The sequence below is a fragment of the Herpailurus yagouaroundi genome, unplaced genomic scaffold (assembly GCF_014898765.1).
Source record: "Herpailurus yagouaroundi ecotype Mexico unplaced genomic scaffold, PumYag 28, whole genome shotgun sequence".
Classification (NCBI taxonomy): Eukaryota; Metazoa; Chordata; class Mammalia; order Carnivora; family Felidae; genus Herpailurus; species Herpailurus yagouaroundi.
This window is the reverse complement of record NW_024412376.1, coordinates 108,601,785-108,731,409: the sequence shown is the minus strand read 5'-3', so window position 1 is coordinate 108,731,409 and position 129,625 is coordinate 108,601,785. Positions and strand designations below refer to the sequence as shown.

The 129,625-nt window shown below is 39.7% G+C and overlaps 2 protein-coding genes, 2 long non-coding RNA genes and 1 other non-coding gene across 18 annotated transcripts in view; 4 read left to right on the top strand and 1 right to left on the bottom strand.

Moving 5' to 3' along the window:
* The window catches only part of LOC121034498 (alpha-fetoprotein-like), a 53,267-nt gene extending 36,971 nt beyond the window's left edge, over window positions 1-16,296 (top strand). For 6 of the 9 annotated variants that reach the window (XR_005792477.1, XR_005792472.1, XM_040481380.1 and 3 more), the window contains 3 exons: window positions 3,519-3,651; window positions 10,723-10,799; window positions 13,765-16,296. Coding sequence is in view for 6 of the 9 variants with exons in the window: in XM_040481380.1 (XP_040337314.1) it covers window positions 3,519-3,651; window positions 10,723-10,770 (181 nt within the window). In the remaining 3 variants the exon portion in view is untranslated. Of the gene's footprint in view, window positions 1-3,518; window positions 3,652-10,722; window positions 10,800-11,004; window positions 11,230-13,764 lie in introns of those variants that run through there. The other 3 variants (XR_005792475.1, XM_040481355.1, XM_040481383.1) reach the window with 2 other exon arrangements.
* Window positions 16,297-17,931: 1,635 nt separating this feature from the next.
* RASSF6 (Ras association domain family member 6) lies at window positions 17,932-67,362 on the bottom strand. Of its 4 annotated transcripts, none has more exons than XM_040481330.1 (11): window positions 55,923-56,026; window positions 43,652-43,805; window positions 40,391-40,469; window positions 35,854-35,993; window positions 30,108-30,205; window positions 28,483-28,667; window positions 24,522-24,623; window positions 24,124-24,175; window positions 18,986-19,104; window positions 18,782-18,879; window positions 17,933-18,680 (listed from the first exon to the last, which is right to left on the bottom strand). In XM_040481330.1, the coding sequence occupies exons 2-11, from the start codon at window positions 43,699-43,701 to the stop codon at window positions 18,605-18,607; spliced, it is 999 nt and encodes a 332-aa protein (XP_040337264.1). In that variant the 5' UTR covers window positions 43,702-43,805; window positions 55,923-56,026; the 3' UTR covers window positions 17,933-18,604. The 4 variants fall into 4 exon arrangements, with proteins under 4 accessions (XP_040337242.1, XP_040337264.1, XP_040337232.1 ...); XM_040481298.1 differs by lacking the exon at window positions 43,652-43,805 and adding an exon at window positions 67,147-67,362 and having other exon boundaries at window positions 17,934-18,680; window positions 55,923-56,021; XM_040481308.1 differs by lacking the exons at window positions 43,652-43,805; window positions 55,923-56,026 and adding an exon at window positions 67,147-67,362 and having other exon boundaries at window positions 17,932-18,680.
* LOC121034494 (uncharacterized) lies at window positions 28,896-41,194 on the top strand. 2 transcript variants are annotated; one of them, XR_005792463.1, is made up of 4 exons: window positions 28,896-29,190; window positions 34,399-34,478; window positions 35,344-35,416; window positions 40,606-41,194. It is a non-coding gene; the product is annotated as an uncharacterized LOC121034494 (long non-coding RNA). The 2 variants fall into 2 exon arrangements; XR_005792462.1 differs by lacking the exon at window positions 40,606-41,194 and having other exon boundaries at window positions 35,344-35,675.
* A 98-nt stretch (window positions 67,363-67,460) lies between the features above and the next one.
* On the top strand, window positions 67,461-80,367 carry LOC121034482 (uncharacterized). 2 transcript variants are annotated; one of them, XR_005792452.1, is made up of 3 exons: window positions 67,461-67,567; window positions 67,693-67,803; window positions 80,242-80,367. It is a non-coding gene; the product is annotated as an uncharacterized LOC121034482 (long non-coding RNA). The 2 variants fall into 2 exon arrangements; XR_005792450.1 differs by lacking the exon at window positions 80,242-80,367 and adding an exon at window positions 72,123-72,232.
* On the top strand, window positions 75,494-75,596 carry LOC121040123 (U6 spliceosomal RNA). The gene has a single exon (XR_005795123.1). It is a non-coding gene; the product is annotated as a U6 spliceosomal RNA (small nuclear RNA).
* Window positions 80,368-129,625: the final 49,258 nt, after the last annotated feature.

The following is a 129,625-nucleotide window of genomic DNA, read 5'->3' as shown; positions in this document are numbered from 1 at the left end:
TTTTGGTCCTTGCAAATACCTTGCAATGTAGGTGTTCAAATTTACTTTTTATAAAGGTCAGAGAGGTTAAGAATCTCACTTACCATCACACTAACTAGTTGAACCAAAGTAAGTTTGACTTCAAAGTCTGTGACCTCTTTATGATATTAGAAGGAAAGAGAAGTCCAGATTTTGCATGAACCAGTGGCAAACCTCGTCCCCTTCCTATACCAGCTTCTGGACTTTTGGTGCTGAATGCCCTAAGCCAGACTACAGAAGCCCCAAATGAGTGTTTGGAAATAGGGTCATTCCCACAGTATAAGTATCCCTGACAGCTAGTGTTTATTGCCTGGGACTTAAGTAATCCTATGCTTTCATGGATAGGTCAGTGAATTTCATCATCATGGGTAATATTGTTTCTATAGGAAAGTATATTTTAAGACAAAACCCACCAAATTCCAATGGGAAATAGCCTGTATTTCTCCACCTTTACTAATTAATTTCTTAAAAACCGATACTGATTATTCGAAGGTAGGGTAAACTTCTTTGATTATTTATCTAACCATACAGACTTAAATTATACAGAAGCACTTAGAAACGAATACAGCATTTTCTTTCAAGTGGGATCAGGTTTAGGTCTAATTAGAAGAGTAAATATGTACAGAACAGCTGGGTAGAAAAAATGCTGATACTATTCTATTTCTTTTTAAAATATTGGTTTATGTTATTATTGAAGTAATGCACAATCATTGCAGAAAACTTAGAAAGTACCCAAGAGAGAAGGAAAAATCATAATGATTTTATTCCAACACTGCAGAGTTACCCATTATAAATATATGTGTAGTATAAGAATATATGTCACATATGTATGCAAGTGCACACTCCCGCAATTGCCCTTTGTGGTTCTAATATTTAATAATACAAGTTTTGCACAGCTTTGCGACTACCTGCTTCCACAAATTTCAGTCCCAGCAATTATCCCTAGAGTCCTCAGGGGAGAGCTTATGAAACTCCCTCCCCCTCCCCCTTGGAGCATTCTCCAAGCATGCTCTCCCTGGCACCACTCCTGGGCCACTGGGAACAGTCGTGCCCTCCAGGGGCTGCTGTCGCCTGCTCAGCTGCAGACTGGATCCCTTGAAATGACAAAGCGACTTTATGTTTTGTTGTAAGAAGAAAGACAGCCCTTTCCCCTGACTCCCAGGATTATGCCCTTTCAGCAGGTACCAGGGCGGGGCTGCTCCCGTGTGTCTTCATGGTTTGCAGAACTTTAACGAAAGTTCTCTTACGGTGCTTTTTCAAAGAGTTCCCCTGATCCCATGTGACTCAGAAATGAGTCCAATGAAGTCTTGGTTCGGGAACCACAGAATCATTGCTTCTTCCACTGACCAAGCCTTTCTTCCAGGACGGGAAGGGTATAAGCCTGACTTCTTGTGTTGGGATGAGTTCTCCCACGTGGTTCCCAATCCTCATGCCTTCTGGGAGGGAGGCTCACTTCCCTGGTTTGCTGTATGTGCCCAGAACTATAACACTCCCAGGGAATGTTTCTAATGCAAAATGGAGAGGACATAGAACCTTATTAAAAAGCTAACAGACAGTATTGCATGGGATAACATCGGTAAGTTATCGCACCTTGCCTGGATCATAGTAAACATCAGCATACTCAGAGCATGTTGGCCGTTGCCATTATTTTTAATATTTCTGGGGGGAGGTGGCGGGGGTGTGAGAGTTGGAGGAGTGGGAGAGGATGAGGCTGAAACGGCTAGTTCAAAGAGGCATGTCCCCTGGGCTGCCATGTTAAGCTGGATACCTTATTTTATTGTTTAATGGGATCAGCATGCTATGGGCAACAGGGCACGGCTGTTTTTGTAGGTCCTGAGGGCACTGCTTGATTGGGCTAGGCTTGAGAGCTGCGAATGGCCAAGTTTGCTTTACCCACGTCCCCCTCTTTGCTCCCGGTGCCTGCCTTCCCTGCGAGTGACCATGCTCACTGCCGCACGGTGCCTGAGCTGTGCCACTTACATGTGGGGGACTTCGCTGTTAGTCACTGCTGGGCAGCAAAAGGTGGTGGCATCTCAGTCCATGAGTCGAATGACTCAGCAAGTTGCTTGGGCCAGCGGCCCACATTGAGGTAGCTGGGAGAAGAGGAGGGCGTGTCTGGGGCCCAGAGTGAACCTAACCACAGTGCGTACCTCCTCTCTCATTGCCTGGTCTCTCTTCTCCCTCTTCTCCAGCTGACGCAACTGGACACAAACTGTGGCTGCCACATGGGGCAGCCCACCCCAGGCAAACAGGCGTTTGGAGTATCACATTGCACTTCTATATTAGCCTCCATTTACCTGTCTGTGGGCAAAGCCTAAAATCTTTACTATCTGGAATTATTTACTGGACGTCTGGTTTAAATTGTCATAGAAATAGCTACTTAGAGCTTTGAGATGTTTTCTTTCATACCCATCCAAGGCACAAATAAGGCCACTAGGTAGTATGCATGTGAACTTGAAAATGAAGAATAAGGAAAGGTTTTTGGTGAAACAGTAGAAGACGGATTAATGTATATTTTCCCTACCCTTCATGCCTTATTTTCCTTGTGGTTAAATCTGTCTTGGTCTAAAACAGTAAAAAAAAAAAAAAAAAAAAAAAAAAAAAAAAAAAAAAAAAAAAAAAGAGAGAGAGAGAGAGAGAGAAAGATAACATTGGAAGATTTGGAATACTATTTCATCAAGTAGAGAGACAGAAACCAGGTTACACTTTTGAAGATTCATAGTGGCAAGAAACTACAGTTGTGGGGGAAACTCTTTTGTGAAGGAAATTGGAGATGACTGTCAATCCATTATAGTTTCATATTAGTTTATTGGTTTATCATTAATAACATATGAAAGACCCTCAACTTCGAGGTGTGCTATACTTGTAATATTTATTTGGAAGTTAGTTGTTCAGAATAAATGTTCATTACAAAATGCGATAGGAAAAAGCATTTAATTTTAAGATATAATCTATTTATCATCCAATGCAATGAAAAGAGAAAACAAACATGTTTACCCTAGTAATAGTCATGTAAAATGATTAAATTTAATGTATCAATTATGTTAAAGAGATGTACTGGAAGAAAAATATGTTGGATAAAACACAGAGATGGAGATGGGCAGTGTGAAAAGTATGAATACACCATGGCATTTTCAGGGCTTTTAAATATTTTTAAAGTGTATTTATTGTTGGCAGAGAGCATGTGGGTGCATGTGTGTGGGGAAGGGGCAGAGAGAGAAGGAGAAAGAGAGTCCTAAGCAGGCTCGGAGCTGTCAGTGTAGAGCCCGACGTGGGGCTCAATCTTGATGTCACCGGAGATCACGACCTGAGCAGAAATCAAGAATCGGATGCTTAACCAACTGAGCCACCCAGACGCCCCAGGCCTTTCATAAACTTCAGAGTGGGAGCGACAAAGAGGCGTGGGTGGTGTTCAGCTCTAAGTTAGCAGGGCAGGTGTGCAGGCTGGCCATCTAGAACTCAGGCAACACTTGCATTTTTGCCACTGATTTCTGATTCAGGCTCCTGAGCAATCTTGTGAAGCAGAAACCACGGGCAACGGAGATGCAGGTCCAGTCAATTATTGCAGATTTCGCTCACCTGGTGGAGACGTGCTGCCAAGCAGAGGAAAGTGAAACGTGCTTCAGAGGAGAGGTATCCCTGTTTCCTTGTCTATTCTCTTAGGATTTATTGAAGTTCTAAACAAAGTACTCTGTCCATTCCAAACGTGAACGGATTGGGAGAAAAGCACAGTGTAGACGGATTGGTGTAATTGACTACATTTGGGTTCAGGGTATGTTACTATTTATGCTTATTTGAGGAAACCAGCAGAATTGAATACCAGAGTCGTGGCACCAGATGGAGGTGGATTGGGGGTGGGAGAGAGAAACATGAACTGAAGACTTTGGTAATTGTAGAGAAATGGTGTCCTTAAAAATAGAGTGAAATTTTGGGGGGCGCCTGGGTGGCGCAGTCGGTTAAGCGTCCGACTTCAGCCAGGTCACGATCTCGCGGTCTGTGAGTTCGAGCCCCGCGTCAGGCTCTGGGCTGATGGCTCTGGGCTGATGGCTCAGAGCCTGGAGCCTGTTTCCGATTCTGTGTCTCCCTCTCTCTCTGCCCCTCCCCCGTTCATGCTCTGTCTCTCTCTGTCCCAAAAATAAATAAAAACGTTGAAAAAAAATTAAAAAAAAAAAATAGAGTGAAATTTTAAAGAAATGACAGTTTGAAGACCTTATGGGCAAACTGTAGTTTTGTTCCAGAAATTTCTGGGGGGCACAATAGGGAATAGTTGCCAAATGTAATTGGGGCTTAACTAAGGAATCAGGGACAAGGGTTTCATTTTCTTCGTGGCCAGAAGATCATTGGAATAGGGGTGAAGACTACAGAGAGGAAAGAGAAATGACCAGAAAAGAGTGCTCGTGCTTACTCACCAAACTGACTACTACATTAGTTTCTGTAACTAATCTAATTGCGTATGGTTACCAAGTAAGTGATTTTTCCTAAGATGGTAAAGTTATAGGACTTAAACTGCTAAGAATATCATGGTAGGCTGTGGCCCAGAAAATTCATGTCAATTCATGGAAGGGACCTAGGACAAACTGCTCTCCCAGGGACGTGACTCAAGGAGCAGAAACTCAGATATTGTAGTATCTGAGTAAAGGAATGCAAGTGTGTAGTTAAAAAATAATAATAATAAAGCAGTCTTTATAGTGAAAACAGGCTGTGGATGGTTCAGATGGGGGATACGTCTAGCAATGGCCGAGGGAAATGTTTTCACAGGTAACAATTTTCCTGAATGCCTTGACTACCTTCAGTGGCTCTTTTCTACCTATTCAGCTAAACTGTACATGTGTTTATGTTAAAAGTCACATATCTATAGTCTAGCCAAGGGCAGGCAAACTACAGCTCTCAGGCTAATGGACTCCACTTCCTGTTTATATAAATAAGGTTGTATTGACACACAGCCTTGCCCGTTTATTTACATATTGTCTATGGCTGCTTTCTGTCTATAACAGCTGAATTAAGTAATTGCAGGATTGAGTGGCTGTGACAGAGACTGCGTGAACTGCAAAGCCCTCAAATATTGACTATCAGGCTGTTCACAGAAAAACTTCACTGACTCCCAGATTAGCTGATACAAAAACTCAAAGTAATCACCTATGCTAGAATCTATTTATTTTAGTTTTTTTTAACGTTTTACTGTTGAAAGACAGAAAGAGAGCTCGAGCAGGGGAGAGGCAGACACAGAATCTGAGACAGGCTCCAGGCTCTGAGCTGTCAGCGCAGAGACTGATGCGGGGCTTGAACCCATGAACCGTGAGATCATGACCTGAGCCACAGTCAGACGCTTAATTGACTAAGCCACCCAGGCGCCCTTCTATTTATTTATTTTAAAGCCTTTTTACTTTTTGTAAAGCATTCAGAAAACATGTTTCCATCTAAGCGACAACTCCATAGCCACACAGATCAACACTTTGAAGAAGGGCCTATTCTGGGAACTCCCAAGGGAATTTTCTTGAGGCATTCTTGCTCCTGAGTGAGAATACTACTTGCTCAAACTGTTTAACCAATGGCCTGCTAGGAAGATTTCTGTGCGCTTTCCCCCACATTTTTTACCTAACAGTAATCTTCAACTTAGTGGTTGAAAAGCCCAATATCTTCCCCTTTCCCCCTTCCTTCTCTACTTTCCTTTAGGATTTCTCTCCCCCAAATTAAAGGAGAAAACAGAAGCTATCTGAAGAATATATCATGTTAATTATAATTTTCCAGAATTACTTCTTCAGATAAAAATGCTTATTATCTGTAATTATGCATTATCGCTAAAGTCTGGTCAAGTTGATCCTTGTATGATTATTCTAAGGCAGGGAGTCTGAAACTTTAGTGTGCATTAGAATCACTTACAGAGCTTACTCAAACAAAATCAGTGTTTTCCACCCCAGGGTGTCTGATTTCAGTAGTTCTGGGATGGGGTCTGATAATTTGCAGTTCTGGGTGCTGCTGGTGCTGCTGGTTTGGGGACCACTTTAAGGATCACTTTAGTAAGGTGCAAGTAGATAATCATAAACTGTTCCCCCATTCCCTCCCCATGTTTCTGAATTGTCTAATTCTCAGTGAGAAGTTGGAACCAAGGACAGTAACAGAAATAATGAAACAATTGGAAAATAACATATTTATAAAAGGAAGTGAAAGGATTTGTGGATATTAGATATGAAGATAAGACTGGAATATTTACAAAATAACCTTATAGTATATAAACAGGCTTAGCAAAAAATGTGGGAATGGATGATAAAACTACTTTAGAATCTTATCCTCAAGAATTTGTGCAAATCTCCATGCTTCTGTGTTTGTGAAAGGAGTCTAGGTTTGACAATAGGGCAGAGGAATAATGCCTAGAGACTCCAGGAGCCTCCATGGAACCACGACCCCAGAAGCTCAGAGGCTCAGCCAGTTGGCAGTCTGTGGCTGTTCCAAGTTAGCTATAAAAGACTAACCACTCCAGGGACCTAGGGGCATTTTCTTTGTTTTCTTTTCTGACATTATAGTAGTCAATTACGTAAACCTGTCCTGCCTGCTAAAAGAGAGGGTGAGCAGGTTTGAAGACTGCCTTTCTAGCTCTGGCTGTTGGGAGGACAAAGCATTTTTAGATAAGATGGAAGACATAGTTTGAGAAGGAAGCCAAATTCTAAGGAGAAAAAGGGTGAATCAACAATGTTGGAATGTTGACAAGAGAAAAACGAATATATAAGAGGAAAAAAAAAGAAACTCGGCTATACAGGGTGAATTTGGATTGTCCAAAGAACGGGCATCTCTCACATTTCATGAAATAATAACACAAATTGTAGACCTCAGCAGGTTCAAGGAGAAAACCCTACTCACAGATACTCTCTGCCAGGTCAACGGGGAATGATAATTATAGCCTGAGATATTTCTCTGTCAACCAGCAGAGTATAATATAGAAGAAAGCAAACATGAATTAGCAGAAATGCGGGCAGGTTGGAACAATGCTTTGAAAATAATACATACAATTTCACAATGAAAAAAAGCGAAGGTCTGCTTTTAGATGCGACTTAACACAAGTTCATGGGAAAAGATCTGCTGGGTAAGTAGTCTGTACCCAACAACTTGATGGGTCTACTGTCAGAGCCACTGTAGTCTTGGATGCATTTCCAAAGAAAAAACAAGGACCAGGTTAAGCAAGGTGATAATCCCAACGTAGGTGGATCAAGGTGGGTGAACTACCAATGCAGGTGGTCACAAGTTACTATGTTCAGTTTGTTGTAATACATTACACAAGCTTTGAAAATTATATAAGCAATACATGAACACAACAAGAGCTCAAACAGAACACCAGGGTACATTTCCCCTTCCCAATTTTGAGTTCTTTCTTCTAGTTTTCCTAGTGATTCCCATCATCACCTTGATAGTTTCCTAAAATATTCAAATTATTCACATCACATAATGAATATGGTGTGCTTCTGCTGACTTCAAGAACCCTATCCGGAGACTCTTTCTTAATTTATTTAAAAGTATTTTTAGTTCTTTTATTGCTTCTATTTCTTGGCCCTTCAGTTCCAGTCAGCATCTAGTGATTCTCCCAAACATAAGTAACATGTCTAAACTTCCTTTGACTTCCTGCCAAGTTTACTTTTTAAAGCTATACCATTGTTCTACATTGTCTGGGTTTATGTATCTGCTTATTAAATACAAAGTTTAGGGGCGCCTGGGTGGCGCAGTCGGTTAAGCGTCCGACTTCAGCCAGGTCACGATCTCGCGGTCCGGGAGTTCGAGCCCCGCGTCGGGCTCTGGGCTGGTGGCTCAGAGCCTGGAGCCTGTTTCCGATTCTGTGTCTCCCTCTCTCTCTCTGCCCCTCCACTGTTCATGCTCTGTCTCTCTCTGTCCCAAAAATAAATAAACGTTGAAAAAAAAAATTAAAAAAAAATACAAAGTTTATATGCTTTGTCCAGAAGTTAATGCTAAAAACTGGAAATGACTCAATAGTATATTTAATTGTGTGTTTACTTTGAATATTACTTATATCAGTACCATGAATGGATTGACCAACCGAATGATTTACCCTGTTAAAAGGTGTAGAGATTAAATGAACACTCTTACCACTACCAGCTGCAGAAAATCATGCCACTTTTATTTAGTTTCACATATTTGGACTGTGATTTCCTTGTAGACCCTTCTGTATTTGAGAGTTTCTAATTGCCTTTCTTTTTCTCTGTTGGCAAATAAAGCACGCACTTTCATCAGATTACTAGAATGTTTTAAGTTCTTAATAAGACAGTTTTTTAATAGAATATTCTGTCATCTTAAAAGAATATTTCAAAAAGCCCTCTGAGCTAATATTTCAATCAGATGTAGTTATTTCTGGACTTATCCATGGTTATTCACATAGGGTTTCATTTCAGTGTAATCCTGGGTAAATTGGACTATTTCTAAATACAATTTTTTTGTTTTTTTCTTGGACTAGTTTACGTTTTGTTGGGCTACATTCTTAACATATGTACATATGTATGTATGTATTATTTCAGAATAATATATAAACTTTCTGGGTCCTTGTATTTTATTATTTTTTAAAGTTTATTTATTTATTTTGAGAGAGACAGACAGACAGACAGACAGAGAGAGAGAGAAAGCCTGGGGAAGGGCAGAGAGAGAGAATCCCAAGCAGGCTCTGTGTTGTCAGTGCAGAGCCCAACACAGGGCTTGATCCCACAAAACATGAGATCATGACCTGAGCTGAAATCAAGAGTCGGAAGCTTAACCGATTGAGTCACCCAGGGGCCACTGGGTTCTTGTATTTTAAAATATTATTTTGTCCATATATTTGCACAGTATTTTTGCTGTCAATGGGGGCTCTTTAGGTGTAAACAATAGGATCAAATTCTGGCTAAGTAATATTAGTTTATTGAGAGAATAGTGGTGGCTACAGTTTGAAAAACAAGCTGAGCAGTATACCAAAACCAAAAGCAACTCAGAAATTAGTGACTTTCTGGTATTTTACTGCTATGACATATCATCATTTCATTATTCTTAGCCCCTATTTTTGCACTTTGATATTTTGGTCAATGTCATACTGATAGCCTTTTCTTCCCCCTTAGCCGTTCATCAATATCTCTTACATTGATTTTTTTTTTCTTTTTAGCATCGACAAGGCTTTCTTCTTTTTTAAAAGCATTTTTACCATTATTTCACTGGGGTCTTGGGAGAGATGAGAGAAAACACATTTTAAGGGGATATTAGCTGATTGTTATGTCCAGAGAGTATCTAGAATGAAAAAAAAAAAGATTGAAATGCATGTCACAAGGATATGGAGAAATTGACTGGTAATGGTTATCCCAAAGTCTTAGGATGGGTGACCTGTTAGCAGTCTACCAACATGTCCAGGATTATAGGACATCAGAGTGACTAATTTGATGTCAGTGTAAGGAAAATGTTTCCTCTTTCTTTTCTCTGTTCTCTGCATTCCATCACCTCATGGAACATGAGTCCATGCTTTCTATTTCTAAATCTTGCTTGTGCTTTGCCTCAAGATGTCGAGTTATCATCCCTTATTTCATGTAGGACATTTCTCATTATTACAGTAGTTTTTCAGATTCCTTTCTTCTACCTTACCTTACCTTTACCAGAAACGTTTTCCCCCCACCTCTGCATCTGTCAGCATTACAAGTGAGAAATTTACCAAGGAACTATGGAATAAATAGGAATAAATAAAGTCAGGAAGGACGGATATGGAGAAATAGGACTTACCCACTAATATTAGGTTCAGAGCAAATGGATAAGATTAAATATGACGGTCTTGAGGTTGAGCTTATGGGAAAATGTCCCATGAAGATTGATTTAAAAAGTCATGGGTTCCCAGAGAAACAAAGATTCCTTAAACTGCAGAGCTATTTTGAAAACCAAACTTAAATAGATTCCAGTCTCTAGATAATTTAGATGTGGTACTGTTTGAGGGTAGGAAGAAAGGCTAAATTAATAGACTTTTAACCATGTCCCACAGGGTGCTAAGAGCTCTGGGGAGTTCAGGTCACCTATCCACTAGGGCGCGCGGGCTCGTGTGTGTGTATGTATGCGCGTGCACACGCACACACACTCGCTCATGCACTAATCTTAGCAATGGAATTCTAGGGGCCCTATTCCCACTTCACTAAAGATCACTTAACTTTTACCTATCTCTCTGGGCTTCCAAGAATGACTTTCATTAGAATAAAGAGCATACAGGTAAAAATTGGGGAAAACTGCTGGACTTAGAATAGAGGTCAATACCAGTGTATATGAAGATGGTAAGGACACGGATCAATGTTCGTGGTTTTGATCCTTTTGAATTCTTATACCTGATTATATAATGATTTAGCATGGGATTAGCCTAGAGCAGTTTTAAAATGCATTAAGAAACTGATGTTGATTGTTTTTACCCTGCGCCAAAAGAGTCCCATAATTTTGTGAGGAAAAAGCAAAGTTTTTTTTTTTTTAAATCCAAATCTGGGGTCCTCAGAGTGAGAGAGGCATTGCAGTTAAGTAAGAGCTTAAGCTAAGGGACTAGGCTGTGAGAAATTCTAAGATCTTGAGCAGTGAGCACTTAAGAGCCCCCTCAACAGGCATATAACAGGTAAGTCTTAAAGATTTTTCTGTTTGGGGATCATAAATGTTCGGGTGTCTTCTTTTGTTCTGTTTTTCTCTTTCTTTACCGATGTACTTATTTGCTTTCTTTTCTAGGGGTCCAAACTGATTGAAAAGTGCCAGTCTCTCTTGGGACACAAATGATCCCAGAAAATGTCAGTGTGGAATCTTTGGTGAGATCCGCTTTTTATTTTTCATCAGTAATCAAACCCATGTCTGAGATTCAAAATAAGATTCAACAAAATCATTTCTTAGCTACTCACAATGTTACTCAAGAACACTAGTGCGGCTACACTAAATCTCTCCTTTTCTACTCAGAGAAACCTACTTATCGTAACCCTGATACAACCAGCTTACACTCTTCCTTTCTCCCCTAAGCTTTCAGCTTCTCAGAAGCAGCACCAGAAATATGAAATCAAGGGGCCTTTCAAAGCCTCAGGTAGACGCGATGGGCTGCCACACTGAGCTGGAAACTGGCTGCTGGGATTCCAGAGTGAAAAAGACCTGCCTGCAGTTTGGAAGTTTCTGTCTATATCACTGCTGAAAATGATTATTGATGAACTGAATGGAATATGCTTTATAATAAGTTAACTTTAGAATTGCTTTGGCTTTTTTTTTTCTTTTTTCTTTTTTTTTTTTTTTTTTTTTTTGAGAAAGTGTGGAACCGGGAGGGTACTTGGAACTGCTTATAACATTCATTCATTGAATAGACTTTTAGTGGGTCTAGTGTATGAGGCGCTATCCTAGGAGCTTGTGATACATCGGTGACCATGAAAAACTAAACAAAATCCCTATCTTCCTCATGTTTACCTTCTGGGGGAGGTTGGTGAAAACATATCTTTCCTTCTTTTTGTCTCTCTCTCTCTTTCACCATCAGTTAGACTTGAACTAACTAGGACTTTGCCTTGTGCCTATGGCATTGAACACATGATGAAATCAAGAAAATATTTAACGTTCTGTTTGCCAAGAGCCTTTGAGTTACTTGCAAAGCTACAAAAGGTCATAACTGAGGTGGGGAATAGGTTCTGTTGGCCGTACATTGTCTCCTACGTGCCAGATAAGTCTGCTTTTGCAACAGCCGGTGTCCTAAAGACACATAATTACACGTAACTTCTTGCTTATTATTGTCACTGGCTACAGTAATAATAACTAGCATGGTGCCAGATACTAAATTTTTACCTGTAAAAACTCATTTAGTCCTCATCATAATCTAATGAGGAAGATTAATCTAATGAGAATGGTCTGTCCCATTCTACAGACCAAGACGATGAGCACAGAGAGGTTAAGTATCTTGCCCAAGTATTCACAGATGGTTTGGAACCAGGTTTCAAATCTAGACCATCCATCTCCAGACACTGGGCTCTTAATCAGTGCATTTGTGCTTTTTTGTCATGTCAAGGAACATCATTATCTAAAAACTCAATAGCAGAGTAATCTCCCTAAAGCACTGATTGCAAACAGTGGTAGTTTTCTCTGCACAATGTTGAGAAGAGAATGGCTAATTCCTTCTGTGAACAGCAAACCAAGTAACTCGCTCTGTCTCCTTTAACCATTGATTCTGCCACCAACGCCTCAGCCTTGGAAGAATCCCCCAGAGGTTCATTCAATTTCTCATTCTTTTTTCTCTCTTTCTTTCTCTCATCTCTTTAATATATATTTGTTAATTCCTTTTTCTATGTGTGCTCATTTCTTTCTTTAAACTTTGAAATTGAGTTCTGACCCCCTTGGCCCATTTTTCTCATCCTTCCGCCTTTTATCTTTACCCTAGATATGTGAGGCTGACATTGGAATGCCGGGGCCCTAATGTTTATTAACTTAAGCTTTCGGTGATGATTTGTATGGTAGTCTTTTCCCCAAGCAATCCTAGGATCAATGACATAATGAACTTATCATTTGGACTTATGTTTATTTTTCCAGATTTTTTTGTGTTTAATAAAAAATAAGCAGTAATAGTGTAGTGCTTACTAAATAAGTGAGTTATTCTGATTAGAGAAAAAAATTCTCATTATATTGCATCTCACCTTGATTTTAAATAGTTTTACCTCACTCCAGTGATTTCAACGTGTTCATATACATTAGCAAATTAGATGTGAAAAAACGTTTGCAAGTTCCTATTGTGTCTAATACACTGCTAGGTGCTATAGAGAAGAATATGAATTTACTAAGACCAGATAACTAATGCATTTATACAAGAGACAAACACATAAGGAATTATAACAAAGGGCAGATTTCAAATTTCCAGTGTCACAAGAGCAGAGCTAACTGATAATGTGACTCACAAGAGTCTGAGTTCACAAACTGTCACAGAGACCAGGAAAAGTCATGGAAGAAGTGACCCTGCCCAACGACTAGAAGTTAGGCAGGGCTTGAACAGATAGAGAAGTGGTGGGATGTGAGGTGTTTTGGGGAGTGGGGAGTGATTCAGTTTGGTCTGTTGTAAGACAAAAATTAAGTAGTTGTGGGCAGTGCGATCCAGTGGAAGATAGGGATACAAGGGTGGGTGGGGACATACTGTAGTTTAATTTTAACAACAGTTAAGGTTTATCACATTTTTAATGTGTAAGGTGCCAGCCTTGACATGTATTATTCCTATAACTCCCACAACCATCCAGTGAACTACTATCCCATTTTACAGATGAGGACAAACAAGAATGCCAGACAGAGAGAGTGTAGTTTAGGGTGAGGCCATAGGTTATGGGGGTTGAGAGTGTGGATTCCGGAGTGTGGTTCAAATCCCCCAGCTTTTCTAAAGACCTTAGCAAAGGTTAGACCTCCTAACCTCTCCATGGCCTTCCTCATCTATAAAATAGGGTAACGTCTTTGTGGGACTATAATAAACACTAAACCAGCTAATATAGGTAAAGCTTAAAACAGTACTTGACAAATGGTGAGTGCTATTAATTTGAATGATGTGAAATTGCCAGTTTGGTAGGTTAAATATTGACAATTTCAAAGGGCTCAATCAATCTAATAGGTGTTAACTATTATTATTTAGAAGACAAATGAAAAAGAAAAGAAAAAAGAGAAAGAAAAAAAAAGAAGAAAAAGAAAAAAGAAAAGAAGAAAAAAGGACAAATGGATGCCATTGAAGGGTTTTGTTCTCATGCATCCTATTCCTTTCTTTCCTTTCCCGTGTAGCTATAGCAACATGACAGTTACACCTGCCATCTTGTCCACCTCATAGACTGCCTTGAAAATGGACTTCTTCCCCGTTCAGTTCCTGAAACCAATGTGAACGGCCCTAAGCAAAATTCCATAGCAACACTGCCTAACTGAACATTTCATATAGCCAAGAGATAGTAAAATATACCACCAAATCAGAGAAAACCATACAGAAAAGATTCTATATTTCTTTAGCTACGGGGTCCGATTTGTGAAAAGGATGCATATATACAGGAGCTTGTAGAAAAACATTTCATATAACTCATTTGCACATTCTTTTATTCACTGATTCACTAATTCATTAAGTCTTTTGTTCAATTGATTTTTATTAAGCACATCCTATATACAAAACACAGCATTAAATTCAGCCAAGTATACAAAGATGAATGTAACAGGTCCTCTACCATTAATAAGTATAACATTACTGGGGTTGAATTTGAACTAATATGTAACTGGTAATAAAAAACCTGAGCCACCTGAAGCAAGGATAAAGAGTTTTATGACAAAAGTTTATACTCTTGTATTATGCAAAGATGCCTCCGAACAGATTTTTCTCTCTGAAATTGTATTGCTATGTAACAAATTATCCTAAAATTTGGCATACTACAACAACCATTTATTTCCTCACACATTTTCCAAAGATCAGGAATCCAGGAGTGGGTTAGCTGGGTTTTCTGGCTCAGGGTGTCTCAGGAGGCTGTAGTCAAACTGTTAGGGCTGTGTCATCTGAAGGCTTGACCGGGACCAGCCCATGGCCCACTCATCTGGCTGTGGACAGGAGGCCTCAATTGTTGCTGGCTCTGGCAAAGGTCTCCGTTCCCATGATGCAAATCTTTCTCTGGGGCTGCTCTCGCCATGGTAGTCGGCTTCCCCCAGAGCCAGTGACCCAGGAGAATGAGCGAGAAGGACGCCACAGCGTTATATGACCTAGTTGCCCAAATCGCACACTGTCACTTCTGCTGTCCTCTGCTCATCAGGATTGAGTCAGTAGGTCCAGTCCATTTGCAAGGTGGGAAGGATTAGGCCCCACCTCTTGAAAGGAGGAATATCAAAGACTTTATGAATATATTTTAAAACTACCACAGAAGCGAAGTTAATGTCTTATTAAATAATTTTATTTTTCTGCATCTGGTAGGACTCTGTGCTTGCATATACTTGCTACTTCTTGTTGGTAACTTTCTAATCATAACTTATCTATGCCTTAATTCAAAAAGTAACACGTGTTTATTATAGGCTATTTAATAAGCATAGAAAAATAAGAAATGATTCGCCCATAATTCTACAATTCAGATACAGCCACATCTAATGTGTTTTTGGTTAGTGTACACACACACAAACATATTTTATGGATAATAGATATTTTGAATATCTGTATGTATATTCTTATTTAGATATTGGATATGTAAGAAGAATTTCTTCCATAATTACAATTTATTTGGAAACATAATTCTAATAGCTGCATAATATTCTGTGGGTAAATGTTTTTTTCCTTCTGTTTTTTTCCATAATTTTGAAAATTTAGGCTATTTAATTATTTTTATCACAATAGCAATATAATAAGTATCTTTGCACAATGGCTTTGTATGACTGATTATTTCAATATAGGATCCTCTAAGCTGAATTATAGGATGAACTTACTGCTGAACTGCTTTCAAGAAAAGTTATATCCACTTGTCTTTCCACCAGTAATCTCAGTGGCCATCTGATTGTAATTTGCTGAGTATTTAATCTCATTTCTTAATCTTTTCCAATAGACCAAAAAGTGCATTTTGCTTTTCTTAACTTTGTGTTTTGATGACATCCGAGTTATTTTGTTGACTCTGTGCTCCAAATTCATCCTTAGCTGTTGGTTCTTTGAAAACTGATACGGACCCTTTAGAATTATTTTATTAACTCTCTCCTCCAAATTTGTTCTTAGCTCTTGGTTCTGTGAAAATGGATATGGACCCTTTAAGTGTGTTTCCTTTGCATTGTGCATGATGCCCTGCTTCGTCGGTAGAGGGCGCTGAAGAAGCATTGTAGCGGGAAATTTGGTCTTTCCAGATTCCCAGGGCTGACTGACAAGGCTTTGGGGAAGCCCCCTTTTTTCCTCCACTGCTTTGCCCAGAGTGCTTTCTCCAGGGCAGTTTGCCCGTAGGGTGCAGCTTTCTTTACCGTTTGTATCCCCAACTCCTCCATCTTTCGATTTGGTTTGTGGTGGCACAGCCTGGAGCTGAGCACACATCTATACCTGAACACAAATCGCTGCTCTCCGCACCACCCCCTGGATTCAGTGCCTGCTCACAGAGAGGGCCCCCGGGGGTGGCCATCTAGTAAGCTACCTGACCAGCCTCTGTCCCACACAGCTTCAAAGATACTGCAGCCCAACTGATGCACAGAGTTGTACTGGGTTCCTGCAAAAGAGGCCCCTATAGCTCCCAATCCTGGCACACACACTTCTGCTTTACAGTTATTCTCCTATCATCACAGCTTAATTAAAAAAAAAAAAAAAGGCCATTTATTTATTTTGAGAGAGAAAGAGACGTGGGGGCGGGGCAGAGAATTCCAGGCAGGCTCAGCACTGATGGCGGGGCTGGATCTCACATACCATGAGATCATGACCTGAGCCAAAATCAAGAGCCAGACGATTAACCCGCTGAGCGACCCAGACCCCCCACAGCTTAATTCTTTATATTAAATTTCTCCTGCTTAAATCACTGTGTTTCTGTCTCCTTACTGGATACAGTTGATCACCATTAAGATACAACTTTCCTCTCACAACACACCTAGTAGCTCTTTGTATTTCTTCTGTGATTTTACTTTTCATGTGTTTTTTCTTTTTTTCTATCCATGTCTTGGAATTTTTCTTACAGATCTTGTAGACTTTCAGTATATTGATGATTAATCTTTTGTCATTTAGGACAGGTACTTGACACTGATTTAAATTTTTATAAGTATACTGAATTTTAACAATTTCATTTGCCCTACTTTAGCAAGATGAGACCTTTTTCTGAATTTTAACAATTTCATTTGCCCTACTTTAGCAAGATGAGACTTTTCCTGAATTTTAACAATTTCTTTTGCCCTACTTTAGGAAGATGAGATATTTTTCTTTTTTTTTTTAAGTTTATTTATTTTGAGAGAGACAGGGTATGTGAGCAGGAGAGGGGCAGAGAGAGAGGGAGAGAGAGAGGATCCCAAGCAGGGTCTGAACTCATGAACTGTGAGATCATGACCTGAGCTGAAACCAAGAGTCAGATGCCCAATCGACTGAGCCACCCAGGCACCCTGAGAACATAATTTCTTATTAACTGATAGCTGGAAAGATAATGATGCAAGCCTCTATTTTCCTCAATAAAAGATTTCCTAGGACTCAAAGGTCACAGCACACTTTTACCTTCATTGAGTTTAGGTTTCGGTTTTGGTGACACTAGGAAGTAATAGCTTTGTCTAAAAATGTTTCGTATTTTAATTTTGATAGTCTTCGAACTTGGGCTTGTTACATACAACCTTTTCCCTTAGTACATGTAATGTAATCAAACCAGGTAACACAATGCCTGTGAGGAATGTGAATGAAAGTGGTTTAGGGAATGGACCAATGTTGCATAAAACTCCATTTTAACATAGAGTTCACAAATAATATCATAGATGATACTTGTGGCATTACCAGTTTTTTGTCCCCCCTTTCTTCAAGTCAGTTTTAGCAGACTTTTAAGTATCTTGGGAGTTGTGGGATGAGTTGTCTTGGAGAAAAAGAACAGAGCTCCAGAATCCCTGCCTATTTTTTGCTACAACAGTTGTGTTATCCTTTGTTTTCATCTGGCAACAAATGGTTATTGTGGATCAACTCTTGTCCTAGCCCATTAAACGTATTAAGTCTCTGTGGTATACTTGTTTGGAAAATTAATGAAAACCAGTTTAACTGACTTTTTTAAAATGCTTAAGAACTCAGGGCACCTGGGTGGCTCAGTCAGTTAAGTGTCCGACTCTTGATTTTGGCTCAGATCATGATCTCAGGGTCATGAGCTGGAGGCCCACACCAGGCTTTGTGCTGACTGTGGAGTCTGCTTGAGATTCTCTTTCTCCCTCTCCCTCTGCCCCTCCCCCCTACTTTCTCTCTCTCTCTCTAAAAAAAAAAAAAAATTGCTTAAAAATACTTTTTGAAAGTCATGAGAAGAACAGAAAAAAAAAAAAAAAAGAAGGGTTCGGGTTGAGGAAATTGCAATTTGGATTTCTTAACAGAAATCCAACCATCTTTTCTATCCCAAAGGACTGATAGCTCTGATGTTACAAATAGCCGAAAGCCACCAACCATATAGAGACAGCCCTGGGTTTCATGAAGAAGCTAGAGTTTGCACGGAGCTGAGAAACACGATCACTCACTATCAGACTCCTTTGTAGGGTAAGAGTGTGCTTCCTTTTTATTTCAAGAGCTGGCAGCTTTTACTCCTGAATCAGTTCTGAGAATCCGTTGATGATTTTTTAATTCTCTTGACAGTTCAAGCTGAAAGAAGTTTACCCTACATGATATCTGAAGACATCATTTAGATTCAAGTTCATGGAGTGTTTTACTATAAGAAAGTATTTTGGATACACAGTATCCAAGCTTGTTTCAGTTCCTGAAACAAATTCCAGCTCCTTTCAGTGCAACTGTGAAGCCTAGGTCAACTCATCACTTCAAAGAGAGACAAGCTTTTTCAACATTCAATTTTCCACAGACTCAAGTTCACAGACATTTGTATGAATGCAAGTATGGAATTTGTGCATTCATCAAATAGTAATATCCCTCTAATTTTGCTGAAGTGTTTCAGAGTTTCAGCAATTACAGCCTGGTCTGCTAAACGGTTGTCTCAGTTTTTACTACCCGTTTACTTTGGAGACATTTCATTATAATAGCCTTTTCTGTACTGAATCTGAAAAGGAGAAGGAGAAAAAGGGTATTAAAAATTGAACACAATTTGTGTGCTGAACCTCTTATAGGAATAGGCACCCAGCATACATACTCCCAACTTACTTTGTTATTGTTCTTTGAATCTCTCTTTTCTCTTCTTCATTTAATCTTTGAAGGATGGATTCCAGGAGAGGGAAATGAAAGTTAATGTACTGAGCCACCTGAAAAGGGAAACAGAACAAAACAAAACAAAAAAGAATGCAGATTCTGTGAGAGGTGCTGGGCCAGGAGGAAGCAAAGAGAGATTCAGGGTGACAGTATCCATACATCACTGCTAATTTCTTTTTCATCTTTGTCCATGAGGAAAATGCGAGCATTCTCTTTGGAAGGTCCCTGCACGAGCCTATGCAGTAGCGGGACATCTGTCTCCTTTAGCCGCCTCCGCTCTACAAATGAAAACAGGAATCAACTATAGTTAGCAGTTCATCGTAGAGAAAAAGAAGAAAGACAAGTTGTCCACTCATTTTGTTTCTTTAGCTCACGCGGGGAGAAGACCTAAGAAGAACATACACCAGGAGGCACTCATTCAAAGGAGTAAATTAAAAGTAAAACCTTTAAAAGAACCCAAGGAGAACTTCTTTGTCTTGCTAGACCTTAAGGTTTGATTTATATCTCAGATAATTCAATCTTGCCTTTAGCTTGGATGTTCAGACAAATCTCCAGTGCCATTTATGCTTTTACCAAGTGACACACCTAAAAATTCTTCATCATTTGTCATTCGTTCATTCAGCAAATATTTATTAATTCTTTCCTAGTTCAGTTAATGTATTTCCATCTTTCCAGTTGTTTAGGTCCAAAACTTTATAATTATCCTCAATTATTCCTTTGTTTCTCATCTCAATCAAATCCTTGGGTCTTCCTTAAAAACATGTTGAGAATGTCTTTCACATCACAGGTCAGTGTTTTTATTATTTCATTCATCTGTGGGCTTCATCCATGCCATGATAATGAGATGAGAAAGGAAATAACTTCCAATTTGTTATATGCCAAGAATTTCAAATTTCCAAAAGTTATAAATACTCCCACTCACAAAACCACTTCCAACTTTCTGTCAAAATAATTTCACATCTGTCATTTCATTTTTATCAGAACGAAGCACGAACAGAACACTGTGTCCTTACATTCATCTCCTTTCCTCCTTTCTCAAATATTTTTTGAGTTCCTACTATGTGTCAGGCATTGTTCTCTGTGCTGGGCACCTTCTAAAACAAAGCAGAGTAAAATCCACTTACGAAACTTACGTTCTAGTGGAGGACACAGACAACAAGGAGGATAAGCCAATGAAACATATCATGTATTAGTGATAAGTACTCAGAAGAAAAATAAAGCAAGGAGAGGGATAGAAAGTATGGGTCTGTGTAAATAGGTGTGTACAGGGGACAAGTATGCAATTATTGGCAGGGTGGCTGAGAAAGGCTTCACTGAAGATGTAACATTTGAAAACAACCAGAAGCAGATGTGGTATGGAACCATGGAGCTCTCGGGGAGGTGTGTTCCAAACACAGTAAGTAGATAAGTAGAGCATCCTACAGGTCAGTGCATGCCTAATGCTATCAAAGAGCAGCAAGGGACCAGGGAAGCTAACACAAAGATGAGGAAAGGAATATTAAATGTTGAAGTGAACACGTACTGGGACCAGCATAAAGACTCTGGCTTTATTGCGGGAAGGGAGACCCCTGGAGGATGAGAAGTGATATGACATTGTCTGACTTCTGTTGTTAAAGAACAATCTGTCTGCTATGTTGAAAGAGACTGAAAAGGGAAACGGGTAGACCGGTTAGTCCTTTCTACGCTGTCATCTAGGAAATCAATTATGTCAGGCACTTAAAAGTTTCAAGAATCAGAACTGTGCTCATCTCCTGGGTGGGACTTACCCCAGGAAAAAGTCAGTAATGTTATCCGTTCTTGTTTCCACAGAGTCAGAGTTCATGGTTTTAATTCCTCTGCATTTCTGAGGCAAGGCTACAGCCCCAGTAATTTAGCTCATCTTAACATACTAGAATCCTCTTCTGACCTCTACATGTGGTATAACTGCCTCCGCTGTTTGTTGTGTTCTTAATATTCCAGAGCAAGGTTTCTTGCTTCATGAATTTGCTTCTGGGATAATTATTAAGAAATACATATTCCCAGACTGTTCCTAGATCTGGATGGGTTTGGGAGTCTGTATTTTAAATGAACTTCTCAGGTAATCCTGAAGTGCACTAGAATTTGAAAAACACTGTTATAGATCCTGGGCTTAGTAGATGCGAGGTGTTAAAATGCACCTGCCTTTATTTTCCAGATTAATGCCTAAATAGGTGCTATAGGTTCCATTCTTCTCTCTGTTCCTGATCCCTAAAAGGTGCTACTTAGGGTTATCTTCTGTTCTGGATTTTGTGTGCAAGCATTTTTGACACGAAAAACAAAATAAAACATGATTTTCACAGATAAAGTTTTAACGAACTACAGTTCTGTGGTGAAAATAAACATTTTTTTTTCTAATTATAAAAATAATTCATGCTATCAGGGAGAGACACGAGGGGGATGTATGTACAAATTTTCAGTTATTATGTAAATAAGTTCTGAGGATTTAATCTCCAGCTTGGTGACCAGAGTTAATAGTATGGTATTGTACATTTGATAGTTGCTGAGAGTAGATCGTAAGCATTCTCACACATACCCAAAAAGCCTTAATTATGTGATGTGAGGATATGTTAATTATCTTGATCTTGGTAATCATCCCATAATGTATATGTGTATCAGGTCATCACATTGTACTTTCAATATAGCAATTATATTTGTCAATTATTCCCGATTATTCCTCAATAAAGTTAAAAAAAAATTTTTTTTTGATGTTTTATTTTTGAGAGAGAGAGACACACAGAGAGCAAGTGGGGAGGGGGTGGAGAGAGGGAGACACATAATCCGAAGCAGGCTCCAACGTGTCAGAGGGAGTGCGACGTGGGTCTCAAACTCAAAAACCGCTAGATCAAGACCTGAGCAGGAGTCGGAGGGACACGTAACTGACTGAGCCACCTGGTTGCCCCTTCCCCAGTAAAATCTTAAAAAACCACGTATGCTACTGTAATTGAAACTATGGGGAAAAGCAAAAGGCAGAAAGTAAAAATCACCTGGAATCCCAGAACCCTGAGACAATCAGCCTTACCCTCTGTGTGGCCTACCCTTCGTATATCTCTTTATGCACACACACAAACACACAATACGTACAGGTGGTCATGTCATACTTGCTGTTTTTATCACAGACATATTTTTAAAAAAAAAATGATTTACTTGTTGTTTTTGTTTTTCCTTCTGTGCCCCTCCTCCTTCCATCCTCTTTCTTGCATTGTCCTGACCCCCTAACGGGGTAAGTGGTGTCAGTGACTTCATATTTATCATTTCATACCTTTCTTCCTGATCATATGATCATATATACCCCTATATTTATTTTTTTTAATTTTTTTTCAACGTTTATTTATTTTTGGGACAGAGAGAGACAGAGCATGAACGGGGGAGGGGCAGAGAGAGAGGGAGACACAGAATCGGAAACAGGCTCCAGGCTCTGAGCCATCAGCCCAGAGCCTGACGCGGGGCTCGAACTCACGGACCGGACCGCGAGATCGTGACCTGGCTGAAGTCGGACGCTTAACCGACTGCGCCACCCAGGCGCCCCTATACCCCTATATTTAAGTAGGGGTTTGTAATTCCTCTAGAAAAATGGGATCATATGATATACATTTTTAGTCATGTTGCATCTTTCATGTAATATATATTATGGAATCCCCTCCATTTAACTGGTATAATCTGACACATTCCATTCAATGGCTGCATAACCACTTATTCAATCATTCTTCTGTGATAGGTGACTTTGTCTTTAATTTTTTGTCATTATAAATAGCCTTGCACATAAATCTATAGGTACTAGTCCTTTTAGTTTTGTGGAATAGATTCTCAGCAGTGGCATTGCCAGGTTAAAGGGTACTTATACTGTAAATTTTAATAATATTGTTAGAATGAGTTCCAAAAAAGTAAAGACAGCCATATTTTCACCAAAACTGCATGAAAATACCCTTTTACCCTTCACCACACCACACATAGGTAGAATCCTTCAAAAACATTTCGCCAATCCGATAAATGTGAGATAATATTGCGTTGTGGGTTCTATTTTCATTGAGTTGTCTTTTTGTTGTCACTTTGCAAGAACTATTTGATATTATACGTATTAAGTTTTTATCTGATATTTTTCGTAATTTGCTGTTTCTATCTTTTACATTTTTATAAGTCTGTCTCTGCTTTTTATTTATTTAAAAATTTTAAACATTTTATTTATTTTTGAGAGAGAGAGAGACAGAGTGTGAGTGGGGGAGGGTCAGAGGAGAGAGGGAGACACAGAATCTGAAGCAGACTCCAGGCTCTGAGCTGTCAGCACAGAGCCTGACGTGGGGCTCGAACCCATGAGCTGTGAGATCATGACCAGAGCTGAAGTCGGACGCTTAACCAACGGAGCCACCCAGGCACCCTTGTCTCTGCTTTTTATTTTATACCTTTTAGTTTTTTCCTAAACAATTAGAATATGAATATATACACACACCCTTAGAATTTTTACACTTTATATTATATTTCTTACATTTCAGCTTTAAATTAATAAGGACTTTAATTTTGTATATGTTTGAAGATCCGACTTCCATTTTCTTACAGTTGTCCTGGTATCAAAATGTATTATTTTATTCTGTTCAATTTCCAGCTCAAACATTCTGACACTTAAACTCTAACTGGAGATATTTCTACAATTTAATATATAATTTTTTTCAACTTAAGAGTTTTCAAAAAGATCATTTCACTATTGCCTTAGATTTTTCTCTAATCTCTCTTCCATCCTGTTCCCAGCACCCCACATATAGCCTCTTCCCAATGCTAACCTTTTACTCCCTACCACCAACTTCTGCATATTTTTCTCTACTGAGGAAGAGAGAACGCTCCTACAGCGTGTCAGACACTGTGTAAGAAAGAGGTAATAACAAGATCAGAGACAAATGGTATGCATTGATGACTGCAGTAAGAGCTAGAAGGAGAAGGGAAAGCCAAAAAGAAAGAGGTCCAGAAGTCAAGGACTTCAGTGTGTAACAATTCTTTGGAACTCTCCATAGACTCTCCCAGGCACTGACTGCCATTCAGGAAATTTTTGATGTCTGGCCAAAAAGCAAACTCTTTTGTATTATACACTCTTCTAGGATATCTTATTCGTAGGTTATCTTCCTCTGAAACTGTGCAATATGAATAACCTTCTAAAATACCCTCCCCACTTTTCTTCTTCTTCCCTTCCTTCCCTTTCTTCCACAGAAAGAGGGTTAGCTGCTCTTGGGCTTCCCCTGTGGGCAGAAAACTATAACATACTGGAATCGTGTAAAAAGAGGCATCACACTTACCTCCTGTTGCAAAAATAATGTAAAGTGCGAAATCCTGGGCACTATTTTCAATCTGTCAATGGAAAAAAAAATAAGCAGACATGAATTCTTTCATATTTGATTGATTGGTCATTGGCAGATGTTTTCTGAGCCAGCCAGACCCCAAATCTGTATCTTTTTCCTCAGTTTTGTTATACACTTTTAGACAAGAATCCTTTTCTGCTCCCTGTTGAGAGAATAATATAATCTCTCAAGGCCCAATTATGAAAAGGTGTTATTTGTAAGAAAGAATTCTTCGGAAACGAACCATTTAATTTAGATGTACATGTTCATAGGTCTTTTTCAGAAGAGTACATTTATGTACCTATAGTTAACTTATATACAAGACAGTTATAGCTCAGTTTAGTGATAAAGATTACCTTAAATTTTTGGAGAAGTTGCTCAATTACTTCTTCAGTTCTCATATTACTGTTTATTCTGACTTTAGTTTCTGATCCAAAGGCTGGAGTGAAAATTGATGTCTAGAAACAACAACAACAAAATATTGCCATGGAAATTCTTAAACTTACATCAAACTAACAAGAATCAATATGGTGAAACTGGCCTCCTTCTCCTTCTCCTACTTCTTTTTTGAGGAGCCCAATATTATATTATATTATATTATATTATATTATATTATATTATATTATATTATATTATATTTTAATACTTTATTGTCAAGTTAGCTAACACACAGTGTACACAGTGTAGTCTTGGCCACCCCTCACCCCGACCACCCTACAGAAGAGTCTCTTTGGTTTGCCTCCCTCTCTGTAACTTACTTTTCCTTCCCTTCCTTTTATGGCCATCTAAGTTTCTCAAATTGAGAGTGAAACATATGATATCTGTCTTTTTCTGACTGACTTATTTCACTTAGCATAATATCCTCCAGTTCATTCTTTTTGATTGATGAGTAGTATTCCATTGTGTGTTTGTGTGTGTATGTGTGTGTGTGTGTGTGTGTGTACAACATCTTTATCCATTCATCAGTTAATGGAAGTTTGGGCTCTTTCCATAATTTGTCTATTGTTGAAAGCATTGCTATGAACATTGGGGTACATGTGCCCCTGTGAATCAGCACTCCTGTATCCTTTGGATGAATTCCTAGTAGTGCTATTGTTGGGTTGTAAGGTAGTTCTATTTTTAATTTTTTGAGGAACCTTCGCACTGTTTTCCAGAGCAGCTGCACCAGGTTGCATTGCCACCAACAGTGCAAGACGGTTCCCGTTTCTCCACATCCTCGCCAGCATCTGTTGTTTCCTGAGTTGTTAATTTTAGTCACTCTGACCAGTGTGAGGGGGTATCTCAATGTGGTTTTGATTTGTATTTCCCCAATGACGAGTGATATTGAGCATCTGGTGAAACTGGCCTTCTTATGGGCAAAGAAAGAAAAATCACAAATCACCAATTTAAAAATTTTGTTTTCTTGTGTTTGCTTTCTTTGTTGTTGGATACTATGCATCCTTTTAAGCAACTTTACATTGTTTCTAGAATTAAGTTAGGTAAGACATCATTTGAGGATGTTCAAAACATTTTCACTAGATAATCATACCATTCTTCAATGTGGTTCAAATATTTAAAATAAATTAACTATAACTAAGAACAAATAAAACGTAATATTAATAGTGTTCCAAGACTCTAGAAGAGGGGGGTGGTGGGTTCAGCAGACATGGAGATGGGTGGGTTCTGGGTGGCTCAATGGACTGTTAGATAGATGAGCCTTATATTGGGAAACCAGTAAATAAATGTCAAAATAAACATTAAAGTGCATATATGCACAGCACTTGTGTGAGTAGAAATATGGATATGGAAATAATTTTTCAAAGTAGATATATGGAGGCTGTCTGGAATAAACTCTTGCTAAGTATGAGAAAATTCAATGTTCGTGGACATTGTGAGGCATTGATGAATCACTCTGTGACACATAAGACCAGTGCTTATGAGTTCTGTGGAGCCCTGGAGAGCCATACGTTCATCTGGCACTAAGGCAAGGATATGTTACATATGTGGCTTGATGTTGTTTATAAGAAGAATCTTTATGGAGTTTGGCAACGGCACTAGATTAGGATTTAGGAGAACTGGATCATAGTGTCTTCTAACTCCAACTTCGTCAACTCACTTCACATTGAGGCCTAAAGAGGCCTCAAGGATTTCATTTGTAAAATAAGAGAGTGGGACTAGATGACCCCAAGAGCCCATCTAAAGTACCAACATACAATGAATTTGGAATCATGTTTTTCAGAGTTTTAGATTAGTTTTGTTGGCCAAAACACATAATGAAATAAAATCATCTATCCTTAGTGCACGGATAGAAATATACCACAGGTCAAGTCAATAGTCATAACTTATATACAATATCATAATCTAACCCTCTGAAATGAGTGTTATTCGTGTCCTAACAATATTGGTGTTATCGTGGGGTATCATGATATAAAAACACATCTTATGACTCTATCAACTTAAACTCCTAGATGCCTCTCACTGCCCATCCATGGATAGAATGTTTTTTGGTTTTTTTTTTTCCTGCTAGTTATTACAATGCAGCGACTGGCATCTGTATGAAATATGTGTAGCTTGATCTCTTTGAACAAACGACAATAAAGCTAATGTAAATTGAGTTCTTCCTTTGTGCCAGACGCTGTGCTAAGTGCTTAGCTCCCCTTATTCCATTTAGTCCCATCAACAACCTTGTAAAGTAGGAATGATAAAGGCTAAGAGATGGAGGTAGCTTTAAACTTTGCTCAGCAAGAATTTGAAATCAGGTTGTCAAGCTCCGGCACCCAAGCATTTAGCCACTACACCATGCTGCCAACTTAGTGCCAATTTCATTCTTAGTACAGGGGTCCCATCTGGAAGCCGCTCATTTGGAACAATGTGGCTTTCACAGCCTTCTTTAACACAAATCACCCCACAAGATGATGACACGGCGTGATTCTGAGAAATAGAAACCAGGACAATTGGTCATTGCACATCTATGGGGGATTGTCAAAATTACTTTATGGCTAAGGGTAAATGCTTGAGCCAGGAAGATATCTAATTTGAACAAAGAATTCACGAAGGAAGTTTCTCCCCACCAGTCTCCAAAGGCATACCGTGGATATGCTCCCAAGGGTAGAGGAAGGAATAAGGTAGAAAGCCCTACAGGAAAAAAGCTTACGATGAATGAGTTAACATTTTGTATGAAAGGGCTCAGAATGGTACCTGGCACAGAGCAAGTGCTTTTTAAGTATTTATTAAATGAATGGATGAATAATTGCTGAAGTACCAGACAATGAAAAATTTGAGTTAAAAAAAAAAAAAAGACGACACATTGCCTACCTCTGGCAAAGTGAAATGTCTTACAAAAACTGTGGAAAAGAAACACATAAATTTAACACATTAAGTGAAAAATCAGAATAAAAATTATATCAGAATAAAAATTATAAACAACTAATCCTTGCATAAAAATGCTTGCATAAAAAAATATGTGTATATGTACAAGACCTGGAAGGAGATGTGACAAAATGAGAAGTTTGATTTATTGGAATAATAGGTCTATGGAGTTTTTTCCCCTCTATTTAAATGTTAATGTTCAAATGTACTTTGAACCAATCTCCATCGTAGCATTTACATTATTCTAATGCCATTTGTCGATTACTGATTTCTTTGCCCAACACCTGAGCTCCATGCTGGGAGAGGCATCATCGGAATCATCTTCAGATCCCCAGTGTTTGGTACAGAACCTGCCACTTAGATAGGGCTCATTCATCACGGTGGTTAATAACGGGTTCTGGAGTCAGACAAAGCTGGTTTCAAGTTCCGATCTGCTACTTAAAAGTAGTGTGACCTAAGACAAACTGCTTAACCGCTGTGAACCTCAGTTGACTCACGTAAGGTAGGGAAAATAATGGTACCTGTTTCATAGAATTGTTTTAGTGATTGATGAAATAATCCATCAAAATCCAATTTAAAACAGTTTAACACCTAACACATAGAGAGTACCCAATAAATATTAAATACACTACCACTATTTTATTAGTACTATTTTAATTGTAAGTTGAATTGAGCGGTGTTGTTAAAATAGACATCATTTTCGGGGGCGCCTGGGTGGCTCAGTCGGTTAAGCCGCCGACTTCGGCTCAGGTCATGATCTCGCGGTCCGAGAGTTCAAGCCCCACGTCGGGCTCTGTGCTGACAGTTCGGAGCCCGGAGCCTGTTTCAGATTCTGTGTCTCCCTCTCTCTCTGACCCTCCCCTGTTCATGCTCTGTCTCTCCCTGTCTCAAAAATAAATAAAATGTTAAAAAAAAATTAAAAAAAAATAGACATCATTTTCAAATGACATTAGCGGAATCAAAACTCACTTCGTGGTTATAGAAGTGCCCATTAATAGAGGCCCTATGCTTCTGTCTGTCTTTTCTGTCCATCATTGGAGGCTTCATCCTTTTTCTCACCAGGGTTGCTTCACTCATGGTGCGATAGAGCAATGGGGATTCTGGCTCTTCATCTGCATAAGCCTTCAGAGTGCTACTGGGATAAGATAAATAATCTAGGAAGAATAAAGATTATAAGGCCATATCATTTAGCTGCCTACCTCTTTGGGTGAATTTGTATATGTATTTAATAAGTAAATATGCAGCTAAGCAGTGAACTATAATGCTTCAAACAGTGAGAAATAGTATTCCATTTAACCTTGGGATTTTAAAGAAGTTTCTATTGTAATTAGAGTACCAACCCATAGGCATGGGAGATTTCATTTTCTTCTAGCATTGGTGCTTTTGCAACTAGGTTTTTGTGGTATCTCTGGTGCCAAGACACCATAGAATTCCCTTAGAATTTAGAATTAGAAATCAGAATTCCCTTGGGTTTAGATGAGTGTTTTCAAAGGGCTAACTGGAAGGACCCTAATATAAAAGATGCCAAGGGCCATCACACAAAAATAAGGGAATCCTGGAAGGAGTATCATGGTTGTTATTGAATATGAGTTGCTACAGAGACAGCAGAGAAGACTGACTTGAGAAACGTTTGGAAAAAATAACTCAACATTGGAAGTTGTTGGTACATTCATGAAGGTAATGTCGGCAGGGTACTATTTTCAGTCTGAAGTCAGCTTGGTAAGATGGCCACCCCAGAAACATGAACCCTGCTCCCAACCCCAGTCATCAGCTCCTCCTTGTATCTCTACATATTATATGAAAACCAAATCTATGTGAGATATATGACATCATACCAGACACTTATCAGAGTCTCAGTAAATGACAGCTAGTAATAATACAACTATCACATCATCATTATGACTACTGATGTCACATGCCATAGGAGCTGCCATTTACCATTGGTTTGTCATGTTTGATATGAATTCATTTGATGTTCAAGTTGATTTCTCTTTTTCAAATAAATGCTTGAAACAACTGGAGTCAATTACAATATACAATGTAATGTACAATATACAATTACAATGTTGTTGACAATTGTCAACAACAATATACTGGAGTCAATTAAATATATTGACTCCAGTATACTGGAGTCAATTAAATATATTGACTCCAGTATATTTGCCTCTTTCTGGGAAGTGTTGTCACGCAAATATCCATTAACTAAGACATTCAGCTTCTAAAAAGATGTAGAATTTAATGTGAGGGGCTTGGTCTGATATAAGAAGCTGCTGACTATAATAAATAATCCCAACTTTGGGAAAAATATTAAAGAATTTTATGTATACAAGTTTATTCAAACCATTAGCTTTCCCTAACCTAGTAAATCTAAGTGACTTGATGTAATTTTAAAAATCATCGTATTTTTATGTAGTAAAGTTCTTAAACATCACATGAGCACTGTAGTGACTTAAATTAGTATGATCCTAAGAGATATTTTTAACATAAGAGTTTTATTAAATAGTGGTGTGTAAACTGTTAAATTTCAGAGAAACGTTTAGGATTCATGATTTACATAAAAAATGTCTCTCCATTAATAAAAGTTTGATACTGACCTTCTTGGGAATCTGTTCCTTTAGATGCTGGAATCTGGGTTCTGTCCAGCTCACTAATACGGTAAAGATCATCAAATTCCCCCCAGCGTGTCATTCCCCTGAAAAGTAATAAATCTTGTAAATGGCATAAATTCTATTCATAATAAGCCTTATGATGATTTTCAGATTTAGAGTATTAATATGATACTGAGGGACTATGGTAGGCATATCCTAAATTATAACAATTTTATGATATTATTAAAATTATATTTATACTGGGATGGTCAGTGGGTATTTTAAATAATTCCTGTACTGATTTTGAGCAGATCTGATATAATAATTGAGGAAACCCTGAAACACAAGGTTATATAGATTCTCTAAAATGTGTGTATGCAAATGGAATTAGTGGAAACCAACATAATCCATCATTACACAGATACCTTACAATGCTCTTAGGAGAGTTTAGATATAAAACTGTTCATTCTGCCAACATGCTTTGAGTTCCTATTGCATTCAAAGCATTTTTGGGTAGAGTGGCTCTCAATAAGATGCGGTGCCTACCTTTAAGGCTCTTTACCACTAAGAATGCAATTTACAAAGGAGGAAAGTGTATGGGAAGCTTCTTTTCTAAAACATGATTTATATATAAAACACTAACAATTTTCAATGCATTCTAATAATTACAATACATAAAACTGGGCAGCTACTTATTTTTACCAGCTGGACCAACAGTCACTTTTCCTTCATTTATCTGGTCTTAGCCACGTCACTTCTCTGTGTCCTTATCTATAAGATGGGGATGATAACAGTGTGAGGTTGCTGAGAAGATTAAGTGGGTTAATTTGTGTAAAATTCTTGAAATAGTGCCCAATACAGAGTAAGCACTCAGTATGTGTTCAAAGTTATCATTTTCATTGTCTTCGTCATCAGAGTCACCTGTATCCATTTCATGATGGGTGAAGAATCATTAGGGATCCAAGATATTCTTGGGTTTCTCTAGGTTAATGGATACTGTTATTGCTGGGATTGGTCTTATTCTTACTAAAAATCTCTTCCATAATGTCTGTTTTCCTTATGACCAAAGACTGTAAGTGGTGGCATATGCTCTATCCAAATGTGACATTTGTAACATCGCTTCTATCCGAATGTCACTGGTGGCAACAATAACAAAAAATGCTTATTCAGACTAGTGGTGGTGAATATGACAAACACGAGTATTTTCTCCTTGATCTTTGAATTCTTTTCATGTCTTTTTACAACTTTTATGTCATTTGAGTCTCATAATAGTCTTATAATGCAAATAAGGTAATCTTAACATATTTGTTAGTTAATTTTTCAGTAAGCTCTACTATCCAGAACATAGCCAGTTAAAACACATGTAAGAAAAGTCCAAGAACTACAGGTAATAATAACTAACCCAAGGGAAACCTCTTCAGGTCCTGACTCAGATTCAAGTTATTCTTACGGTAGATAAAATTGCTCATCTTCCCCAATCGCTAGGAAATTAATTATCAAGAGGAAGCAGATGCTATTATCACAGAAAGAGTGGTAGTCATGGGAAAAGCCCAATATCAATAAAAAGCAGAAACTAAAACGGCAAGGCAGCCTGATGCTATTTCATACGGGGGAAGATGAGAAAGCCCAAGAGTGCCTGGCCAGTGGTATTCTATAGATCCTTGGTAATCTTGGTAGACTGGACACTTGTCCTCACTTTCTTACAGTTTAGTGGCATCACACAAATACAGGGGACAAACATGGCTCCATATATGAGTGTCTGGCCCTTTCCCCTCTCTACCCATCTTAGCAGAAAACACCAATTTTGAGCTCTGGATTGTGTAATTTGAAGAGTCACCCATGTGCAACTGTGCACATGGCTACGCTTGAGGGCAGTTAACCCGGAGTCGTTCAAAGAAAACTAGGTGGAACTTTATGCAACATCAAATAGTTTAACTTGCTCAAGCGCAAGACTGTTAGCATTGCCCTGACCATGCTTAAGGATGTATACGTTGGTAAATTTGAACTGTGGGCAAGTTTTCAAATGAGTTGCAAAATACAAAAGGAGGTAGTAATTTGATAGACAAATGGGATGTGGTTATTTTTCTACCTGCGTTGGGAGAAAAAAAAAAAAAACCTACACTATAAATGTTATTCAAATGTACACCTGTCCAGTTTCTGCTCTTTATGTCATTCTGTCATGATTTGTACAAAATGTGCGAAAGCTGATTTTAGAAAGATTAAAAACAGCAATGAAAACTAGTGCAAGTAAACATAACCTCAAGAAGGCTTGGTGGTTTTGTTTTGTTTTGTTTTAGGTTTTGAAAAAATTTCAAAACAAAATACTTGGACCAGATATGAGAGATCAAAGTACTTCCCACAGAATTGTTTCCATAAAGGATCATAAGGGGTCACAGTTCAAACAGACTGATTTATATTTAAGCTTCTACCACTCCCCTTAAGCTGACTCAGTGTGACTCATTTCTAAGATAATTAAAACAAACTAGCATGACAAACTGATGATTCTCTCAATGGGTGAACAGAAAGACAAGATCACAGCCCTTCCTGCAGCCGAGTACACAACTTCCACGCCCGTCCTTTATTCTACATACACCCACTGAAGATACCACATGAGTGACCATGTGAGACCAGAGGTAGAAGTTCTGCACACAGGGGCTCCTGGGTGGCTCAGACGATTGAGCATCTGACTCTTGGTTTTTGGCTCTGGTCTTGATCTCACCATTTATGAGTTCAAGCCCCAAGTCAGGCTCCGCACTCTGTGGAGCCTGCCTGGGACTCTCTCCCTCTCTCTCTCTCTCTCAAAATAAATAAGTAAAACTTAAAAAAAAAAAAATTAAAAAGTTCTGCACACAGAAACCCAGTATGAGAAAGGAGAGTTGAGGAGGGTTACAGAGTGAGGGAATAGTTCCTTTTATTTTATTTTTTTAATGTTTATTTATTTTGAGAGAGAGCAACCACATGTGCACACATGGGAGGGGCAGAGAGAGAAAGAGAGAGAGAGAATCCCAGGCAGGCTCCACACTGTCAGTGCAGAGCCTGATGCAGGGCTCAATCTCACCATACACCAAAATCAAGAGCTGGACACTTAAGCTACTAGGCCACCCAGGTGCCCCTAGTCCCTTTCTTTATATGATTTCATTCAAGGCTCAGAATTTAAATGAATGCTACCCTTAAGGATGGCAACCAGAGTGAAGGTGTCTAGGACCAGACTGAAACAAAGACAGGACCTTAGGTGGTTTTGCACCCCACTAGGGAACAGAGGCCAAGGAACAGCCACTCCAAATTATATGCACCTTCCCGCTGAGTGTTCAACTGCTTCCCACGGAGGATTCTTGGCTAATGAATCGTGACAATCTAATCTTGCTTTTGAGTGTGAGAGGAGTAGGATCTCTTTCTGATAATTCTCAACCTCCAGAAAGATCTGATACACCACAAGTGTGCCCTTCACTTCATATGTTCTCCTGGTAAGTTTCATTACTGTGGTAAAGGGCAAGCAAAGTTTTCTAGGGAATTCTTTCTCAACTTTAAACTAAGGGAAGTAATTCCTCTTTGGTTCACAGCAATGTGCTGATAAACAATGAAAACCACAGTTGGTGTCCATGGAAGGCACATCGTGAAAATATTAACTTTTAATCTGCCACAGTGTATGGACAGGCATCAATATCACTTTGTCTACCTGGTCTCTTGAAACTTTTCCCCACAGTGAGGATTTTTAGGAACAAGTGTTTTGAATTTTAATTTGAAAAAATTAAAAATATCTTGGGGGTAGCTATTTAAAAAAAAAAAAGACAATGTGGTAATACGAGTACCTTACTGTATCTCCTTGACATCTTCCCTTAATGTGCCATACTTATTAAGTTTTCATGACTCAAATAATTAAATTGCATCAAAAGCAGCCGGCTGCTCAGAGAACTTTGTAATGAGTTTTTCGGCAATATGACTAATGATAGCTAATTTTGCCAAATTCATTTCTTGTGCAGTTATCTAAAAGCAGAGCCCAGGGGTAATTTCTCCTTTTAAAGGATGCTCCTAGTCACTTAGAATCATCAGCCCCATCGGTCACCTAAGGACCTGAAGGGGAGGGTTGCAGGGCTTCATTAGGCTGCCCAAGTCTGTGGTCCCCCTTCCGCTCTTCCACAAATGCTGGACCCTTCGCCCATGGGCAGCCCTCAGCCTGGATGGGACACTAGTCAGAAGTGGTAGACAGAGGCAGTTTTCACAACAGAGCAGAGGTGATGTAGCTACCAGGATCATGGGGGCTTTATTCAATTTTGTATTTCGACTCTCTTCATTCCAGGCACACTGCTACGCACCCCAAATAACAGACGAATAAGGCATGCTCCATACCCTGAAAAAGCTCACAGGCCAGAGCACGAGGTGGGTGCATAAAAACACATTAACGGCGTGTTTTGAAAAACTGCCAGTGCACCTAGGAGAGACTGAAGGGTCAGAAAAAGGCTTTCTGGAGAATGTGTTACCTGACCAGAGTCTCCTAGGACTGAGAGAGGGGAATCAGGCAAACGATGTTGAAATGCAAGTAGACTTTCCAGGAGTCAGGAAAGTAAGAGACTGCATGGCATGTGTAGGGAATTAGGAAATGTTCAGAACTGCTGGATCATGTTTGAGAACATTGGCAAGGTGCAAATCATAGCGGGGCGTCCAGAGAAAAAGTGGGGCTTCCCTCAAGGCGATCCTTGGTTTTCCTTGCTTATAGCCTAAGATCAGATTGAGGAAAAGGTCCTGGCAGCTCTCTTTCCATCCTCTCTTCCTAGAATCCCAGCCCATCCAGTTATAGATGGCAGGATGGGAGAGAAGTCTTGGTCCTCCCACAGACGCACAACAGGGGGAGGAGTCAGAAAGTTAAGGATTAAAAAGGAGGGAAAGTGGGGACGAAGGAAGAAAAAAAGAAAAAAAAATTACATGCACAAGTCCTTCTCAGAGTATTTATTTTTCTAAAAATTGCAAAGGATAATGAAAAAAATCAGCCCAACTTAATGTATTCAAGGTACAGTTGCATAAACCCACACAGAGAACTGTCTCACATTGTTACTGAGCTCCAACTGCACTTTGTTGTGCCCTGTTGAACAAGATCAGGACAATCAGGTGGAGCATAATTAAATCTCCTTTCTAGAAAGCAGGAAGAGCCCTCTGTTCCAAGGAAAAGAGAAATTTAAATTTTATCTCCCCTTTTGGTGACAAGGCCAGGCTAACGGGCTAATGAAATTTGTCTTTTCTAACGAAGGAATGCAATCTTCCAGGAGAGAAACAACACAGCAGAGAGGTAGACCTGAGGTCCAGCCCAGTCCTGCTACATGGTAATTGGACATCTTGCACAAATTACCTAAACCCTTAGAGTTCTGGGTTCTGAACACCTACTTCACAGAATTGCTGGGGATTAAATGAGATAGTGTTAGAAGCTTTAGAGCTCCCATCTTTAAGAGTGCACACAATAAATGTAAGTCAATATGAGGATGATCTTCTAAGGAGTTAAAATGTGAAAGATAGGGGTGCCTGGGTGGCTACGTCGGTTAAGCGTCTGACTTCAGCTTAGGTCATGATCTCGCTGTTTGTGAGTTTGAGTTCCTCGTCGGGCTCTGTGCTGACAGCTCAGAGCCTGGAGCCTGCTTCGGATTGTGTGCCTCCCTTTCTCTCTGCGCAACCCCCCCCCCCCCAAAGTTTGTACTCTGTCTCTCTCTTTCTCTCTCTCTCAAAAATAAATAAACATTAAAAAAAAAAGTGAAAGATAGCTTACCTTTTGGGAAAGACATCTGGTGATTTCAACCTAGTAAAAGAAGGGATTTGTTTCTCATCTTGTATTTTTAGCTGTATAGGCTGTTTTACTCCCCAGAAAATGTCCAACATTCCTTCAACAATTAGTTTGCCATCTTCTGTCTGCAGAAGAAACCAATCATCTCAAACATTGTTTTTGTGTTATTTATAGAAGGTTAATCTTTTAACTGAAAATGGAGAGATCGAGTCTATAAGCCATTTTAATAGATAAAAAGAAATTCCCCGATAGGGTTGTTTGGCTTTTCAATTTATCCTCAAAATAATTCAATTTTGGAAACATTCTTTTATTTTTGAAAGCAGCTCTAACCAGTAAAGTCATAATGGTAATGATATGCCCACCAGAGGGCAGAGCATGTTAAAATGCTTTCTGAACTCGAGGATTCTTCAATGAGGTAGAAGGTTAATTCTATTCAACGTAAAATTAAAGCAGAATTGAAAACTATACTAAACTAGAAATCAGAAGAATAGCTCTTCAGAGATTTAGTGGCTATTTGCTCATTTCTGAACAGGAAATTTTTAACTCACGAAATTATTATGCAGAATGAGTTAGAAATGTATGAAAAACAGTGTAAAATGTATAACAGAAATTACATATTTGAAAAAATCAATAGCATTTGACTAATTTTTAAGTTGGAAATGTAACAAAAGAAGGAAATTCCATGCAAACACGGACTGTGAACACTTACTTTTTCTGTGGGTGTAAATATTAATGCCAAAGCATAGTCGAATAGAATATATTTTCTAATCTATTTTTCGCTTGTATATGTAAAAGTCTTTCTGCTATTAAAATAATGTTATCATTACAGAAATGATAACATAAAAAATGGTTTCAAAAAATACAGAAACCAAGAAAAATCACATTCCAACCATCCAATAATTACTATAACATCCAATAACTACTGTTCTTATGAAAAATCAATTATCAGAAAATGTAAAGGACTTGTTATTGGAGAGTGTAATGAACACTCCAGACTCTGGAACTGGATAGACCTGTGTTTGAACCTGGGCTCTGTCACTTCCTCACTGGGTGACCTTAGACAAGATGCTGAACACAGTTAAGCCTGCTGCTTCTGAAGAATGGACATCATTATAGTCCCTAACTCATAGGACCTGATATTTAATAAGCGCTTCATAAATGTTGTTGCTTTTTATTTCTTGGGCTGATAAACTAACTTCAGAGTCACTCCTGAAACAAAGTTATGCTCTTTCTCCCGCTTTTGAGTTCACATTTCAGATTACTGAGAGGTCAGGATACCCATCAGTTGTTTTGAACAACCAAACATAATTTAGTCTTTGAAATGGCAGCACATGATGCGGGTCCTACTTTTAGTTACCGATGTATAGCATCCCTTCTTTGTTTAATTATACTTCAACTGATCCCCTACATCAAAAACTCACAGAATAACTGCTCTTCTGAGATGATCGCATTCTTGCTTGCAAGAAGAAACACTCCAACTGTTATCAGATAACGTTAGGTTTTCTCATGTAAGGAGTATCAGAATATTTCTTTTTGAGACAGAGAGGAAGAGTTCACATGAGCCCACGAGCAGGGGAGGGGCAGAAGGAAAGAGAGAATCTTAAGCAGGCTCCATGCACAGCGCCCAGCCCGATGTGGGGCTTGATCTCACAACTGTGAGATCATGACCGGAACTAAAATCAAGAGTCAGATGCTCAACCAACTGAGCCACCCAGGTGTCCCAGGAATACAAGAATATTTTTTTTTAATTTCACAAAGCATCTCTTTATAGATGAACTAAATATGTCACCGAAGGCTTGTTTACACTAATTTAATCTCATTGTCTAAATCCTTAGGCTTCTTCTCTTCTAGATCTACCCGTATCCTTGGCAGTCTCTAAGATCCTTATATGCCATCTCTAAACTAATAGCTTCCAACTTTATATTTCTAGCCAAACCTTCCCCCTAAACTCCAATCGTCTGACTGCCTTCCTGACATCAAACTTAAGATGCTCCTAATTAACTCTTGATCTTTCTCCCATGAATATTTTCCTCTCCAAGTCATTCTGTTCCCATCTGGGTAAATAGCAGCCTTATCCTTCCAGTTGCGCAGGCCAGGAATTTTAGAGTCACCTTTAATCTTTCTTTTGTACTCAACATCCGATGCAGTAGCAAATCTTATGAGCTCCACCTTGAAAATACATCCCTAACGTGACTACTATACTCACTGTATCCACTACCGTGGTTCTGGTCCATGCCATTTCATTGTTTGCCTGGATTACTGCAGGAGTTTTCTTTCTCATTCTTCTCTTGGCCTTTCATATGAAAGGCCCAAGCTCCCCCATAGCTAGAGGGATTCTTGTAAAGTGAATCCTTTCAGATAATGTCACTGTTCTGCCCAAAACTCCCCAGTGGCTTTCCACCTCATTCCAAGTACACGCTCCGGTCTTCACAATGATCTAAAGACCCAGACGCTCTGGTGCTTTCCTCTGCAGTTATCTCTCTAGCTGCATCGTCTACTAATTCCCCATTCCCACAAGCTTCCTGCTCCACTGGCTTCCCTGCTGTACTTCAACGACACTAGCTCAGCTCCGGCCCCTTGGTGGGGCTGCTGTCTCTGCCCGAATGTGCGTCCCAGAGGCTTCTGCAAGGTTTGTTTCTTCACATCTTTCGCAGTCTCTGGTCAAACGCTCCTCTTCCCCTTCCCCACTTAGATCCCTGAGCTCTCGTCCCGGCTTTGCTGTTGTCCCTGGCCCTTATTACCATTTGATATACTACATATTTCGTTTCTTGTCGGTGTGCTCTAGTGTAAGAAGCATCGAGGCAGGATATTATGTCCCATTTCTTCATTGCTTTATCTGCAGCTTTTACAACAGTGTCTGGCACATGGTAGGCAATCAATATTTGCTTAATTAACCAGAGACTAAGAAAGCTACATGTCGTCCTCCATATTGCCCCCTTTAATGGTGTCTATTATTGAAATTCAGTCAGAATGCTTTGAGAATTCTGGACTCTCACTTTATTGACCAGTGAGTAAAGCTGGAAAGGTTAAGCAATCTGACAGTCTTACTGTGGACTTTACTTCACGTAATTAAAAAAAATTAAATGACTTTTGTATGGTAAATTGAACACTGATTTGCAGAATTGGGAAGAACATGCCTCACATTATATGTTCATAACATCAAAATTCGAACATTTTCCTCAAGGAAACAAACTTCTTCACATCGTGAACTTTGTAGAAACTTGAACTGAAATATAAATAGTCATTTTTTTAAAGTTTGGATTTTTTCTTAAATTATCTTCACAATGATATAGATCAGAGATCTAGGATATAGGATGATATTGAAATAATTAAAAATTAGGCCCATTTCTTTGTAAAGAGATTAGTTATTTCCTTTTTCTATTACGTATGGGAAGGTAACTGAAATATTCAATCAAACTAAATCATTTAACTTCACTAGTAAAGGCCAGAGTGGCTAGTAAGTTTCTCTGTGTTCAACTGCAATTTTAAGCCAAGTCACAGTGGCCTAAACTCAATGTTGTACCATCAAATGTGAAGATTTGAATAGGAGGTACAAAATTCCAATGTTCCTTACGGCCAGGAAGATACTGTAACGATGTGAAGCGAGCCCCATTAGAATGCAAGGCTAAGTGGAGAGATCTGTGGAGAACGAAGCATTCAAAGGAGGAGAAGAAAAGGAAGAAAGGAAAAGTCTAAGGCCAGTTTGCACTCCTAAAAATACTTTCTAGATTCAGGACTTTTCTGAAGTGTTTCTTTCACATTTTAAAATTTGTTATTATACCATAGTACACAGTCATTGGAATCTGATTCATCTTAACAACCAAATCAAACTATGTTACAGCCTGTGTCCTATTTATTCGAGCATTCCCCCATGGGTATGGACTGAAGATACTCTCTCCATTACAAATGATGTCACCACGGGATAATACCACCTTCTCTATCTGTTCTGGCACATTTGCAAGAAAGTATTATAATAGCTTTCTAGTGGAACTGTTGTTTAAAATCTATTCATACACTGTTTTAAAACTAGAAAGTAAACAGGTCATTAAAATGATTTAAAAAAAATTTTTTTTTCAACGTTTATTTATTTTTGGGACAGAGAGAGACAGAGCATGAACGGGGGAGGGGCAGAGAGAGAGGGAGACACAGAATCGGAAACAGGCTCCAGGCTCTGAGCCATCAGCCCAGAGCCCGACGCGGGGCTCGAACTCACGGACCGCGAGATCGTGACCTGGCTGAAGTCGGACGCTTAACCGACTGCGCCACCCAGGCGCCCCTAAAATGATTTTTAAATGCTTTTCCTGTCCCCAAAGCTGCTTAAAAGGTCACATGTCCCAGGACTGGGATTTGGTGATAGAGTCTAAATACGAAAGTCATGATCCAGTCAAAGATTCACCTGTTTTTCCAGACCACTTGTGCTGCTAGATTATAGACTCCAACCCATCCTGATTCCTTTATATAACCTCTATGGAATTTCTTTCTGTGAATTAAACCGTATTTTGCATTAGTTTCATGGGCTTACCTGTCCACATAAAATATGCAGGTTTTTCTGGTTCTCGTAAAAAATGTTATAGGTCTTCAATAAAGAGTTGAGTTGTTCCCTAAAAAAAAGTTACATTTGGTTATACTCATGCCCTTGGACAGTAAAAGGCAATAATATTCATTCAGCTCACATAGGTATGAGATAGGTATGGCTCAATGGAATCCTTACTGTTCTGTGGTTTTACCTTAATGCAGGTCATTGAAAATGGAAGTCTTCTTGGGACATCGACAAATGCTGGAGGGGCTAATTCACAAATAAATCACCAAAGAAGGGAAAATGAGGGGAAAGTGGTGAGAAGACTGTTGGTTGACAGGAGACAGCCATAAAATAGAGATTTGGCTTCACATTTCTTTTTGGTTTTGCAACATTTAAGCAGCCTACATTAAGCACCTAGTATGTGCCTGACATTGTGTTTCCCACCAGCGGTATAGTCACCATTCAGGAATGGTCGCTGCTCCCGAGTTACTTTTCCTGTGAGGCAGCTGGGCTCGTGGGAATAATGGTTCCTGACACTCTTCTCTCCTCTCCCCTGCCACCACAGCCTAAGATCCTTACCCTACCTAACCTACTGGTCCAAGCCATCCTCTCATCCCTGGATTACTGCAACAGTCTCCTAAAAGCCTCCCTGATTCTGTAGTCTGTTGTAACAGTAGGTATTATTTTGGTGCAAACATAATCATCTCCCCTTGGCTCAAAACTCTCCAGTATCTTTTAAAAAATGTTTTTAAGATTATTTATGTATTTTGAGAGACAGTGAGAGCTGGGGATGGGCAGAGAGAGAGAGAGAGAGAGAATCCCAAGCAGGCTCCTCACTGTCAGCACAGACCCTGATGTAGGACTTGAACTCACAAACTGTGAGATCACGACCTGAGTTGAAATCAAGAGCTGGACGTTCAACCGACTGAGTCACCCAGGTGACCCTCTCCAATTATCTTTTCATTATTCAGAATAAAAGCCAATAGCCTTCTGGTGACTTAAAAGGCCAGATGTGATTTGGTCTTCTGTTTCCCTTTGATCCATTTCCGACTATTCTTTCCTTCACTCACTACACTCTCTAGCCGCTGGACTCTAATATTCCTTGAATATGTCAGACACATTCTCACCTCAGGACCTTTGCACTTGCTCATCCCCATCTAGAATGAGCTCCCCTCCCCTACCCCTACTGTCACACTGTTAGCACATTTTCTTTAACGTTTTACTCAGAAGTCCTTTTTACAAGGAGTCCTTCCTGACCACTTGATCTAAAGGTTTGCCTTCTCCTAACATTCCTATCCTGCTTTCTTATCTCTGCTCCTTAGTCACCATCTAACCTTACACGTATTTTACTTATTTGTCTTATATTCAGTCTCTCTCACCGGACCGCAGCTCCACGAGAATAGGTGTGTTTGTATATTTTGCTTGCGCTACGTTCCATGTGCCTGGAAGAGTGTTTGGCACATAGTAAGAATTCTATGAACACTGGTTGAATGAAATGATCAGAGAAATTCTTATTCCTAAAAATGGAAACATGCTAAATAAAGGGGGAAAAAACATCTTTACATAAACAGTTTTATGGGGGATGGGGTGGGAAATCTCATATTAAATTTCCAAATATATCATTTGTTAAAATTCCTTCGATCTTCAATATCTGTTTCCCTCCCATAAGAATATTGGCTCCATGAGGGCAGCAATTTTGGTCTATTTTATTCATTACTGTCTTCCTAGTGCTAGAACAGAGACTTGATCAGAGTAGGCTCTTATTCAATAAAGATTTATTAAATGCTGAATGACAGAATTCATGTATATTGATTTTTATGCTTGATATCACGTAGACATACTCTTTCCATCCGACTTTCTAATTTTATTTTATTAAAAAAAATTTTTTTTAATGTTTATTTATTTTGAGAGAGACAGAGTGTGAGCAGGGGAGGGGCAGACAGAGAGGGAGACACAGAATCTGAAGCAGGCTCCAGGCTCTGACAGCCCCCAACGGGGGGCTCGAACTCACGAACAGGGAGATCATAACCTGAGCCAAAGTTGGACACTCAACCAACTGAGCCACCTAGGCACCCCTCACTTTGTAACTTTAATACACAGATTTTCAAGGTTCAATACACTTCAGTTGCCACATTAAAAAAAAAAAAAAGTTCTACAGAATTCCTCCATGCTATGGTTCCATTTCCAACTGAGTTACTTTAGAATTTCAATGTTAATGAATATTTCTGTTCTAAATATCATTGCACACACAAGGGATTCGTTCCCTTGGAGTCATTACTGTGGGATATCTCCTAAAAATTATTGTGCTGGTGAGGAGCATGAACACTTTTTATAGCTCTCATTATTGAGTGCTAGGGCAGCCTATAGAAATTTCTGGTTCACTTGAGATGCAATTCCTGATATGCTGAGCTGTGAGGGTTGTTATTAAGGCAAATGAATTTTTATATAATCTTATTCCCTCAGCTTCTGTTTCTGATAAAATTGCATAATAGGATATGGTACAAATATCCTTCAAAGTATTTACCTAAGAATCATGTATAATTAGAAAGATATTCTCAGGGAACAAGCCACTTGGAAAATGTTTCTGTACCTGAACAGAACCTGACTAAATCTTCCTCTACAGAAATAAGTCTCCAGATGACCCAGGGAGTCAGCAAACTGCGGTCCTAGCTTGTCTGTTTTTATAAATAAAGTTTTATTATAATGTAGTCACGCTGATTTGCTTGCTTCTTGTCTGTGGCTGCATTCCTGCTATAAATGCAGAGTTGAATAGTTGTGACAGAAACCATATGACCCACAAAGCCTAAAATATTTATTATCTGGCCCTTTACAGAGAGGGTCAGCCAACCTCCACCCCTCCCCAAGTATAACATAGGCTGTTGCTGAACACCACAGAAGTCATCCATATTTTTCTTACCATAGGCAGGATCATTCTGACCGAATATTAATGAGACTTTGAAGGATTCTGGGATAAAGTGAAGAATTAGACCAAGAACAAACAAACAAACAAACAAACACAAAACCTCACAAGTTATGTAAACAACTATAGCAAAAGTGAATACATTGCAAATATTAAAGCACCTTTACATTTGATTTGTATATCCCTTCCCAGAGGAACTTTTGAAGATGATTCTTTTGCTCATCTGATGGAACAGTGGGTCTAATAGAACGCTGGTAGTAATGAAACCCAGCCTGCAACATTGTGATCTTACGCGTTGGCACTGAAGGCACAAGGGCTTAAGAAGTTATTGTCAAGTGGATCACCTGTATCTGCGGACTGATTCAAACTGTGTCTTCCAACAGTGAACGGTCATTCTCTCATACAGTCATATAGTCACCGTGTGAGCTCCATCGAGGGGTTTCATTCGTATTCTGAGGATGGGTGAGAGCTTCAAGGATAGATGCTTCCTACAGTGAACTTCGGAAGGGAGGGATGAAACATGAAGCGTGTGAGGAGCTTACCAGGCAAAAATACCTTTCACAAGGACATGTAGCTATTTCCACAGTTTTTGTGGAGGAAGCTCAGAGTGCCGGGATTCTAAGGGTAGAACATGTAAATGGGGAGTGGTGAGCATTGAATAGCTGAAGAAGCAGGCAGGAACCTCGTGAGCCATTTTAGGAAGCTTAACATTCACCCTGCCAGCAGGGGGCAGCTACGGAAGGTTCTAGGCAAAAGAAAGACATGATGATAAGGGCCACTAGGGAACTTACAGAAGACAGATTTCAGGACAAGATGGAAACAGAAGGATGTTTGGGACTATTGGCAAACAGTACTGGGATAGAGGTGCAAGATCAAGGCTGTGTTCTATGGAAATGGGGTCAAGTGTCCCGCATGTACAGAAGGGTCTGAAGTCTAGATGGGACCTATACATGATTTAGGACATCTAATCACTAAAGCGCTATCTAGGCAGTCCCTAGTCAGGAAAGGGGACAAGGATTTAATACACTCTGTGCCTTGTCAATGGTAATTATAATAGATTTTTCTGGGTCCATTTACATGTCACATATGGACCTTCCTTCCCCCATCAAAAAAGGAAACAGGCATCTGTGTACCTTTTCCTCTCAGCCGCCAAAAAAGCTCCCCACCCAGCCTAGATCAGACCACTTAGCAACTATTCAGCTGCCCTAACAAAGCTATAAAATGGGTGGCAAGAAATAGATTCCACATGCAATCTTCTCAGTTTACAATTCTGTGATATTTAGAAGTCACAGAGATACCCAAGAAACAAACATCGAATAGCCTATACAGTTTATGTTTGATACCTAAAACAATGACTTTCCGAGAGCTTGGTTTTTTGGAACATGAAATACCGCATTATAATATATAACAAGGGGTGTGTGTGTTGTTTTTTTTAATTTTTTTAACGTTTATTTATTTTTTGAGACAGAGAGAGACAGAGCATGAATGGGGGAGGGTCAGAGAGAGAGAGGGAGACGCAGAATCTGAAACAGGCTCCAGGCTCTGAGCTGTCAGCACAGAGCCCGACGCGGGGCTCGAACTCATGGACTGCGAGATCATGACCTGAGCCGAAGTCAGCCACTTAACCGACTGAGCCACCCAGGCGCCCCAAGGTGTGTGTTTTTTTTAAACCACACAGTAAATAATATGGATTAGTGTTTTTACAAAACTGAGGAATGGCAAACTTCCGTATAAACTGGACTTCCAACCTACATGAAGACATAGGATCATAAGCTTCCCAAGACGGAAGCTGGAACCGTGTGCTGGCTGGGCAGAAATCACATCTTGATAGTTGCTGGTGGACACCCAGAATTATTCACTGCAGCTCGTGAAGAGTGCCAGGCAGGAGAGACTTGATACAGGGGTGACAGGTGCAGGGGAACAATGCATAGGAGGGCCCCAGGCTCCTGTTCCTTTAAGGCTCCCAGGTTGGTTTTATGAGCAATAGTGGATCCAGAATTCACTGTAAAATGCTTAGGTGAACTTTGTACTTTGTGGCCCGAACTGCAGCTGCTCAGCAGGTGGGAATTACCCACATAGTGACGTCTGCCATGAATAATGGACTTTGCAAGAAATGAGCTCCTCAATCTTATCATGCTACTGAGCTGGCCGGAAGAAACCATTTTTATTTGATCTTATAAAAGTGTAATATTCATGGACGTGGGACAGCATGACGGATGGAACGGAGTTACGCCCTGCATCCATAGACAGAATGGATGTCAAATATTAGTGGCAATAGAATTCTCTCTCTAGTTTCAGTAATGATTTGCAATGTAATTAAGTGGATATTCGATCCCTTTCCTGGCAACCAAAAACCCTGGCCCCCTCTTTGCTAAGTGATTCTGACTATTTGGATCCGATAAAGGCAAATGAGAAACACTGTTGTACAATGTAACCCAACACAGACTTCAGAGGCTACACATGACACAAACTAAACCAGAGAAAAATACAACCCAACTCAGCCACCAAAGGCATATTTGGCCACGGCTGAGCTTCCTGACTTTGTGTTACTTCTGCCTCCTGGAGACTTGTTGAAAAGTGTCCAGGCTCCAAATCCGGCCGACCCTGAAATGCATTGTGACAGCAGTATTAGAAGCAACATCCTGCTGTGCATATCTCCATGTTTAAGGACAGGAGCCTAAATCATTTGAAAGAATATCTTCAAAGAGTTGAAAAATTTAGGCAGAATAAAAATGCTAACTTGCTGCCTTACACATTTAGTTTTCCCCATAACACACATGGATTTTGTTCGTAATGTTAAATTCTAGCAATGAGATCAACAATTTCATGTTAGGTTACAAAACTGAATTTAAAACTTAATATGTTTTTAATAAAATAGTTATGAATTAAGCATGGAAAGGTAACAAATTGACCATTTTTCTGGGAAAAAAGATTGTGACTTCTTTTATGGGTCATAGTTCTGTATAGTTTCCAAATTTCATATAATAAGTGCATAATGCATTTGTAATGTTGTCATAATTTTACTTCCAACAAAAATATAAAATAGGGGCACCTGAGTGGACTCAGTTTGTTAAGCGTCCAACTTCGGCTCAGGTTATGATCTCGGGGGTTGTGAGTTCGAGCCCCATGTCGGGCTCTGTGCTGATAGCTCAGAGCTTGGATCCTGCTTCAGATTCTGTTTTCCTCTCTCTCTTTGCCCCGCCCCCTGCCTGTACTCTGTCTCTCTCTCAAAAAATAAATAAACATTTAAAAAATTTATGTATATATATATATATATATATATATATATATATATATATATATATAAGCTCCTGTATGTTTTTGGAAAGGTGGAACCAGGAAATAGGAGGACAACAGAAAAGAATAAATGGAGACTTATCATTAAGCCCTATGCCAAGACAACCCATCATTCCATGTTACTGATGTCTGCATGATGTCTGCAAGCAGAAGCAGAATTCTCTTAACCCTCTTTATCCTTCATTACTGTCAACTTGAATCCTGGAATTCAAATCGCAAACTTCTGCAACTGTTCTATAAGCAGCTACAGCTCTGGGTCTTTTTTTTTGCCTTTAGCCTCAGCTCCTGGCTCAATGAAGAAAGAAGACTACCTTTCCACCTTCGCATAGAGACCTTCCTCAGCTGGCAAAGTAGGTTATTCACATTTCCATTGCAAATGAAGGGATTGGATTCCACAGTTTGAAAAGAGAGAAGTTGGGAAGAGGAAGGAGGGCTGTTTTGATTTGACTGCAGGAAAAATGCAAACCCTAACTGATCAGGGACCTCTGAATTTGTCTGCCTCTCCCGGCTTCCTTTGAGGAGGCTGCTCTTTTTGAAAAGGAAGGGCTCCTAACATTTTTAGTAATTCTGCTAAAATATCAGTAGTCGTTGCTGGCGGTCAGGATGATGGTGCCCCTGACTTGTTTGCTTTGTTCTCCCAAACAGTTCTATCCTAAGACCTAACTCCCTCATCAGGGCTGACAACCCACAATAAAAAGGGCCTGGGAGTTTCGTGAGCTCCACTAGTAATCTAATCAATACGATAGTACAGCCAGACCTGCCTCTCCTCCACCACACTCCCCCTCACTGCTTTTGGCCACATTGTGACTTTTGTATTTTCTGGGCATTCATCTTTTCTTGATAACGCCTGTAAAAAATGGCCCTGGAGCCATTAGTGGATAGACGTGTCAGTTTCTCTCGGGTCCTCAACCCCTAGAACTCAGCTAAGGGCAAAAGGGTTAAAGATTAAGGAGTAATTTCATAGTATTAAAAAGAAACTGGAAGTGATGGCTAGTTGGTAGATAACAAAACGAAGAAAAATGCCCAAAGTGTTTTCTTGAGGATGAAAACTCTACCCTTGAAGACAGGGGCTTTAGCTACTCAGAACAATGCCACTGGGCATTGATAAGACATAAAAGAGGGGATAAGAAGGGAGAGGCAAAGGACTGTGTCATTTGTTCAAATACCGGTGCTTCTGAAGGAAACAGGAATGTGCTCCAGATCTGATAGCGGATTTTTGAGAGAATCCTTTCATAAGGGTAAATCTCAGTATTTGATATATTAACACACTGGCGTGTTTTCCAACAGCCTCAGACGAGGGAAGATACTTATCTATTCCCTTTTCCTCTATGGTTTGGCTTCCAAAGATTTTTATGAAAAAGATTTAAAAAAAAAGTCACAACCTACTATATTCTAGTTGGCAGCTGCGAGCAGCTGCCTCCGTGTCAGACCTTGTTCTCTGCTGTCACTTGCAGCAGCTGAACCCTTATGGGCAGCCCGAGCAGTTTGTGGACAGGGAGGAAAGAATGAGGGAAGTCTGTGCTCTGTCTTCTTTGGCCAGAAACACAGAGAAATATGGCCTCTGGTTCACAGCCCTAACACTACTCACAAATCAGGACTGATGCTTCTATTTCTATTCCAAACCAAAGTAAGGACTTGAAACCACCTCCACTTTGATGAAATAGTCCGTTTTCTTGCTCTGGCTGAGTGTTTTGTCTTTTTAAAAAATGTTTATTATTTATTTTCAGAGACAGAGCGAAGAGGAGGGGCAGAGAGAGAGAATCTCAAGCAGGCTCTGCACTGCCAACACAGAGCCTGACGTTGGGCTCAATCCCACGAACCTCAAGATCATGACTCGAGCCAAAAATCAAGAGTCAGATGCTCTTCCGACTGAGCTACCCAGGTGCCCCTTGCTGTAGCCGAGTGTTTGGAGAGAACAGGTTTATGTATAGTGGTAGTGTTTCGAACCAGAGACTGTATTTACCTGTTTCCTTGCTTTCTCAGTTCCTGAGCCTGCCACATTCCTCAGTTCTGTCCCCCTTTCCATCTCAAAGCCAGCAATGACCATGGAGTCATTCTCACCAGCCCCACTCTGACACAGGCTCCCCTCACAGAGCCCCCTTCCTGTCTCATCTCTAAAGACCCTGGGGATCATATTGGGCCCATCTGAATAATCTCTCTATTTTAGGGTCAGCAGATTGGCAGCCTGAATTCCCTTTTGCCATGCAGCTGTAAAATATTCACAGGTTCAGGGGAGTAGAATGTAGCCATCTCTGGGAGGCCATTAATATGCCTATCACAGGATTTAAGAGGGGCTCCTCTCATATCATCTGAACACATAGGAGGCATCTTGTTAGAAATTAAAATCTGGGGGCGCCTGGGTGGCGCAGTCGGTTAAGCGTCCAACTTCAGCCAGGTCAAGATCTCGCGGTCCGTGAGTTCGAGCCCCGCGTCAGGCTCTGGGCTGATGGCTCAGAGCCTGGAGCCTGTTTCTGATTCTGTGTCTCCCTCTCTCTCTGCCCCTCCCCCGTTCATGCTCTGTCTCTCTCTGTCCCAAAGATAAATAAACATTGAAAAATTAAAAAAAAAAAAAAAAAGAAATTAAAATCTGTATTTTAACCAAGATACCCAGGAAATCTGCATACACATTAAACTCAAGAGGAGCGCTGATGGAATCAGTTGGCCCTTAGATATGAAACAGTATTTAAGGGTAGCACATGTCAAAACACTGAGCTCCTAATTTAGTTCTTTGAAGTTTAGTTCCCATAGGAATGCATCATCAGCAAGAATTTGAGGGATTACTATATAACAGATGATGTAATAGATGCTAGTGATACGGCAAAGTATACAGTGAATGAGACCCCCTGCACTGATGGGACTTACATTCTGAGGGGGAGGAAGACAGAGGAAAACAAAAGAGCAAAATACACTAATTTTGGGGGCGTCTGGGTGGCTTAGTCGGTTGAGCGTTCAGCTCCGGCTCAGGTCGTGATCTCGCGGTCTGTGAGTTTGAGCCCTGCTTCGCGCTCTGTGCCGACAGCTCAGAGCCTGGAGCCTGTTTTGGATTCTGTGTCTCCCTCTCTCTCTCTGACCCTCCCCCATTCATGCTCTGTCTCTCTCTGTCTCAAAAAAATAAATAAATGTTAAAAAAATTTTTTTTAAGAAATACACTAATTTTACATAGGGATAAATGCTCTGAGAACAATAAAACAGGATCATGTGACGGAGTGCATAGTGGAGGACGTGTCAGCAAGGGTGATCAGGAGGCCCGCCATATTAAGCTGAAATCTCAATAATGGGAAAGAGCCAACCATGTGAAGAGTCAAGGAGACTGTCCCAAGCAAGAGATGCAATGCCCTGTATACAAGACTAAGCTTGGCATGTTTGAAGGAGAGAAAGAAGGGAAGAGTGGTTTCAGATGAGGTTCTAAAGGTCCTCTCGGCCAGATCTCTAGGGACAGGGAATGAAAGCAGGAAGCTGCTGCAGTTGTCCAGGCAAGAAATAATGGTGGCTTGGACTAGGTGGTGAGAATTGTTTGGATTCTGGAGGTGGAGCCAATTAGATTTGCTGTGGGGCTGGGTGTAGAGATGAGGGAATGGCACAGTTGGGTTGGTATGTAGCTTATATTGGGGTCTTACTCTCCCATGAGTTAAACTTCCATTTCGTTTTTTTTTTTTTTTTTTTTTTCTAATCCAAGTCTTATACATTTTTGTAAGCCAGTTGGAAAGTAAACACAAGTGTGCCACACAACTCTGGTCATTACTGGAGCACACACAGGCTGGCTGTAAAATAACACCCTTTGTGTATGAACAGCTGGAGGCTTGTGTGCTTGTTGAGGATGACGACCTTGGCTCCACAGTCTGATGCCCCTTGTTCCCTAGGGATGAGGAAATGATCTATCTACTCTGTTAATTCATTAACAGCCTCTTGGACCATTAGGATTGTTACCAGAGTGCCTGAAACACAGCAGGTGGCCAGTGATCCTCGGGGCCATGCACATGAGCATGAGCTGAAGACAGGAGCTCTCCTGACACACAAGCTCTTACCTGGCTCTTCTGTGACGCTGCCATGACTTTGACCACTGATTCTCCTTATGTTTAAAACAATACAGGGGCACCTGGGTGGCTCAGTCGGTTAAGCGTCTGGCTTTGCCCCAGGTCATGATCTCGTGGTTCATGAGTTCGAGCCCCGCATCGGTCTCCGTGCTGACAGCTCAGAGCCTGGAACCTGTTTCAGATTCTGTGTCTCCCTCTCTGTCTGCCCCTCACCTGCTCATACTCTGTGTCTGTCTGTCTCTCTCTCTCTCTCAAAAATAAAGAAAACATTTTTAAAAATTAAATAAAAATTTATATTAAGGGACCTCCTTGTTTTTCTTCTGGGTGTCCTCCATATACTCCACACTCTATACAGAGCACAGAGAACATACCATAGCATTTGCTGTGCTTAACATCTTTAAACGTCTTCCCATTGCTCTTGGGATAAAAACTACAAATCTTTATCACAGCAGGGGAGGTCCTGCTCTGTCTCTTTAGCCTACTTTGAAGAGATGCATTTCCCTGTGTCTTGTACCTCACCCACACTGGGTCCCCTTCACTTGCTGGAACCCTGAGCTCTCTCTGGCCATAAGGACTTCAGGCAGACTCCCTATGTCAGGAATGCTCTCCTGCTCACTTCCTTAAACTCGTTAGCTTCCTCCTTGGTCAGATATCGGGAGCCCCACCCCCGCCACTGTTTAGGCTAGTTCCTTATTCTCTAAAGGATCCCTTTCCTTCTGAACATCTGTGTCAGTTTGTTATCAATCAGGCCTTTAGACCTGTAGTTCTCAAAGTGTGATTCCCAGACCAGTAACACGGGCACCACCCGGGAACTTCGACATGGGAATGCTCACGCCAACCCAGACCCACTGAGTCACAAGCTGGGAGTGGGTCCCTCAATCTTTAGTGTAGCAAGCCCTCCAGGTCATTCTAGTGAAGGCTCAAATCGGAGATCCGTAGCTCCAAGCAGTTCTTGTCTTTTTTTGCTCAAAATTCCATACCTCAGTTTCTAGCACAACTTCTGGCTTGTGGTGTGTTCCCAATAATTATTTGTTGAGGGAATAAAATATAGAAAATTAAAGCCTGACCTATTTTTTTTTTAATTTTTTTTTTCAACGTTTATTTATTTTTGGGACAGAGAGAGACAGAGCATGAACGGGCGAGGGGCAGAGAGAGAGGGAGACACAGAATCGGAAACAGGCTCCAGGCTCTGAGCCATCAGCCCAGAGCCCGACGAAGCCTGACCTATTTTTAGAGGGAAAAAAAAAAAAAAAAAAACCTTTTACCAGTGCCACCATTTAACATATCCAGAAATTCAAGTAAATTCCGTAAGTTAATATATTTCTAGTCTTTGAATTTTGATTTTATCAGATGCCTATTGAAATATTTTCAGTGTATCTTGGACAGATGGATGATCTTACTGTTTTCTAACTGACCAAAGTGATCAAATAGGTAAACGTGGAATAAGTAAATTGGGTTGGGAATAACAGTCACATTGATATGCTTCGTGATTGTCAATGCTCATTGAAAAATATCTGATATAAGGAAAGCTTTAAAAAATGAACTTTTTTCCCATATCTGGGGGGACCTTATTCACCTTTTTTCTGACATAATAACTAATGTAGTTAGTATATCCAATTTTTCATTATGAACATTTCTGTTATTTTCATTAGGTTATCAAACCTCATAGTGGAAATGTTAAAATAAATTTTTTAAAAACGATCTCCATGTAGAAAAAATTTCTCATTTTTAAAGGAGATGGTCCCAACCATGTCTTGAACTTTTTGTCCCTGACTTATTTTATTAAAAAAAATGTTTATTTATTTTTGAGAGAGAGAGCATGAGCAGGGGAGGGGCAGAGAGAGAGGGAGACACAGAATCTGAAGCAGGCTTCAGGCTCTGAGCTGTCAGCACAGAGCCCCATGTGGGGCTCAAACTCAGAGACTGTGATATCATGACCTGAGCCGAAGTTGGACGCTCAATCGACTGAGCCACCCAGACACCCCCCTGACCTATTTTAAAATCCTGGTTCCTTAAAAAAAATGTCAGAGAGGGCTCTCTTATCCTTTATTAAAGACAAGAGTTAAGAGTTAAGTGGCTGACCTTGGCTCAGGTCATGATCTCATAGTTTGTGAGTTTGAGCCCTGCATTGGGCTCTGTGTTGACAGCTCAGAGCCTGGAGCCTGCTTTGGATTCTGTGTCTCCCTCTCTCTCTGCCCCTCACCCACTTGCTCTCTCTCTCTCTCAAAAATAATAAGTAAACATTAAAAAGTTAAAAAAAGACAAGAGGCCAGTGGCCTTCGGGAGAAGGGTGTCCTCTTTATAAACCCACCTGCAGGGCATGCTGGGGCACGCAGTGTTTGATCCAGTTTCCTTGATTAGAGAAGACCCTGGCCATGGAAACTGAGCAAACATTGCCCTCTAGCTCTACTGGCCAGGTAGAAGCAGCCTGTGGAACATTGGCTCTTTGTGCTGAATTTGTGCTCAGAGGTGCAGGTGGCTGGTTCCTTTGTTTCAGCAAAGGGTGCCCGGCCAACATGCTTGGAAAGAGACACCGTGTGGAATAATGCACTTTCTGCTAAAATTTATTACATCATGCTCATTAAAATTATTTACTAAGGACAGGAATGCACACATGGCTTGTGGGCTGTGGGTAGCGCTGCAGCCCACAGAAGTGTGCATTGGGCTCCCCGAGGAGGAGACAAAGACGAAGGAATCCAGAGAATCAAATCTGATCTGCATTCTAAAACCGGATTTGAACTTTTTTCAAGTACTCTGGTTGGCATTTACTCACCTCTCAAGTGCCCTGATTTCAGCTTAGCACCTGAAAGTACTTTGAAAGCAACCATATATATATTTTTTTGAAACTCTGCTCACTTAGAATATTTACCATGTGAAGCAGCAGACCAGTGATGACCCCAGGCAATGAAAACGGCAACTGGAAACTTAGTCATCGGAGCGTGAAGCTGACTTATGCCAATGCCATTTACCCAGGGAAGTTTCTAAACTCAGAGAATCCTCATTCAGCAGTAAGACCTAAATGTTCCATTGCTGCTATGCTATTAATGTCACAACCTCTTATTTTATCGATCAAATGTAGCTCTCATGCAATGTGCTGAGGCCAAAATCTCCATTGAGTGGATTCTATTTCCCTATTCGTTTCCATTATTTTCACATGTTTTTGTGCAGGAAAATAAAAATCCCTAATAAGTTTGTAATTTCTGCCTTGTTCACTGGAACAAAGCCTAGCGCAGAGCGGGAGCGGAATGATTACTCATCCAGTGACTAAATGAATGGAGGTGTCTGTCAGATTTGTGACATGTTGGATATCCTGGGTGGTCGGTGGTATTAATTTCTGACAAGTGTTTTGTACAGATTTCCCCGGGCTCTGGGATTTTGTTTATTTCAGGAGGTCAGAAGTTCTCGAACTTTAATCCTTTCCTCCTCTGAGCAGTGGTTCTTACACTTCAGTATGCATCAGAACTATCTGATTAACTGTCAAGGGGAGCCCGGGGTCTGCACTGTCAACAACTGTCTGATTGGGAGGTGGGCGGCCTGTGGACCACATTTTGAGAAGTGCTATCTTCAAGTCTGGTGTTTGTGTAAATGTAATAAAATTTTACTGGAGTTCCAGCTGATATGTAGATACCAGGGCCTGAAAGGGCTGCTGGGCTACAAAATATAAACTGGCAGTCCTCAATTTGGCCAATTCAAAATATGACATAAAATAAGGGTCTTCAGAATTGCAGACCTTTCCTTGGAAATATTCCCCCCCACCCCCGCCCCCCAAAAAAAAAAAAAGTGGTTTCATTCTCTTCCATCAAAATACCTGAGAATCTGATTTTTTTTTTTTTTAACCTCCACTACTGATACCTTGGCTCAAGGCACCATCATCCCTCCCCTGAACTTTCAGCTCCTTGATAATTTCTCTGCTTCCACTCTTATGCCCTCTTCGGCCACACTGATCCAGTCACCCAAGTGCTCAATATCCTTAAATGGCTTCTCATCGGTGGGAAAGATGAAGTCTCACAACGGCCTACGAGATCCTGCGTGCTCTGGCCCATGATGTCAGGATCCTTCGCTTCTGCTGTTCCTCCCACTTCATTTACCCCAGCCTGGCTTCCTCCATCCATATAGGCATGCACCTGCCTCAGAGCTTGGTCTTGGCTGTCCCCTTTGCTCCCAGCCAGATACCTACACAACTGGCTTGCTCACCTCCTCCAGGCTTTTCCTCTAATGCTACCTTCTCACTGAGGTTTCCCTGGACATCATATATGAAATCATAACCCCCAGCTGGCCACCTCCAGCACTCATTATTCCCTTTCCTGCTTTATTTTATTCTTCCTACCTTTCAGTGTCTAATAATATATATATTGTGACTCATTTATCTTACACAGCAACTGCATCCCCCTTTGAGGAGGCCACCCCACAAGGCTAAAGGTTTTGTTTGGGCCATTGCTGAATGCTCAGGGTCCAGAATACCTGTCTTTGGGAAGCAGTTAATACATACTTGAGGAATGAATAGATGAATCCACTGTCTTTTACTTCACACCTTCTTCCCACCTCTTATATTTCATGTTTATCCTCCGTTCTGACTTTAATTCCATTGTTGACCATGTTTGTTCTCTCTGCTTTCCTGTGGCCCAATCCAGCATCAATTTATACCCACCACCTCCTATCATTTGTTTGGCTTTGTTTCTCTTCCCAGTGAGACATGGGTCATGTTTCAGGGCCAATTGTGCGTGTGTGTGTGTGTGTTTTTCCCCGTCTTTTTTTCTCATCTGCTTTTGCTCCAACTCAGCCAGTTCAGTGCTCAGCTTTACTCTTAGAGTTTTCAAATTCCTGCTCAGTTATTCCCAAACCAATATAAGATGCTATTTGCTGTGTATAAGAAAACCACTGTGGATGTTCTATATATTGCATAACCTAACATCAAGAGGGACACAGTGAAAATGAAGTGTGTCCTAAGGAGTAAGGGAGGGAGAGAAGAGGATGGGAAGGCCTGTTTTGAGCCCCTGGACCAATTCTTTGGATACCCAATTTATGAGGAGACTTAGATCCGTTAGTTAAGGCTGCTCCTGAGAATTCTGCCAACTATAGTGAAATTAGACCACTATTTATAAAATATGAGTGATTGTTCCATGAAAGGTTATGTGTTAGCAGTCTTTAGGACTAGTACTCACTGTCTGCACTGTTGATTCATATTGATTTTGTGGTTCATTCATCATGCTTAGAATGACAAAGTCCTGGGGCTTAATCCACCAATGACTGCTGAGTAGGATAACACATACAGGCATATAATTACCTGGTAATGAATGTCCTCTCATTGATGAAGATCCAGGAAGAGCACTGGTGAGCCATCATATTCAACTTTTCTCCTTTTTTGAGATCATCTGAGGATACCCTAAGACGTGAGGATAACATTAATGGTATACTCCTGTGATGCATTCATAAATTAGTTTCTGACTTAAATTGAAATGTTTTGCTTTGTCCCCGGTGAGTAAAAGTATTTGGGACAAGTTTTTTAAGTAGTGTTTCTTCTATGGGCATGAGGGTTGGGAAGGGAAAGAAAGAGAAAGATTTTTTTCTTTTTTTTTTTTTTTACCATGTGCCACAGATCTTATACTCTGTGAGCCACTTTCCAGATGTTATCTTACTCAATCCTCAGACCGTCCCAGCAGGGTGTGGATGTTATTACCTCTATTTCCAACACTTGGTAAGTAGTGGGACACATAATTTGAAACAAAGTCTGAATCTTGAAGGCCTCTAATTTTTTTTTCTTTTCACCAACATTGTTTTTGCATTTTGGAAAGGTTACACAAATTCCAATTTTTGATTTTCTATTAGTTGGCCCATTCCAAGATTCTTTTCAAAGATATATTTTTTTTTTCTAAGAGAATTACTATTGAGGATAAGTGAGATGCCCTCCAAAATTTCGATTGTTAGAAAGTAGGCTCAGTTCAGCGTTTTAACTATAACACATTTTGAGTGAGTTTCTAAATGGCATCCTGTAAACCACCTTTTCATGACTTTTCACAAAGTGACTTGCTTGACAACAAGTAATAATGTCTTGTTTTCTCTGCTCTTGTCCCCACTTGACCTTTATAAGTTTTAAGATGTTTACGTGTTTTCCTGTTTTTGTTATCCATATGTGCTTCTGAGAAAAATTCATTTTATCTCTCATGATATATTTCTCATTTGAAATTGAAAATTATATTCTTCATGTTCTTAGGGAAAATAGTAAAGGAAGAGGAATGTATAATTTAATTTTAACAATCTCTGAATAAAGATGATAAAGAGGGCATATGAAGAAATACTAGATGGGCCAGAAGTATATAACTTCACTTCCAGTCTTCCCCTTGGTAATCAACTTGAGAGACTGACAACTATGGAATGGAGAGATAGGGAGAGAGAAAGGCCAACAGGATAGAGAGATATTTCTAAGAAAGTATAATACAAACCGCAAGGTTGGCCCGTGTTAAATGCAAATGATTTGCAAATTTGTAAGTGAAACCCCGGGTCAAAATTGTGCTGATGATCACTTTACAGTTGATGGCTGTATTAGCTATGCTCCTGGTAATGAATGTATCCGGTATGGTTAAATTTGGCATAACTCCTGTCAGGAATTCTACTTCTGAATTTTTAGTATTTGATTTGGAATGCACTTTAAGGATTTTTTTCATTTTTTGATTTATCCACAGTTCTGGTACTACCAGGTTTTAGTGATTCAAAAGTTATGTTCCTGCTCGCTCTATAAATGCACAGGTGTGCTTGGGGTGTTTGAAACTGCTGTTTTTTTGGTTCGGATCTTACTTTTTATTGAGAAGTATAAAAAAGAAAAAAAAAAAAAAAGAAGAAGCTACATGAGGAACTTTGACCGTCTGGAATAATAGTTTCTGAAGCCTTGCTGGTTTTATAGTTTCTAGTAAAATTTTCAGAAATTTATGAAAAAAATTTAGATGTCTTGCTCTTATCACATTTTTCAAGGAAATTTCCAGAAACTTGTGGAAAAAAAAGTTCAGTCAGTTTTAAAGTTCTGCTTACGTGACAGCTCAGTGTTATTCTCTTTAAGAAGATACTAAAGTCCCAAAGGCTTCTATAATCCCCCCGCCCCACCAAAAGCATTTTATAATCATTGAAATCATTTTGGCAACATGGGAAGACAAGATAGTTAAAGTAGAAAAGAAATCCTGGATCAATGTTTGGAGATGTGCAGAAAAGACGAAAATGCACCAAGTAAACTAAAAAACTACAGAATCAGTGGTCCAAGGCAAGGGAGGATTGGCCAGTTTGATAAGTCTGTTTTTGGAGTATTTCTAGAATGAGTTCTCTCCTAGATGGTTCTGCGCAAGGGAATACATTTCTTCTATTACAGCCACTCAACCCAAATTGACTGAACTGTGCCCCAGTCCTGCAAACACAATTTTAAGTTTCCAGGCATCTAAAATCAAGCTCTGACTCGCAAGTGTTGATTAAGTGTGATGTAACATCCTTCAACTTTCCTTCAGGCTTTGGAAACCGTGGTCAGATGTGAATAACATCCTCCTTTATGTCTTCATCTAAATGGCATTTGGGTGTGACCAGAGATTTTAAGTATAATGTTTTCCAGTCATTCCATTTTGCAGAAATTACATATTTAATTACTATTGCTTCAAGCCAATAGAATCATAGGGGATATAGCCAGGATAAAAGGCTAGGCTAGAGAGAAAAGTTCAATTTTTATTAAAAAAAAAAAAAAAAAAAAAAGAAGGGTAGGGACTTCCTCCTTTTACTTCCAAATTAGCTTAATTTGGTTGGAGTAAGGTGTTTGGAAGGTATTTCATATCATCTTTCTCCAGGATAATAGCAATCCTCCCACCCACTGCCCAAAACAAAGAAAAAAGAAAAAAAGAAAAGAAAAGAAAAGAAGAAGAAAAAAAAGGAAAGCTATGTTCACAAATTCTCTGATGCATTATAGCACATTATTTGAAAATATATAATCTATTTGAAAGCTATGAGCACATCTCACTGGGAACATTGTAATAGTCTCTAAGCTGAACGCCCCTTTATGTTTTTACTATCTGGACCATCATATCATCTTCTTGTTCACAAACTTTCCTGGGATTTCATTCTTAGCAAATACAGTCCAGGTCTCCTAACCTGACATTCAGGTTTTCTGCAATTCCACCAAAACATCTACTCTTCTAAACTTAAAATTGAAGATTTTCTCAAATACCAGGCCTACTGGTCCAATGGCTCTCAAGCCATTGAGTCTCTTGTCACCAGTTAGTTACCTCACACGAGAGGGCCCTCATCACCACAGGTTGATGTTCAGATTTCTGTTTCTTCCTAGTCTCTGCTCAAGTGGGACTTATCAAGTCTCTCCATAGTCTCTTATCTGCACTGCTCTGATGCCATTTTCTGCTTTTCACCTTGTATCATTGCTCTTGATTTATACCTTTTCTACTCCTATCTTCTTGCTGAAAGAACAGTGTTCCTCTAGTTGGGGATGTCATCTTCTTTGACAGCTCATCATTGGAAGGGGGGTCTCTTGGAAGACTTATGATGAAAGGGACAGAAGCTTAGCCATCAGGCAAATCAACTCTATAAGTCAGAAGTTACATGGGTATTTTAGGCTGCCTTGCGAGAAAGATACAGCACGTTCCAGGAGCCCAACAGATCCCAGTTACTCATTCGTAGGATTTGGTCTGGGCTGTTTCGTTATATAGCCCTGCTCTTGCTTCTAAAACCTGAGTTTTGCCTCTAGATGCTATCATTTGAATCACCCACAAAAAAGGTTATTGTTGCTCCCTACTGAGAATCCCCTAGTGGTAACCTCATCGTCCAAACACTGTCTTCTCCTGGATATCTATTATTTACCATTTATTCTTTTAATTTACCCCTCCCTTCACCTCTCCTCCCATGTTCCAATGGCCTGTATCTTAACAAATGGTTCATTTTCTCTCTGAGCAGCATTTGACAAGGTTGATTGTTTCCTGCTTTTGAACTCCCCCCCTCCCTTTTTTTCTTGAGGCTTTTGAGACAAAGCAGTAACCACAACAAACTTGCCTTGTTTCTTTGCTATTTCACGGGACTCCACATTTTAGTCTCTTGTCCAGACTCCTCTGCACAATCACAGAATGTTGGTTAGTTCTACTAGCCTATCCTCGGCCGTGTCCTCTTCTCTGTCTACACTTTCTTCCAGATAATCGAATCCGTCTCTAACCCAACTTCCCTGCTGAGCTCCAGACCCATGTCACTACCTACTTAATCTGTGCTTGGAAGTCTAGAAGATATCTCCATGCAAATGGCCCAGACAGGACCATGGACTTTCTTCAGTCTCCAGAATTCCCTCCCTGACAATTCTTTCCCATCTACCCAATTTGGCACCATAACTAAGACTCAGTTTTATCTTTTCCTCTTTCATTAGAACGAGATTCTAATTCAAAAGTAAATCCTACTAATTGTACCTCCAACATATCACCTGAACTCAAAAGCTTCTATTTCCAATGCTACCACCCTGAGTCAAGCCATCATCATCATCACCACCTTAACTCCTGAATTTCTGCATCAGCCTCATGGCTAGTTTCCCAGCATCCACCAGTGACTAGTCTTCCATTCTCCACACAGAAGCTAGGATGATAATTTTATTAATTGTATTTATTTCTTATTTATTTTTATTTTATTTATTCTTTTTAAAGACTGAAATAAATCTCATCATCTGATGATTAAAAACTTGCAATGACTTCCAAGAATGAGATAGAATAAAATATAGCTTCCTTACGATTACCCACAGCATCCCATCAATCTCTTCAGTGTTCATTCCCTTCATTACTTTCCTCATTGATTACCTTTTGTCTACATTGGCCTTTTTGCTGATTTTCCATCAGTCCCTAAGCTCATTCCAGTCTTGGGGATTTATACTTGCTACTCCTCCTACTTAGAACACCCTGCTCTTAGACTTCCACATCTGTTTTCCATCATGCTGATCGTGGGCCAAGTTTATCTCTTCATTCAGAGGCTTTCCCTAAGCAATTCTCAGTCAGCCACTACCACATGATTTCCATTTAGGTATGTAACAGTAATTGAAAGGATCTTATTTATTTACTTATCTGTCTTCCCCAACCACAACATGAACTTCTTTGGATCAGGGCTTTTTGTATTTATCCAGCTCTTAGAATTTTGCCTGGAACATGCAAGGAATTCAATTCATATTTGCTGAGTGACTGACTAAATGTAGAATTGCAGATATGGCCTGAGTAATTGGTATTTGTAAATCTTTCTTGACCTCAAAGTTAACATGATAGCTTTGCTGAGATTAGAAGTTGGGTATATATTGAACTGAAGAATCACCAGTGGAAGTTTCTTACAATCACAAAGTGACATTGACAGTGATGGGCTGAAAATCACTGCAGGAACTTTCTGGTTGGCTTCCTATTTGTATTTATACAAAAATAGCTAAGGTGTCATTAAAGATACCAAACAATTGCTGTGGAATTATATTGTCAAACTGGTGAGCTATGCTAAAGCCAATCAGAAGATTTCAGGTGTGATTAAAGGATTTCAAAAGCACTTACATTATTCTCTGACCTTAGGAAGGAAGACAATTAAATGGAATTTATGGGGGAAAAAAAACAGGATAAAATTTTTTGTTCATTCGCAATATATGCTAATTAAATAGGAATCATATTGGCCATATCTGAATCTAAAAATTGGCTCAACAAAATATTCAAACAGTCTAAATACCCGAAAGGTAAAAGTCTCATTTTATTATTAATTGCCAAGGTGAGAAATAGATCTGTGAATTCAAACAGTTTCCCCTCTCCAATCCCATTAACTATGACTCATAGTAATTTAAAACCTGGTAGGACATTTGTGAATATCTCCTAAATTATAGAGACTGGGTAGATTTAAAGTTCTGAGCTAGTTATCTCAAAAACCTTAAGAGCAAGATAAGAGAGGTCATGATTAGCAGAGATGAGGATTTATGAAAAAAGGAAAAATGATAATTCTAGAAGCTTAGAGGTCTCATGTTGGACATTCACAATTTGCTTGGTAGGACATAATAAACTATGCCTTGAGGAGGAAGGTAGTTGTTACAAATCTACGTACTTTACTGGGAGAGTGAATCACACAAGCTGTCTGGTCCTCGGGCCAGAGTTTATTGACTTTGTGTATGAAATAAGATTATTATTGAATAAGTTTGGTTATTTATTTTTTCATTTTGTCCAGATAGGATGGAGCTCATGAGACAGGAAATTAGGTCAGCAATCAAGTCCTAGAGAAATAAACAGTCCTGGAAATACTAGATGGGTCTAAGCTCAGATGGGCCTAGGTGGCTCGACAGGGAAGGGCAGAGACTGAGAAGGCAAAGCAAAGCAGACAAGCAAGGTCTAAGCAAGCAGACAAGATCAGGAGCCTGAGAAGGCAGGATCAGACAGCACCAGCTCGCAGGCCACAGTGAGACCTGGGAGCATCAGAGAGCACCTGTGCTTTGCCTCCACCTGCTCTATATCCTGCCTGTATCCTGCCTGTATCCCGCCTAGACCTGTGCTTGCCTGAATTGGCCAGGTACCAGAAGGAGGCCAGAGGATGGGAGGTGAATCCCAGCCCCAATGAACTCAAATGGGCCAGTCACTTAAAGTACCTTCCTGTGACCTATCATGGATTAAATGGCCACTTGTTTAACAAGTGGAAAATTTGATTCACTCCTTTGTATAGTAAACAAATATTTCAGGAGTTCCCTCTCTGCGCTTGCCCCTGTGCTAGGCACAGGAGGCGTAGCCTACATCTGTGTCTGTAGCCCCTTATTCCTGGGATCACTGGTGCATGAGGTGCCGAACAGTCAGAATTTTACAATGAACTAAAAGAATATAGGTGCTAACTTCCCAACATTCCCCAGCCAAAGGATATTTTTCCTGCCTCTGAAATTACACAGCAAAATATCTGCAGCTTTCTAATTACTGCTTTCTCTAACTAAATTTTACTTTAGTTAATTTGACTATTCCTTTAGAACAAGATTATGGATTATTTTGTTTTTGTACCTTCTAGAGTGAGTGTATATATGCAAATATGTAAGTAAAAACATATATAAAAGAATGAATATATGCAATATATAGGGAGGCATATTAAAATATTAACTATAAAGCTGTAAGCTATGAACTCATGAATGATAATTATTTTCTTTTTGATTTCATATGTTCTTTCTAAATCATATACAAGGAACATATCTTACATAACAACACCATAAAAGTTACTAAGAAAAAAAAAAGAATGGAAAGCAACACATTGGAATAGCAAATGTGTATTTAAATTATGAAGTAAGATTATATTCAGCGCAGTAAACATGAAGGTTGTTTTTTTTTTTTTTTTTATCATTGTTTTCGCCGGAAAAAGCAATGGAAAGTTACAAATATGTATTCAGTTCCAAAATAAAGTTTTTTCTCTAAACTCTGACCAGGAACCTTAAAGTTCAGAAGAACAGATCTATATACAATTACATGACTTCAAGGAAATGAGAAAAAAAATCTATAATTCTATCCATTATCCAGTTCTTAGTAAAACAGTACAAGAGTCCAGAGAAGTGTGGTTTCTGGGAAATATCCGGCTCTATCTTGCTAAAGAATTTGCCTCATTTGCAAAGATGGCAAAAGTGAGAAGCTGACATACAAAAACTATCACTTACTTAAGTGATATTTATTACAGTTAAGAAATGCTTGTTTTGAGATGCATAACAATGTATCATAATGCTTGAATATAAGACGGGACTCAGCAGGGTATGGATCAAACACCCAGGCTTCTATGCCATTCCTGTCAGTCCCAGTGGAATCTCATTTGAAATGCCAACCTTTAATATTCTATTCCATATTGACAGGACATTAATGCACTGCCTTGACTGTCCCCAGAGCTCCCTCAAGGCACAGGAACTGTAACAGAAGCACATGGGTTTTCAGCCACTTCAGGACTCAAGGCGTCTTGCCACCACTCGGTCTGGAGGGCAGCTGCTCAGTCTGCCAGAGGCATGTTCTGGAACTGCTGCTGTGGTACCACTCAAGGATTCTCTGCTTCATCTAGTTTCCAAGAGGAAATTCTAAGCTTGACTTCACAGGGATGGTGAATCATTGTTCTTGTGCTTATTTGTGTGTTGGCTGCAGAGTGAGCACTTTCTGCTCTTGAGCCCCATTTACTGGGCTCTGGGATGGTGACGGGGAAGGTGATTAAGATGACACCGTCATCACTTAAAAGGGAGACATCGTCACGTTCCACTACGGAAAGCAGTGGCGTTAGTCTGCAATTTGAAATGATGTTATGGGGGAGCCTGGGTGGCGCAGTCGGTTAAGCATCTGACTTCAGCCAGGTCACGATCTTGGGGTCCGGGAGTTCGAGCCCCGCGTCAGGCTCTGGGCTGATGGCTCAGAGCCTGGAGCCTGTTTCCGATTCTGGGTCTCCCTCTGTCTCTGCCCCTCCCTCGTTCATGCTCTGTCTCTCTCTGTCCCAAAAATAAATAAACGTTGAAAAAAAATTTTTTGAAATGATGTTATGAAGTGATATAATCACCGTATCTGATAGCTTTGAAAGACACAGATGAATTTCTGCCACAAAACCCAACCCTCTCTAACACTAGACCTTAGGGCAAAGAGAGAATATTCAGAAGTTCTTTCTCAGAGGTTGTATCTTTGATTGATCTATATTTGAAAAAAAAAATTTTTAATCTAAACTTTAAAAAAATCATAATTCCAGTTAGCTAACATACAGTGTAGTATTAGTTTCCGGTGTACAATATAGTGATTCACCACTTCTATACATCACCCAGGGCTCATCATGACAAGTGCTCTCCTTCATCCCCACCACCGATTCCCCCATCCCACCACCCCCCACCCCTCTGGTCACCATCAGTTTGTCCTCTGTAGTTAAGAGTCTGTTTCTTGGTTTCTCCCTCTATTTTTTTTTTTCCTTTGCTCATTTGTTTTGTTTCTTAAATTCCACATATGACTGAAATCACATGGTATTTGTCTTTCTCTGATGGACTTATTTTATTTAGCATTATACCCTCTAGTTCCATCCATGTCATTGCAAATGGCAAGATAAAAATGTAAACATTTATCTTATTTATTTTTAATGTTTTTTAATGTTTATTTTTTTGAGAGAGAGAGAGAGAGAGAGAGAGAGAGGAAGAGAGAGAGAGAGAGCAAGCTGAGGAGGGGCAGAGAGAGAGAAAGAATCCCAAGCAAGCTCCACACAGTCAGCATGGAGTCCAACATGGGGATCGATCCCATGAATCATGAGATCATGACCTACACCAAAACCAAGAGTCAGATGCTTAACCGAATGAACCACCCAGGCATCCCCCAAATCTAAACTTTTATAGGAAGCTCCTGTATCTCTAAAAATCCTAAATTCCCTACCTTCAATGAATCTGTACAAGTAAATTGACTATTAGGACTAGATTTCCATTTCAGTGAAAAGTATAGGGTGCTTCTTATTTTAGGAAAAGTGAAAACAAGTATCAAATATGAAACTTTGAATTACATGCTAAAAAATATTACATATGTGTTACACTATCTTCCATATAATTGGGAAAGCTCATTTTTTCTTAGTCATTGCTGGTTATTTCTCTCTCTCTCGATGGACCAATACATTTAATAGTATATCTTAAAATGTTATTCATATTGGAGATAGTAGAGGAACATATGTACACTAAAATAGAGTTTAACTAGGAAGACTTAATCTAGTTATGTGGTTAGATAAATTAATCTCATATTAATCTCAAGTACAGTTAAGTAGATTTATCTCAGTTGGGGTTACTGTTTGTTTAAACATACAACATTACAAAATGTTAAATCAAATAATTTGGTTTAAGAAGTTCCAACCATATCTATTTGGCATAAAGTTATATTCTAAATAGGTTAGAATATTTTATAAGCTTTTAGCTATAAACACTAACACAATTAAGACCCAGAGGACAATAACATAGTAAAGCTCAGTTTGGTTGGCTTTAGAATTCTAGCGAATATCCAATTATAAGTATATTGGAGAATCTCAAATCTGCAGTTTGAAACAAGAATCCATCAAAACAATGATGATATTAAGCTGGGATCAACTGCAAACCATTTAAATGTATATTAATGTAATGAAAATATAAAATGTCATCAATGAAAATACGTTGCTAGTTGCAACTTCTAAGTTTGTTCCCTTCTTGAAATTACCAACATTAATATAAAACTAACAGCAACATTAACAAAAGTGCCCTTTAAATAAAATTTCATAAAGGTCACTTCCCTGTAATTTAAGTTCAGAGGTGAAGACCAACAAACACAGGTATTGTTCTTGTGTGCTTCTCGTCCATAAACACAAATGAAAGTCTATATCACTTCAATACAAACAATCCAATATGGGTGCTACCATGGTCTATTTTATCAAAGTCATTCAAGGGTTATCTGTCTTATAAAACTAAATGTCACAGGTTGCACAATCTGGGGTTGTGTGTAAGTCTCCTACTACAAAATTATATTTTCTGCTTAGAAATAACAGTTAAAATGAACGTGACTTTTCCAAAGCAAAAGTGACTGAGTAGCAGATAATTTTGAATTTGCCACTATGTACACTATTTGAAAAGGAGCAAGAAGCCAGATGATTTCATTGCTGTAACTCTTTGCCCACTGGCCATCCGCTCATGTGTCCTAGACCCATTCTCTGGAAACCAGTTAAGCTTTACCACCTCCACACTGTCTGGTCTCCCCAGCTTAGCTCACCCTCCCTGATCTGGCCCTTTTGGCAGAACTGCTAATTTCTTAATCCTAACTGGAGGTACCACTTATAGGATGCTTGCTAAGTGTTTAATTCCCATCAAAGCCCCATTGGCATATCCTGTTATGGGGCTTGTTTTACAGGTGACAAACTGAGGCTTGGCTAGGTTAAGTAACTTGCTACGGGACAAACTGATAAGTGGCAAAGCCAGGATTTGAACTTATGGCTCTCCTCCTTCAGAACTTGTATCCTTAACTCATGGGCTCCCATTTAATTATGCTTATTCATTCATTCATTGTTTGGTGAACTCTTAAATTACAGCAGAAATCGTTTTCAATTTTTGGAGGGATATGTCTCTGTAGCTCTGTAGTTTCTGAGCGGAAAGTTTAGCGGAACCCTCACTTAAAAGGACCTTTCAAGTCCGCTGATTCAAGAGAAAGGGGGATGTGAGGGTTAAGTGCAATTCCAGAGAAAGCGCTCTTTGAGCTATTTCCCTTGAGGAAAGGGAGAAGGGCTTCAGTGGCCACACTTAAGTTCCTGCCTTTCCCTCCTCCCCACATGCTTACCTGCGTCAGGAAAGGGTATTCTGAAAACAATCAAAAAGGAAAAGCAATGTCTGAGTTTCAACTGGTCTGATGCATGCCTACATTCAACTTGGCTGCCCGTGGATGCCGCTTTCTAATAACATGTCCTCAACCTGACCTGGGGCGGGGGGTGGATTAGAGGGATTCTTTTCCCCAGGCCCATATGTCACCTGTTATTCATGCCAGGAGAAGGCTTTTTACCAGGAGAAGGCTTTTTACCTGAGTTGTTGAGCTGAACTTGCTCCGGAGAGTTTGTTTCCCTGCTCAGTCACAGATTCACCAATTCCGAGCGTCCCTTGGAAAGGCAGGGCTCCCTCACCTGTCCTGGAGGTCAGAGCCAAGTGTGGAGGAGGGGCGACCCGATGCCCCGTGCTGCTCAGCTCTACACCTGGCAGTGCCCTCCGCAGGATCATCGAGCCCCAGGAGCTGTTAATTATTACCCCTTTTCGCCAGAGCAGGGACGTGTAAGAAACCTGAGCCACTCCCTTTACCTCAGTGCATGTTGGGAGTGTTTACTTTCTTTCTTAGGGGCAGCTGATAGGAACACTCCTTTGCTCCCTGACACACATCGTGAGAAGTGAATTGACATTACCCACTGAATTGGACTGACTCTAACCTCGACTCTGTGCCCAGATTACAGGTGAAGGGTCCCTAAGAAATGACACTACCTGGGAAGGAATGTCATTATTCACACGTCCTTCTTTTAAAAATGTTCGCTTTGAATTAGAAATGTCTCAGGTTTTCTTTTCCTTGTTCTATTGCCAGCTCCTTCCCTGCCGGCACCTTTTCACCCAGACTAGTGGTTCTCACACCTCAGGGCACACCAGAACCACTACTGTAACTCGCCGAACCTGCACGCCTTGCGCCTCCGCACCGGTGAGCCTCTGCTCTTGTAGGTCTGGATAGACAGCAGGCACTGATACTTTTTTTTTTTTTTTTTTTTTTTTGTAAATTCCAAAGAAGAATCTTGTAAGTATCAACGTTCAAAAACTGTTGTAATGAAGTACAAAAGAGGAATTAAAGAGTTATTTAGTCATTAGGCTACTGACTGGAATTTGGGGACTTTGCTTTTCCTCAGTACCTCCAATTTCAAAATGGGCACCAAAGACTTAGAGACCCTCCAATGACAGATACTGTGGAAATGCAAAGTGCTTTTATTTACACACACACACGCGCGCGCACACACACACACATACACACACACACACTTTTTAGTATCATTGTTCATTTATGTTTCCCATGTAAAGCAACTATTGATAATTTTTTTAAAAAGTTATTTTACAAGTGTAAATCTTAGAGTCCTCAAAAGAATTTCAATATAATTCAACAATGAGTTCAGTAGGCACATGTGACCTCTGGTGTTCTTTGAATTCAAATGTCAAAGTCATAGACCATTTTTCTAGATTTACAGGTTACCTGTTTGATCAATGTAGTGTTTTAAGGATTCCGTATGTTCAAAAGGTCAGACAGTTTATCTGTTTAACTTGTGTGTGAAGGTCAGGAATGATGAGTTTTATCACGTTGGGGGGTTATTTTAATAAACTGAACAGAATCAAGCAAGGGGCTTATTAGATCACAGTCAAAGCTTCTATAACCTCTTATATGAGGTCAGTGTAAGTTGGGATTATTTGTGGGTGTTAACTTGATTAGTTGGCCCCATAATCCCCTGCTGTATGGACTGACCTTTGAATGATGGCTAACGGGCTCCACAGTGTCTGTAGCCTCCAGACTCCAGAACTTCTTTGTCTAAGTTTATGCTTCACCTTCACTGCTTGCACTCTTATGGGGATCATTTGCTTATTATCAGTATCAGGGCACCTCTGTTTTGCATTTTTTATCACAAGCATCCTTGAAGCCTTTATTCTGACTTCTGGTTTCCAACTAGTTACCTTTAGTTAGAGGCTCAGTGACTCATTTTATTTTCGAGTACTTACCCTTCCATAAATATATACATTTTTTTATTTTGTAATATAAAACATATATAGTTACACATGTGCAATGTGGAAAGTTGCAAATCACAGACATATAGAAGAAAAGTCACCTACAATCCCAACACTCAAATATATAAACAATTTGGTGTACATCTTCGTTGATGTAGTTTCTCTACAGGTATTTACCAAAATGCAATTAACTTTGGCTTGATGTTTTATAACCTGATTCTATCACATAAAACATATAATGAACTATCTACCATATGTCAGTCGGTTGTTTTTTTCCTGCAATGTGATTTTAACTAGCTGCACTATATTACACCATATAAAGTATTATTTAATCAGTTCTTTATTGTGAAAAATTCATATTACTGTAAACAAGACTGCAGTAAATGTTTATATATAGCAGCACACAACCGTGATCATGCCTTTTAGATACATTTCCAAAAATGAAATTGCCAACTGAGAGGGAATTGTGTATTTTTAAAGAATTTCTTTCCAAAAAATGTCAACTTTATACCCCTAGGATAACTCCTAGATTCTTCTCATTTTTTATTTACTAATCAAGTCCTATTTTAAATATGTACATTATTGATTTTATGTAAGATTAAATTCCTTCTATAGATTTACCCTGTATTTTTGCTTATTTTACTTACTGTATTCTTTGCTCATCTTTTCCATATTGATTTATTAGGCACATCAACTCTTCATCATATATGCTATGAATATATTTCACAAGTATTACTTGCCTTTTAATTTTGTTTATTGTAGATGTTTTTACATTCAAAAGTTTGAAAATTTCAGTATTCAGTCTATTAATATTTTTCCTTATCAGTTATATCTGTTAAAAAGCTTTCCTGCCCTTGAAGTATATAGTATGCATATTTATTTTCTTCTAGCTTATTTATTTAGATATTATTCATATATTAAATTTAACATTCAACACACCTAGACTTTGTGATGTAAAACTGTGCTTTTTATTTATTTTTATTTTTTGGTTTCATGAGTAGAATTTAGTGATTCATCATTTACATGTAACACCCAGTGCTCATCCCAACAAGTGCCCTCCTTAATACCCATCACCCATTTAGCCTATCCCTACCTCCCCTCCAGCAACCCTCAGTTTGTTCTCTATATTTAAGAGTCTCTCATGGTTTGCCTTCCTCTCTGTTTTTATCTTATTTTATTTTTTCCTTCCTTTCCCATATTTTCATCTGTTTTGTTTCCTAAATTCCACATATGAGTGAAATCATATGGTATTTGTCTTTCTCTGACTGACTTATTTCACTTAGCATAATACACATTGTTGCAAATGGCAAGATTTTATTCCTTTTTATCACCGGGTAATATTCCATTGTATATATATACCATGTATATATATGCCATATCTTTATCCATTCATCAATTGATGAGCATTGGGCTCTTTCCATAATTTGGCTATTGTTGACAGTGCTGTTATGCACATTGGGGTACATGTGCCCCTTCAAATCAGCATTTTTTGTGTCCTTTGGATAAAAACCTAGTACAGTTGCTGGGTCATAGGTTAGTTCTATTTTTAACTTCTTGAGGAGCCTCCATATTGTTTTCCAGAGTGGCTGCACCAGTTTGCATTGCCACCAACAGTGCAGGAGGATTCCCCTTTCTCCATATCCTCGCCAACATCTGCTGTTGCCTGAGTTGTTAATGTTAGCCATTCTGACAGATGCGAGGTGCTATCTCATTGTGGTTTTGATTTGTATTTCCCTAGTGATGAGTGATGTTGAGTATATTTTCACGTGTCTGCTTGCCATCTGGATGTCTTCTTTGGAAAAGTGTCTGTTCATGTCTTTTGCAAATTTCCTCACTGGATTATTTGTTTTTTTGGGTGTTGAGTTTGATAAGTTCTTTATGGATATTGGATACTAACCCTTTCCTTACATGTCATTTGCAAATAACTTCTCTCATTGCCGTTTAGTTTTGCTGATTGTTTCCTTCACTGTGCAGAAGATTTTTATCTTCATGAGGTCCCAATAGTTCATTTTTGCTTTTGTTTCCCTGGCTTCCAGAGACATGTCTAGTAAGAAGTTGCTGTGGTCAAGGTCAAAGAGGTTGTTGCCAGTTTTCTTCTCTAGGATTTTGATGGTTTCCTGTCTCACATGTAGGTCTTTATTCCATTTTGAATTTATTTTTGTGTATGGTGTAAGAAAGTGGTCCAGTTTCATTCTTCTGTATGTCACTGTCCAGTTTTCCCAACACTATTTTTTGAAGAGACTGCCTTTTTTCCATTGGACATTCTTTCCTATCTTGTCAAAGATTAGTTGGCCATACATTTTTGGGTCCATTTCTTGGTTCTCTGTTCCATGGATCTATATTTCTGAAAAACCGTGATATTTAAATCTAACAATTTTTCTAAACTAGTAGTTTATTAACCAAGTAACATTTATTAAATAATATAGATTACAAACTCCACAAGGCAAGGACTATGTCTTATTCTCCCTTGTATCCCCAAAATACAGCACAGTGACTGTCAGGCTCATGGTTGCTCAGGCCAAATGTTTAATAGTCACTTTTGACTCCTTTCTTTCCCTTCATCCACTCCCAGTAAATCAGCAAGTCCTGATGTTGTATCTTAGTCTCTGTATCTTCACTACCCCCTAAATTAGGCCAGGATCACTTCTTCCTCAAACACTGCAACGTCCTCCTAATTGGTCGTTGCCTTCACTCTTGCCTCACTATGTGCATTCTCCACCCATAACCAGCAACATCTTCTACAGACAAAAATCAGATCACAATACTACCTCTGATTTCCTTTGCTGAAAACCTTTCTGCTGGTTGACCCCCACATCCAGGGTAAAATCTAAATCTGGACTCCTTTCCATGGCCTCAGAGGCCCCCATGACCAAATTCTTCCCTATTTCTTTTACTTGATTGATTCTGTTTCCTTGGTCCTGACTCTATAGTTGCTGCTCTGGCTTGATTTTTGTTCCTGAAACAGACCAGGCCTCATTTCCTTTGCTCTTATCATTGTCTCTGCCAGAAAGCTCAGTTCTCAACACAGCTGGTTTCATTTTTCTGGTTTTTCTTATATGTTACCACCTCAGAGAGGCCTTCCATGGCCATCATATCCTAATAAGGCCTCCAATATTTCTCTAACACAGTCCCCTATTTTATTGTCCTAATGGCAATTATCACCATCTGAATTCATTTTACTGTTTTATTACTGAGCATGTATTTATTGTTTTGGGTGATTTGTTTATTTTATGTCTCCTCTCATTAAAACTTTAGCTCTAAGAAAACGGGAACTTTGACCTCTGGGTTCATGGCTCTGTCTTCTGTGCCTAAAACAATGCTAGGCCCATGTCAGAAGTTTAAGAAACACTGGTAGAGGAACAAATAATAGTGGCTTAATAAATACATGTTGAGTGTACAAATACAAATCTACTTTTTCCCCAACTTGAAATGATACTTTTAGCAAGTATTAAGGTATATATATATTTTTAACACAAGTCTAGAATTTACGTTTCGTTTCATTCATCTATGTAGCTATACTGGCATTAGTTTCTTATTATTCTAACTTTATGGTACAGCTTAATGTCTGGAAGTACAATCTGATCATCATTTTTTTTCTCAAATGTTCTCGATTAGTCTAGCCTTATAATACCATAAATAGCGGCTTACTAAAGCATAATAATGATTTAGTTTATATTTTGTGATTTCACCATTAAACATTGTTGCTGGCAATTTCTCCTAGGCCAGCAGGTTCATCCCTGTTATCAATTGACTTCAGGTCTAGGGGAGAAAGGCTCCTAAGAGGAGATAGTTTTCTTGGTTAATACCTTCTTTTAGGGTACTCAAGTGTGTGCTAGATTGACTACAGGAATAGCTCTGCTTTGTTCATGCCTCCCTATATTCTTTGGAGGGATGTTTCTAAACTGGTTCTGGGTTTGGACATGTGACTTGCTTTGGTCAACGGGTCAGTACCAAGTGATATAAGCAGAAAGTTGAAAACCAGCTGGGCCATGGGAGTTACTCTGTTGATTAAGCTTTGTTGGGCTCTTCAAGTCAGAACCACCATATGAACAAGGCTGGGCTAGCCTGTAGGATGAGGAGAGACCCTTGGCCCAGTAGCTCCATTACCACAGCTGACAGCCTAAAGGCAGAACCACTAAGCTAATCTGCAGCTGACTAAAGACCCAGAAATGAGTCCAGCTGAGAACAGCAGAAACACCGTCCAGCTGAGCCCAGCCCACATCGCCAACCCATAGAACTATGAGCTATTTCAATGGTGGTTGTGCTAAGCCACTATGTTTTGAGGTGGTTTGTTTTAGAGTACAATCTAATGAATACATCTGGTGTGTTTTGTCATATACACAAATACAAACATGCATGCATGCCAATATATCATTAATTGAAAGTCGGAAGAAATACTTAGATTATGTTGTGTTTCTACTATAATTCTGTTGCAGGAATACAATGACCCATAGCAATAGAACAGAAAAGGAGGAAAAAAAGAGACGTGGGTTATCATTACGTTAGGTCATTTCCACAGACCACTAAATCAGTCCTGAAAAATATTTAGAGATGATTGTAACTTGAGGAAAATACACAAAGAACAATAAATTACCTGATTCTAATACTGTGTGACCCAATTGCTGTCGGCCATTCTTATCAGTTTGTTTCATGGTCTCACACCTCATATTGTATCTGAAGCTGTACTTGAGGCCTATGCTAGGCACTAAGTGAAATAAAAAAATGAAGCAGCACAACTCCAAACATTGACGGGACTCCCAGTAAAAACCAAACTGGATTGCATTATTAAGGAAGCCAGCCATTCATAATGAGGCAACATGGTAAATTACTTTTCCAACATGTAATGCTTAAAATAAATATATTTTACAATTGGGAATTTTTATATTCAAGATCTTAGTAAATTACAACAATGATAATGTTAATTCTCTGGGAAAAATCCTGACATTTGTCTTGAACTTGAGGAGTAAACCATCATTTCCTATTTAGATTAAGGAACATGTAATTTATTTCCTATGAAAACAAAGGATTTCGAACTTTGATTTTAAAAAATAAAAATTTTTCTTTGTTGAGAAAAATAAGATAAGGGAGGAGAAATTCCCTTTTAAAATTCTCCCCAAAGTTTAATTAAAGCCATGCTGTTTTTGATGATTGGGTCATTTAAAAAATTTTACATAGTTGATGAATTAAAACAATTTTTTTAATGTTTATTCATTTTTGAGAGACAGAGAGAGACAGGGCATGAGTGGGGGAGGGGAAGTGAGAGAGGGAGACACAGAATTCGAAACAGGCTCCAGACTCTGAGCTGCCAGCACAGAGCCTGACATGGGGCTCAAACTCATGAACCGTGAGATCATGACCTGAGTTGAAGTCAGATGCTTAACCGGCTGAGCCACTGGGCGCCCCATAGTTGATGAATTTTTAGAAAGGCTCACCCTCTGTTGTTGCATTGCAGGGCTGAACAGTAACTTTTGAATCAGGCTATGATTTGTCTTCATGATGGGGATAAATGCCACACAACTGCGTTCACAACTTGAACGATGAAAAATAATATTGAGAATGATCCAAATAATTTCTATTTCTAAGCACTTTTCCTCTTTAAGAGAAAGTTTCTCACCTTCAGGATACACTGTTTTTCAACAGTGTAATGGCAAGTGGAAAGAATTCAAATTACCCAGTCATTCAAAAACTGCTGTGTGCCAGTCAGATGCAGAGATGGCCACATAGAGATGCACAAGACAGTCTCTGCCCTCAAGAAGCCACAATCGTCAACATGGACATGGACTCCATTCAGTCTTCTCTGCCACGGGAGAGAAGAGATTTCAAAACACACACACTTTCAAAATTCAGTGACAGAAAGAAACCTAGAGCATGATGGTGTTTTGATAGATTTTAAGAGGTGGGAGCCTCAACATTTTTGTTTAACAGATAAATGTACTCTTTATTTTTTTATTTTTATTTTTGTAAGGTTTTTATTTATTCTTGGGAGAGAGAGAGAGACAGAGACAGAGGCAGAGGGTGAGTGGGGGAAGGGCAGAGAAAGAGGGAGCCACAGAAGGCAAAGCAGGCTCCAAGCTCTGAGCTGTCAGCACGACACTTGAACCCACAAACCATGAGATCATGACCTGAGCAGAAGTTGAATGCTTAACTGACTGAGCCACCCAGATGCCCCATAAATGGACTCTTTAAAGGAATGGAGAGTCCTTTTCAAATGGAATAAGCAGTCATCATTCTCCCACTCCAAATGTTACTGCCTTTTAATATTGGTAATTGTGTATAAGCATAAAGACATCCAATAGAAGGTGACAGTGATTGCTTTTTTCCTAAATATGGCAGTTAGTCAATTTGATTTGTATATCATTCTGTTTCTTCATTCCTTCTCCCCGCAGCATATGCACACAACTTCACACTCTTCCAGTTTTGGAAAAAGATGAATAAAATAGCAGCAATAGTAGTAATAATAATAACACCATATAAGCAGTTAAGGTCAATGTTCTTACATCTCCGTATAAGCAGTGGAATGATACTGAAAGTCAAGTCACAGCCTGGACATTCTTTAATGGTGTATTGTAATAGTGACCATATTTCGAAAGAAAAACCGCAACATTTGGTCTGCTTTCTGGGCAGAATCCATGAATTTAGGAATTTGCTAGGATTGGAATGATACAGAGAAGATTAGCATGGCCCCTGTGCAAGGATGACACACAAAATCATGAAGCATTCCATATTAAAAAAAAAATAAAGGAATTTGCTAGGAAATCAGGGACATATGAATGTTAAATTAGTAACACAGTTCTCATTTATTCAGACTGTGAGTGATGTGTTCTTGACCCCTGTCTGTATTATTGCTAAGGGACCACACTTTGGATAGCTCCCATCATCTCGCATATATCGAAACCACCCTGTTGCTTATAACACACACTTGACACAGCAGTCACATGTAGAAGTAACTAAATGTGTGTATGTTTTTTTTTTTTCTCTTTTAGTTTTTCATTTAAAAGTTCTCATACTCTGGGGCACCTGGGTGGCTCAGTCAGTTACGCGCCCGACTCTTGATTTCAGTTCAGGTTGTGATCTCACAGTTCGTGAGATAGAACCCCACATTGGGCTCCGTGCTGACAGCACGGAACCTGCTTGGGATTCTCTCTCTCTCTCTCTCTCTCTCAAAATAAATTAACTAATTTTTAAAAAGTTCTCAAACTCTCACAACTGTTTTTCTATCTCCTGATAACTCTAGTTACATATGGTCATATATCTTAGGCATAGGTGCTTGTATAGTTTCAGAAAACAGGACGTGGTTGAGCTTATGTTGGCTACACCCACTGTAAGTAGCTCCTGGAGCATATCCTGTTTGCATCCTTCCCGGGACAAATTCCTGTGACATCAAGTAATTCACAACATACTGTTGGAGCAAGGTTAAACACTTTAGTAATGTAATTATGTATCTTCTGGGTAGTGTCTGTTTATTACTTAGAATAAAAAGGAGGGGCTATTAAAATACTCCTCTTTCTAACTATATATGCGTATGATGCCAGTTTTTGTCAATATCGTAGCAGGTTAAATGCAGAAACAGATAGGAGAATTAAATGCAGACACATAAAATTAAAATTTAATGACTGAAAATTGAAAGACTGAAAAAAAAGACTGAAAAAAAAAGACTTATTTCTATTAAGTTAGAAAAGAGATTTGCCAACTACAAAACAGTGACATTTTCTTCAGTACATTTTTTGTTTGTTTGGGAAAATATAGCCATTTTTGATAACATAGAATTGACATGTAGTGAATTTATATTTTTAAATAAATGAACAGGTAAATTGATTTTTTTCTCAGTTTTAATTTCTAACACAGTAAACATCTATAAATATAATCTATGTAAGCAAAATTCTTTGGGGTTGTCAATAATGTGGAAAAATGTAAAGAGATTTCAAGTAACTAAAAAAGTTGAGAATTGTTGGTTGGGAACAAAGAGATGTGTGGGACCTAGAATAGTACATTTGGGGAGTAATCAGCATTTAGCTGGTGATTGAAATATGAATGTGGAGGAAATTGGCCAGAAAAAGTTTATAAAGGGAACAGAAATGACTCACAAGGAAATGATGAGCTTTAGTTTCTTAACCTGTCCAAGTGTCCCTCATCTAGAAAATGTGAATAGTGTTCTTTGCATTGTTGTAAATGGGTCAATGTTTGTAAAGCACTTGTTATGAAGAAGGTACATGATATTTACTTTCTATTTTTCTATCTTTTATTTATTTATTTATTTATTTATTTATTTATTTATTTATGTTTGAGAGAGGGAGAATGCACAAGCACATGAGCAGGGGAGGGGCAGAGAGAGAGGGAGGGAGAGAGCATCCTAAGCAGGCTCTGCTCATGTCAACCCAATGCAGGGTTTGATTTCATGCGAGATCATGACCTGAGCCAAAATCAAGAGTCGGGCACTTCACCGACTGAGCCACCAGGCACCCCTGAATCTTTTATCTTTCTTAATTTGAATATAGAATTAGTTTCTTAGACATTTCCAATTGACCAGTCAAGCACTCCTAGTTTCCTTTATGCAGGAGCAAGTGTAGATGGGAAGCAAGCGGGGAGAGAAAGCTTGAGACAATGAAGGGAAAGGTAAGTGTAGCTTGTCATCTGCCCTTACTGTTTTCATATGGTTCAAGCAGCCCCTGCCTTTGAGATGACTGACTTTATTACTTCTTTTAAATTGGGTTCAAATGTTCTATTTTTTTCAGTGTGGCAGAAAGAACAGGAAGACATTGGTATCAGATGTGATTTGAATTCTGCTTGTGCTCCGTACTGGTTGTGTGACCATGAGAAGTTACTCCACTTTTTGGAGCCCTAGTTTCCTACTCTGTACAATGAGAAGCTTGACAGAGACCTTGGGAGTCCTACTGTACAAGGCCATGCAGGTGAAGTGCTATGGACCTTACATGTAATCGTTGCTTAGTAAGTGAAAACTGTATTGCTCTTTGCTGAGACCCAAGCAGGAAAGGGCAATGATCTCTAAAGCAAGAAACCGACACTTCCAAGACTGAAGTGCAGCATTAGAACTGAGAGATGGAACTAAAGGGAAAATGAAGTAGATTGTGAATACTGAAAAACAATTTTAGAAAAAAAATTCATAGTTTGAAGGTTTTATTTTTCCACTGTGATTCAAACATCCGTTTTAATCCTTTCCAAAAGGAGAGACATGCGTACAAATCTGTATCACCTGTACCTATGTCACATGTATCTATCTGTCCATCTACTCACCGAAGCGAGTACATGGACTGGCAGCCACTGAAATTCAGGGTGCGTTGGGCGGAGGGTAGGAAGAGTGGTTTCTATAGTTGGATGGACAGACAACTATGACAGAAGAGAGGTGGAGAAGTCCCCGCAAATTCAAAAGCTGAAAGCATCTGCAATGTTATTCATACGAACACCCACATTTTGCGACTGTGGTTGTGCTGTGGTCTGCCGGGCTCCATTTCCGTGGAATCTCTATGTAGGTTATTCATTAAAGGCCAATTTATTTTCCTACAGTGCCATGAAAATGTTGGAGGCAGCACAGCACCGATAGAGACGGTTCAGGCTTTGGAGCCAGGAAGAAGTTGGTTTGACTCTTAGCCCTGTGAATTTGGGCAAATTAATTAATGCAACCTGTAGTACTGAGTGCCTACCATGTCCCTGGCATTGTACTAATTTCTTATGACATGATAATGAGCAAAGGCATCTATAATCCCCACTCTTATGGACCTCACAGTATCAAGAGGGAGATAGACATTCTTTAAAAATGACACTAATGAATATATGATTATACTCTGAGATAAGTTCTAAACTGCATTATAAGTCACAGGGTGGAGGAAATGGCATCCAATCAGAAGGAGCGGCCTATGCAAAAGATCTTTGGCGGAAAAGAGCAGGGAAAATTAAAAGACTGAAAAAAATTCAGGGTAGCTGGAGTGAAGACAGCCCGAGGGGGGAATCAGAAGCTCCAGCTTCATTGTCTGTAAACTGAGAATAATAACACATAAGGTTATCTTATGGGTTCGTGAGAGCATGTGAGATGCCCAGCCAATGGTGGCTATTCATTAAATTGTGGCTACAATTACAATTACGTAATTGTTGCAGAGATGAAGAGTTTTTTTCAATTGTGTAACATTTGATCAACTTCTCTAACATTTTAGTTGTGCTCACCCTTTACGACCAACCTGGCAGATACACTCATCCCGGTGCCTGCAATGCCCAGAAGACTTACAGTTTGGGGAGAAGTGTGGTATTTTCTTTTGGTCTTGGACTATGTAGATGCCTGTCAATGAGAGAAGGAATGTCGGGTGAGCATTGTTGAAAGGAAGGAAGGAAGAGGTCAAAGAAACCCAATGCTATAAATCTTTTTTTTTTTCTCCCTAGACTGTCTTGAAATGTAACATTCCATTCCCCTAATCTGTCATTTTTCTATCCCACAGGCAAAGGTCCCAACCCCCATTGTGTACCTGTAAGCAAAGATCTGAACAAGGAAGCTACTGCAGAAGAAGCTCTTTTAGCGGTATCAGAGAATTAAATTGAATTGCAGAATTAGGTAGCCTTGAGGATGCAGTATTATTTAGTTGTTTGTTCGTTTGTTTGTTTGTTTTTTACGTTTTCTATAATGAATTTTTGTAAGTCCTTTTTTAAAAGTTTATTTATTTCTTTTTGAGAGAGAGAGAAAGAGAGAGAGAGAAAAGAGAGGATCTCAAGCAGGCTCCATGCTGTCAACGCTCAAACCCATGAACAGTGAGATCATGACCTGAGCTAAAATCAAGAATCAGATGCTTAACCGACTGAGCCACCCAGGTTCCCTTAAGTTTTTAATTAAATTCCAGTGAGTTAACATACTGTGTAATATTAGTTTCAAGTGTACAATGTAGTGATTCTACACTTCCATGCAATACCCGGGGCTCATCACAAGTGCCCTCCTTAATCCTCATCACCTGTTTAACACCCTCCCCCCACCCCACCTCCCCTCTGGTAACCATCAGTTTGTATTCTGTAATTAAGAGTCTCTTTCCTGATTGGCCTCTCTCTCTCTCTTTTTTCCCCCTATGGCCATTTTTTGTTTGTTTCTTAAATTCCACATACAGGTGAAATCATATGGTATTTGTCTTTTTCTGACTGACTTATTTTGTTTAGCAGAATACTCGCTCGCTCCACCCACGTGATTGCAAATGGCAGGATTTTATTCTTTTGATGGTTGAGTAATATTCCATTCTATAAATATCCCACATCTTTATCCACTCATCAAAGGACACTTGAGCTGTTTCCATAATTTGGCTATGGTTGGTAATGCTGCTGTAAACACTGAGGTGCATGTATACCTTTGAATGAGTATTTTTGTGTTCTTTGGGCAAATGCCTAGTAGCTCAATTGCTGGATCATCGAGGAGAAATGGATAAGTTCCTAGAAACAAGTAAACCACTGAAACTGAAACAGGAAGAAATAGAAAACTTGAACAGACTGATAACCAGCAAAGAAATTGAACCAGTAAAAACAACACAAAACGAAAACTCTCAGCCAACAAAAGTCCAGGACCAGATGGCTTCACAGGTAAATTCTACCAAACATTTAAAGAAGAGTTAGTACCTATTCTTCTCAAACTATTCCAAAGAACAGAAAAGGAAGGAAAACTTCCAAATTCATCCTATGAGGCCAGTATTACCCTGACACCAAAACCAGAAAAAGGCCCCACTAAAAAAGAGAACTACAAGCCAATATCTGTGATGAACATGGATGCAGATAGTCTCAATAAAATACTAGCAAACCTAATCCAACAATACATTAAAGAAAATCATTCACCACAATCAAGGGGGATTTATTCCTGGGTTGCAAAAGGTTCAATATTCACAAATCAATCAATGTGATAAACCACATTAATAAAATAAAGGATAAGAAGCATATGATCGTTTCAATAGATGCAGAAAAAGCATTTCACAAAGTACAACATTCATTCATGATGAAAACCCTCAATAGAGTAGTTTTAGAGGGACTACACCTCAACAAAAGAAAGACTTTAAATGGAAAATCCACAGCTAATATCAGCCTCAATGGAGGGAAACTGAGAACTTTTCCTCTACAGTCAGAAGCAAGAGAGTGATATCAACTCATACCACTGTTATTTAATATAGTACAATCCTCAGCAATCAGACAACAAAAGGAAATAAAAGGCATCCAAATCAACAAGGAAGAAGTCAAACTCTCACGATCTGCAGATGCCATGATACTCTACATAGAAAACCTGAAAGACGTCACTCAGAAATTGCTAGAGGTGCAGGCCCCCAGGAAGAGAGCACCTGCAGTCCAGGAATGGTAGCACTAACAGCCTAGATCCAAATTCCTCTCCATTCCTGACGTCTCTGCAATCTTAGCCTCCCCATCCCTAGAAATGGAATACTGATGAAAATAGTAATAGCTGTTTCACAAAGTTGTTGTCAGGATAAAATGAGTAAACACAGTGAATGGGAGAAACCTTTAGGAGAGCTTTTGGCACAGAATAACTTTTCCCCCCAGTTTTATTGAGATATAGGTCACATGGAATGCTGTATATGCTTAAGGTGCACAATATAATGTTTACATACATTACATATGCATCACTTACATATATTGTGAAATAACTACCATGTATAGTCAGCATCCATCATCTCTTATAGAAAACAATAAAAAGAGAAAGCAAAAAAGAAAAGAAAAGATTTTTTTCTTGAGATAAGAACTCTTAGGATTTACTCTCTTGTTTTCAGATAGATAGATAGATCTATATCTCCTGAAGCAGTGTTAGCTATGGTCATCATGTTGTACGTTTATATCCCTAGTACCTATTTATTGTATAACTGGAGGTTATACCACCTTCCTTCTATTCCTCCAAACTCCCCCTATGCCTCACCTCTAGTAACTGCTAATCTTATCCCAATTTCTGTGACTTTGGTTTTGTTTGTTTGTTTTTAGATTCTACATAGAAGTGAGATCACCTAGTATGTGTCTTTCTCTCTCTTTTTTCATTTAGCTTAACACCCTCAGAGTCCATCCACATTATCGCAAATGGCAGAATCTCCTCGTTTGTATATATACTGCAACTTGTTTATGTGATCATCCATCTATGAGCTTAAGTTGTTTCCATATTTGGCTATGGTGAATAATGTTAGTGATTAATTTGACGCCCAAAGTAGTTGTCAGTTTTTGCGCCTCCCCCTTCCAACATATACACACGTGTACTCATATACACATATAAATATAAAGATAAATACACACACGAGGTTTTGATAATCTTGATGTCAAGCTGTGTATAATCTTCTTAGGGTGCTTTATACAATTAAAAGAGCTTTGGCGTTAATAGGTGTTCAATACCGTAGCTATCAAAGGCAGTAGACAAGAGGAAGAATGTTTTCATCCCCACAGCATCTTTCTAGGGACTAGTGTTGCTTCATGATAGCCAGTGCATGAGGTAGCAAGGAGGGGGGAAGATTACTGTTTGAGTAGCTCTTCTTCCGCTTCCTAATTTCATGTGTCAACATCAAGCACGTCAATCCTACTGGCTGCCCCATCCCCTGGCATCCGCCCCAGCAAAATTAAGGCCTGGGAAAACTCGAAAGAAGATAGAAGGCAGGGAAGGGAGTTAAGAAGCTTGTTCCACTTGCAGGCAGTTAAGCATCTTGCATCCAGACCAACGTCCTGCGACCAGGACTCAGGGTGTGTTTCTGGGCTTCAGTTGCACAAGAAGGGACTAACACATCAGCACCTCCTTTGCAAATTCCACATCAGCTGTCATCCGAAGCAGTGGACTGGCTTTTTTAGCCTCAGGCTCCTGTGGGTACAGATCCCTGGAACCTGAAACTTAGGGGCTCACATTTCCATTGCAGTTTTATAGCCAGAGGGTTCCCTGGTTCCTGTCCATCTCTCGCTTTGAGTCTGGTTTTGTTGCCATTATTTTCTACAGTTGGGGAACTTGAAGCCACAGGAACCCATGATGTTGAACTCCTGATGTTGAAACTGCAGTTCCGGGCCACAAATCACCAGTTTCCCCTTTTACACGTGTTACTATAGTTGACCTTTGAACAGGACAGGTTTGACATATGTGGGTCCAATTAGAGGCGGGGTTTTTTTCAGTAAATACAGTCCAGTACTATAAACATTTTTTTTCTGCCTTATGATTTTCTCAATGACATTTTCTTTCCTCCAGCTTATTGTAAGAATACAGGATATAATACATGTAGTTTACAAAATGTGTTAACTGACTGTTCATATTATTGGTATGGCTTCTGGTTAACAGTGGGCTATTGGTAGTTAAGTTCTGGGGGAGTCAAAAGTGATACAAGGATTTTCAAACATGCAGGGGTTGGTGTCTCTAACCCCCGCTTTGTTCAAAGGTCAACTGTATCTGACCTATTTATGGCCTGTTGCATTGCAAATTTGAACACATTTTCTTTGCTGTCACCAAAGAGTCACAATATTCCTGACTGTCTTTGCTCTAATCATTTGACTGAACCGAGAAACCGCTGTAAGAGGAGATGTGGACACTCCTAAGGGGGTGAAATGTGGCTCAACATGGGCTAAATGGTAAACCCCGTATTTCACGGCCATTTGTTCTCTAACTCAAGGGCGCCAGAACTCAGCCCCAACAAAATCCCTTCTAAGTAAGGGCTTCTATATTTCCCCAGGCTTGGGGAAGACCCCTGGCTGCAACCATTTGAAACCACACCCTTTTCACTGCCATCGCGTTTCTGCTGGGACCAAGGCTGATGCCCAAGCCTGAGTGTTTTATCCTGAGGCTTCCCAAAATGTCACGTCTGGAGGGGCCAAAGTGGTGAATACATCTAGGAGGAGAGGTTTCCTGCTCCTGTCTGCCCCCCTGTCACTAGCCTAAATTCTACTGTTCAGGTCCAGGCCTCAGAGAATCCTCCCTCTGAAGGCTGCCTCTCTTTCTCTGCCTCACTTGCAAATCTCAGGAACAAAGGAGAGACTTCTGGTTTCTTGTCTGGAATGTAAGGAGCTTAGATGTCACCGTTCTGCTAACAACAAGTAAAAACCTGAACTGACCAAAAATTTTTAAATCCGTAAGAGAGGGGAATTAGCGGGGCCAACTGCTCTCCGGAAAACAGGTAACCGTAGAGAATCACAACTCACCAGAAGAGAAACACAGGAGCAGAAAAGTCCAGGCAACCAGTGCCGGGGGTAAGAAAACCTGACCTGAAATTGCTGAATTGCTGGAGGCTCCTGTGGACAAGTCAGAGAGTTAAAAACTCCATGTGGGGCAAGGGGTGGGGGGCACACCTGGGTGGTTCCGGCCGTCCATTGAGTGTCCAACTTGGGCTCAAGTCATGATTTCACAGTCCATGAGTTTGAGCCCAGCATCAGGTAGTGCAGAGCCTGCTTCGGATCTTCTGTCCCCCTCTCTATCTGCCCCTCCCCCCCCAAAAATAAATAAACATTAAAAAAACTCCAGGGGGATCCATTATTGGTGGTGGAGGGGTCACTTACGTGAGTTTAACCTCACAAACTTTTTAAGACTATGATTAATGCGAGGACCTGGTAGAGCTCCTGGAGGTAAAACTCATATAACTAATATGCCGAGTAGGCAACATTGCAAGGCCATGTAAGCAGAGAGGTGGGAATTGTAAGAAAGAATAAAAAAGAAACGCTGGGGATCCAACACACTGTAAGAGAAATGAAGAAAGCCTTGGATGGGCTCGTAGGTAAACTGTACATGACTGAGGAAGAAACTCTGAGCTTGCGGATGGGTCAGTAGAAACATCCCAAATGGAAAAACAAAGAGAAAAAAAAAAAAAGGCTGAAAAAGACAGAATGGGATATCTAAGAACGGTGGGGCGAGTATGCATAATGCGAATACCCCAAGAAGAAGAAAGGGACAGAAAATCAGGAGCTATATTTGAAGCAAGAATGATTGAAAATTTCCCCCAAATTAATGTCAGACACCAAAACACACAGCCAGGAAGCTTAGAGAACACCAAGCAGGATAAATGCCAAGATTAGTATTTAAATTGCAGAAAATGACTAAAACTATTAAATGAAGCCAAAGGAAAAAACCTCTTACCTATAGAAGGGCAAAGAGAAGAATGACATCCAACTTCTCCTTGGAGCCCCAAAACATAAGAGAGTGGGGAGAGGTATTTAAAATGTCCTGAAAAATGAAGGGCACATGGGGCACCTGGGTGGCTCAGTCGGTTAAGCACCTGACTTTGGCTCAGGTCCTGATCTCACTGCTCATGGTTTCAAGCCCCGCGTCGGGCTCTGTGCTGAAAGCTCAGAGCCTAGAGTCTGCTTCCAGTTCCGTATCTCCCTCTCTCTCTGCCCCTCTGCCACTCATGCTCTGTCTCTTTCTCTCAAAAATAAACATTAAAAAAAAAAAAAAATGAAGGGCACCTGGATAGTTCAGCTGAAAAAGCATCCAACCCTTGATTTTGGCTCAGGTTTGTGATCTTGTGGTTTGTGGGTCCAAGCCCTGCATTGGGCTCCATGCTGGCAGTGTGGAGCCTGCTTGGGATTCTCTCTCTCTCTCTCTCTCTCTCTCTCTCTCTCTCTGTTTCAAGCTAAATAAACAAATTTTAAAAAGACGTCCTGAAGAGTGAAGTCTTTTTCTCTTTTCCTGTATTTCCTCAAATTTATTGACAAATTCTTCTCTCCCAGTACAACCCCCATTAAGTTAACTGTGGCTCTGTCTCCCAGTTCAGTAGATAAACTGAGACTACCTTGTGATTGAGCCACTGAGTCAATCACAATCAAATATATATACATTGGGAGTGTCCCAATGCACTGTGACAAGTGTCCGTCACAGAGCAGCATGTAGGAAGACAGACCCTGTGCTCCCATGGGACTTACACTCTAGTAAGTTCAAATGGAAGTTGAAGGGTATAAAAGTAACCAACCAATGCGTTGAACCTATAGTAGTCTGATTTTTTTCCAGTAATTTCATAGTTTTCAATTTCAAAATTTTCATAATAAATTTTTAATGTAGAGTAGAATTTACAACAAATACCTAAATATTCACCACATAAATTCTGCAATTAACACTTTATTATACTTGTTTTTAAAATTGTATATCAATGTATCCATCCATCCATTCTTTATGATCATATTTTTAAAAACATATTTCTAAGTAAATTATAGAAATCAGTTTGTTTTACTCCTAAACTTTGTATGCATATCATTTTTATTAGCTAGAGTTCAATACTTGCATATGAACAAATATTGCTTCTTTTTGAGATGTAACTTACATACAGTGAAATGAGCATATCTTAAATATTCCATTGGATGAGTTTTGATGAATGCATAAACCAATGCGACCCAATCCTTTATCAAGAAACAGAAGTTACCGTCATATCAGAAAGTTCTCTCATTTGCCTTCCCAGTTGATTCCTGCAGAGGTAACCCTTCAGAGGCAACTGCTGTTCTGATTTTTTCCCATACACATTAGCTTTGCCTATTCCATGTGGATGGAATCACACAGTGTGTAGTTTTCGTGTCTAACTTCTTTTACCTATTATCATTTCTGTAAGTTTCATTCAGGTAGTTGCTGTTTTCAGAAGCATGTTCCTTTTCATGACTGAGTGATATTACAGTATATATACTGTTGTATATCCAGGTTGTTTATCCATTCTCCTACTACTGGACACCTGAGCTATTTCCACTTTTAAACAATTATGAATAGAGTGGCTCTGAACAACCTTGTATAAGTTATAAGCTGGTTTTATAAAACTGTTCTTTTCTTCTCATGACAACTGTTGTCTACTTATATGGCTGACTTCTAACGTTATATCTCTAGCCTAAATCTGCCCCTCACTACAGACTCTTTTTTTTAATTTAAATTTTAGTTAGTTAACATAAAGTGCAATATTGGTTTCAGGATTAGAATTCAGCGTTTCATCACTTACGTACAATACCCAGTCCTCATCACCGCAAGTGCCCTCCTTAGTACCCATCAGCCATCTAGCCCATCTCCTATCCATCTCCCTCTGTCAACCCATAGTTTGTTCTCTATCATTAATAATCTCTTGTGGTTTGTTTCCCTCTCTTCTCTTTCCCCCCCTTCCCATATGATCATCTGTTTTGTTTCTTAAATTCCACATATGAATGAAATCATATGGTATTTGTCTTTCTTTGACTTATATTGCTTAGCATAATACATTCTAGCTCCATCCACGTCATTGCAAATGGCAAGATTTCATTCTTTTTGAAAGCTGATGAATATTCCATCGTGTATATATACCACATCTTCTTTCCAAACGCCAACTCAACGTCTCCACTTGGATTTTCAATAGGCATCTCAAATCTAATGTCTGGAAGCCAACTCCTGCTCGGCACCCACCCCAACTGCAATTTCTCAATCTTCAGTAAATGAAAAATCTATCCTTCCAATTATTCAAACCATAAAATACAGACATAGCCCCAACGTCTCTCTTCCATCATCCAGGCAATGGGCAAGTCCTATTTGTTCTATCTCCAGAATATATATAGAATGTTCCAACTATTAGCACCTCTTCTTATCATCTGGTCGGAGGCATTATTGTCTCACTCATGAATTTTGGAAAACCTAATAATTGTTCTCTTGCTTTCATTCTGCTTCTCCCACATAGCCTATTCTTAGCACCATAGCCAAAGTGGTCCTCATAGAGCACGTATTTTAGATCATACCATTCATGCTGTTTTAAAAAGCTCAACTGACTCCTTATTTCACTCAGAGTAAAAGTCCTGCAAATGTCTCTCAAGGCTCTGTGCAGTCTGGCTCTCCATGACACAACTGGCCATTTTCCTGTCCTCTCCACACTGCTCAGGTTTTTTGTTTTTTATTTTTTGTTTTTTGTTTAGTGACATTGGCCTCCTGGTGGTCCCTCAGTGTATTTGCAATCACTGTTCCCTCTACCTGACCTATCTTTCCCCAGAGAAGACACAGCATGCTGAATAGTCACCATCCTAGAGATTCCTTCTTTAACCACTTAAAATCGCAACCCCACCCCCACCCAGCACCACCTGTCTCCCTTCCCTGCATTATTTTTTCTACAGCACTTACTGATTTTCATTTTTCTGTTTGTGTATTGTTAATCTTCTTTCACTTGAATATAATCCTCATGAGGACAGGGATTTTCATCTCTTTTGTTCACTGCTGTAATCTTAGTGGTTCTAATTGTGCCTGGAACACAGTAGACACTAACAAATATTTGTTGGCAGATTAAAATTGACACATGAATGAATATGCTGATAATTATATTTACTTTAAATTTTTTTTAACGTTTATTCATTTTTGAGAGACAGAGCAGGAGTGGGGAAGGGGCAGAAAGAGAGAGGGAAACACAGAATCAGAAGCAGGCTCCAGGATCTGAGCTGTCAGCACAGAGCCCGACACGGGACTCGAACCCATGAACTGTGAGACCATGACCTGAGCCGAAGTCGGACGCTCAACCGACTGAGCCACCCAGGCACCCCAATATATTTATTTTAGACAACATTATTAGGTAAAAGACATGGTGCCAAATTTTAATAAGTCCTTATAGTATTGGGCCCTCTATTAAAGAAGGGAGTGCCCTTCTGGTGATGGTGGATTATTTTGCAGTTTACCAAATATATACTGAAGCCCTTCTTGAGGCCTTAAGACATAAAGTTGAGTAGTATTCCCATCTATAAACTTGAACATCTCAGGAGAATACTATATTTTGGGGGAAACTTTTAGCCTAATAGGCAATATGCTCCAATAGAGAATTTTAAAAGGACTATTTCCCTTGAGTCTTGACAAAGCGGAGCCCTTTTCTTCTCGTTTAGTTGCATGGAAGCCATTGACAAAATATATTCCTTTCTTCTGCTTCAAAGTGGCATCAGTCTAAATGAGCATTTATGTGTATACAGGTGTTTTTAATAATTATGTCAGGGTCTGGGCGGTTTTCCAGGAAGGAAAATCTTTTTTACTAAAGAGCCTGTTTGGTTCACGAAGGAGAGGTCCAACCTTGCAGCACTGTCCACCCAAAAGCCGTGGGCCATCGGGAATCAGGACAGTGACTCAAGTTGTTCAGGTTCTGCTGTCCCTGGAGCACTGCAGAGAGGCAGTGCATTGGCTGTCAAACTTCAGTGCGCTTCAGAATCACCCAAGGACTTGTCAGAACACAGACTACGAGACCCCGGGCTTCTGACTCAGTCCTTGGTGAAACCTGAGAACTTGCATTCTTTAGCAAGTTCCTGGCTGGCTCAGGGATCAGACTTTGAAATACAGATTTGATGTCTGTTTGCTGCTCCTCTTTTCCCCAGCTGGATTTGTCTGCTGTGCCCAGATCCAGGCTCCCTTGCTTCACATCCAGGGATGCTGCCGGTGGCTGAGGCACTGGAAGCGGCGGATGGAAATAAGCTCAGTCTCACTCTTCCTGCTGAGCTTTGCTTCTGTGACTATGAGAACTGACATCTCCCGCCCCTGCCAAATGGTGATGACTCCACAGACGCACCGGTACCGAAGAATTGATTTAGTTTCTTCATTAGTCCCTCAGATGAAGAAAGGGAGAAAACCAAGACCAGCAGGAGATTAAGCCACTGGTTGTGAAACTTTAATACACACATAAGACGCTTATTCAAAACTCAGATTAGGGGCGCCTGGATGGCTCAGTCGGTTGAGCTTCCGACTTTGGCTCAGGTCATGACCTCGTGGTCTGTGAGTTCCCGCGCCCCCCCCCCCCCCGTGGGGCTCTGTGCTGACAGGTGAGCACCTGGAGCCTGCTTCGGATTCTGTGTCTCCCTCTCTCTCTGCCCCTCCACCTCTCATGGTCTGTCTGTCTGTCTGTCTCTCTCTCTCTGTCAAAAATAAAAATAAACATTAAAAAAATGTTTAAAAAATGCAGATTCTGCGCTAATGCCACCATCACCTCACAGGAGTGCTGGTGTATGAGGTCTAAGGTAGCTTAAGAAACACTTGGGGTGCCTGGGTGGCTCAGTCAGTGGAGCATCTGACTTCAGCTCAGGTCATGATCTCACAGTCCGTGAGTTCAAGCCCTGCGTCGGGCTCTCTGCTGTCAGCACAGAGCTCCCTTCAGATCTTCTATCCTCTCTCTGCCCCTCTCCCCCTCACATGTGTTCTCTCTCTCTCTCAAAAACAAAAAAATAAACCTTTTTTTTTTTGTTAAAAAAAGTAATAACATTTAAACTAACACCCAGATGATTCAATTATAGGTAATCAGGGGACCCACTTCCAGAAATATTTAATTAAATAGTCTTCCCAAGCTCACCCAATAATAGCATACATGCAATAGAATCATGTCTAGTTCACCGAACTATGTTCTTGAACGTCTACTCTGTGTAAGCAAAGTTCTAGGCCATGGTTCACGAGATTGATTGAATCACCCATGCACTTTCAAGTATAACGTGATGTCTCTTCCTATCTTCCTCAATGAGTCTGATAAAGAATTCTGGAGATGAATTATGCTTTTTCTGTGCTTCGATTTCAGCCACTGATATTAACGAAAATGACAATCATGGGCATCAAGGATAGGCATCAACTTAAAAAGATAATAGCAAATAGCGTTTTCTCTAAGGCAATCCAATTAAATACCGTTAGAAACCCATACCATACGATACAATGTAACTTAATGCAATTCAGTATAATACAGTATAGTACAATACAGAAAAAACAACAACAACAACAACAACAATGCAATGCAATACAGTGAAATGTCTCACTGCCCCTGCAGTGCAGTGAGGTTAGCGAGAACCTCATCTTAGGTCTTGGGCTGCGGTGCCCTCTAGTGGCAGAAACTGAAACGCCTTTTTTTTTTTTTTTTTTTTTTTTTTTTTTTTTTTTTTGTGGCCGCCACAGCCGCATTTTCCATTCTATAACCTTCAACAAACATCCTGTTAGGAAAGGAGCTGGATTCCGGCTGCTTTATTCTACAGCAGAGGTCATGGATTCAGAGACTTACCTGAGCTGCCACCGGAGCTGGTTAAAAAGTAACTAATCGTGCTATCCATACAACAGATTGTTTTCCATACATTCTGTTGATTTGTAACGAATAATAACTAGCCTTTTCGCCCCAGTCTGCAGACAGGAGACTGGAGTGGCAAATACAGGAGTGTGAGAAACCCTTAGAAGGATTAACATAATAGAAATATAAAAATGAAATATGTAATAGAATTTAATAGGTATAGAAAAGTCTGTATTCTCGAACATAAAGTCACCTTTCTCCATGGTTGGACAGGCACTGCCTGTGCTTAGAGATAGCAAGGAGAAATCAATGATTAAAATTCCTTATTTCACAAAATGTTCATGCATAATTACAGTTCATTCAATTCATAGTTATTGAGCAACAGCCATGTTTTAGGCTCAACTGAAACACACACACACACACACACACACACACACACACACACACTAAGCCATTTCATCTGCATAGTAAACCCCTTTTCCTCCCATCCACATTTGCTGAGAATGATGGTACCTTTCTTGGTGCCAGACACTGTGTTAAGTACTAGTGGAGCTCAAAGTCATGGGCTGATTCGTTCATCTCCTTTGAGGGAAGTGTGTCCTCTGATTGGACATGAAATTATGTGGGATCCCGTACCAGTGGCTCACGCTCAGGGGATCCACTTGGGTGATTCTTGGCACTCTTTTGCCCAGTTTTGATGGTCAATAGACAAGTTTAGCAATCCTGGCTTGAGAAGGCCACAGTGATCAGGACTTTAGGCTCTTCAAGGACGAGTTTCTGGATCATGGCACCAGGAAGACTCAAAGTCAAGCTGAAGAGAAAGGTAATCTACAAGGGATAATGGAGAAGGGAGACAATATCAGTCAATCCCAAGACCATTTGCAGTTCAGGGAATGTAGTTCTTCCCACTCAATTTCTTCTCCCACATTTCTTCCAGGAAGAGAGACCCCTAACATCCTGGAAGAGCTGCTTCCTGTAAGTACGTGAAGAAGTCGATCCCGGCAGTGCTGAGGGTCGACCGCAGTAGACATGAGCTATGCCCCCAGATTCTCCTGCATTGCCCCAGTTACTGAGGTACTATGAGCAGATGGCCTGTAGCTCAGATCCTTCAGCGTTTGCCTCAGCTGTGGAGTCACCCCGCCAAGGTCAGACCTTTCTGGACCCTTCCATTGGAACCACTAGTTCCAGAACCAATGAATGATACGGTGGAGGTATAAAGACTCATTTGACTCAAAGCAGGATTACTCTGATGGACCATTGCAGCTCTAGTAATGATTGTTTAAGTTATGACTTAATAGACTAAAAGATTGAAATGCAAATTTACTTAAAGTTTCTGTTGTTGTTTGAAATTAGGATGCAATTAAATTTTAAAAAAACTTGATGATAGCATCTTAAGTATGTAATTTTTCTTTTTTAAAATATGTTTCCCTACGGCCCATGCTTTGTAAACATCTCCACACACCGCATGGGCTATATGGGAACATGTATTTTGACACATGCTACAGCAATCTCCACGATCCTTTTGAAAAGCAATTAGGCCACAGGTGTCATCGGGGGGTATAAACATATACATGGGCTTTGAGTTAGCAATACTGATCATGAAGCTTTATTCTATGTAGATATTCTTTAGAAAGAGAAAAATAACATCTTTCTTGGGTATTTGTGGACTATTAAAAATTCTGCCCAGTTTTTCTTGGCATAAAATAATAATTCAGCTAATTTTGAAATTTTATGTTGACCCAGTCTAAAAAATGTATCTAAATTTGAATGGTGAAGAGGAGAAATTTTACCAACTTGCTCTAATGAAAGTTGCTAGGTTGATAAAACAATTCCCTACTCACCTGCATGATAACTTTACAAATCTTTGGTCAGTCCCTTTGGATCTGTTTCTTTGTTTCTTGGGAAGATTTGCTTTATGTGATTAGATACTGGAAAACGTGTCTGGTTTTGAGAAAGAGAAAAGCTGCCCCTCACATCAGGAGCTGGCCTAGCACTCCCAATGAGACCGCAGTGTTCTCCTTTTGAAATAAAGGATTTCACAGAGCACCAACATCAGAGAAGCCACTCTGTGACCATGGTGGACGGAGACACAAACGAGAGCATTCCGTAACCACGTGTGTACACAGACAAAATCACAAACGTGACTCAAGCCCCCCAAATGGTCCAACATCCCCCTATTCTGGCTACTCAGAGTGTTTGCCGCTTGGTTACAGTCTCAGGTGCTCCAGACTTCCCCAAGCTGGATAAGCTTTATTTATAGACCCAGTCAGAGGATTGCCCCCTTCCTGACAACATGCAACCCAGAACAAAGCTCTGCTTCCCAGCCTTTTCCCCAAATGTCCTAACACGAGTGCCAATTCTAACAGAAGTTTTCCCAAATGTCATTTTAGTGAGACACCCCTCCCCATGGTGCACTTTCTCTCTCAAAGAGCAACACATACCGCTTGCTCAACTACAGTGATGTTCTGCTGGGTTGGGGACAGGACAACTTCTTTACTTCACCTGTGAGTAATTTCAACTTAAACATTGGCTAGAATTGATCAACTGATCTTAAATGAAAAGATCAATTGATCTTAAATCAAAAGATCAATTGATCTTAAATCAAAAGATCAATTGATCTTAATCTAGACTTCCAGGTTAACTTCTCTAATTTACATAGTGTTTTCCTTCCTGATTTCCTCAACCTTCGGTACGCTTTTCTCCAGACAAGTAATAGGTCAACAACAATTCTGTTAAATGTTTGGCATTCTTCCTCCTCCCCCAATATTTGCATATATGCATGTAGGTGTATATATATAAATGCATAGCTATTTATATTTACATATTTCTCTCTTGACACAGTTTTACGGAGAGAGAACAATCCAGTTTGTGTTTGGCTAGGTGTACTTCTTGTCATTTCCTTGTACGTCACTTTGAAACTTTGAGGTTTCCTACTAACTTGAGCAGAGCGGATCCAGCCACCTGTGTGTAGGTAGAAAGATGCCAGCAGGAAACAGGCAGAGAGGTAAATAGGATGTAGGTTGGAGAGGGGTCTCTTTTAATGGCAGGTGCTCTGGTACGGTATTAGATGCAGTAGGAGGAAGTCAAATTTTGCAGCTGTCAGTAAGTAAGGTCAGTGGAGATACTGAGTCATGCTCCATACAACTAATTCTTTGGATTCCTAAGGAAAACTTCACGGCGGAAATAGTTTTAAATGCAACGAGAAACAAGCGGTTGGGTCATATTTTATTTCTCAACATCATTTCCTGTTCTTAGAAGGAAACGTACCTATGACTGATAACATTTCCTCCAAATTCTCAGAAAATGAGGCTTGTTTTCCTTGAGTTTGACATAAATTGTATTTCACACTGTTACACAAGTTGGTGAATGGTAATATGGTTGGCTCAGTGTGAATGTCTTTATTTTTATGAACCGATCATGATGAATTTCAAATTACACAATCTACATGAGCTGCCTGACGATAATCTTATCACTGCTTTGGTCTGGAGACAATTCTAGATCTTTTTGCTTTTTAATCTTCAAGAAGATATCTACAATGAAGCCCTTACTAAAATATAGCATGTAGAAAGTAAATCCTTCTTCTAAAGTTATTTCAGGCACCAAACTACAGTATCGGTATCTACATGTCAGTTAAGAACTTTCAGTTGCAAAACATCTGAGTAAATGAGACTTAATAATGTGGATTTATTAGCTCATGTAACCGAAAACCAAAGGAGGATCCAGCATCAGACATGTTTTAGGCAAGATCTTGGTTCTCTCTCTTCATTCTGGCTTTATCCTTAGCCACCATGTGACCCCACAGTCACAAAGATGGCTACCCGCAGCAACTGCTTCCTTGTCCATTTCCAGGGAAGAAGGTAGCACTTCTCACAGTATCACATGATGTGTCCAGTTCTTCATTCAGGTTGAACCAAGGCACATTGATCATTGTTGCAAGGGGTATGAGACTATGCCGACTGACCATCACTTGGGGTTGGAAGTGAGTAGTCCGTTTTAACATTGTGGTTAATGCATGAATATTGCATGGTTACCACGGGTATTTCCTTAAAGGAAATCAGAGATCTGTTGGGCAGGGGAAAGAGACTAGATGCTGGTCTGGTCTATCTAGGTAGGACTTTCCATTTTAAACCTTATCCCTACAGGAAATGATATCTCCTTTTACCTATAGGTGGCAGTGTTGGGCTAAAAAACACGGGCTCTGGACTTGGGTTGCAGCCCTTCATTTCTTAGGTCCACCAGTTATAAGCAGTATGGTTTTATACAAGTCACTTAACCTGTACACGCCTCAGCATCTTCATTTGCAAAATGAAATTAACAGAATCCTTCTTGCAGAGCTGATATGAGAATTCAATGGAATGATGCACAGACAGTACTTAGCATAGGGCTTGTTTTCTAAATACAGGGGACAATATATTTACATGTAAAACAGTTATTTGATGGACTCCTTATGGCATTGTTTTTATCTGCTTAGGCATCTGCGCGCTGCTCACGACATTTTGGAAAATTCTCTACCCATCCCAGGTCATTTTTGTCGGTTAATAAATTCACTTGAGGCAGACTCAGTTCTTGGACCCTGAAACTAAAGAGTGCTCTGATCCTGAAGAAGTGACGCATTGAGGTACATTGTGGCATGAACGTTTAAAAAGAAGCCCCACCACGTGTTCCTGTGGGGACATTCCTTCGCAGGCTAAGTTATTCTTACACAGTTGAGAGCTGGGTACCAGTATCATTTTCCTGGTCCTGTATCGTTTCTTATAGGGAAAATTGCCCCATTGAGGCCCATACAGAGAAATAATGTTTTGATTATTCCTTCCTTACTTCCTTATGCTCAAGTAATTAGAAAGTTGAATATACTCACATGGCAATAATGAAGTGATTTTCTTTTGGTCTGTAACGCTTTCATTTCGTTTGAATCGAGGCTAGAGGTGGGGTGGGGGCAGTGGACAGCAAGGAGAAAGGAGGTGAAGTAACCCTGATTACTTGTTTTCAGGCTCACCCAGTTGAGTGATAAAATCAGAGCTTGGACTGCACTCCTTTGGGAAATGTATGTAAACTCTGTAGTGTATGAAGAAGGTGAATTAGGAGCGATTGCATCAAATAACTCTGCTTTTTCGAAGTGATTTATCTTGTATATTTTCAGAAGTGATAAACTTGGTGAATTCGAAATATGATTTATGTTCATACAAAAGCAATTAGATCAAGGGAAAGAACATCACCTCTGGAGACAGAAGGACCTGTCCTCAAATCCTGCCAGCACCGTTCATCAGCTGTGCGACCTTGGAAAATGAGCCTCAGTTTCCAAAACTGTGAAAGAGGGACAATAGTATATTCTTTGTAGAGTTTATGGGATTATCAGAGGAATAGACATAGCTGTCTAGCACAGGGTGCAATAGATATGAAGAGCACAAAAATTATTCTTCTTTATAAAGATATAAATATCTTCCACATGATATCATGTGGAATATCTTCCACAATATATCTTTATAAAGATATATTGAACATGTATAGCTGTAAGGAAAGATCTACTACATGATGTAAATCACGCCTGCGCTCAGAGTTCCCTGATTTCCTGTTGATGTCCTACATCTAATCACAAAGCTTTCTCCTGTCACAGGATCCCATGGCTGCAGGTCTAAAACTGAGAAACTTACATACTCCCTAGTGTCACTGAGGGGAACAAATAAGCTGGAATGGCTTCCATCAACTCACCAAATCAGTCGTTCTCAGCCTTGGCTGCACATGGAAATCACTGGAAAACTTTAAAGAACTTCAGTGCACCGACTGGACCCTAGCACAACTAAATTAGAAGTTCTGAGGGTTGACCTAGCGGCAGTATTTTTTTAAAGCTCTGCAGAAAATTCAAAGTGCAGCCAAGGTGGAGAATCATTGCTCTAAGCCATTGCTTTTCAAACTGTAAACTGCATACAAATCACTAGGTGTCTTATTAACTCACGGGTTCTGATCCTGTAGGTCTGGGCATGCTCAGTTCCGACATGCTCTTAGGCATTGCCAATGCTACTGATTCCAGGACCCCACTTGGGGTAGCAAGGCTCTGAGATGCTTATTTCTCTCTCTCTTCCTGCCACTGTCCAGTTCTGGAGACGAAAAAAAAAAGCCTTTTGTAAAAGATACATTCTGTTTCCCAGAAATTGCTTTTTTTTCCCCATTCAGTTTTGTTGAAATATAATTGACATAGAGTGCTATGTAAATTTAAGATGTTCAGCATAGTGACTTGACCTACATCTATTACAAAGGGATTACCGCAATGTTTAGCTAACGTAACAGCACCTCATATAATTATAATTTCTTTTTCCTTGTGAGGAGAGCTTGCATGATTTGCTTTGTCAGCACTTTTTTTAAGTTTGTTTGTTTGTTTGTTTGTTTATTGATAGTGATCTCGACAGCCAGTGTGGGGCTCGGACTCATGACCCTGAGATCAAGGATTGTATGCTCTTCCAACTGAGCCAGCCAAGCACCCCTGCTCTCTTAACATTTTCAAATATACCATACAACAGTGTTAAATATGGTCATCATATGGTACATTACACCCCAGGACATATTTATCTCATAACTGGAAGTTTGAGCCTTTTGACCACCTTCACTCAATTCCTTTGTCCCCTACGCTCTGCCTCTGGTAACCACAAATCTGTTCTCTTTTTCTGTGAATTTGCTTTTCTGGAGGTTCCACGTATAAGTGATATTATGCAGTATGGTAAAACCTTGGATTGCGAGTAACTTGTTCTGTGAGTGTTCCACAAAACAAGTATACATTTCTAATAAATTTAGAAATGTGTCACATGATCACCACTGAGCCAATGGTTCTTGAAGTTCGCTTTGATATGCAAGTGCTTTGGGTTACAAGCATGTTTCTGGAACTAATTATGCTCACAAACCAAGGTTTTCCTGCATTTGTCTTTCTTTGTCTGACTTATTTCACTTAGCAGAATGCCCTCAAAGTCCATTCATGTTGTTGCAAATGGCAGATTTCATTCTTTTTTACGACTGAATAATATTCCATCACACACACACACACACACACACACACACACACACACCTCCTACATTTTCTTTATTTGTTCATCCATTAGTGGACATTTGAGTTCTTTTCATGCCTAGGCTAATGTAAATAATGCCGCAATGAACATGGTGAGGGGCATATATCTTCTTGAGTCAGCATTTTGTTTCTTTCAGATAAAGAAGTGGAACTGCTGGATCCTATGGTAGTTCTATTTTCTTTTCTTTTCTTTTTTTTTTTAATTTTTTTTTTTTTTAGCGTTTAATTATTTTTGAGACAGAGAGAGAGACAAAGCATGAATGGGGGAGGCTCAGAGAGAGGGAGACACAGAATCTGAAACAGGCTCCAGGCTCTGAGCTGTCAGCACAGAGCCTGACGCGGGGCTCGAACTCACAGACCGCAAGATCATGACCTGGGCCGAAGTCGGCCGCTTAACCCACTGAGCCACCCAGGAGCCCCTGGTAGTTCTATTTTAAATTTAACTCCATAGCGTTTTCTATAGTGGCTGTACCAATTTATATTCCCACCAACACTGCCTCAGGGTTCCCTTTGTCCACATCCTCACCAGCATTCACTATCTCTGGTCTTTTGGGCAGTAGCCATTCTAACAGGCATGAGGTGATATTCACGGTTTTGACTTGCACTTCTCCCAGGTGGCGCTTCTTCTCCTGAGGCCACCGTCATCTTTATCCGTGCCAGGAGAATGTTGTTCTTTCTCCAGGAGTATTTCGAATTGCCGTAGCCTTCTTAAATTAATTTTGATAATGTGAGAAACATATACCTCTGTTTTCAGTTACAGGATGACTCAAAATTTGGTCAGGAAAAAGAAGTTGCTAAAGTATTTGACCTAATGCGGACAACTTCAGACATTTATTTGATTGCTCTGGAAAGTTTTTAAAGAAGGTAATTTATGCATAACTAAAGATCAAGAAGAATGCTTATTGAGGCAATGTTTGTTTAGATCGAAAACTATCAACAGTTGTTGATACTTCTGACATTTGGATTTGAATACCTAAAGCAGTTTTAAACCGAACAGTCTTGTTCTGAATCTTTTAGCTAAACTCTACCAGTTAGAATGCTGTTACCTGCCCTGCTGCTGACCTTGACTTAAGGCATAGAAGGCAGAAACTCCTGAACAAATTTGGCACTTGCCCAGTATATGTTACAGGGATATCCACTTTAGTGGTATGCCAGGGCAAGAACCAGGACATTTAATATTCATTTCTTCCTTTCTCAGTTTTTTACTTCTTCAGCCTGGCCTAGAGGACCAAGCCAATGGCTTTTGAATCAGGTATATCTGTGTTTGAAATCTCAGCCCTTCCTATTAGTTATCTTTGAGCCTGGGACAATGTACTTTGTTCATTTGTGTCAAAAATTATTTATTATGATCTCACATAAGAGGAAGCCATAAAATGGTTGGTTTTAAGGGTGGCTCAACAGATTGATCGTGTTATTAAGGCTCTAGTGATCCTATCACATAGACAATGTCGACAAGATGGGGGTGGCATCTCCAGGTATCATACTTGCACAGAACAATGTTCTTAGTAAAAAGAGAGCATATCTATCATATACTTCTATCTTAATAGAGAAGACAGTCCTTCCCAGGAGCCTTTCTAGTATATTGCTCTATCATCCAACTGCCCAGAAATAGGTCACAGGTCAACCCCTAAACCAATCAGTAGCAAAGGAAAATGGGATTGTCCTGTTGGATTAAGATCAATCATAATTCATCTCTGGGGGACAGAATTCACAGTGTCACATTGTGGAAAGTATACAGTCAAATCAGGATTTTCTCAGTAGGGGAGAAGGGGATAGGCTATTGGACTAACAGCCATTAGTCTCTATCACAAAATTCATAAATGTTCTTCTCTATTCAAACTATCTCTGAAGTACGCAATACCCCTACTGAATACTTCTAATTTTCTTATTACCACACTTCAGGCAGTTTGGTAATGACTTTCCAGCTTGTTGTGAATGTACCAAATGGTGTTGGCTTTGTCAAATAACTCCTGAATTGTCATTGCTTGGCATATATAGATACGGGATTAAGTTGTTTTTGTAGCACAAAGTCCTCTGTCTGTCCCAAGGTCGTTGGTGCCGATCAGTCCCAGAGTCCATAGCTGAAGGATATCAGTAGTGCTGGGAGTCAACTCATCAGATCCTTAATCTCACTAACACCTATGTCTGAATCAGAGCAAGGCATAAGGGTGCAAGATTCACTATAACTTGTTTGGCTGGTTTTTATGAGTCAATGGATTAACGTTGAAAGTCAACTCATTTCTCTGTTTGATAAAGATGGAACCTATATGTAATACTAAAAATTTCTTGGAGCACCAGGCTGACTCAGTCAGTAGAGCATGTGACTCTTGATCTCCGGGTTGTGAGTTTGAGCCCTACGTTGGGTGTAGAGATTACTTAAAGAATAAAAATTTTAAAAAATAATATGCATTTCTTGAAAATTAAATACAGATATTTGAGGCAAGTTGGAGGGAAACAAGAATCAAGAATAGCTGCCAATAAGGAACTTTAGAATATGATTTTCTGGAAGGCATAGACCTATGACTTCTCTATCCTCAGTCCCTATCGGTCACCTGATATGACACTTTACATTCTGTAGGGGGAAACTTCAGGGAAATTCATACATGACAGAGACCCTTCTTCCCTCCTGAAACATAAGCACAGCATGCCAGAGGGGCATGTGCGTCAATCGGCAACTCTAGGCGGACATCCTGACCTAGCGTCTCTCAGTAGGAGGCTGTCCTGTGAGGCTGGCCATTTTGGCAGGCCCTGGCTGGGCCAGTCAGTTTGTGCTTTTCCAGTCATTCTCAGTCTGGGTCGCTCTTGCAGTCTTTTCTGAGTGGAAGGCTAGAGCATGAACTTCTTCCCCTAGGGCTCCTATGACTAGGAATTGTCTTGTGCTTGAAGCTGACATCTTGGGAATAATATTGAATTGGAGCATGAGGGTGAAGATCCCAGACTCTGAAGCTGTATTTTCCGAGTTTGAGTCCCAGCTCTGCCACTTGCAAGCTGTGTGGCCTCAGGTGAATTGCGGAACCTCTATTGGCCTCATTGGCTCACTTCCTCACTTTTGTTATAGGGCTGTATTGAAGATGAAATGAGAACATTGTCTGCCACAGAGAAAACATTATGTAAGTGAGATTATCATCATTTGTGTCCATTCCAATTCAGACAAACGTCAACATTTGCGATTTGCGTGGGGCCTGTACACCAGTGGCATCAACTTAGAAAATTGCTTGGCTACACAAAGTTGGTGCCAAAATAATCTGTATAGTGACTAGACTGTAACCACCATTTTGCATTGACATTTCTGTTTTAACATTTCTTAAATATCTTTCTTATAATTTCTTTACTTTCGAGTTCATTAAAATTTTCAAGGGCTGGGGCTTTCTTTATTAATGTCTTTACCCAATGCAGAAGTGCTACATGTTTGTCAAACCAAAAAATAGAGTGTTTTCAAAATTAAAAAAAAACAAAACAAAACAAGACTGTTGAAAGACAAGCCCTTCACAATATCACAACAAATAACCAACCAATTCCATCACAAGCCTCTGGTTTCAGAATAGTTAAATTCTAGGGCTGATTTCATTTTTAGTGAAATAATCTGGTGACCTTATCATATAATCTCTCCATCTAACATCCATATGACTTTAGGATCCCTAAACCTTGTCACTGCCTTTCATCTTAAGGACGATTGTCTCCTAGGATTGCTAGTGGCTTAGCTGAAGACAGAAGTTGCGGTATTGAGGACCAATCCCTATTTAGAGATTAGGAAGACTCATGAACAGGTCATATGCAGTTAAGATGTTTTTTAACCAGTGAAATATCCAGTTGGCATTATTTAAATAACACAAGAGTTTCTGGTGATCAGAAACCGTGCAGTGATGGACAAAATGTTGGTGAAACATGGCAGAGTGTCCTGGTCTAAAAGAAAACATTCTGGTCAATTCTCTAGTCATTGAAAACATGCATCTAGGGGCGCCTGGGTGGCGCAGTCGGTTAAGCATCCGACTTCAGCCAGGTCACGATCTCGCGGTCCGTGAGTTCGAGCCCCGCATCAGGCTCTGGGCTGATGGCTCAGAGCCTGGAGCCTGTTTCCGATTCTGTGTCTCCCTCTCTCTCTGCCCCTCCCCCGTTCATGCTCTTTCTCTCTCTCTCCCAAAAATAAATAAACCTTGAAAAAAAAATTAAAAAAAAAAAAAAAAAAGAAAACATGCATCTACATTATGTTCTTGTAGTTGACTTACAATGGATTACCTCAGTGGGGCAGTGGGTTTGGCCCAGGTATACAGTGCAGCAGAGTCCTTGAATGGACTGGTTCTGGACATGGACTCATTGGGATCAGATCAAAGCATTTACCTTGGGTGTGACCTCAGACTGGTTCCTTAACCTCTCTCGGGATGTATTTTCTTGTCCAGAGAATTGGCATAAACATAGTGCCAGCATCATTAGTTTACTTTGAGCATCCAGTTTGAGAAGGCATATAAAGTGCTTTGCCCAGAGAATGTATGGTAAGACCTCCGTGCATTTTAGCTGCTTTTTTTAGTATCGTTTGAAGATACTTCCCACCTTAACTTTGCATTAGTGAATAACGTAACAATTAAAACAAGGTTCTTCCTGATTAACACCAAGTCCTGCTTTATTCAGGGAACTCTAATTTGTGTTTTGTTAAATGATTTTAGTACTCATAAGACCAGAGGTCCTGGAATTGGGAACTCATCCTATTTCTGTCAGAATCTGCGTGTCAGCTTGAGGCCAGTTGTATCTTCATAGACTGTTCGTATCCAATGAGGCCACATTTTCCCACTGCTTTTTTTTTGTAGGCCAAGGAATTATTGAGAAAACTGTCAACACAAGAAAGCAGACACCTGGAAGGAGGAAGTGACTTGGGAGAAGCCGTTTCTGTAGAATTCCTACTCTCTTCATCATAACCAGCTTTAATGAGCGTTTACTATGTACTGGCATTGAGTTAGCACTTCACATGCATTATCTTGCTTAATCATCATAACAACCTTTTGGGTTGGGACTTACATGATCTCATTTTCATATAAGGAAACTGAAGTAAAGAGAAGTATGTCATTTGTTCAGAACCAGGGTGTACTGTTAACACTATACAATGTTGGATAGAAGGATTTTGTGTTGGAAAATTATTGTCCCTATGAGTCCTGTGGAGTGCATATATCTTTTGGAAAGGAAAAAATTAACTTCTTCTGAATTTGTCCCTTTTCTTTATTTCTAGATGATCATTTCCTTTTATGAACTAACCAGCTGAATTTTTCACAGTTGCCTACCTGTAGAAACTCTGGCCGACCTCAGAGGGCTGCCAGCTGGGTTTGAGACACTACAATTTTATGTTTTCATTTTTAGGAAACCACAGAGAGGTTACGACTCATGTCCAGCACTTTAATTAGTGATCTTACATACTGGACTTTGATAGGTTTACCCTGGAAGGTCATCCACCAGGCAAAGCTAAAGACCACACACACACACACACACACACACACACACACACACGTCGTAGATGTTGAGATTCATGTGAAAGAATTTCTATTGTTGGGAAATATGGAGCAAACCTCTTTGTGGCATGTTGTGTCTGGATCCAGAAAGGATGTAAAGAGAGTGTGGGGTTCCATCCTCTACTGTCCTTCCGTGTTCGTGTTTGCTGGGGTGGTAGTGGTAGTTATGCAGCAAATGGGCTGTGCTTTCGTAAGTTTGCTAAAGTTGCTGTAATACTAAGTTACACAGGTCTTTTCAGAGCCTTTATATGGTAACGTTTGTGGTAAATTGTCATAAATTAAGGTACCTGTATGTCGCTAGAATGATTTTTATGAAGAATCTTGTAGGACTGCTTTCCTGTGGAACACACTTTGAGAAGCCCTGCTAAAAATGGCAAAGTGCATAGGCTCAGGGAAAGTCCAAGCTCTACCATTAGGTGTTGTGTAACTGGGAAAGTTAGGGAAACTCTCTGTACCTATTCTGTTCTTCATCAGTAAAATTAATAGAATAATACACCTACTTCATAAAGTTTTACAAATAGGGTTTTGCTTAGCATTCAATAAATGTAACTTAATCAAGTTACAATTGAGTCTTTCAATAAAGTACTTAATTGAGTCAATCAATTAATTGAGTCAATAAGTTAAGTACTTAATCAAATACTTAATCAAGCAACTTAATCTTATTTTAATCTTACTCCCTGGTGGGAGTGGTGGGGTGGTAGGGTGGTGGGGGCCAAAAGTAAAAGCGAAAAACCGAACCTTGATCATCGCCTTGTGATAGGGCATGCCCAAGTATGTTACTGACCTCACGATGCAGCTAAAAATAACACTGAACTATGTAATCTAATCATCAAGGGCAACCAGACATACCTAATATAGTGACTGGGGTCCGTGCATACCTCTTTTAGCATACAGGAAGCTCACGTTAGAAGTCTGTGACTCTGAGTTCTCACGCCCTGGCAATTGCTTACTTAGGGCTCACATTTTCTTCCATGAGAAGGCCCTGTGGCAGGGCTGCCTCTGCAGGTCAACGACTGAAGACCTCCATCTTGGTTGCTCCTTCCTTTGGGAACTCGGCAAGCCAAGATCCAGACACTTCAGTTTTGAGCCATCAACTTTGCTCTTAGCCAGTTTCAGAAACAAAAGAAGACAGTCAAAGGATGGCAAACGATTGGTTAAAAGGTTAAAAATTGTGGCCCATGAGATGATGAGGTGTGCGTGGGATTGTAAATTGATAATACCACCCCTTTTTCATTCCTGTGGCCGCCAGTATAGAATTGGTGGGGTGAGAACCTGCTCCTTTCTTTGAAGGGGTATTGGACTCTGGACAGACAAAAGCATTCGCCTTCAAAAATTATCTGCCTTCAAAATCATCTTCATAGCCTCAAACTCACTTTTCCAGCATAGTCTAAGCAAAATCTCATGTGTTATCACCAAAGTAAAAAGCAACAGTAAGAGTCACTGTGGGGCTGAGGGCAAGGTGTGGCACTGTTTAAGTAAGGGGATCTTTAGTTAAGTAGGAAAGAGAGCCCAGCAAATCCCACTTCCCGAGCCATGGAGAAAGATGAGGGGTGGGAAGCCCCTAAACCCTCTCACTAGGATGTGAATTTTAGCATTGGTCCTAAATGCATTGGTTTAGCACTGGATTTAAGCAGCATACATGATGCCAACCTGAAAGTATTCTAACCAGGTAAGTGGAATTAATCACCTAGAATTCTCAGGGCAGCAATGGAAAAAAGTGAGAAGAGGGGTGCCTGGGTGGCTCAGTCAGTTAAGCGCCCGACTCTTGATTTCAGCTCAGGTCGTGATCTCACGGTTGTGGGATTGAGCCTCACATAAGTGAGTGTGGATCCTGCTTGGATTCTCTCTCTCCCTCTCTCTCTCCCTGCCTCTCCCCACCTCATACTCTTGAAAGAAAGAAAGAAAAAAAGAAAGAAAGAAAGAAAGAAAGGGAAAAGAAGAAAACAGTGAGAAGACCACAACAATAAATTGAAAGGTGAAAGTTGAAAAATATTTAAGAACAAAATTATTGACTTTGGAATTGATTATTTATTGGCGGTGAGGGAAAGTAGTCAAAGATAACTCTGTTTCTAACTGACATATTGAACTTAGGTTGTTGGCTGTCAATTCCCCAAAAGGCTAAAGAAAAACCTGTTAATCAAGCAATGCTAAGTTTATCACAATGTGACACAGTTTCAGTGACATCTCAAAATATTAAGGCAAGAACATTATAGAATTTCAAGGCCTGGCTAGGGAATTTTAAGGTACGGTTTACAAGGAGGAGGGTGGTAGGGATCAGTGGGCACATTGAGGCAAAATTCTTAAAGCAAGTCTTGATGAATAAGCTGTCTAACTGGCTTACAGTCTTAGCTTTCAGGAAAGAGTATTTCCTGGATCAAGAAGCTAAGTTGCTTTGCTTGGCACCAACATTATTTAACAGGGATGGAGTAAGTATGTGCAGTCCCGCTATTGTTTAATTTAGGGACAGGGAGTTCTCAAGATGTTCGTGGGGCCTTCAAGCAGATGAGTGCAACAGGCTGTCTAGAAACTTGGGGTAGCAATGGAAATAATGGCTTTGAGTCATCTGAATAGAACATACTTTCTGACACAAAGCGGGAACTCAATAAAATGTCAGATAAGACCTTCTTCAAGAATGTTCTCTATCCAAGTGCACTCAGGAAACTAAAAACCTATAAGTCCTCCCAAAATGTTAGCGACTTGCCATCTAAAACCAAGAGAGAAAGAGAAAGTAAACATCTTCTGCTCCCTTTCTCTTTATTTTCTTTAGGATCTGTCAAGCTAAGAAAGTACACAGCCCATTATTATTATTATTATTATTATTATTATTTTGGCCTCCAGCAAAGACCGAGAAAGAGAAGAATGTCTAAATAATTCCTAGAGTTGTTGTTGTTGTTTTTTTTAAGTATTTTTGAAACTCAAAGAATTCATGAATCTGACCAGTTAGGCCAAATCAACCAAACCAAGGCTGGGAATATTTTTTAAAAGGCGGGGAGAGATTCATGTTACCTTATGTATTATCTACATTCCTGTCAGGGCCCTTCCCTTAAACTTAACTGCTGCTTTGTTATCAGAACAATTGAGTGTGTAACATGCCTTGTAGCTATTTCCCCTAGAAAAATTACAGTTTTATGGTCAGAGCCAGAAAACAAGGAACAAAAGATCTTCTACATTGTCCATGATCTGTTAATTCCTCTTCTGAGAGGCAACTATCATCAAGTCTTTGGAAGGCATAAAATAAGAAAAGCCGGGTGGTAGAAAATGGTCTTGTCTTGACAATTTCTTTCTCTACCTGACCAGTGGTGTGGCTTCTTCTAAAGGATGATTAAATGTATTGAGTGCATTTAATCAATGCACTCAACAAATGTCTGTTAGGCACCTACACTAAGCCAAGCATTGTTATCGGTGCTAGGATTCAGCAATGGGCAAATGGAAGTCCCCACTCTCATGGACTTTACTTTCTAGTCATGACACAAGCAAAGCATAGAAACAAATGAATATATTTACACGAAAACATACGTCAGGGGGTTATTAGGGATATGAAAAAAAATATAGTGTATGAGTGGATAGAAACCAGCAGGGGAATAAAGAGAAGGGAGACCTCTTGGATGATGCCACATTTGAGCTGACACTTGAAGGAGGTGAGGGGGTGAGCCAGGCATGTATCTGGGGGAAGAACAGTAAGTGCAAAGGCCCTTCAGCCATTCTGTGGGTATTAATGACATGGTAACGCAAGGAATTGTGCTCTTATTTCCACCTAAGTGGTAGTATCTGGTGGCAATTCTGTTGGACTAGCCAGGGACCCGTAGAGAGTGCAGCCATGCAAGGGCCAGGCAGAAACCTGGATGGAGTAAAAAAGGGAAGAAGGAAGAGATCTCAAATTTGTAGAAGTATATACATCCAAGCACGCTCATTTGCAAATATCATGTACACTGTAAAACAGCTGTTTCTCCCACTCACCTGATTGTGCTATCCCAGATTTTAGACTCTCAGACTTGAGCGTGTTAATTCTCTGGGCTCTGACCACTGGCTGCAGCCTCCTCGTGGATACTTATTCTCCATTTTTTTTTCTTTCAGTTGATCCAACCTTGGTGCAAAGAGTCTTTTTCTCTATGGACCAGCTCTGTTGTTCCAAGGCTCCCTTCACTTCTAAGCATTTAAGGTAAGTGAGGATTTGATGAATGTAAAGGTCTTGACTCCAGGATTACCATTTGGAAAGTTGAGGTTATCGACAGTGTCTTTCTCACCATTCCCCCTACTTCCCGCCAAAAATAAAAACAAACAAACAAACAAACACAAAAAACAAAAAACTCAATGTGTGTTCTTCAACAATAAGGGAAACCTGTTCCTACTTGTGAAAAAAAAATCTGCAAAGTACAAGCCCTCAATGATGAGAAACAGCTCTCTGTGGTGGTGTCCAAGGTCAAGCTAATGTTTTCTACAAATTAGAATCTCAGTAAATACTGGTTGAACTGAACTGAAAACAGCTCATTTAGAAAAGTTGTGACATATTTACTGCTCTTTGTGCTGATATCATCAGTTGGAAGGTGACATTTTTAGTGTTTCCAGTAAAAACAGTTTCTTTAGAGATGATTTTAATGAGTTTCTCTTTACTAATACAATGTCTTCATTCTTCTGATAGCTCAATGCAGATATAATCTTAATCATTTATTGCCTAAGGAAAGCTTTACTGCAATGACTTTTTAATTTATTTTTTATTTTGTTTTTAGAGTTTAATGAAACCCAGAAGATCTCTATGCTTACTTTATATTCTGGAATATGAGGCCCAGAGAAGTCATATGGGGGGTAGGAACAAAGTTCCTGATTCTGACGTTGGGATTTCTTTCCAGGACAACGTTCTCCTTTTCGTGGTTTCCCATTATTGGTTCATATTGCAGAAGCACCTTCCCTTTTCTCAAGCAGTGACAATAGAGACAAAATACTCTGCAAGAAGACCTGGAGTCCTGCAGGCAACAGGTAGGTTCTTACTAGAACTGTGGGTCATAATTTAGCCCAAGACTGAGGCTGGATGGAGGAAGGTGTAAGGTGTTCCAAACAAATAGGTATTTCCGACAAACCAAAGGTGGCTGCTTTTCTTCCTCACTATATTTACTGTTCAGGTCATTTTTTTTTTTTTTTTGACTAAACTTGTTTTGTCATCACATAGAATTCTAGCAAATTTTCTACCTTAAGAATAACCTCATTGAAGGTGCACCTGGATGGCTCAGTCAGTTGAACCGACTCTTGATTTTGGCTCAGGTCATGATCCCAGGGGTTGTGGGACCAAGTCCTACATGGGGCTCTCACTGAGAGTGGAGTCTGCTTAAGATTCTCTCTCCCTCTCCCCCTCTGCCATTCTCCCCAACTCATGCTCTTTCTCAGTCTCTAAAATAAAAAAAAAAAAAGAATTAAAAAAAAGAATAACCTAATTGAAGCTCTCCAACAATTGTTCCATAGTCCTGTGGAATTATAGGATGACATCAGTTGATATTTTAAGCACAGTAACCAACTTCTTTTCCTACTAGTCACAGAGAATGATTTTAGGTAGAGTTCATTATTCTGTTACTTGCTTTGGCTAATGAGATAGGGAAGTGCCTTGTGTGTTGGCCAATTATTTATCTGCAGACAAAAGGACACATCTTAGGTAAATAGAGATCTCTCTGCTCAAAAAACAAAGGAAACTGGTTTTAACTCATCACTTTGAGTGGAGTCTTAGCATGGGTAACTTTTAACATGCATGATTCACTCATAAAGAACAAATATACATCAAGAGCAAGGGTGACAAATCCCCCAGTCGTTAGGTGTGTCTCAGTCACAAATATATATATATATATATATATATATATATATATATATATATAAAAGTATATTCACTATTTTATATATAAAATTCAATGGATGATTATCTAAATCTCCAGCTCTCTTTCTCTTTTACTCTCTTTTAAAATCAAAAAGAAGTTTTGATGCATCAGATGGAAAGAGGCCTATGGCAACCGGGGGAGGTTCAGCACTGTGACAGTCATTACAGGGGGACGAATGTTTTGATTTCATTTTTGTCTCAATCAAGTATAGTATATTGATAATTTTGCAAGCACAATGATTACTCCACCCAAAATCTATGGTGGAAAAGAATGCTCACTAAAATAAAAGCAGGCAAAAGTATTTGCATAATGGTCACACTAACCCAAATCAAGAGACAACTTCATTGAACTCCGCCTGTGTGCAGTTTGCATATGTCTCCTTTGGCAGGTATACTGGTCTCTCTCCCCCACCCCCCTCTTTATTTCATGTTGAACAATCTAGAGGAATTGTTCTATTTCTCCTTTGACAGGTATACTGGTCTCTCTCTCTCTCTCTCTGTCTCTCTCTCTCTTTTTAATTTCATGTTGAGCAATCTGGAGTAATTGCTCTATTCCCTTTGATATGTTATTTCTTGATCTTAAAGAGTAAGAAGAAATTTTCCTCTGTCCAGAGTTCTTCTAGCTAGGCTAAGAATTAAATTTACATGAGATGGATTAACAGGCGAAAAGAACCAAAGTTGTATTACGCACACACACAAAGGCCCAGTAATGAAATCAAGACCTAAAGAAATGACCAAGGTAGGTAGTTTTTATACTTTGTATACAAAGGCAGTAAATCTGTGAAGAATTGACCTGTCCAAAGAAAACTTGAATTTGGGAGCTTCAAGTAATAAGAAATTCTAAGCAGAATTTGGGCTAATGTCATAGATTAGTACAAAGTAACAAGGTTTGTGTATATAGCCTTCTTAGCTCTAAATTTCCTACCTCTGGTGATAAGTATATCTCTTTCTTGTACCGGGAGGGTGTCTTTACATGACAGGCTTATTTCCTACTTCCAGGGGGACAGGTTCTGAGTGTCCTTGTATACACTGTCTCTTAAGTAATTTTTTTTAATTTTTTTTTTTTTTGAGAGCAAGAGAGACAGAGCATGAGTGGGTGAGGGGCAGACAGAGAGGGAAACACAGAATCTGAAGCAGGCTCCAGGCTCCGTGCTGTCGGCATAGAGCTCAATGCACGGCTCCAATCCATGAACTGTGAGATCATGACCTGAGCCGAGCTCAACCAACTGAGCCACCCATGCTCCACAGGTAACTTTCACTTAAAATAAATCAATATGCCAAAATGGCACATTTTGAGCAGCCTTTCCATGACCCCTACAATCTTTCTTCTTATTAGTCTTTTTTGTTGTATTTTATTTGTATTTTATTTGTATTTATTTGTATTTATTTGTATTTTAGTTATCCTGATGAAAGGCAACAGAGGAAAAAAATGGACCAAAAAATTGCCAATACATTCTTTTAAAGAGGTTATGATGTGTCAGATGATTCTAGGACCCCCAGATATCAGTAATCTCTGCTTACCTAGAATTTACATGGAATTGGGAAGGGCAGAACAATAAACAATGAATGATGAACACAATAATTATTTCACAGTGAGAGAGTTAGTTTAATTTGGGTGTTCAGAATAAGCCTCTGTTAGATGGTGATGATATTTGAGCTGTGATTTGAGCCACACACAACTCTGGGACAGAGTTTTCCAGGAAAAGCATAAGACCCTAAGATAGTACTGAACTTGGACTGTTTGAATATCAGAAAAAAGCCTGGGCAGCTAGGGCAGAATGAGCACCTCCTAAGAGGCAAAGATGGGCCTGAGTTTGAGCTTCTGAGAAGCTATGATAAAGAGTCATTATTTTATTCTAGTTATTGTGGGAAGTCATTGGAAGTTCTTAAGCAGAGCCGTAATTTGATTTGAATTTCTGTTTTTTAAATGATCACCCCAACGGTTGTATCCAGATAAGAGATGTTTGGACCCAGGTAGTAGCAGTGGAGATGAAGAGATGCAGACAAGTTTGAGATGCATTTTGAATATCAAAGGTGTATTACTGATGGATTATTATTATTATTGATGTATTAAATAGCATTGTGACAGGAAAAAAGAAGAAATCAAAGATAAGTTCTTGGCTTTTGACTTGAGCAACTAAGTAGGTAACAGTACCATTTATCAACTTGAGGAAACCTTATGAATGAGCTGGTTTGTAGAGGGAGTATCAGGAGCTCTGTTTTGGCCATAAGATTCTAGGGATATTTTAACTTTTTTATTTGCATGACTGATGTATTGATCACTTGGGAAGAGCTGGACAAGAAGGAGATGAGTGTTAAGGGAAGAGGGGACACAGAAGCATGAGGAAGAGGATGCTCACGGTTGTGGTGGTTGTTGACTGCCACACTAGGCAATCCAGCCTTGGCTTTGCTGTGTGTACCTCCCTCTTCCTCTTTCATGCCCTCTCCAGACCATCTTTCCTCCTGAAAGAGGGACACTTTCCAGAAAAAGGAAAATAGCAATTGACTATACATTCTTTGTTTTGCAATCCTCATTTGTCATTGAAACCCGATCACACTTTTCTTCATTTATTTTTCATTCTGGCTTTTACACTAAGGCTTCCTAGTCTATGAACTTCTGGGGTCACTGAGCCTGGGAATCAGGAAAAGAAAATATATAGTCTTATTGAACAATGGTTCAACACTTACCTCTTTGATATTTATATTTCAAGAAATATGAGTAATTCAAATGATTCATTTAAAGGAATGTTTTTTTTTTTAAACCATAAAGTAGCACTGAAAACAGATCATGTCAATGATTCCTTGTGTTTCACACATTCAGTTGCCAGCTAAATTTTAGTTTTCAGAGGAATGTTACTTATAGTTACTATATAATATTTATGTCAATGACTATTATATTTTTAACTCTTTATTTTGAAATAGGTTAATAGGAAGTTGCAAGGATAGTACAAAGCAGTCCACTGTACCCCTCACCTAGTACCAACTATCATTTTAAAACTTCTAATATATTTGCCTTTAAGTAATTTGAAAGGGCAAAAATTCTCACAAGTAATCAGATCATTAGTGAAAAAAAAGGTATATATTTGCACTTTTTAAAATATATATCCAGAATGGAACTAATGGGTCACAAGTATGCCTATGTTAATTGTTGGATTTTTAAATATAAAAGGCATATGTGTTCATTGGATAACATTTTAATAATAAAACCGCAGAAAAAAAAAGAAAAGAAGAGATATTTAAACTACCTATGACCCAAGAACTGATATATAAATAAAACAAAAAAATTTTATGCATAAAAATTTATGTATAAAGTCTCCTTGTGTGGGTGAAGGAAGAATATTCCCAGAAGAGGGGCAAGCTTGTATAGAAGCCCAATGCAACAGAGAACATGTCACTTTTAAGAACTGAGGGAAGTTCAGTGTGTGTAGGTGTTAGAGTATAAGCAGGCAGTGTGGAGAAGACTATGGTGAAGAGGGAGAAGATGGATCAGGTTTGGATTGACTGGTCTGGTGAAAACCAGAAGCCACCCAATGGGTGTGTCCAAGAGAGAGCAGATGGTAGTTCTTTCATTCAGGAGAGAGATCTAGGTTAAAAATACAGATTGGGAGTTATTAGCAACTCAATAGTAACTTGAGTAAGGGAATTCTAATGAAAGAAGAAAGATTCAGAGGGAGAAACACCAATATTTTTAAAACACAGAAGAAAAAAGAGACAGCAGAATAAACAGATGCGGTTGTAGCCATAGAGAAAATATGGAATCGGAATTGTGTAATGTTGGGGAAGCCAAGGGAAAAAAGATTTTCAAGAACAAGGGAGCAGGCAACAGGGTCAAGTACTCCTGAGTGGGCACATAGAAAGAAAAAAGAAAAAAAAAAGAAGTCTTAGATATGTCTACGTGCCTGCCCTACCTATTTTAATCACTATGAATGGTCACAGAGCTCTAGAAATGTAAGGTTCTCAAATGCTGAGAACAGTTATACTTACCACTACATAGGTGGTGAGGATTTCAAGTATTTTATTAGAAAGAAGAGGTCAACAAGGTTTAGATACAGATTGTTTTCATGAGTAAAAAATGTTAGGAATTGTGGGACGATAGAAGGATGGTCTGGCTGGACCCAAAGCACTAGGGCAAGGGGCTAGAAAGAGGTGGGGTGCCTCTAACCTCTGAACTCCTCTTGAAGCCAATTTAGAGGAAAAAAAGAATGGATAGACTTCTGAACTCATTTCCTGGGAGTGACCACTAGCAGGAGATGAAAAGGAATTGCCCATGTTAACACTTTACTTGAATGAGATTAAGAAGGTCAGAAGATTTCTTTCTGGGAGAGAAATCAAAGATGACTTTCAAGTTATCTCCTGACATTTTAGTCAAGTTGATTTGTGTGCTCTTATCATCAGTCATCCCTAGGAAGAAAAGAAACACACTGCTAATTCAGTGCTTTTCAGTGGTAATCAATACAAATGAGAGTGTTTTGGTGTATTACAATTTTATTTAGATAATGTTTTTGACTTGGTTCAAGCCAGTGTTAATGACCTAAAATGGGAACATTTCCCTGCCTCCTTTATAATTTTATTCCCCACCCCCACCCCCACCCACCTCTTTTGGTGTCTCCCAGGGAAGGAGCTAGAATCTCCCACTGCCTATTCTGAATATACATATATATATTTTAAGGTATGAAAAACTAAAATACATAAGACAAAATAGACCCAAGGCCCTTGGGCTTCTGGGCTGGGCTAGGCCTACTGGATTCTTCTATCAACAGCATGTTTGTTATTTCCTTCTTAACTGTACTTATTATTCTCTTTTGCTCAACTTTATAAACATATGTTGAGCAAAGCATCTTATTAAGCCATAATATGGAGGAACACAGATGAAAGACGTGGTTCCATGATGCAGGGTCAAAGAACATCATATTTATCTCCATATTCCTGGCAACTAGTACATAGAAGGAGCTCAAAACATATTTGCTTAATAAACATGAGTGTTGCAGAAGCCAGGCACATATCCAAGTAACTTTAATACAGAACACTGTAACTCATGTTATGGCAGAAACATAAACATTTCTGAACATATTTGTGGAAAACACTCAGATCTGAACATAGGCATAGCACACAATTAATCTACTTGATAGTAAGTAAATAAAATCAAAGATTTACATGAAGTGAAACTCTAAGATAACCTTGAGGTCATCTAAGACAAATTCTGGTTTCACAGCTCATTACCATGTATTGCACACAATGTAGGGCCTCAATCAATTTGATTTTTATAAGCAAAATACATTTTAGTCCACAATCTGGGGCATATGTCTGCTAAACATTTAATGTTTGCATGTTAAATTTGAAAAGCTGCTATTTGGCAGACCTCTGCATGCAATGTTTGATTTCATGTCTGAATATTGAATTATTCCATGGGAATTAAAGACATTCCTACAATGTAAGCACTTTGTATGCATTTGATACTGAAATATAAGAGTGTCTGTGGGGTGACTTCACTGAACAATCAACAGAAGCTGAACACTTAAAACCAACAGCACAATAATATGATTGTGTGTTATGGCTCTTTGAAAGGTTATATTTATGAGCCGGAATACTCTATTTTTTATAAAAGGCCAAGTGTCTTAAATTATGGACTTCTATAAAAGGTGAAGTGTTGAGGTAATTTCAGATAATCCAATTAAGGTTAAAATTTCATTGATGTGATTTCAGAGAATCCAATTAGGAATAAAATGTCCCTTTCAAAGAAAAATTCTTAGGCAAGAAGGGTAATTCAACAAGTATTTCTATTAATTATTTTAGAATTGAAACCAGATTGAGGCAATGTTTTGTAGGAGAGGAGTGAGTGAAAGTCATTGTACAACTTGCCCTGTGCCAACCTGCCTCTGGCACCAGCATCGTGGTCTTTGGGAGCCTCTGCTTTTGTTTCCTCATCTGTTAAATCAGGGAGTGGGATTAGAGCAGGTGTTTACAACCATTTAGGTATAAACTCATCCTTATTATAATAAATGTTATCTAAATTTCTAAAAATGAAATGCAGAAGCAATATAATCCCTTTCTACACATAATTGGGTGGAACTCAATATAATGTCCTATCCATAATATAACGCAGAAACATAGAGAAATCAATTTATAATTAAATAATGTGTTTTTTTATAATGTTGAAGCATAGATACACTAGAAGACCTAATGAAGCAGACAGATGCATGTACTTACTTATAATGAGTAAGTTCACATTTAAGGGAAGTAAGTGGTTTAGAAGACACTCCATGTAAGAAGTATACAGAAATGAAAACCCAGGAGTCTGGATGTGGACACTAGAATAAAAAATAATGTTAGGTTAAGTGATAACAGAGCAGGCTGATTTGTAGATAATAAAAGAAGAAAGGGAATGGAGAAAATAAGAGAGTATGACACTTCTTTGACAGTTTTATTTGCTGTTTCTTTGTAAAAATGTTTATTTAATCTTGATAGTTTTACTGCCAAATTTGGAAACAAAAAAGTGTTGGCAGAGTGAACAAATTGCTAATTCAAATACCATGGGAGGGAAAGGGAATAGAGAGTGCTAAGGGACTGCTGTTTTTTAGGGTAGTCAGGAAACTTCTCTAAAGTTTTTGCATTTGCAAAGAGAACAGAAAGAAGGAAGGAAGATTATGCAAGGTAGAGAAAGACACCGAGGGAATGCGCTTAAAATGTGCAAGTGTCTATAAGAAGCCCAGTTTGAGAAGACTGCAGAAGAATCTGTAGGGCAAAGTACAGAAGTGGCAAAGGATGAGGTCAGAAAGGTGCCACAGAAGGAGATCATATAGGGATCAGAAGAACTTCTGAAGGGTGTCTGGCTGGCTCGGTCAGTGATTATGAGATCGAGCCCCACATTGGGTGTAGAGATTACTTAAAAATAAAATCTTAACTTTTATCTGAGATGGGAAGTCACTGGAGATATTGAGCTGAGAAGGAACATGATAAGACTTGTATTTTAACAAAAGTATTGTTTTCATTCATTCAGGATGAATATGTTCCAATTAAAAATAGAGTGTAGGGTTATAATAGAAGTAAGTAGACCAATTAGACCGAGGAGGAGGCTTTGACAGTACTCCAGGTGAGAGATGATGGTGGCCTGGATTTTAGTGGTAACAAAAGGGGAACTAAGAAATGTCTCAATCTTAGATACATGCTTGAGCAAGTTGGAGAATGGACTAGGTGTTTACTGAAATAGGAAGACTTAAGGAGAAGCAGGGCCATGTGTAGGAGAGAAAGCAGGAGTTTAATTTTGAAAATGCCACCTTTGAGATGTTTTCTAGGCACTCAAATGGTGACTGCAAAGATGCAATTGGAAAAGGAGTATGGAGTTTAGAGAGAAGTCTGGCCTAGAGATATAAATTTTGGATTTATCAGTGTAAAGATGATATCTAAAGCAATGAGATTGCATAAGATTGTTCAGGGAGTGAATTCAGAGAGAAAAAAGAAATCAGACAATGGGAGTCCTACAGTTAATGAAGTGGATCTATTCATGGAGCTTCAGAAGGGTAGCACAGAAGTAGAAAGGGAATCAAGGGAGAGTGGTATCTTGGAAATCAAATGAAGAAACATGCTTCCAGATCAGCTGTGTTTAGGGTTTCTGGTTGATTAAGACAAGGACTGATTGGCAATTGGAATTAGTAATGGATGGGTCTTTGGTGTCTTTGATAAAAATTTCTTAATATAGAATAGTGAAGATGAAAGCCTTAATTGAGCTCAAAAGAGAAACAAAAGTTAAGACAGCTAAGTGTAGGGGTGCCTGGGTAGCCCAGTCAGTTGAACAACGGACTCTTGGTTTCACCTCAGGTTGTGATCTTATGGTCACAATGGAACCCCGAGTAGGGCTCCGAGCTGGGCATGGAGCCTGCTTATGATTCTCTTTCCCTGTCCCTCTGCCTCTCCCCTGCTCATGCTCACTCTCTCTCTCAAAAAAAAAAAAAAAAAAGACAACTAAGTGTAGATCCTCTTTTGAAGAATTATGCTGTAAGTGATGGTGAAGAGTAGAGCAGTACACAGAGGAGGAAGGGACAGGAGAGTTTTTGCTTATATATATGTATATATATATATATATATGTGTGTGTGTGTGTGTGCGTGTGTGTGTGTGTGTGTGTGTGATTTTTTAAGATGTAAGATTACAGAATTTATAGATGGGGATAATTTCCTAGAATAGTGCTGCTCAATAAAACTCTCACTAGGTAGAAATGTCCTATCATTTAAATCTGTGCTGTGCCATCTTATATGGTAACCACTAGTCACATATGGCTATTGAGCACTGGAAATGTGGCTAATATGACTGAGGAACTGGGTTTGAAGTTGTATTTGATTGCAGTTAATTTAAATTTAAATAGTCACACATGCTAATGCTGAATTTGGACAGCACAGGTCTAGAGAGAGGAAAGTTGGTGAAATAGAAGACGGGTCAATTGCTGTGGTGAGGACCTTGAAGAGCTGAAAGTGGAAGGGATCTCATACGTAGGTATGGCAGCTGGCCTTGATAAATACATGGGCAGTTGATTCATTTTTTAAGTTTATTTATTTATTTTGTGTGTGTGTGTGTGTGTGTGTGAGAGAGAGAGAGAGAGCTTCTACGGGAGAGGCAGAGAGAGGGGGAGAGAGAGAATCCCAAGCAGACCCTTCACTATCAGCACAGAGCCCTACACAAGGCTTGATCACAAGATCCAGAAGATCATGACCTGAGCTGAAATCAAGAGCTGGTTGCTAAACTGACTGAGCCGTTCAGGCACCCCCACATTTCTTTTTTTTAAGTAAATAATATAAATTTGACCCTACTCTTTTTTTTTTTCAACGTTTATTTATTTTTGGGACAGAGAGAGACAGAGCATGAATGGGGGAGGGGCAGAGAGAGAGGGAGACACAGAATCGGAAACAGGCTCCAGGCTCTGAGCCATCAGCCCAGAGCCTGACGTGGGGCTCGAACTCACGGACCGCGAGATCGTGACCTGGCTGAAGTCGGACGCTTAACAGACTGCGCCACCCAGGCGCCCCAAATTTGACCCTACTCTTTATTCGCCTAGAGTTTTAGGAGATTTTAATTTTAGCCATAAATGGGGCTTTCTTAATTTTTGCCACCTATCTCTCAGATACTTCAATGATCCCAGGAGACACATAAAAAAGAAAATATTTGAAGAATGTTCCTTTGGTCTTGCAATCCCTGAAGACAAATTTTCTAAGTCCACATGGTCTGTTTAAGTGCAGAGCTGCATGCTTGGAGCACAGATAGAGTAACCATGTTTGGAGCACAGAAATCTTTGCCAAGTTGGAAATTCCCAATCTTGTGTCTAACTTTCCTGGTGTGAAATACAACCATTTTCCCAGAGCCCTGTTACCTTTCTGGGCATCTGAGAGAAGTTCAGGATGTTTATTCCTAGTGGAAACTCAAATCAGACTGCCTTTTCTAGTCTTGGATAATGTACTTTCTCTTCCCTTCATGTCTATTTCTTTTTAAAGATACTCTCCTCTCTCTTCTTCTCCCTCAGGATTTCTAGGATAACCTAAATTACTTTAGGCTTTTATTTAAAAAAGAAGTCTTTAGACATCTCCTTTAGATCCAATGAATTTAGAAATCCCCTGAGCTAAGAAGGAGAGATTTTTCTGCTTCACTGAGTTGTGTGTGATCTCACTATAATGGTACTTAGAATGAAGACAATGGTATTTCTGGGAAAGAAAAACCTCCTAATTCATGGGTCTCACAACACAAGCTTTATAACAAAGGGAAAATTTTTTTGTACTTTTGAATAGGTCCAAACAACTCCTTGGCTCTTAAGTTTCTTTGACTCAACTCATTTTTAAGCCCCATGACCTGCCTTGAGGACAGCCCTGTCATATCCTCTGGGTCCTCTTCCTATGGTCTATGCAAGGAATAGGGATCTGGAATCCAACTTTACTGGTTTAATTTTATATCCACTTTCTCAAAGAAATTTCTGGAAATAAGAAGAAACTTTGTTGATTCCATATTTAGCAAATTTGTTTTTTATTGAGCCCATTCTAAATGGCTTAATAGAAAACATATTTCCAGAGCTTCTAAGGTTAAAAGCAGAAGTTTTTGTTTTTGGCATATTCATTCATTGTCCTAAGTGGTTTACTCTCTGGATAGTTCATATGATTTTTGGGACTTGTTTCTTCTTTCTCCTTGGGGTAGCTCAGACATTTAGAAAAGTAGTCAGAGGATATCAAACTAGAATATTAAGTAATATTTTATATGGTATTTTTAAAAAGTTTTATTGGGAAGGTATATAAACATATTGCCATATTTTGTATTTTCTTCTTATTCTTCCTCCTCCTCCTATTGTTGCTGCTGTTTCTTCTCTTCTCTTCCTCCTTCTTCGAATCCCCTTATCCTCCTCCTCTTCCTCCTCTTCCTCTTCCTTCTCCTCCCCCTTCTTCTTCTTCTTCTTCTTCTTCTTCTTCTTCTTCTTCTTCCTCTTGTAAGAGCATGATTGCTGAGAAGACAGAAAGTGGTTATGTGAGGGGGCAGAAGAAGAGGCTGGAAATAGGAAGAATGTTCTGAGGGTGATAGTAATATATTATTTCTTGATCTGGGTGGTGGTTACACATATGCTTATTCTATACTAATGATTTAAAGTATAGACATATACTTTATATATAAAGATAAGCATTTTTTTCGCTTCTGTGAATATGACAACTCTCACAATTTTTTTTTTAAATTGAGGGACTACCATGGGAAAACCATGGTGAAAAAAGGTTTTTCACCTGCAGGGGAGAGACCTAAGAATGACCTGCCAAGGGTCAGGGTCACAGAATTCTGTGTATAAGTATTAATGTGTTTTTCAGTCATTAACCATGAAATTTTGCAGAAACCTTTCCAAATTGTCTGATTTTAAACAGGGAACTCTGGAGTTCTGGTGGTCTACACAGAAAGGTGTTGCTTCTGATCTCTCCTGCTATGGAGCCATGGAGAGCTGAACTACCCACTTCCCTGTGGGGCTTTGAGGTCAATGTTTAAACTACACTTTTCTTTCCTGCATGCCTTTAGCATCCCAGAAACAACTTGTCTGAAATAGAACTCCTCAGTAGCAGGATGAGCTTTAAAAAAATTTTTTTCCTCCTGGGATTAAGTTCATTTTGGCTGAGATGACAAAGTAAAATGGACCACGAGATTGTTAATCTGAGTAGTGTGAAGGATTTGATTGTCTTGCAGCTACCACTTCCCTCCAGCATAGCTTTCCCTTTATTCCTCTGTGATTCAGCAGGGAGCAGTTGGAGATGAAGGGCTGGTAATGAGGCCAACAAGAAGAAACCCACTACAAGTTCTGAGAAAGGAGTATACAAGGAAAAAGGGGCTTTGGGATAGGAGAAAACAGTAGGAGGAAAGGATATAAGGTCTCTCACCCAACTCTAAGGGAATGACCAACTGGGTGAACCAAATGTCAACTACTGTAAAATTGCAACCAGAACAGAAATATATGACCAAGGCAGTGGAATAGGGGCCAGAAGCCACTTTGGACTTACAAGCTGTTCCCAACTTGTATTTTCTTTGTAATTATTTTAGCTCTTTGTCAGACTAACATTTAAGCCATGTTGGATAAGGACCACACTGTTCCCACATGTCTTCAATTGGGACACAGTCCTAGAGACTCCACATGTATTCAGTTTACTGACTCTGTAAACATACAAGCTTCTAAGGAGGGCTCTGAAAGCCATGATAAGACAGCTTTTTCTATCATGGAACTCACACTATGGATGAGGAAATGGGTCAGTAGATGAGGAAGGTGTCAGGTCTTATTCAGGCTCTAGGTTAGATCCTAGAGATGAAAGAAAGGAGTTCACATGGCCCCTTTGAGGAGTATACCTAGAAGTTAAAATAAGTAATCAAGGCAGAGAAAGAGTGTTGTATGTTATTTATAACTCTCTACAGAGAGTGTTGAACTTGGGGGAAGAGATTTAGAAAAGAATTCTAGCAAAAATAATTGAAAAGCTGAGTTTTGAAAATAACTAGTTATTATGATGATTTTATATTTTGTTATCTTTTTGAAAAAAGATTTCTTAATATTTTTCCCCCTCTCACATCGTTCCTAGTATGGTATTTTGAACCCAGCAAGTACCTAATGAATTGGGAGAAGACCTTTGGGGGAAGGGACTAAGGTACAGCTTCAGTGGTTAAGGCTTCCAGATGAGACATTTATACCCGGGGTTTCAAGTTAAATTTCAAGGCAATTAATGAACATTTTAATTAATGTCACATTATGATAACATAGAACAGTGTGCCATGATAAGGAAAAAATGAAGAATCATGGTCTTGTCTTTCGTGAATCCTCAATGGATCTTTAAAATGGCAACATGAAGGGGCGCCTGGGTGGCTCAGTTGGTTAAGCATCCGACTTTGGCTCAGGTCATGATCTCGTGGTTTGTGAGTTCGAGCCTGAGCCCAGCATTGGGCTCTGTGCTGACAGCTCGGAGCCAGGAGCCTGCTTCGGAATCTGTGTCTCCCTCTCTCTGCCCCTCCTCGACTTGTGCTCTGTTTCTCTCTTTCAAAAATGAATAAATGTAGAAAAAAAAAAGCTTCTTAAAATGGCAACATGAAGTAGACCCACTGTGTGATGATTTAGGAACTTAACTCATCACACTGACATTTGTTAAGTCACTTAATTTGGCTTTAAGAAAAAAATTACTATTGTTAATGTAGAGAACAAATCTGTATTTGTTCACTGAAGAGTTCTAAAGCATTGGAATTTCAACAGCAGGAAATTCATTTCCCGATGTGCACTTATCACTTAAGAGACATCAAATAGCTCATGAATTAATACGCCAACAGCTATTGTCATTCCTTCGTAGGGGACGTTCACTGTTGGGTTAAGAGGAGGCTGAGCGCCCAATGCTGTTCATCCCATGTCTTGGGATATGTTTCTAAAGGTCTGACATTTGCATTAAATTTATAGGAGCAAATGTCATTGAATTAAGTGGAGAGGAATTGACATCATAGAATAAGGAGTCAGATGATGGTCCCAAGAGTGTCTGCTGTGCTTAACCTTCATCTAGAACTTCTGTCTCACATGCACTGACTCAGGAAATGCTGCTTCATGTTGTGTAGCTACTTGTCAGGCTTATGACTCAAGAAACTGAAGTATTAGCCAAATGAAACGTTGTGCAATTCAGGCTGCTCACTCACAGCGCATACAATTTTAAATATAATTGTCTGCCAGCTTTGAGACCCTGAAGAAGAGCAGAAATGAAGTAAGAAGTGAAATATTCTGACTTTGCCTGCGAAGGGCAACAGGATGCCAGCAGAACCAGGTCATGCCGTTTCCCCCACTTCTAGTAAGATAGTAGACTCATGACAAATTTATGCAAATACAACATGTAAAATAATTTCTGGAAGGCAATTTCTTTTTCTTTTTGCCAAATCTTTCCTTTTTTGCCAAATCTTTCCTAATATGGCTTATATTAGTTTGTTTTAGAACCTAGCTCTTCCAATTTTTCCTACAAGCTCGGGTCATATTATGTTTATTTCACAGAAAGGCCAAGTCCCTACAAGGAGGGCTGGGAGTGAGAGGCCCTGAGGCAGGGAGATAACACAAGGCAGTTTCACTGCTGTTCTAGTCTTTCTCTCCCACCCCTTCCAATCTCAGAATAGCTATGGTTCACTAAAGGAATCGTAATTATCATCTAAACCTGGGAGTGGAAGTGCCTGGAACTGACAGTGAAATCACATCTTTATTGCAACTCCCACTTGAAAAACTCTCTCCTCTTGTCTAACAGGATATGAACGTTGACTCCCTAAGTAAAAATGCAGTGATCATTAATATATCAGAAGGAAGTTTCATGAAAATAAAATAAATATCCAGAAAAAGGAAGTCTTCTGCAAGAGGATATAGTCCCTTGGTCCTATAGGAGCTCCTGGGGGTCTTAAAGTGTTTCCAGGTGTCATTTACAGCTCCTGAGTTCCACCTGCCATACCGTATGAACACACTGCCCTTCGGGGGCTCTGTCCTCCACTTGCACTGTTCTCTACTGGGTGGCTCCATTTTTTTCTCCCTTAGCTTCTAGTTATCTACTTTCACCCACTCAGGCAGCTCTTGTGGTAGAGGATGTTTGTCCTAGGAGTTTGTCCTTCCTGGACTCAACGGTGAAGGTGTTCTTTAACACCAACAAAGGACCTAGCAATGAAGTATTATTAAAAGATCAAAAATTTATTTCTCATGGACTAGAGAACGTCCTAAACTGGTGAAGCATTCTGTATCCCCAAATTACTATATGCAGATTCCAAGTACAAATTCTCAGTGACCAGCTTTGGGCCCACTTTTATGGCTCCCACCCCATTTCTACTGGAAACACTGTTCCAAGCAACAACCAAAGAAAGTCTCCTTATTCTGGGGTAAGGTGTTCAATTATCCTAAGTGAAGATGGAGGGAGATAACATTTTACCAGGGGAAGGGTTCTAAAACATAATCTACCCCAACTCTTTCAATTTTGTTCAGAGCAAGGAGAGGTTCAGAGAGGTTGCTCATTAAGAGTTGCTTGTTGGTGGTAATCAGATCCCTAATTTCCACTCCCAGGCACTGTTAATTATACCATGATGTCTACTATGTTAACATTATTACAAGGGTCACAATAAAGTGCATTCAATCCAGCAAAAGGATATTAACTCCCCACCATGTACTACTATGGCTTACTCTATGCTAATCAAAGAGCTAGGTGCTGGGTGCACCCACAAAGACCCTTCTTTCCTGGAGCTCACAATTGCTGGAGAATAGATTGCAAGAAAAACACTGTTTGCACCATGGTTATGAACGTTAGTTGTCACAGTGTACAATGAGATAATTTACACTGGAAATAGATAGCTGCAATGTTGTTCTGCAAACATTTGCACATGTTTGGCATCTGTGGCAATTCCAGTTTAAGACTTTCTGACTGTATGAGCACATGCTTAGGTCTTGCCATCCTGTTCTCTAGTTCTGAATTTGTGGCCACAAGAATCATAGCAGGAGCATGGGCTACATAGAAGGCATGCTGGAAAGGCAGTCACCAGATGGACGACTACAAAATGCCAAAACAGGAAGTTACCCAACTGACTAGGAAAATTTGTTTTACATTAATTACTATTTTTTTTTTTTACTTGCTAAGGAATCACACTGTCAGAGTTTCCTATGTATATTTCTGTATAAAAATTTCTGCTCTGAAAAACATTATCCAAAGGATACAAAAATACTGGTTCAAATGTACAGGCACATGCACCCAAATGTCCATCGACTGATCAATGGATAAAGATGTGGTATATATATATATATATATATATATATATATATATATATATATAAAATGGAAAATTACTCAGCCATCAGAAAGAATGAAATCTCGCCATTTGCAACATCATGGACAGAACTAAAGTGTATTATACTAAGCAAAATAAGTCAGAGAAAGACAAATACTATATGATTTCACTCATGTGTGGAATTTAAGAAACAAAACAGATGGACATAGGGAAAGGGACAGAAAAATAAAATAAGGTAAAAACAGAGAAGAAGGCACACCATAAGAGACTCTTAACTATAGAGAACACACTGAGGGTTGCTGGAGGGAAGGTGGTGGGGGGATGGGCTAAATGGGTGATCGGTACTAAGGAAGGCACTTGTTGGAATGAGCATTAAGTGTTATATGTAATTGATGAATCACTAAATTCTACTCCTGAACCAATACTGCACAATATGTTAACGAACTTGAATTTAAATAAAATCTTGGAAAGCTAAAAAAAGAAAAAACATTAATTACAACATGAAATATAAATAAAGAAGCAGATGGGGAAACAGGGAAGAGACTCCCACAATGAGGTCACTGGAAGGTAGACTGTCTGTGGAGAGGCCTCCCCCTGACCTGGGTGAAAAACCCTCTAACCTTCTGCTTCCTTTGCTTTTGAGCTCAACCTTTTTTGCTGTTGTTTTTCTTTAGCCAGCAGAATGCTGGCTAAATTACAGATTAGGACGCTGGCATTCTAGATTCTTTTAAAGAAAATGTTACCTGTGCCACTGTGTATGGACCAAATTGTCTGAATTCTTCTACAGAGGAATTGAGTCTATAAAAATGACTTGAGGCAGAACGGAGTCGCCGGAGCCAAGCGCAGACGAGAGGCCCACGGAAGAGGGTAGGAAGGGCAGCGAGGCGGTGCGCGCTCCACGGACTGGCGGGAGGGAGCCGGGGAGGAGGGGCGGCTCGCCGGCCAAGCAGAGCCCCCGAGTCTGGCTGGCAAAAAGCGGAGGGGCCTGACTGACTGTGTTCCGACAGCAAGCGCGACTTAGCATCTGGGAGGTCATAAGTTAACAGCTCTGCTCAGAAAGCGGGAAGGCTGGAGGACAAAGGGAAGGAGAGCTGCTGAGCCCCCGGACGACAGAGCTCAGTTTGGTGGGGAACAAAGGCGCTCGCCAGCTCCATCTCCCCCGCCCATCCCCCAGCCAAAATCCCAAAGAGAACCAGTTCCTGCCAGGGAACTTGCTCACTCCACGCAAACACCCAACTCTGCGCTTCTGCGGAGCCAAACCTCCGGCAGCGGATCTGACTCCCTCCTGCTGCCACAGGGCCCCTCCTGAAGTGGATCACCTAAGGAGAAGCAAACTAAGCCTGCCCCTCCTGCCCCCGTGCACCTTGCCTACCCACCCCAGCTAAGACGCCAGATCCCCAGCATCACAAGCCTGGCAGTGTGCAAGTAGCCCAGACAGGCCACCCCACCCCACAGTGAATCCCACCCCTAGGAGAGGGGAAGAGAAGGCACGCACCAGTCTGACTGTGGACACAGCGGTGGGCTGGGGGCAGACATCAGGTCTGACTGCGGCTCCGCCCACCAACTCCAGTTATACACCACAGCACAGGGGAAGTGCCCTGCAGGTCCTCACCACGCCAGGGACTATCCAAAATGACCAAGCGGAACAATTCCCCTCAGAAGAATCTCCAGGAAATAACAACAGCTAATGAGCTGATCAAAAAGGATTTAAATAATATAACAGAAAGTGAATTTAGAATAATAGTCATAAAATTAATCGCTGGGCTTGAAAACAGTATAGCTGACAGCAGAGAATCTCTTGCTACAGAGATCAACGGACTAAGGAACAGTCACGAGGAGCTGAAAAACTCTTTAAACGAAATGCATAACAAAATGGAAACCACCACGGCTCGGATTGAAGAGGCAGAGGAGAGAATAGGTGAACTAGAAGATAAAGTTATGGAAAAAGAGGAAGCTGAGAAAAAGAGAGATAAAAAAAATCCAGGAGTATGAGGGGAAAATTAGAGAACTAAGTGATACACGAAAAAGAAATAATATATGCATAATTGGTATCCCAGAGGAGGAAGAGAGAGGGAAAGGTGCTGAAGGGGTACTTGAAGAAATAATAGCTGAGAACTTCCCTGAAGTGGGGAAGGAAAAAGGCATTGAAATCCAAGAGGCACAAAGAACTCCCTTCAGACGTAACTTGAATCGATCTTCTGCACGACATATCATAGTGAAACTGGCAAAATACAAGGATAAAGAGAAAATTCTGAAAGCAGCAAGGGGTAAACGTGCCCTCACATATAAAGAGAGACCTGTAAGACTCGTGACTGATCTCTCTTTTGAAACTTGGCAGGCCAGAAAGAATTGGCACGAGATTTTCAGTGTGCTAGACAGAAAAAATATGCAGCCGAGAATCCTTTATCCAGCAAGTCTGTCATTTAGAATAGAAGGAGAGATAAAGGTCTTCCCAAATAAACAAAAACTGAAGGAATTTGTCACCACTAAACCAGCCCTACAAGAGATCCTAAGGGGGACCCTGTGAGACAAAGTACCAGAGACATCACTACAAGCATAAAACATACAGACATCACAATGACTCTAAACCCATATCTTTCTATAATAACACTGAATGTAAATGGATTAAATGCGCCAACCAAAAGACATAGGGTATCAGAATGGATAAAAAAACAAGACCCATCTATTTGCTGTCTACAAGAGACTCATTTTAGACCTGAGGACACCTTTAGATTGAGAGTGAGGGGATGGAGAACTATTTATCATGCTACTGGAAGCCAAAAGAAAGCTGGAGTAGCCATACTTATATCAGACAAACTAGACTTTAAATTAAAGGCTGTAACAAGAGATGAAGAAGGACATTATATAATAGGTTGGATAGACATTATATAATAGGATGGATAGACAGGGTCTATCCATCAGGAAGAGCTAACAATTATAAATGTCTATGCGCCGAACACCGGAGCACCCAAATATATAAAACAATTACTCATAAACATAAGCAACCTTATTGATAAGAATGTGGTCATTGCAGGGGACTTAACACCCCACTTACAGAAATGGATAGATCATCTAGACACATGGTCAATAAAGAAACAAGGGCCCTGAATGAGACATTGGATCAGATGGACTTGACAGATATATTTAGAACTCTGCATCCCAAAGCAACAGAATATACTTTCTTCTCGAGTGCACATGGAACATTCTCCAAGATAGATCATATACTGGGTCACAAAACAGCCCTTCATAAGTTTACAAGAATTGAAATCATACCATGCATACTTTCAGACCACAATGCTATGAAGCTTGAAATCAACCACAGAAAAAAGTCTGGAAAACCTCCAAAAGCATGGAGGTTAAAGAACACCCTACTGACGAATGAGTGGGTCAACCAGGCAATTAGAGAAGAAATTAAAAAATATATGGAAACAAATGAAAATGAAAACACAACAATCCAAATGCTTTGGGATGCAGCGAAGGCAGTCCTGAGAGGAAAATACATTGCAATCCAGGCCTATCTCAAGAAACCAGAAAAATCCCAAATACAAAATCTAACAGCACACCTAAAGGAAATAGAAGCAGAACAGCAAAGGCAGCCTAAACCCAGCAGAAGAAGAGAAATAATAAAGATCAGAGCAGAAATAAACAGTATAGAATCTAAAAAAAACTGTAGAGCAGATCAACGAAACCAAGAGTTGGTTTTTTGAAAAAATGAACAAAATTGACAAACCTCTAGCCAGGCTCCTCAAAAAGAAAAGGGAGATGACCCAAATAGATAAAATCATGAATGAAAATGGAATTATTACAACCAATCCCTCAGAGATACAAACAATTATCAGGGAATACTATGAAAAATTATATGGCAACAAATTGGACAACCTGGAAGAAATGGACAAATTCCTGAACACCCACACTCTTCCAAAACTCAATCAGGAGGAAATAGAAAGCTTGAACAGACCCATAACCAGCGAAGAAATTGAATAGGTTATCAAAAATCTCCCAACAAATAAGAGTCCAGGACCAGATGGCTTCCCAGGGGAGTTCTACCAGACGTTTAAAGCAGAGATAATACCTATCCTTCTCAAGCTATTCCAAGAAATAGAAAGGGAAGGAAAACTTCCAGACTCATTCTATGAAGCCAGTATTACTTTGATTCCTAAACCAGACAGAGACCCAGTAAAAAAAGAGAACTACAGGCCAATATCCCTGATGAATATGGATGCAAAAATTCTCAATAAGATACTAGCAAATCGAATTCAACGGCATATAAAAAGAATTATTCACCATGATCAAGTGGGATTCATTCCTGGGATGCAGGGCTGGTTCAACATTCGCAAATCAATCAACGTGATACATCACATTAACAAAAAAAAAGAGAAAAACCATATGATCCTGTCAATCGATGCAGAAAAGGCCTTTGACAAAATCCAGCACCCTTTCTTAATAAAAACCCTTGAGAAAGTCGGGATAGAAGGAACATACTTAAAGATCATCAAAGCCATTTATGAAAAGCCCACAGCTAACATCATCCTCAACGGGGAAAAACTGAGAGCTTTTTCCCTGAGATCAGGAACACGACAGGGATGCCCACTCTCACCGCTGTTGTTTAACATAGTGCTGGAAGTTCTAGCATCAGCAATCAGACAACAAAAGGAAATCAAAGGCATCCAAATTGGCAAAGATGAAGTCAAGCTTTTGCTTTTTGCAGATGACATGATATTATACATGGAAAATCCGATAGACTCCACCAAAAGTCTGCTAGAACTGATCCATGAATTCAGCAAAGTTGCAGGATACAAAATCAATGTACAGAAATCAGTTGCATTCTTATACACTAACAAGGAAGCAACAGAAAGACAAATAAAGAAACTGATCCCATTCACAATTGCACCAAGAAGCATAAAATACCTAGGAATAAATCTAACCAAAGATGTAAAGGATCTGTATGCTGAAAACTATAGAAAGCTTATGAAGGTAATTGAAGAAGATTTAAAGAAATGGAAAGACATTCCCTGCTCATGGATTGGAAGAATAAATATTGTCAAAATGTCAATACTACCCAAAGCTATCTACACATTCAATGCAATCCCAATCAAAATTGCACCAGCATTCTTCTCGAAACTAGAACAAGCAATCCTAAAATTCATATGGAACCACAAAAGGCCCCGAATAGCCAAAG

Bases quoted from the DNA above. Each gene is read 5' to 3' on its own strand.
- RASSF6 (XM_040481298.1), bottom strand. From the start codon at position 67,340: ATGATCCTGCGGAGGGCACTGCCAGGTGTAGAGCTGAGCAGCACGGGG. The intron at 40,470-55,922 runs GTAATTATATGC...ACTTTTTTTTAG, and splicing joins GAGAGGACATTCATTACCAG to GGAACAACTCAACTCTTTAT. The intron at 18,880-18,985 runs GTATGGATACTG...TTCCCTTTTCAG, and splicing joins AAAAAGAAATTAGCAGTGAT to GTGGCTCAGTACATTAACTT.